This window comes from Quercus robur, chromosome 9 (assembly GCF_932294415.1).
Source record: "Quercus robur chromosome 9, dhQueRobu3.1, whole genome shotgun sequence".
NCBI classification, from domain to species: domain Eukaryota; kingdom Viridiplantae; phylum Streptophyta; class Magnoliopsida; order Fagales; family Fagaceae; genus Quercus; species Quercus robur.
In genome coordinates, this window is record NC_065542.1 from 34,918,182 (window position 1) to 35,062,360 (window position 144,179).

The 144,179-nt window shown below is 36.1% G+C and overlaps 6 protein-coding genes and 1 pseudogene across 21 annotated transcripts in view; 2 read left to right on the forward strand and 5 right to left on the reverse strand.

Moving 5' to 3' along the window:
• Positions 1 to 9,720: 9,720 nt before the first annotated feature.
• LOC126698218 (sister chromatid cohesion protein PDS5 homolog B) lies at positions 9,721 to 43,702 on the reverse strand. 14 transcript variants are annotated; one of them, XM_050395299.1, is made up of 32 exons: positions 43,432 to 43,700; positions 38,175 to 38,405; positions 37,845 to 38,026; positions 37,070 to 37,214; positions 35,720 to 35,938; positions 35,395 to 35,611; positions 35,119 to 35,264; positions 34,885 to 35,042; positions 34,653 to 34,802; positions 34,533 to 34,581; positions 33,160 to 33,348; positions 28,311 to 28,490; positions 27,429 to 27,568; positions 26,527 to 26,653; positions 22,865 to 23,005; positions 22,648 to 22,716; positions 21,803 to 21,939; positions 18,127 to 18,244; positions 17,339 to 17,473; positions 17,058 to 17,254; positions 16,396 to 16,543; positions 16,088 to 16,201; positions 15,917 to 16,003; positions 15,330 to 15,779; positions 15,149 to 15,216; positions 15,018 to 15,069; positions 12,737 to 12,823; positions 12,058 to 12,104; positions 11,391 to 11,503; positions 10,982 to 11,036; positions 10,683 to 10,756; positions 9,721 to 10,035 (listed from the first exon to the last, which is right to left on the reverse strand). In XM_050395299.1, the coding sequence occupies exons 1-31, from the start codon at positions 43,525 to 43,527 to the stop codon at positions 10,726 to 10,728; spliced, it is 4,278 nt and encodes a 1,425-aa protein (XP_050251256.1). In that variant the 5' UTR covers positions 43,528 to 43,700; the 3' UTR covers positions 9,721 to 10,035; positions 10,683 to 10,725. The 14 variants fall into 14 exon arrangements, 8 of the variants coding, with proteins under 8 accessions (XP_050251256.1, XP_050251257.1, XP_050251258.1 ...); XM_050395300.1 differs by lacking the exon at positions 10,982 to 11,036 and having other exon boundaries at positions 15,950 to 16,003; XM_050395301.1 differs by lacking the exon at positions 10,982 to 11,036 and having other exon boundaries at positions 15,149 to 15,180.
• Positions 43,703 to 63,093: 19,391 nt separating this feature from the next.
• On the forward strand, positions 63,094 to 66,599 carry LOC126698220 (uncharacterized). The gene is made up of 2 exons (XM_050395307.1): positions 63,094 to 63,553; positions 66,241 to 66,599. The coding sequence occupies exons 1-2, from the start codon at positions 63,256 to 63,258 to the stop codon at positions 66,291 to 66,293; spliced, it is 351 nt and encodes a 116-aa protein (XP_050251264.1). The 5' UTR covers positions 63,094 to 63,255; the 3' UTR covers positions 66,294 to 66,599.
• Positions 66,600 to 88,724: 22,125 nt separating this feature from the next.
• Positions 88,725 to 90,351, reverse strand: LOC126698222 (anthocyanidin 3-O-glucosyltransferase 5-like). Its single transcript, XM_050395310.1, has one exon. It carries the CDS (start codon positions 90,204 to 90,206, stop codon positions 88,761 to 88,763), a length of 1,446 nt encoding a protein of 481 aa, XP_050251267.1. The 5' UTR covers positions 90,207 to 90,351; the 3' UTR covers positions 88,725 to 88,760.
• Positions 90,352 to 103,923: 13,572 nt separating this feature from the next.
• Positions 103,924 to 104,454, reverse strand: LOC126701006 (uncharacterized). The gene has a single exon (XM_050399156.1). It carries the CDS (start codon positions 104,452 to 104,454, stop codon positions 103,924 to 103,926), a length of 531 nt encoding a protein of 176 aa, XP_050255113.1.
• A 9,194-nt stretch (positions 104,455 to 113,648) lies between these two features.
• LOC126701007 (anthocyanidin 3-O-glucosyltransferase 5-like) lies at positions 113,649 to 119,485 on the reverse strand. The gene is made up of 2 exons (XM_050399157.1): positions 119,345 to 119,485; positions 113,649 to 115,124 (listed from the first exon to the last, which is right to left on the reverse strand). Exons 1-2 carry the CDS (start codon positions 119,483 to 119,485, stop codon positions 113,661 to 113,663), a joined length of 1,605 nt encoding a protein of 534 aa, XP_050255114.1. The 3' UTR covers positions 113,649 to 113,660.
• A 14,173-nt stretch (positions 119,486 to 133,658) lies between these two features.
• Positions 133,659 to 134,949, forward strand: LOC126701008 (aspartic proteinase nepenthesin-1-like; annotated as a pseudogene).
• Positions 134,950 to 140,296: 5,347 nt separating this feature from the next.
• Positions 140,297 to 144,179, reverse strand: part of LOC126698224 (rab escort protein 1-like) — a 5,630-nt gene continuing 1,747 nt past the window's right edge. Inside the window, exons 3-9 of one of the 3 annotated variants that reach the window (XM_050395311.1) lie at positions 144,049 to 144,148; positions 143,057 to 143,095; positions 142,708 to 142,954; positions 142,529 to 142,604; positions 141,660 to 141,855; positions 141,090 to 141,170; positions 140,297 to 140,852 (exon numbers count right to left, since the gene is read on the reverse strand). In XM_050395311.1, the coding sequence (XP_050251268.1) occupies positions 140,664 to 140,852; positions 141,090 to 141,170; positions 141,660 to 141,855; positions 142,529 to 142,604; positions 142,708 to 142,954; positions 143,057 to 143,095; positions 144,049 to 144,148 (928 nt within the window). In that variant the 3' untranslated portion in view covers positions 140,297 to 140,663. The remainder of the gene's footprint in view (positions 140,853 to 141,089; positions 141,171 to 141,659; positions 141,856 to 142,528; positions 142,605 to 142,707; positions 142,955 to 143,056; positions 143,096 to 144,048; positions 144,149 to 144,179) is intronic. The other 2 variants (XM_050395312.1, XM_050395313.1) reach the window with 2 other exon arrangements.

Genomic DNA, 144,179 nt, shown 5'->3' on the forward strand with positions numbered 1-144,179 from the left:
TCGTCCAGAGGTTCATATTACAGTTTAATAAAGGGTCGTAGTTCGTCTGACCGGCTTTGGAAAAAAGAATTTTTTATTATTTCTGGAAATTGGGCTGGGGACCCAGCTGATGTGGGTAATCCCCTCTTCCCACCTTTTACCAGCCCTCTAGGTCGTCTTCGTCTGAGGGTATGTTTTTCTTTCCATTTTATCCCGTTTGTCCTTTAAATTTTTTTTTTTTTTTTATCTGTCAATCGTCTAACCCTTTCTCTTGGTGATGCAACTGTCGTTCGTCCACACTTGGATAAGTTTTTCTTGGACCGTATAGAAGTGGTTCGCACCTTTTCAGGAAGGACTTTCCATGACTTAGTTACTCTTAGTCGTCTAGCAACTTAGGGACTTGGTCCAGTTCCTACTGCTGAAAACTTAAGTCACGAAGAGCTCACTCGTCGAAGTAAGTGTCGTCCATTATACTTTATTATTTCAGCTCTCCTTTCTTTTTTATTTTTTAATTTTTCTGATTAATTTTCCTCGTCATAGGGATAAGCACGATGAGGGAAAACAAAGAGAAAACAGTGGCTAGCGGGGACGAGGATGTTGCTGCCCCTACTGCCAAAGTGGCTTCTGTCCAGGCTGGGAAGAGGAAGTCTAAGCCAATCTCAAATACTGTGGACCTGGACGACCTCCCCAGTCGTCGTGGCCACAAGAAGCAAAAGTCAAGTAAGACTTCCCTTCCAAAGGTTCCTAAGTTCGTCCCACCAACAGTGAACTTGGACAAACCTGTGGTGGACGTGGAGCCCGTCCAAATAATTCATCCTATCCAGTCTGATCCTCCCCCTCCTCCCAAAGCTTCTCATAAGCCTAGCCCTTCTGAGTCCTCTGATCGTCCACCTAATTTGGTTCTGGACGAGGGTTACGCATGGAGGACGTTCAAAGGAATCGTCACTGAGCGTGAAGTTAACGAATGTTACAACATGTCAGTGAAGGAGTTTGAACGCTCTGGCATCCATGACCTTTTCAAGGTAAGTTTCTTCCTCGTCCTTGTGTATAAACATTTTATCTTGAATGAAATGTCTAACTCTTTTTCGTCCAAATGCAGGCTATATCAAAGTTTTATACAGCAACCTGTCAAGCCAAGGAGCTTGCTTCAGATGCTAAGACGGCCAAGGATAAGGCTAACGAGCTAAGCCATGAGATTTTATCCAAGAAGGGGGAAGTCATTAGGTTGACCGAGGATTTTAATCGTCTGCTGGGAAGCGAGACGAAGCTGAAGAACGAAGTGGAAGAGCTCAAAGCTGACAACTTAAAGAAGGATACCTGCATCGTCCATCTCGAAGGACAAGTTTCAGAGCTTACCTCGTCCTTGGAGAAGGCACGTGAAGAAGCAATTGCTGCCTTTAAGAAGTCTGACGAGTATAAGAATCGTCTAGACAGTCATTATGCAGCTGGCTATGAAGACTTTCGTGCTGATGCCAAAGAGGCATATCTTGATTTGGACTTCAACTCCTTCAAGCTTCCTCTTGCTACAGAGAGTTCCGTGTTGCAGACGAGTTCCGAGGACGTCAACATCATGGACGACGCTAACACTGAAGTCACACAGGACGACCCCAAGGCTAGTTTGCCTAAATGATTTGCAATTTAAAATTTGTTTTACTTTTATCTGGAAGTGCCCGTTGTTTTGGGCTTTGCTTTTTTTTTCTTTTCTTTTTTTTTTATTCCAGTTCATATAAGTACAATTGTCTCGTCCTAGATTGTGGACGAGTTTTATATACAGTTTCATTTTCACAATTTAAAGGGGTTTTTGGACGTTGGTCGTCCACCCTTCTTTGAATTTCATGAAAGAAATGAATACTTCTATTTTCATCTTTCATTGTGTTTAAATATATACATTTCCAGCTTTATGTATGAAATTTTTATTTTCATAAGTCATATCATTTGACTGTGTGGTTCGTCCACCCAGGAATTCAGTTCACCTCGTCTTGAGCATAGGGGTGAATTTTTATTGCATCACCAAGATAGAGTAAATTGATTCCTTTTAGCTAGATTTTTCATTATTCCAAAATTATGGACGATCATTTTGTCGTCCTTGATGATTAGACTTTTCAGCGATTTCTCGTCCAATGTAATGGATTGTTAAGCTAGTTTTGAAGTCTTTGCTCGTCCGTGTCTCGGACGAACACTTCTGGGAATTCATCTCGTCTTGAGTTCTAGACGAGAATGCCCTTAACTTAGTTTTCATCTCATCCTATGTTCTGGACGGATGAACCTTGGCTTTATTTTTAGCTTAGGTTTCATCTCGTCCTATGTTCTGGACAGATGGACCTTAGCTTCATTTTCAGTTTAGGTTTCATCTCGTCTCTTGCTTTGGACGGATGTACCTTTTCATTTTTCCTTTGGAGGAAGGCTTATGGACGATATATCCTTGTGTCCAAGGATTTCATTCGTCCATGCTTACTTTCTTTTTTGTGGATCAATCTGAATGAACATACAAGGATTCCAATAATATACTTGAAAACACAATATATATATATTTGAAAATCCAAACTTATGTAAACATTCGTCCACAGGCATGGCACATGCTCATGAGCTAGTGCCTTATTGAATTAAAAATACAAACCAACTCGTCCATGAATAGCACAAAAGTGAAAGCATTAATGTACTTTCTAGGGGATTATTAAAATACTTAAAAACACTCGATAGTAGTAAACACTTCTGCTCGTCCAGGTATCTCGTCCAAGGACACTGGTGAAGAGTCAGCACTCATTGATGGTATTTCCTGAGGTGCTCAACATTCCAAGGGTGTTCCAGCCTCCGCCCATCCAAAGCTTCCAAATAGTAGGATCCTTGCCTTTTGCAGTTGATAACCCTATAAGGTCCTTCCCAATTTGGGCCAAGTTTCCCATAGGCCGGGTTTCTTGTTGCCAAGGTAACCCTCTTCAGGACGAGATCCCCGATGTTGAAACGCCTAGGCTTCACCATGGCGTCATATTGCCTTGCCATGAGATTTTTGTACCTCGCTGTCCTCTGTTCTGCATCCATCCTGACCTCGTCCATAAGGTCAAGGTTAAGATGGAGTTGTTCCTCGTTTTCTTCAGTTTGATACTTCCTCACCCTGTGGCTCGTCATATGTACTTCTGTCAGTATAACTGCCTCACTTCCATAGGCTAGTTTAAAAGGAGTTTCTCTTGTTGGAGTTCTCGCTGTCGTTCTATAAGCCCATAAAACACCTGGTAATTCATCCGGCCATATTCCCTTTGCCCCTTCGAGCCGAGTCTTGATGATCTTTAGCAAGGATCGGTTCGCTACTTCTGCCTGGCCATTAGCCTGTGGGTGGGAGGGTGAGAAGTAATGGTTCTTCATTCCAAGCTGTTCACAAAATTCCCTGAAAGGTGTGTTGTCAAACTGTCGTCCATTGTCAGACACTAGTACTCTAGGTACCCCGAATCTGCATACAATGTTCTTCTAGACGAAGTTCTTGACATTCTGCTGCGTAATTTTAGCTAAGGGTTCGGCTTCCACCCATTTTGTGAAGTAATCTATTCCCACCACCAAAAACTTCATTTGCCGAGTTCCAGTCGGAAAGAGCCCCAAAATGTCTAGTCCCCATTGCGCGAAAGGCCAAGGGGCCATCATTGGCGTGAGATATTCTGCTGGCTGTCTGGGAATGTTGCTGAAACGTTGACATTGATCACATACTTTGACATATGCTTTAGCATCAGCTTGGATGGTTGGCCAATAGAATCCGCTACGGCTGACTTTATGGACGAGTGATCTAGCTCCCGAATGGTTTCTGCATGCTCCTTCGTGAACCTCCCTCAACATGTAATTTGCCTCGTCCAGAGCCAAACATCTTAAGAGAGGCTGGAAAAAACCTCTTTTGTATAACACCTCGTCCATAAGTACATACCTGGCTGACTTGACCCTGAGCTTCCTAGTTTCGTCCTTCTCTTCTGGAAGCCTTCCGTCCTTTAAGTATGATACTATTGGGGTCATCCAATTTCTGTCACCCTCTATCTGCATCAGTTCTGGAAGGTCTATTCTCGGCATGTAGTGTACATCATCCATTTCGTCCAACGCCTCATTCGTAGACGCTTCCTTCGCCAGAGTATCTGCTTCCACATTCTCTTCCCTTAGGATTTGAACAAAATCTGCTTTTTTGAATTTCTTTACAAGGCGTACTACCTTCCTTAGATATTTCTTCATTCTGTCTTTCTTGGCTTCACATGTCCCATTTACTTGGCCTATGACCAATTGAGAGTCTCCCTAGACAAGTATTGAGTCTGCTTCTACGGACCTGGCCAGCTCCAACCCCTTTAAAAAAGGCTTCATACTCCACTTCATTGTTAGTAGTCTGGTATTGCAAACGGGCCTTGTATTTCAATTTGTCTCCCTCTGGCGACTGCAAAACAACTCCTATTCCTCCAGCATACAATGTAAACGATCCATCAACATGGACGACCCATTTGTTATTGTGCTCTCCTTCCCCCAGATCTTCGTAACTCGGAGTGAACTCTGCGATGAAATCTGCTAGGGCTTGAGGCTTTATTGCATTTCTCGGTTGGTACCGAATGTCGAATTCACTAAGTTCCACTGCCCACTGAATTAGTCGTCCTGCGGCTTCCAGCTTGTTCATTGCCTTCTTAAGCGGATGGTCCGTCATGACATTGATGACATGAACTTGGAAGTAATGTCTTAACTTCTTAGAAGTCGTTATCAGTGCAAAAGCCAATTTCTCCATAAGCGGATACCTTCCCTCTGCTCCTCTGAGTGCCCGGCTAGTGTAGTACACCGGTTTTTGTACTTTCCCCTCTTCTCTGATTAAAGCTGAACTTACGGCGTGTGGAGACACCGCTAAGTATAGGTACCGTTCTTCTCCTTGCACAGATGGACTTAATAATGGGGCAGTTGTGAGATAGTTCTTCAAGTCTTGGAAAGCCCTTTGACATTCGTCCGTCCATTCAAATGCCTTCCTAAGGACTTTAAAGAAAGGTAAACACTTATCTGTGGCTTTCGAAACAAACCTGTTCAAAGCGGTAACTCGTCCTGTGAGGGATTGGACTTCCTTGATACTCTTCGGTGACTCCAGGTCCAATATAGCCTGGATCTTGTCTAGATTCGCCTCAATTCCTCTTTGCGAGACCATGAACCCCAGAAACTTTCTCGACAATACTCCGAATGCACACTTGCTTGGGTTCAACTTCATCTTATATCGCCGAAGTGTTTCAAAGGTTTCTTGTAGGTCGTCTAGATGGCTTCTCTCGTCTATGCTCTCTTCACGAGCATGTCGTCGACATAAACCTCCACATTCTGTCCTATCTGTGGACGAAACATGTGATTCACTAACCTTTGATAAGTTGCCCCTGCGTTCTTCAAACCGAAGGGCATCACTTTGTAGCAAAACAAACCTTGGCTGGTAATGAAGGAAGTTTTTTCCTAATCAGCTTCATCCATCTTGATCTGATTATATCCTGAGAAGGCGTCCATGAAGCTCAACAACTGATGTCCAATAGTAGAGTCCACCAATTGATCAATGCGTGGCAGAGGATAACTATCCTTGGGACATGCTTTGTTCAAGTCAGTGAAGTCTACGCAAATTCTCCACTTTCCATTAGCTTTCTTCACCATCACCACATTGGCTAACCAATCCGGGTAATAGACTTCCTTAATGAACTGTGTCGTGGTCAGTTTCTGAACCTCTTCCTTGGTCGCCTTATCCCGCTCGGGAGCGAATACCCTCTTTTTCTGACGAGTAGGCTTAAAAAAGGGGTACACATTCAATCGATGAGTGATTACACTCGGGTCGATTCCTGGCATGTCGTCATGACTCCATGCAAAAACGTCGATACTCTTTCTCAGGAACTGGATGAGGTATTTTCTTGCCTTCTCCTTCATACCTTTCCAATTCTGGTGAATTTCTCGGGATCATCTTCTTGCAAAAGAACATCTTCCAAAACTTCTGTGGGCTCTGCAACAACTCTTCTTTCCTCGATGCTCATTGTCTGCACCTGTTCGTCCAAAGCCATCATGACTAAGTAGCATTCTCTAGCTGCCAACTGATCTCCTTGTGTTTGCCCTATCCCGTACTCCGTAGGGAATTTGATTGATAGATGGTAGGTAGAGGTTATCGCCTTCCAACTATTAAGAGTTGGTCTTCCAATAATGGCATTGTATGAAGAGGTACAGTCTACCACGAGGAAATTGACTTCCTTGGTTATCTGTTGCGGGTATGACCCTACCACCACTGGTAATGTAATGGTACCCACGGGCTGCACCTTCATTCCTCTGAATCCTATCAATGGTGAGCAGACTGGACGAAGTTGATCCCGTCCAAGCCTCATCTGTTGGAAGGCAGGATAGTACAATATGTCTGCTGAGCTTCCATTGTCAACTAACACTCTCCTGGTTGTATAATCTGCAATAAGCAATGTAATGACGATCGCATCGTCATGCGGGTGATGGATCCTCTCAGCATCTTCGTCGGTGAAGGAAATGGTTGGCTCGTCCATTGATCTCGTCCTTGGTGATCGTCCAGAGAGCTGGACATTTTGTACCGCTTTGAGATACGTCTTCTTCGACTTGGAAGATTGCCCCATCGAGTTCCCTCTGATGATAATCCTTATCTCTCCTAGTGGGGGTCGGGATGATTCCTCTATTTTGCCTTTCAACTTCTCATCTTTATGATCCCTTCCAACGAAGTGCCTCAACTTTCCTTGTCTGATAAGGTTCTCAATTTGCTGTTTCAGGTCATAACACTCATCTGTGTCATGCTCATGATCCCTGTGAAAGCGACAATATTTGTTCTTATTGCGCTTATTGGGATCCCCTTTCATCTTCTCTGGTCATTTTAAAGAAGGATCGTCTTTGATTTGCATGAGCACCTAATCAAGTGGAGTGTTCAGAGGCGTATAATTCTAGCTTCTTCCCAAGGGACCTGTCTTCTTGTTATCTCGTTCCTTCTTATCTTCCGTCCGTCCCTTCTTTGGACGAGGGGCTTGTTCTAAGTGTCGAGCTGGGTGCACTTCCATCCTTTCAGCTCTTTTCCTCTTCTTGGCTATGATCGCATCTTCTGCATTCATGAAGTTCTGAGCCGAATGGACGAGCTCGACCATAGTTTGTGGCTCCTTCTCATATAGCTTGTGGATAAATAAATCCGAATTAATCCCGTTATGGAAGGCTGCCAGTAGAAGCTTGTCGTCCATCTCGTCCACACTAAGGGCTTCTCTGTTGAAGCGAGTGATGAATGACCGCAGGCTTTCGTTCTCCCCTTGTTCTATGGTCAGTAAGCTGGACGAAGAGCGCTTGTGCCTCTGTCCCCCAATGAAATTGTTAACAAACAATTTACTCAACTCTTCGAAAGAACTTACGGAACTTGGGGGTATTTTACTGAACCAAACTCGTGCAGGACCCTTAAGGGTAGTAGGGAAGGCTCGACACATGATTTCATCAAGGACCCCTTGAAGGTGCATTGTCGTCTTGAATGTTGCAATGTGATCAAAGGGGTCACACGTCCCATCATACGAGTCCAGGGAAGGCAGTTTGAACTTTGATGGTAGAGGGTGGCCATTGATGGAAGCCGTAAATGGAGAGTCAGTTCTGTGGACCAAATCTTCTATAGGATTCGTCCTCCTCATATTCTCCTTCATCTCCTCCATGACTTTCTTCATTTGGTCCATCTCCTCTTTCAAGTGTGGTACCGCCCGTGAAGTGGTGCCTCTAAACTGACTTCCAATCTCAGTATTCTCTCTGTCAGCATGGCCTTGTGTCTGTCCTGCGTGTTCCTCACATGTCTGTCTTCTCTGATTGATCTCCATTCTTAACTCCTGGTTTTGGCAAGTCAATTCCGCCATTGCAGCCGCCATGGATTGCATATGCTGAACGGACGACGTCTGCATGACTGGTGCAGATTGGTGATCACGCTGGGGATCACTTGAAGCGCCTCTGCTTCCCTGACGGCCAGGGCTGGTAGCCCTTGACCTGGTCCTGACCATCTTAACCCTTTGTCGCGGAAAAGAAAGTCGCAAAACAACCTTCGCTTCCCACAGACGGCACCAACTGATATCGCTCCGAATCTGTAAGGTGGATGGCCTGGCTTCGGTGGGCTATCGAAACGGTTGAAGGCCTGCAAGGAACAAAACACAATCAAAGAGGAGACCGGAGAAGACCGGTCGAACCCCCTCCGATGGAGAAGTTAGTCTCATAGAGAAGAAAGTTCCAAGTATTTTGGAAAATTGTCTCAGAGAAATTCTTACCGCTGTCGGGTCCAGATTGGTCCCTTATATAGGGAGCCTGGGACGGTTATTTGTCCAATAACCTCCCCAGGATTTGCGGAAGCCAACAAGTTCGGAGTTAACTACCTCAACGGATATAAAACTGTAACCGCTAACAGAAGTTAACTTATTCGAAGGATTTGTTGAGATAGTTGCGAAAGTTCTAAGTGTTGCGCTTTCGTCCGTCTAGTGTAGCCAAGAATACCTGATGATTGCTCATGGACGACCCTAATGGACGATCATGTCGTCCATGGGAGACTTAACTTATAGAGTGGTGCTATTATCCATGGACGTTTCTCCTTCTTCTGGGTTAACTCTTGGATCAACCTACACTGTAGGCTCTGGACGATCTATTTGGACGAGATGGAGATGAATTATTTTCTGCTTCTCTATCAGTACCTATCATTGTTATGTATGTTTTATGTTTTAAAGTGTCTATTACTAAAACAAAAGTAGCACATTTTGTATTTCTGCTCATAGGTTCATGGTAAATACTACTAAAAAGCAATTAAAATGGGCAACACAAAATAGTGCTCCACCAACTTCTTCACCATAACCCACATAATTTTTAACAATACTAGCCTCTAAGCACGCGCGTGCTCAGAGGCTCTTCTATTTTTTGAGTAAAGGTTACTTTAGAGCATTTATTATACTTTGGGATTATTACATTTTCCAATCACAAAAAAAGACCTACAGATGTGATGAAAAATTATTTCACCACACATAATACTCATCACACCCCTAGGTTTTTTTTTTGAAAAATATAGTAATCCCAAAGTATAATAAATGCTCTAAATTAACCCTTACTCAAAAAATAGAAGAGCCTCTAAGCACGCGCATGAGCGCATGCTCTCACGCACATGCTCAGAGGGTAATTGTAATTAATGATGATAGGTGTACTTTTTTTTTTTTCCTCTTCATTATGTATTGTGATAGCAATTCTGATTGCCCAGCTCATGGGTAAAATATTCTGCTTGAATAAGTAACTTTTATTTCTTGAAGCAATTGAAAAAGAAATAAGAACAAGTTTCTATTTTCTTATGGAATTAGCACTCGTAGTTTTCACTAATTTCTTCCTTGAATATATATGATTCCATATACCTTCCACTTTATGTTAACTATTTGTTAGCAAATTGTTTGTTGGTAACTCTGAGAATAAATACTCCCCCCACCCCTTAATAATTAGGGGTATGTTTGGTACATTAAATGTATATTACATTAGGAATAATAATCTTTATTACTTGAAATAGAAGATATTGTAATAGAATAATTATTACTATTCATAAGTTTGGTTGCCACATATGGAAAGCTTGTAAAAGATGATATATAAGGAAACTTTATATTTTTGGAAATATATTAATTTTAAAACCTATTATATGCACTATAAGGAATAACTATTACATTCATTTTAAAGAGGAATAGTTATTCTTCAATTTAAAGAATAGTTATTCTATGTAATAACTAATCCATGTAATAAAGATGCAACCAAATGACCGAATTGCTATTACACATGAATAATTATTTCATTACAGGAGTTATTACAGCATAACAAACATACCCTAGGAGAATATACAACACGTACATTTAGTGAGAATTTACAGAGAGCAAGAAAAGATGCTTGACTTGTTAGACCTATCTTATCAGACTTAAGGCAACTTAGTCTTCAGAATAATTTGACTACTTTGTCGTAATCTGAAGTTACAGAATTCACTGCCTTTCAAGGCCAGTAGAAATTATCAGTGCTTAGTACGAAAGGTTATATCTTTTTCCTCCGAGTTCTTTTGGCAACCTGAAATAAGCAAAACAAGTATCAAAACAAAACCATGCAGTAGATTCATATGCAGTGAGATAACAAAACAAATACAAATAAAAAGATCTGAATCATCTGAAAGCCACATGAGCCACACAGAAAACATATAGAGGTAGATTTGAGGTACTTCTGCCCTTTTCTAAGGTCAAAAATTACTCTGAACCACAAATATCCATTAAGAAATCCAGCTCCACAGAATAAGCTAATAGTAAAACACAAATGAAAAAAAAAAAAAAAAAACTTAGAATGTTCTTCAAAATAGAAGTACTAAATATAAAGGAAAAATATACACTTGGTTCCTCAAATTTGGGTCAGGTTTTATTTTCGTCATTGAAATTTAAGTTCATTGTGTCACTGTGCCTAGGTGGTTTTTTTTTTTTGGTGGCATTGACCCATGACAACTCGGCAACACAAGTGATGCCCCAAAATGCCCTACCAAGATCGCATGTTAAATTACAAATTATTATCATTTGTGACAAAAGCTTTTATTAGTGACAAGCTTTCAAAACCTTACGTTTCTCAAAAAACAAAAAAAAAAACTTTCAAAACCTTACTCGGCTTTGATTTCCTTAATCTAAGAGCACAATTATATATTAATAAAATGGGGAATAAGTAGCAGGGCTTACGGCATCCTCATACAGATTGATAACTTCTGATGCCGATGTATCTTTAGAAGCTTTCCTTCCCCTCTTTACCTTTGCTGCACCCAGATTATACAAATGTATCCATAAAATAATTGTAAAAGTCGTGTGAAGGATCTAGAGTGCATTGGATGCTCAAAAGGACAAAAAAAAAAAAAGGTATAATTTATTGCCAGATAATAATTTCTATACAACAAAAAGGACAACAAAGCCTTTGTCCTATAACTATGGGATTGGCTACAGATCCTCAACAGAAAAATTTCTATACAATTTCATATACTTACTCTAAATTCTTGTTTTGTGTTAGTCTATGCACCCTTGAATGATATGACAGGGCATCTAAACAGAAAAGTCGTGGCATATGTTTGAAAGATTGGAGATGTCACCAAACCATATGTAAAATAAAATCACCTAATCAGTTTGATGATCAAAGCATATTTTAAACTAGAGCTGAAGAAAATACAAGACTATAAATATATATATATATATATATATAATAAATAAAAGCACTACTACCAAATAGCAAATACCAATTCAAATGCCAACAAAATCTCCACTTGCCACAAATTGAATTTGTAAACTACGCGAGGTTCAATAAAAATCCTAAGAAAAATTAAAAATCTACATTAAGGCAGAAGAGAAAAAGAAATCAAGAACTTGCAACTCTAATTAGACAAATGTACAGAACATTACCAGGCAAAAGATCAGTTCTGTTAGACAACTTCCCACATTCCTCACTTGGTAAGACTTTTTGCTGTTGGGTGTCGGCAACACCTCCACTACTACCAATAGTTCCCTTTAGACCACTGAAAAATATGTTCCCCATGATGCACCATGCAATGTCAGCTCACACCAACAACATTCCTTCAGGTATAAAACTAAACCAAGCATTGCAAAAAGATCCACAGTTCTGTTAAGGGAAAAAGTACTCAAGAACACAGAAACTTGAATAGAGAGAGGCACCAGTTACCAAGCCTGGCGCTAACACATATATGATAATATGATATAAACTATGATGGGCAGCAATCTATAAGTTGACTGGGTTTGTCATTGCATAGATGCGCATATGTTGCAGTCTAGACCTAACAGTAATTTGTGGACCTACTTCAGGTTGAAAATATAAATTAACTTAGTTCTTTCACACGTAGACATTTCTATTGTCCATAAAATAAAAGTAAAGACATCACATTCAACTTCATGGATCCTAGCAAAATAAAGGTTTATGCATGTCTACCCATATCTAGATCAACTTGAAACCTAGAACCCCCCACCCCAAAACAAAAGACACACACACACTCACACAAAAAAAAACCCTAACAAATAATTGTACATCATTCAAATAGACTTATCAGCAACTCACCGGTGTTGCAATTGAAAGGAGTTTGACTCCTCTGCCAAGACAACCTCCTAGAAGGGAAAAGTCAACATAGGAAATACGTAAGGGATCTTACAAACAAGTGGAAATAATATTAAGGTTAAACTGTAATATTAGACACAATATGAAAGCAAAAGGTAGCGTTGTCAAACCATATAATGCAAACATTATTTATAATCCATGGACTTTAAAGAATATTAAAGAAATAAATTGGGTTCGTTCGAAAAAACAACACCAAATGAATGAAGAAATTTTATCAATATAAAATAGGGTATTACAAAGTCAAAGAAAATTTAATTTTCAGTGAAGATTATGTCCATATATAATGATCTGAGAATTAAAGTTTGCTCAATTTGTTTGAAACTGCAAAGGTGTGCAAGTAATTTGGGTTAAGACAATCCAATAAATTTCAATTTTGGTATTATTAGTTTCCCTATTAACTCTGAATCTTTATATAGAGGCAAGTATATTGAAACCAAACTCATTACTCACAACTGAGACACAATCCACCAAAATTATATCTAAAACTGAATTTCATGAAGTTGGAGACACACATGCTCATCTATGAGCTTTCAGAAAACTGGAACTTCACAACAACTCTAAGTCCCATGCCCAAGTCCCTGTTTGCAAGCCCATCAAAGAATCATGGTACTTTTACTCTTACCCTTTCCACCAGCAGACCATTGCTTATTGTCTCCCAGCTCTCACTTTCCAAGCTTAATACTTCAACCTCACCACTATCGTATGTGATCTGACAAGTTAATAGATGCATTAGGTTACAAAAACTTAAGTGGAAAATGGGATAAAATAATAAACTAAATCTGAGATATACAAAGAAATGAGTCAGCTGCTAATGCGTTCATGATAAAGAGAGGAAAAAAGAAGGAAGATAACGCATGTATTAAGTACCATAGCAAATTAAAAACAATGACAACAAACATTTGTCACTCAAACAGAAAACAAACTTTAGTTATTGAGAAAATAGATAAAGGATAAACCACAGAAAAAATAAATTTTAAAATACAACAAAGCTATGGTATTTACCCAACTGCACCATACACAATATCATCAGAACAAAGAATCCTAAAAAGCACAAATACTAGAAGGTCTACTTACTATAACCTACTAATCTCCAGGATAATATGGTACTGACTAACTTAGCTGTCATTCTCTCAACAAAAATATCCTGTCCCTTAAACATTCACCTATTCCTTTCCTTACAAATAATCAGCATAAGGCATAATGGAACCACATTCAAAACTATATTCTGAAACAAGCTTGGTTTCCTCCTCCAACATTGAAAACAACCCATACAATTTTTTCTTTTATAAGTTTGAAACAACCCACCCACTGATTTTGGCATTTACCTATCTCACACCAAATACTGTGAACACAAAAGTTAATAGTTCCAAAGAAACTTGATAGTGAAGTAATAAATGATCCACTGTTTCGCTACTATGTTTACACATATAACACAACATCCAAACACCATCACCATTCTCTGTTTACTTAGGTTATCCACTATTAAAATCTTTCCCCACAGGCCACACCACAGTCCAAGCAAAAAGAGATACCTGTGGAGTCATATCCATACGAATTGCCAAGGGACACCAGGTTTCCACTCTCCTCTAAAAGCTGCATAGTACAAGTGGACTGTGAAAGAGCTCTATCTATTTAACTTCCAGAATAACTTATCTACCAACAAGATTTTAAGTTCAATCACCGTTTTTTTCTCCACTCAAACCAGTCTGTCAGCTCCAGATCTTGTACTTAAAACTGATTTAAGATTGGCGTATCTACCTAAAAATACTATTGCTATGTTTATTGTTTAATGGAAAAACAAATTTAGGTAAAATATGCACTACCTCATACATGTGTATATAATAAAATGTAGCTGTGACTTGAATCCTAGAGAACAGTGATACTGATACAAGACACGCACATGATACAATACAGAATCAATACGCCAATTCTTGGAAACTAGAATAAAATACGACACGGATATCTACATAATTCTTTAAGCACATACTATTGTAATTCTTAGTCAAAAAGATAAATGACAAAAATTTGAAGTCTAAGACAGTCACAAATTAAACCTTACATTTTTGCTATTTCAAACTGAACCGTGAACTTTTGAAATCATATCAATTCAAACCCTGGTATTTTTGGGTTTGATTGGGGCTTTATAATTTAAAAGTTCATAATTCGATTTAAAACTAAAGTAACAATGCAGTTTAATTTGTAACAGCCTTAAACTTTAGGGTTTAATTGAAAATTTTGGAAGTATAGGGTTTAATTTGAAACCACCCCTAAAATATAGGGTTTAAAAAGCAATTTTCCCTATCTTAAACCATAATCCATTAAATTTAACAATGTCCCACCAACCAAAGAACTAACATATCATCAGAAGTATCAGCCCTATTTCCCAATATATATTTGTTGGGTACTGAACATAGTTTTCTTGCCCTTCTTTCTGCAAAAAAGATCAAATTGGGGGATGATATCAAGGAAGACAATATGACAATAGCAGGCAACCAAGGGTAAAAATGAAAAGCAACAAGCCAAGAAATATTAAAAAATATTTTGGATGGGAAGCAACTTAATAATAGGTGTCCTTGAATTCAAATTTCTGGTCATCTTTATTGTTTTCCCAATTACCAGCAGATCTGGTTCTGTTTGTCAATGGAAAACACTGTAGTTACATTAAGCATTCAAATTAGGGGATGATATCAAGGAACGCAATATGACAATAGCAGGGCACCAGGGGGAAAAACAAAAGGCAACAAGCCAAGAAATATCAAAAACTATTCTGTACAGGAAGCAATCTTAATAATACGTGCCCAGGATATTAAATTTTTTTTTTCCTTTTTGTTTTTCCCAACAACCAGCAGAGGTTCTATTTGTAAAAGGAAAACATTGTAGTTGCACATTTAGCATTCATTCACCTTGTGAGTATTGTTTTGAGAATTATAACCATCCACCATGGCTGAATAGAAACTGAAAAAATAGTAAACAATATCATTTTAGCAAGAACTAAAGATGATATTCCCAGAATTCATCTGACTGAAATCCTCACCATCTATCGATTGGAGATAACACCTTGATCCGCTGTCCAATTAAAGTCTCACTCTTATTATTAGATTCCTAGATAATTCATAAAAAATGAGCATTGAGGAGGCTTAAAATATGGTTAGATGCTTAGATGCAGATGAGTTAAACAATTTCAAGATGAATACATAGATTTGGATCATACATACATTTAAGCTGCAAGTGTCTTTGGCCTCGGCTTTGGAATATTTGGGAGGATCAGAAACAACATTGCTACTTGCCCTGACATTTTCTTTCAAAGAAAGGGCATCTCTTTCTAGAGTTTGAACTGCAATATGTGATTCAGCCAGAGAAAGTCGAGTTACAGAATCACAAGATGAGAGCGGCTCTTTCTCTAGAACTCGTTTGGACTTTTTAGATGCACTATGTTGGTGATTTATAGAACACTCACGCAATCGAACTGATTCAGAACTGACTGCCTGTTTTTGCCTATGTCCCACAGTAATATCCTGCCTCATATTTTTTCTGGTTTCAACTTCAGTTGTGGACAAATCAACTTTCTCACTAGGTGCCAAGCACAATGTGTTGCTCTTAATAATCGCTAACTTTGTGTTATCCTCTTGGCACTTCCGACCATGTTTGGGAAGAGCAGTAATAGGCTGAAATATGATGATAAAAAAAATCCAACAAAAAGAAAATATACTGATCAAAAAATTGGAAGAATTCTCTCTTTATTATAATCATAAAAAAGCATATGATTAAAATCAGTAAAAGACACCTATCATTTGATACACACCAGAGAGAGATGAGATTTAAACATCTGAACAACCTTCTTAATAAAACAGTCATTGAAAGGGGACTGATTGAGACATCCTGAATATGCCTGCACACAATAAATATATTACAACATGTATAATGATTCACAAGCAGTTAAGACCTCCAGAAAGCTTTTTCCCACAATACTTACTCGAAAGAATGATGATGGCAGCAAGATCAGTGCTGGGGCATGGGCTGAGGAGGCATCATTATGATTTAATGATTTTAGAAAGGAGAACCCAAAATCTGCTATGATGTGCAACCTCTGCATTTTAAAGAACAATATTCATTGATATTAATTATAACATAATGCAAATATCCTCTATGATACAGAATTCCTTATTTAAATGATAATAATAATAATAATAATAATCAACAATTTTATCTAAAAAAATGTGAAAGGGAGTTTCCCAAGTACAAAGATGCATAAGGAGAGACTCTGAGATACATAATTCTTACTGGAGTATTCCGAGCATCAACAACATCCTCGGCTTTCTTAATGGCCCGAAAAATACTGAGCAGAAGTAAGAGAGCATCATTAACAAGATCCATGTCCCCATCAACAACAGTAACATTGACTAATGCCTCCAATAAATTAAAAAGTGGACTGCAAATAGAAGATATAAGGAGAAGCATCAACATAAATGATAATCAATTCCAATCTTGTACTTGGTAAACTGTACTACAAGAAACATTAGATACAATGCTAAATTACCGATTGTCCCAAAAACTTAAACTATTGAGATATGATAAATTTAATCATTTATCCACTACTACAAGAAACATTAGATACAATGTTAAATTACCGATTGTCCCAAAAACTTAAACTATTGAGATATGATAAATTTAATCATTTATCCACATACTTCTAACACTCCCCCTCACATGTGGGCCAAAACTATCTTTTAATAGATGAGACCCAACACGTGAGAATTTAAATAGGAGGTAGAGTGGAGGAGACATAGATCAAACTCAGGACCTCCCGCTCTAATACCATGTTAAATTGCCAATTGTCCTAAAAACTTAAGTTATTGGGATATGATAAATTTAATCATCTAACCATATATTTCTAACATGCAGGAATCACTTTTTTCTGGGTAAGAGGATGCAGAATATCTTGCCTGCAAAACTGGGCATATATTTCTTCCTCTGGACAGTTTTCAGATGGAAAGCCTGTATCATGAGCAAGAAAATATATCAAGAATACCACTATGTACGCTGGATAATCGGTGATTGTTCCTCCTTGCGCAGAAGAAGTTTGACGGATTCGAGCTTCTCTACTGTATTCCTTGATAAATTCTGCCATATATTTAAATGACTAACAATGAACAGAGTCAGCAAATATCACTTACACAGCAAATCAGTACCTTAACAACTACAGGGATGCAAGAAAATAACATACATCATCCTGAAGATCTTTGAGACAGTCTGAGGTGCCCAATGCAAAAGCACAAGCATATCTACTAGGAATAACATGCTCCTTCAATAGTTTGTGCATTTTATCAAGAAAAAATCTCCGAACAAACAAAGATGAGTCCTGGAATGTGACAGAAGAAAACTAAAGTCACCTGAAGATTAATAATTAAATTAGATAAAAGTAAGCTCGAACTACTATATATATATTTTTTTTAAAGTTAACAAAATTCATTTGAGGCACGAAGGGGCGCAACCCATGTACACAGGAAGCATACAAGTTATACACTAAAATCAAGTGAAGGTAAAATGATCAAGAAATTGAAACAAGTTAGAAGAAGAAAAAAAAAACAGTGACTAGCAGCCATCCAATCAAATAAGGTCCTCAACAGTAATACTCAACTCCAAAACTTTTTTTATATAGGTAATATTCAACTCCAAAACTATTTTCTCACAATCTTTGAAACTATGCACATTTTGTTCTCTCCAAATACACCACATAATGCAAAAACGAATGAATTCATATGCTTTCAAAACCAGAGAATGTTGCAAGGTACCAGACTGGGTTTCAGATTGGCATGTAGCTTGGAAAACTTAAAATAAAATTTATATTTATATTTAATTTTTAAAAATATAAAAAGCAAAAAAGAAGAAGAAGAGTTACTCATATTCAACTGTGAATCCACTCAATTTGAATCCAAATCCAGTTAAAACTGTGTTTAAAATTTATATATATATATGTATAGACACACACATATATGTATGAGGCCAGCGTACCTTTGCTACTAAAATTGTAAAGCGAAAAATCTCTGGTGAAATATGCAAATCCCATCTTCTGGAAAGCTGAAGAACAGACTTGGCAGCAGCTAATCTCATGTGAGCCTTATCACTTTCACTGCATTACACGATAACTACGTAAACATAGAAGGTGTAGCCTCTTTTCATTGTATCATGTATTTGTAGCGTTTCCAACTGATAATCTATTATAGCATGCACCAGTCACAGTGGCTGATCAAACAGATAAGTCCCCACCCTTTATTGATATCCTGCCTAGGATGACTCACGTCCCGCAGTATACAATAGAACACGCTTTAATTGTGCTCATTACATTCTCCTATTTTTGCTTATAACAAACCTCACAACACAAACAAATGTTTTTGATGTCTACTACCAGTCGCTACCACATTGTTGTGAAGGATGAAAGGAAGCCTAGAATAATCTTAAAGAAAATCAAGGAAATAAAAATATTCCCGAAAGAAACATTAAACAGTGTAGGAAAAAATATATATCCTTAAATCTTAATTGGAATCTGACGATTTTTTTCAAAAAAATCTAAAGTACCTCACTTTCCCAATTTAGGAAATCAAGACAATACTATTTCACAGCCACAACACCCACCCAACTCTTTCCTCCAAACCAGAAATGCATGAGACAAGCACAATAATGAACCTCACCAAGGAACGCCAAAAGATATAGCCAAATAAAAGAAAAAGACCACCAAATAAAGTCAACACCAAAATAAAAGAATAGAACGTCAACACCTGCTTCAATACACTAATTCCAAACATAAGGGGAAACGGCCACATCATTCACAAACCAAAACAAAGCTCAACCCCCAAGGGGAAGAAGACTGCAAGAACAACTTTACTGGAAGAATCAGGAGCTGAATTTGGGCTACTGATTGCTTTAATCAAGGACTTAAAAGCAGGGGTGGATCCATGTTAGTTTGTGAGATTGACATGCAAATTATAGATAGAAAATTAAAAGTTAGTTTTATGTTAGAAAGTTCTGATTGCCCCAATTTTAAAATAATCTTGGATCACTGCTGATGCAGAAAGGAGGTCATAATTGTGGTGTCTCTTTTGTACTTTTGAGTTGTGCCCTTGCACATTTACAATGAATTATTGACTTAACAGAAAATGGAGGTCAAAAATGAAATTTACCAAAATATAATGCTTGAAATTCCAAAAATAAACTAAATAATGAGCAAAAATCAGCTATATGAGCAACTAAGCATCAGGACAAAGGAGACAGAAGAGAGGGATAACACTCCCTGAACAGTGTTTCCTCACCACAGTATAGGCCAACATCAACTTTAGAGTTGTCACCACATGAAAGAAAGGAAAAATAAAACACTTAGTTTGGTCTACATAAAAGAAAACACAAATTGAGATGAAAATTGTTATCCCCCAGAAATTGAGAAAAACTGAATTTAAACATCTACAAGAATTTGTGGACAAATGACATACTCTTCGGCACGAAAAGTTATAACTCTTCAAAAACTTTTTTAAATGGGAGAATAATTTACTAACAATATTCCAAAGGAGGAACAATACAAGAAGAAATGATCCCCTAAATGGATAATAAGAAGCAAGATCTGGGACTTACAGGAAAAGAATCAAGAGATTTAGAAAAGTAGAAATGGGTACAATAAGTCAAAGGAAACCTTAAGGCACCAAGTTCCTTATCACCTGAGGTGTGAGGCACCAAATTCTAAATATAGTAATTACACAAATAATGAACTCAAATCATATGTATCTAATGCTTATAATGCACAGTTTGAATTTTTAAATTGGTAGGAGGCTCTATTAATTAATCTAAGAATAGACTTTACAACATTCATATAAAAATATTCACAAAAAACCAAAAGAGAACTATCAAAGCAAGAGAAAGATACACCCAGTAACTTAAATTAAATAAAGAACTATCTTTTTTTTTTTTTGCCAAACTACATAACTGCCATTTTTTTTGTTTCAATTGCTTTTCTTTGAGGCTCGTCTCAAGTGCCTTACAGTTTGTATAAGGCGCTTGCCTTCGCTCTAGAGGGAACTCCCAAGGTGCCTCATCTCAAGGCATAAAAGGCCTTAGTGGCCTCGCCTCGTCCAAGCACCTAGATAAGCGTCCAGCTCACCTTTGACCAAATTGTGTAAAACTACTCCTACAAGGTATGCATATATGCCTATAAAAATCACAAGATCACTATGATGTTAATTTTCATTCATTCCCTTCAAAAGCTGTAACACATGCAATGAAGAAAATTAAACAATAAAATAAAATTTAGGAAAGATGTAGAAGGCGGAAACATCATCACAAGCAAACCATTAACACTTGTAAATGGACATACCAAAAAACAGTAGCATCGTTATGATGAAATTTATTTGTATCTTTGCACCAAAGTGACTTGCAAGGAGTCACTTTGGTGTAAAGATACAAAAAATAAATGAAACTTATAAGGTGCCAATGGTCTTTGACAAAAAGAACTCCTTTTGGGTGATTGATTTGTGTTTTCATATCAAAAAAAAAAAGAAAAAAAGAAAAAGGAAACCTACAATGGAGAAAAGCAAGAGGATGAAAAAACATTTTTTTTTCATTGTTAAGTTACAAACTCCCAATGGGTTTTGAACCCACTACATCACCCTTCACCTTACTCCTACAAGTAGATGAGGTGTTTTAGAATTAAAGCTCATTGGCAGGACTAGAAAACAATTTTTTAAAGAGGGTAAAAAACAAAAAAATCACACCCAACATGCGGTGGAGTCCTTGGGTGTCTTCTTTAAAACACTATCGGATTGAATGTCTATCATAGGAAGTCATTATATTTTTCTGGTTTATGATTTGATGGATGCTTGTAATTTGTGTATTTGGTTGTTTTGGTCCCCTGCTGTATACTTGGGTGACTCTTTTTTATGACTTTGAATAAAAAAAAATTTACTGGTCAAAAAAAAAAAAAAAAAAAAAACCAATAATACAGTTGAGTCCTTCTGTTAACTAGAAAATCTCCTTAGCCAAAAACTTGCCTCCATATTACCTGGCTGGAGAATCCAAACATGAAACCAAATTTATCAAGACTGTGACATTCTGCACTTCATAAAAAATTCCACTATCTAGACGTGAAATAAAACACAGCATTAAATATGGTCAAATATCATAGTGGATCCTCATATTACAATAACATATTCTTTCTTTCCTCCTTTTCCTTTAATTAAATAATGTCTTTAATCCCACTTTGCTACATCCAAAATACAAAGTGAAAGCAACAAAGATGCATGACCACGTGCATTTCAAGTAAGCTTATATCATAACCATCCTTTCTTATGTCAATCATGCACCATAAAAGAATTATCCAAAACCTAATTTTCAAGTCTAACATATACACATCTAGCGAAAGCTAAAAATCCAATAGAACTTCAATGCAAGCTAGGGCATGCACATGGCAATGATTAAACCAACAATTTAACAACTTTTTTTTTTTCCTTTTCTCTTTAGCAAGTTAATTTTGCCCCAAGAGAATCCTGACTTGTGTTCAGTAGAAGTTAAATTATAAATCAAGCTCCAGGAGTTGAGTTATTAATAATAAAGTTATATAACTCTTAAGTTTATAATTTATGAAAAATAGGAAATTGTAAATTGCAGTTATGCCATCTAAAATTACCAACAATTTTAAATCTCATACCATGTGATGATACCATCAAAAGCATCTCCCTTTTGCAACATGTTTGACAAAATGTCCAACAATTCATTAATTTGCCGTCTGGCATGAGTTCCTTGATGTGGTAAAAACCTTTTGACAAGTGTTTTCAGCCCATAAATCTGCAAAGGACAGCAAAATAAAACATAAGTAATTCCCAGGTAGAGTACAATTTGCACGCAGTTGATATATGAAATTTCAAATTACCAATAGAAGCTCAGAACCCTTGTTGGGTCAAATCTATCTCTGGTGCAGCTACCACCATCTTTCAAATGGGCCAGACAATAGAATTTCAACTTATCCAGAACAGAACATTTTCTGAATTTGAAAACTAAATTGAGATCTTAGTTTTTTTTTTTTTTTTTTTTTCCTACTGTGGTTGTTAATCCAAATATTTAAACTACCTATCAATCAACATTCCTACAAACAACAAAATGTCTTGAAGCACACCTTGGACCAAAGAGTTAATCCAAATACCTGAATGAGGTCACAAAAACTAACAAAAAAAACCTCTCAATATCCAACAGGATATAAGTTTTACCCAGCTACTAAAGCCTCTCAAACACAGCAAACTTCAACATTATAACAACTTCTGCACAAAGCTGACAGTCTTTTCAGTCTTTTTTTTTTTCTTGTAATTTATAAGGCTCATGCAATCCAAATGTTCACTCATCATTAAAAACTTCATGCCCTCTATTGTGAACAATTTGAAAGTAAAAAGTCCAAATATTCATAGTAAAAAACCAATCTCTAAATTCAAAGAAAATTTAATATTAACAGTTGAAACTAAGTCAATTGATTCAAGAGAAACTTCCCTTTTCAAAACCTACCTTCAATTTGCAGGAACTAGTACAACCAAAAGCATCATTATATGAATTTATATTATCTGATGAATCCACCTACACACAAAAAGGTTCACGCACTACTCAGCTTACAGTTTCTTATGTGCACATGAAGTAGATGAGAGATTTAGCAAGAATTTCCCATCCACCGCATTCTAGCTTAAAGAATACCAAATAAACAACATATTACAACTCATTATATTACTCGAAAAATTTTCTCATAGATATATGATGTGATCTCTCCATCTTGAGCCTCAAATGCTGAAACAGAGTATTGCGCAACACAGCCCAAAGACTGCAATACTGTTGGAATATTCTGCCCAGCATGCAGAGAAACAACTAGATCCTGGATATATATAGACAGAACAAAGTTTGATTGTCAGTACCAAAAAGCACTTACTATTATCAGGAAAAATCAAAACCAAGGATGGCTGTAAATTTAGTAATAGCAAACTGACACAACATTACTTGTCTTTCTATTTTAAGTAATGAATAAGAATAGAGTCAGAACAGCACACTTAGGATAGATTATTCATAAACTATAAATATCTTCATCCACATAAAAAACTCATGACGCAAGTAATAGAAGAAAAGATCGAGGAAATTATGACATTCACCTATGAACCCTATTAAAGATTAAGAAAAAACAACTTTACATGTCAATTTGATAAATTCCATCAATGGAAGCACAAAGTATAACTCATGAGGCTAATCAATCAAGTAGTGAAACCAATGTCCTGTAAATATGATCTCATCTACAATCTCAAACAGAATCTAGTTAACTTAATTTTTAATTCATGGCCAGTCTGACCAGTGTTCTAGAGCTTGGATCACCAGAGGTTTTTGCCTTCCATATATTCAACAAAGGATGTGAGCAATTAAAAAAGGTCATACCCAATGCACAAAACTCCCATGTTTCCGGGTCTAAGAGAGGTGATTGGTAGGCAGCCTTACCCCATTTTTTTACAAGATATGAGCAATTGAATACCCAAAAATAAATAAATAAATAAATAAAGAGTTTACGGTACATTCAAAAACAATGTAGAAGAACGTGGGGCAGCGAGAGAGAGAAGATAATAACACAACGAGCAGGCCAACATCAAATAAGTCATCAGACATCTTTTTTTTAATGGTCCCAATTACCCCAGAAAATGCACAACTATAACTTGGAGAGGACAAGGTCACGAACGAACATGGCTTTCTATGAAATTTGACGGACAAACATTCCTCGCCACCATTTATTTTGCCCGAAGTGCATTCTCAAGAAATGAACCCATCACTTCTAGAGGCTGTTTGTTTGGTTGGTTGATTTAAAGACAAATTTCATGTTTCAAAAACAAAGAATGCCAGGTACCCAAAAAAAAAAAAAAACCTTTTTTGGCTGGATGTTTTCAAAAACCCAACTTAAAAGTTTGTTCACAGAATCATTGTGGAAACGCACAAACAGAAAACATTCCAAAATGATGTTTTCAGCTGTTTTCAACAAAAAGGTGGCGGCAATTGTGTAAATAAGGACACCACCCAACCTTTTTTCCATTTCTTTCTCTCCCCCACCCCCCCCCCCCCCCCCCCCCCCACTTTTTCTATCTAAACCCATCAGCCCCATTTTGCCAAGCTTGATGGCAAACTCAATGTAGTAGAAGGTGGAGGGCAACATGGAGAGGCCGGCAATGACATAAGACTGTAAGAAAGGACAATGGAGGGCCCAACTTGGTCGTGGGCTTCAAGGTCAATGGCAGCTCCAACAATGGGTAGTGAGGCAAACCCAACTCAACGCCAACAATGCCCATTCATGTATTTGTCAACTGTACTCGAAATTTGTTGCCCATTGGTGGCAACATCAGTGGTGGATTTGTTGACTGTATTTGAAATTTCAGTGGATTGGTTGCCTGTTGGGTGTTTGTGGAAACGTGATTGTGAAATAAAGAAAAAAAAATAAATTTTGGTTTCCAAAATTGTGGGAATATGGATTTGAAATATTGCCAAAGAAGTTTTTTTTTTTGGGGGGGGGGGGGGGGGGGGGGGGGACACTAAAAACTAAGTTTGGGAGTAAATTCTTAAAACACAGTTATATATATATATATGGTAGGTAAGTTAAAAATGCACTCTGTGCATCTTCGAACCCATAACCTCACCCACCAACCTAGCCCTTACTTACAAAGGGAGGAGGTGCCAGTTGAGTTAGAGCTCATTGGCAATTCTTAAAACATAGTTTTTGATGTTTTTGAAAACCCAAAATCAAATCAAATCAAATCAAAATAGCAACCAAACAAGCCCCTAGTTCATAAACAACATCAAAGCTCATTCCACCAACAGCCGAATGTCATAGATTGCCAAAAGAGAGGAGACATCAAGGGGCAAAAAATAAAACTAAACTCTAACAGAAAAGAGCTGCAGAGGTGGCAAAGGCAAACAGAAGTGTTAGAATCCTCAACATACCACATAAGTAAGAGGTTGAACACAATGCCAACAGCACTGTTTGTCCCTCTTTCTGACACCAACATCACTAGATATAAACTATATCATCCAGAAACTCTGGCTAGCTACACATGTAAATATTTAGCCACAAATGTTTTAAAAATCAAATCGCTAAAAAAACCAGAGAATAGAGAGAAGGATATGATAATATCATAATCGATTTAATAATTAATTAAAACACTAATCAATAGATCATATTTGTAAAAATATAAAATTTTGATTAAAAAAATCTAAAAACATTTAAACAGCTTTCAATATACTCTTTTTTATTTTTTTATAATGTAGAGAACCTTTCTAAAGCAGAGTCTTTTGAACACATCTCTAGCCAATAAAATCTACAGGCAACTGACCCCACTTACCAAAACTAGTTGCAGTAATCAAAGGGCATTCACCCTAGACAGGCTAAGCAGTTTATGCTCATGTCCAAGAGCAACTTCCAATATACTTTCAAAACTTTTATGACAAATAGAAACAATAATATAGTGTAACACCTAATTATTAAAAAATTAAAAATAAACAAGTATAAATAAAACCATTCAGAGATCATATTCTTATATTAGTCTCACCACCATTCAAACTTGGGAGCAGTTCCCAGGAGCGGCAGCTCCAACCGCAGTTCAAATGATTCTGGCCTATGTTTTGATTTTGTGGGCATTTTTGTTTAAAAAACCAGACTGGTGGCTGATTCTGGTTAACCCAGTTCAGCAGTCCAATCTGGTTTTCAAAACCATCGTCAAAACTCAGAAGTAGCAACTTAAACTACTAAAAATTTCTTTGTACCAAAACAGCTAACCTATTGGCCCACCCCCCAAAAAAAACATTTTTTATTCACTTTTTAACTTAGAAAGATGGCAATTTACATATATACACATACTGAGGCCTGAGAGTCATAGCAAATTATGTCAGCTTTATATAAATACTCACAGTATATGGAAAATCATCATTTTCGACAAAAGCTTTCCTTCTTTTTTTTTTAATATTTAAAAGGCAACAAATCCATCAGTCATGGAAGATTTCAAGCCCAATAAACATGCATGAAATGGTCAATGCAAAAAAACACCATTACAGAAAACTGATTTGATATCAATAGGGGCAATCCTTCAGACCCATTCCAGCAGAAATACTCATTAGCAAGGAGTTCAGAAAACTTATAAAGATTAACACTCTCAACAAACACTATAGCATACGTGCCCTTTTGGTAGAACATGAAATTATGGAGAAATTCTCATTAGCTAGGCATTAGTCAACAAACATATTAGCAGGAAATAAACCATGCCAAACTAAGTTTCATTGAAAAAAAATATAGTAGTACAAAATAAAATAGTAAATCCACTTCATATAAATTTAAAAGAGAATAAAAGAATTGCAGCAACAGCAAGGTAAATATACCTTGCATAATTTTGAAAAAACAAATTGCTCCGAAACACCACCAAATGCTGCAATTGCAGCAACAGAAAATTTGGCCTCAATGCGACTTCCCTCACGACAAACTCTCTCCAAGATTGGGTATATATCACTATACAAGGCAAAAACATTGTAGCTACTCCAGTAAGAACCCAATTAAAATGGAAACAAAAATAGATTAAAAATTTTTTTTACAAATTTTAATTTTTCTTTTTCTCAAAGAAAGTGAAAGAGAAGTCCTTCAATAACCATAATTATAAAATAAAAATATATAAAATTAACATGTACTGGCTATAAGAAACATGCTATAGAAATACATTCATAGCAATAGTAACCTTCAATCTAGCTGTAACAGTATACAAATTCTGCATTATAATTAATCTTCATTGAAAGTCAAAAATGATTTCTATACAAGAATTGTGTGCCTAAAATGCATGATATCCATGGAAAAGGTGGAGAGGGAAGTTAGTATTTCAGACTAGAGTAGGTGGAGAGCAAAGTAAAAAATTTCAGACCTTTACCATGTCATGGCTGTCAAAGGAAAAAAAAAAAATGATATTTAAGAGGTGTAAACAAAGTACAAAAGTACTAAGCCTCACATCTAAACTATCCATATTAAAGTTACCCTGCTTAGCATAAATCCATTAAAATGTTCCCTTGTTACAAACATGGAAAGCAGTGAATTTCTTTCAAAAGGAGTCACGAAAATGATTCAGTGAAGGGGAAGGATCTGATACAATTAATTTGAACTTAGATGACCATACTTAATCAGAAATAAAATAATATTCCTGTATCAAGTCTCCTTTTAATCATTAAATTCACTGCAGGCCAGTATGCTCAAAAACTTAATAGTATCATCACAACCATATAGCAGACTATAACATTACCTGAGTTTTACAGATATATGAGGTGCCGCTTTTGCTAACACTTCAATCAGCTTATCATTAATTTTCCTGTTCTCCTCTATTAACATTCGAAGTTGCGCTTCTGAACCCCTCAGGAGTGAGGGGAAAATGCTGATGATAGCCTGAGTCAGGTGAGATAGCAGTAATTTTAATCGAATGGAATATCAAAAAAATTCAAGATTTACAGTTATGCAGGGAAACAGCAATCAATTAGATACCAATATTACCCTTTACAAAACATGGAAAGCCAACAATGAATGAAAGATTTGGTCATACAACTGCTTCTCCATCCAAACACTTTTTTTCTCTCTCCATCATCTCTTGTATATTTGAAGCATTGAAAGAGGGTTGATTAAAAATAATTTTTTCAGGACTAATATTCCAAATGTAGTGAGAAATGCCTCAACCTTTTCTTAAAGGTTCTTTCATCAGCAATACAAGCAATCGGTTTAGGCTGATTGAGTTAGTGCCACAAATAGGCAAATAAGCAATGCCTACAACTATATAATGTGAAGCACAAGGATGATTGCTCAAGTCATATAGCCTCAAGTGGCCAAGCCCATACCCCAAGATGTCAAACAATTAGAAATATAACATTTGACACTTGTGATCTATGTGCAGCCAGCTATCACTTTTCAAGTAGTCAGAATAAGTTTGATACAAGTTTTCACTTTCCGTAGTTTTCTTGCTTCTGAATCAGTGTGTGGATTGTAAATGGGATGTCTGCCTTACCAGGCTGGAAGTACATCAGTTCTTAGCTCAGTCTAATTGCAAATCCCTTATTAGTTAGATATTTCAATATGCCATTATGTGCCGGAAATGAAGGAATAATTTCATATATGTCTAGTGGCAATGTTTTCTTACCAGAAGAAGTTTGGCAGAAGAAGCCTCCAGGAGCTTAGTTCCATATCTGTTACCAGAAAGATGCTCCAAAATACATTGGATGTGCTCAGAACCAAATATATTATGCGAGCATTTTGAGGATAGTGAACTCAAAAACTCAAAATGTGGATGTCTATCACCTACTGTTTTCAAAAATTTATCCTGGAAAAGGTAAAGGGCAACATATTATATAAGTACAGATTATATTAATAAAGAGGAAAATCGATGCAGGATAACATATCACCTCTTCCAAAGAGAAGATATTAAAACAAGTTCATATACCATGTTCATGAAACATGCAGATGAAAATTATTTTCTTCCCTACCTTCTTTTTTTTATTTTATAAGTAATAAGTTTTATTGATATCTAAAAAGGAACACCCTAGTACACAGGGAGTGTACAAGGGGTCAACAAATCAAGTACAAAAATTACAAGAATCAAGAAATCAATAAAAGAAGGGAATGATTGGTTTTGCATAGCAACCAACCAATCCAATAAAGTTCTAAAGAAAAATAATTTGAGGTCTGGTATGGATCTCTCAATATCCTCAAAACACCTACTATTTCTCTCCCTCCAAAGACACCACATTAAGCATTAGGGAACAATTAGCCAAATATAACCATTTTGATGACGACCAAACCTGCCTTGCCAACATGCTAACAGCCCCAAAACGGATTACAGCATAACCCAGCTTACTCCAAATAAACCCAAAACTATAGCCCACAGATCCATAGCAACCGGATAATGAAGAAAGAGATGGTCAACTAATTCACCATTACACTTGCACATGTAACACCAATCCAATATCCAAACCTTCCTTTCTTGTAAATTGTCAATCGTCAAGCATTTCCTTTTTTTTTTCTTTTTTGGGAGGGGGCTGTGGAGGGGAGGGGGGAAGAGTGGCAAAAACAGGGGGGGAAATCACCACAGAAGAGGCCATCCATCAAGTTAAACCAGCTCATCAGTAATCAAACCAAAATTAAATACCCCTCATCAAAACAACTCCAAATATGGATTTATTAATAAAGAATAAACATATAAAGAAACTGAGAATTTTTTTGACATCAAAAGGCAGTATCAATTACCATGGCTCCAATGCAATGGGAGCAAAGGGAAATAGGTAGAATAGTAATACAACAATTAAATAGCACCTAAACTTAAATAGATCATATAGATTTCTACTAGTATCAAATTTTTGTGTAAATATAAACTGTGTCAGCTTAAAACTCAACATATCTCCTAAGCTAATAGAGTTCCAAAGCTTTAGTATTAAAAACTATGGGTTCATTCCTTTAAGCTCAAAACTCAGGATATCTTCATGTTATCTTTTGACCTAAATTAGGCAATAGATAAGTGTATTGGGATTTCTTCAATTGCAATGGAAAACTCGTCTTTTACACAACACCAAACAGCACAACAATGAAGTTGGGTATAAAATTCTAGAAACAACATAACAACAAAACTTCAGATGTTGAGTCTTCTCAAAATTTCCAAGATGGTCCCCTTAGTTGTAACCACTACATAATTCGGTTCGCAGAATTTCAAACTTAACCCACTTTGGGACAAGATATGTTATCCTATCCAGAGCATTCTGATCCATATAAACCCACAATTTTGTACATCATAAGCTGTATTTTTTTTTTCTCTCCATACCAAAACATAGGTTCTTTTTCAGCCCTCTCAACATCATAAATGCATTTAATTAGAAAAGCAAAAAATTAAAAAATAATAACTAATAATATATTAAAAATAATAATAATAACAACAAAAGAGCTCCTTGTGAGGTGTAGTCACTAGTCCTCAATGCACATGAATATACTAACTCCACTAACAACAATGCACATATGAATATATGATCCACAAAGCATTATCACTCTAAAATTTATGCCACCAAGGATAATAACAACACATGAATAAACCCAACTCCATCAACTTCAAAGCATAAAAAATTAGAGGTATTATAATAATCATAGAAGTTCCACTAGCCTTGGGTTTTTTTAATGTCAAAATTTATCATTCATCCCAATTCGAGATTTATGCATTTGACCAGTTAGGTTTATGCATTTGCCCATCACGGAAATAGCCAAGAGTTGGATGAGATCTTGCACAAAAACTGAACATATCGACGCACGCAAAAAAAAAAAAGATTCAATGTTATTTCAGAGTTCATTTTTTCTGTGCAATGTCTCATCCAACTCCTATCTATTTCAGTGAATGGCAAAGACATAAATCTCATTGATAAATGCATAAACCATGAATTAGGGTGAATGGAAAGTTGTCTTCAAAAATAATAATAATTGAACCCTCATCTCACCCGCTATGCATGTGCGATAAGGCTTGTAAATGGTAATAGTTTCATAGGTGTTTTTTTAAATGATGGTAACTGATGGGAAGTGGGAAACATGTTTTGAAATTTGAAATTTTGATGAACAGTTATATTACATTTTATATCATAAAAAAAAAGTTATAAATTTAAAAAATATGCCCTTCTTATTTATTTGAATGGAATGATGTTAAGTAAATATGTTTTAGAGAATTCAAAAAACATGTGACTAACCTTCTCTATCTCTTAATAATAATAATTACCAAGATTAATGACATGAAATATACAGCTAACAAATCTTCCCAGGGCAGAATGTTAGGCATTAAACAAGTTGCTAGATTTAAACAATCTATACATGAATCTATATTTGAAAGAACACAATTTGCTTCCCATGAATTTGGGCATGAGAATGGAAATGACACATATAGGCTGTCAACAGACTTTCATGAGCATTGGACTATAAATCAATGCACAGGCTGAGGTGTTTTTGCCTCATTACGAATAAGCTGTGGTTTCTCCTAGTAGCCACTACTTTGTTCATTTCCCAAATTCGAGGGGATAAAAGGAAAAGGGAGCATATGTTGCCGTGTATCTTCTTTAATTTTTCCACGCCAGATCATTTTATGTAAGTTGGAAATTTTGTTTTGCTTCCCAAACCCCGTTGATAAAGTAACAAATCACACTGTTAATCCAGACGTGTCCTACTTTTATAATTGAAATTCAGATAAATAAGTATTTGCTGCATCAAATTAGAATTATTTTCCCCCTAAAAATATAAGGCAAGCACAAAAACAAGTTCAATGAAAAGACCACACAGCAACAACAACCACACCTTAGTCACAAAAATATTTCAACACATTAGGTAGGGTCAACTGCATATATTCTTTTTCACAATTCTATTCTATATTCTTTTTCACAATTCTATGCTATCCGAATCCATAATCCTATTACTTCGTTAATTAACACCTTTTTTTCCAAGTTCTACTAATGTTAATTTTTTTCTTCCTCTACCCTTCTTAATTCTCTCAACTTGAATCGACTTACTTTTTTTCACTAGTGCATTAATTGCTATCATCCAAACATGACCAAACCATCTCAAAAAAATCTTTCTCATCTTTTGGTTAACAGGGGCTACCGCTATCTTTAAGCAAATTTCCTCAGTTCGAATCCTATCTTTCCATGTATTACTACTTATCCGTTAGAACATTCTCATTTCAACTAAACTCATTTTATGAATTTGTTGCTTCTTAACAGCTCAATTTTCAATACCATAGGGCATAGCTAGTCAAATAACAATCTAATAAAAGGTTCTCTTTCACTCAATAGGTATTCTATGATAACACAAGACTTTCCCAATGCACTTCTCCATTTCGTCCACACTGCTCATATACCATGATTCAATCTTGTTCAATCATTCCATCTTTGTGAATTATTGATCCAAGATATTAAAATATCTCGCTCTTGACAATCAACTCTTACAACCCCTTCATATATGTTTTTACTCTTACAGTTTAATAACCTTTTTTTTTAAATAGCGTAAGAACTTTTTATTAAAGAATAGCAAACCCGAGTATACTAAAAAAGTGTACTACAGTGGCAGAAAAATTTTACTAATTTATAATTTATATTCCATGAACTCTGTTTTAGACTTTTAGTCCTACTTAATCAAAAGCCTTTAGATTCTAAAGCGTCTCACCAAATTTCTAACTTGACATTAATTACACATCTAGTTTCATCCACCAAAAATATATCATTTGCAAAAAACCTACACCAAGGAACTTTCTCTTGTACCAATTTAGTGAGCTCAACCATCACTAGTGCAAAGAGATATGGACTTGATGTTGATTCTTGATTGAAAATTATAATGATAGAAAACTCACTTGTAATGTTTCCACTATTCTTACACTAATTACAGCTCTATCATACATGTCCTTAGTCAACTTAATATTCTTTAGAGAAACTCCTTTCTTTTCCAAAACCCACCACATAACCTCTTTAGAAGCCCTTGTTGGGGTAATAAATACATTGGGGAGACTCCTTGAGTAGTTAATACAATATATAAAGAAACACTTAACCCAAAAGGCCTAAGCCCAATGGATATATACTCAATTATATTATATTAACTACTCAATCTTCTCATCATTATTCAATGTGGGACTTCACTCATACATGTATATCCAACAGCCCTATCATATGTTTTCATTGCTCAATTAAAACCATATGAAGATCTTTACAGGTCTCCCTATAGTTTTCCACTAGGCATTTAAGTAAGAAAATAGTTTCCATGGTAGAGTCTCACAAAGAGACTAGCTCAATATCTTGCTTGAACAATGATATAACCAAAAATGCTACAGATGAAAGAAGCCCAAAATAATACTAACCAGCAAACAGATATCAGTACCCTAACAAATCAAACAGGAGCATTTAAAGACAATGGCACTCTAAGACAAAAACAGACTCCATATGGTATGTTCAATTAAAAGCATGAAAGGCAAAAAGTAAACTCACTCTTATGGTCTGAGCATTAACAATTTTCAGCTCATCCAATAATAGTGCCAGAGAATTGAAGACATTATTATCTTTCATTTGGTTCAGTTTATGAAAGGAGTCTTCTGCTTTCGAAGGATCAGGAAACAATGCAGCCATTTTCATAAATGAAGTTTTGATTCTCTTCTGCATCTCTTCTGAACTAGTCTCCTGCACACATATTTCCAAAAGTTCATTTCTTTTTTATTTACATTTTTTAATAAGTAATAAATTCCTTAAAAAGGTGCAAAAATGGGTGCAACCATAGTATATGGGAAGTATACAAAGGAAGATCCAAAAAGAAAATAAAAACACAAAGTATTATCTAAAATTCATTTTATCCATAAACTCTAAAGTTTGAATTAGAGAATTGAGATAGATGCAGAAGTCTGATAAAAATGCCTTCAAAAATAAAAAACTTCAGCATCATCAAAGGTAACTCCTCCCATCAAAGCAATGATTATTCCCTATCTCCATGTACATCCCATCAAAGATAACGGAATGGCCTTCCATATTTTGCTATTTGTTCCTTGCCAAAGTGTCCTTTCCAACAGTATAATAGATCCAACACTGAGCTAGGCATAACCCAACACCCAAAAAAAAAAAAAAAACCACATTTCCCTGCCAATATCACAATGAAGGAAAAGATGTGACAGCAACTCTCCGTGACTTTTTCACCAATAAAATCAATCCATAATAAATATTCCCCCTCTTCCTAAAATCATTTGTTATCAAAGTCTCCCCCTTCCTCCCCCCCCCCCCCCCCCCCCCCACACAACCCACAAAAAAAAAAAAATTGCAGCACAACACAATCCCAATGGATCAACAATTCAAAGCTATAAAATTATAGCCAAGAAGAAGAAACCTGTTACTTAAACAAGCTGACACCTTGCAGATTCCTTGCAATAAACACCAATTTGTAAGAAAATTGAAAATATATAAATAAAAAAAAGGGGGGGGGGGGGGGGGGGGGAACTTGACAATAAGCTCAAAAAATTAGAACCATGAAATAAAATGACTTGCATGCTGTATCAAACACGTGCAACGAAATACACTAAATGACGCTGTAATTTAATCCAGTAATGTGACTGTACAGGTAATTATAACTAATCTATGGTTCAATTGGGAAAAATAGAAACTTCAGAATTAGGTATCATCACATGCTTTTAATTCTATAAAATCAAAAATTCTCAAGTCAAAACATCATATAAAATATTGCAGTAAATAAATTTAGTGCATGTGTGCCTTCAGTTGGTTACTAGAGCAAGATTTATGGACAGTGATGAACCATGCAAACGGTTTTCCATTTAATAATATGAACTGTTGACAGCAACTTGGAAACTCATGATCTGTACCTTCTCTTTCTCTCGTAGAGCCAAATAACTTTGCATCTCCTTTTGCAACCTGAAAACATATAGACCTTGTAAATAATTTCATTCTTCACCCAGATCATAGCAGCGAGTTACTACTGATACCTTCTTTTCTGGGATAAGATAGAGTTCAATGCCTTTACATGAAGAGGGGTGAAAAGAGAAAATAAATGGATCCAGTGCCTTGTCCTCTCCGCAACTGAAAGAAGAACGGGAAATAAATCCTCTGCAAGAACAAGCTCCATGTTTTGGGACCTGAAAAATATTAAATAATTGTTGCACCTGCCATCATAATTACAACTTGGTTCAACACACCACAAAGTCTAAAAAAGCAGACCTGAACTCCTTGCAATCTTTATCAAAGCACAGCATCAAAATTTTACATGGAATCTGTTCAAAGTGGTCACTTATTGTCATATGGCCTTCAGAACATTTATTACAATAATCTCGATATACTTCTATCAATTTATGGAAGGCCTTCTTTCTAACAATTATCTGCATAAAGAGAAAGCATGATGTGAGTGTCAACAACTGTACTGAGGCACAGGAGAACTTTCTAGAGCAGAATTACCTTCTTATCCCGAAGTCTTTCAGAAGTTTGAGATATTAATTTGGGGGGAACAAATTTCAGGTTCGACTGGGCAAGATCACAGGCAACAATCACTGCTTGTGTTCTCACTTTATCATCAAAATCTAGCAATCGATCTTCAAGGGCAGCTGCTTAATTAGTAAGCATTAAACAAATGAGTTGTGTTAAGTAGATTCAAAAGACAACAGAATCAAGAGATTTTCCATCATAACAGTACAAGTTTGATTGCTCATAACTTTTTGATTGCTCATAACTTACTGATAACTTCATGAGATTCTGTTCCAGAAGGACTGGCCATGTAGAAAGCTTTAACACATTGTAGAGCGCTCACTCTAACTTCCACAGATTTATCAGAGAATCTTTTCAAAAACTCTAAGAAAAGATCACGGTAATGTTGTGCAACATGCCGTTTGGGCAGTGCAAAAAGTTTCCCAACTAAATTAACAGCTTTTATTCGGACATCAACTTGATCAGTCTACAAGCAGAAGCACATAGTTAATAAGTATAGAAGCATTGATAAATTCACCAACTGAACAAAACAGAGAAGAGACCCAGCAAGCACACACACACACAGAATTCATACCAGTAATTCATGAGTCAAGTTTGGAATGACAGCAAGAAGAATCTGAGGTGCACACTGGAAAACTTGAAAAATAATTTCATGGTAAAATTCTTTGAGCTCATTCTCTACAGCATCTCTATCCCGAATACATTTTGTTAAAAACCCACAGATAAATGGCTCAAGCTTTTCTGCACAATTTTGGATGATAGAAACAGCAAGCTGATAAGCACACGGTGCACCCTGTAAAACATACAAGGGATATAAACATATACAGTTGGAAGTTAAGTGAGACTTTGAATTGCAACAATGGCTCATGAAAAAACATAAATGTATACATTAAACAAAAGCATTGCATAATAACTTAGAATACGAAGTTCAACACTTTCCTGGTGTTAGAGTCTAAGTTAGACTTCTATTAGGTATTACCTTATCAAGTTGTTTGTTTACTAGTCCAATTAGTATTTTGTTTACTAGTCAACATAGGTGACTTAGTTGTATTAGAAGAAGTTAAAATCTAGAGTCTATAAGTGTGTTCTTGAACCCAAATAAAAGGAAGTCGATTTATATTCAATATTAAGTGTTTTGAGTATTGAGGCATATTAGCCTTCATGTATTCTTTTCCAAATTTCTCCTCTCTTTCTTCTTCTGTTTTTTGTAGTACTATTCATGCCACAGGCACTGTTCATAGTTCAAACAGCTTCTAAACGCCATAAATTTCTCTTTTTCCTTCCTTTCAACTTAAGTCAAGTGCCTCCTCTTACCTATCAAACCCTAAAACTCCATGGGGTTTCTCTACCAAATAGGCATCAAAAACTCATCAAACTTCCTTTAGTTCCTAAACATTGACCTTAAATTCTAGAATGCTTATTTCCTAAACCCTAGATCCACAAATTCTCTAGATCCTAAAGCCATCGCAGGAAATCTGAAATTTTTTCTTTAGTGCTTCAAGGGGAATTCTGATACACTAATCAAAAAAAGAATTCTGATACATTTCTAAAGCATTACCTTTCTCAAACAAGGAAAAGAACATCATATATTTGACCACAAAAACTACACAAAAGACACCCTCATAAACACCAAAAGACCAAACAATGAGAATACATGCAAAAAACCTTTTCCACCACAACTGAACCTACTAAAAAATCGCATCAATGGAAATAGAAAAATGTGCATTGCACAAAGCTCTATTTGTCTCAATCCAATAACGCATTGCAATTTACAACTTTTTGACATATACCTTGCTAAGGACAATATTTTTGATTTGAGTCATCTAAAGTCCAATTATATTAAAGAAGATAAAGTACAATATGCAAAAAAACAGAATATAGCCAAGACCAACAGGAATCCAAAACAAAGTCACTTATGACATACCTTTCCATCATTTACAAGTTTCCGCAAAATCACATCCAAAACCAAACGTGTTTGAGAAGCTTCTTCTTCTTCTTCTTCATCATCATTAATAATATGTGTCATTATAGAAATAATATGATTAATCAAACTCCGCTGGTGATTTTCTCTACATTAAAAAAAATGCAAAAGCATCATTTTTGATATCATCAAAATGAAGCCAATAAAATATGCTCAAAGCCAAATAATTAACTAGCATATCATTATTTTTGGATACTTGATCTAGCACTTCACCATAAGATATAAATAACTAGCATTTAATATAATAAGAATCATTCTACAATATATCAAGGTGTATAATTTGTTCACAACTAACTAAATCATAAAATTACAAATACTGAAATTAGGCAGGTTCTTTGTGTTTGAGTTGTGCCACGTGGGTACCAAAAGGAATTTATTATAAGGAGGATCATACACACACACACAGACAATAAACTCATGTTTTGACTTTTGAGTATACTTATAAATAAAAGAACTCATGTTTTGAGTATGATTTTAAAGAACAAAATCTTGAAATTTAACCATTTTATAGATCGGATAGTTATTGATCTTTATCATCTTAATATCTTACAAGCGTAGAATGTATAAGAAATTTATTGAGTAGTATAACATGATAAAAGTTACACCTATATACATATATATATATATATATGCGTATGTATGTTATGTAAATACCAAAAGAGCAATTTAAAGGGGAAATTTTCAATACAATAAGTGAAGAGAGAGGAAGGATATTCACCTCACAACTGAGAAAAATGTATTAAACGTCTCCAAAACCAGATCATTGCAATGAATATCCAGCATTATAACACAACATTTATATCGTGCAATAGTCTCTAATATTTTAACTCTTCTTGAAAAATGTGGGCTTGCGGTATCAGCTAGCTCAGCAAAGATACTGACAATGAGCTTAAAAATGTCCTGAAATGAAAGAATCGGGGTAAATTTCCTATGTCGGCATACAGGAAGTGAAATCAGACACATGTAGTAACACATACAAACAAACATCCATAGGGTGTCTAAAGAAGATATAAAAGCAACATATATTTATCAATTAAGTACTTGTTACCCTAAGATATTTGTCTTCAAAAGGTGGTTCAGGCGCCATGACCCGAAATATTTCACTAATACAGATGGCCACTAGAAGTCTAACTTCCTTATCTTTATGCTGAAGAAGGCCATGTACAATTGCTTTCCTCAGTGGTTTTGTGGAAACTTCTAGATTGTTAATAGCTTCTAACTTCCTTGCAGCTTCGGACGTTGAAGGCTGTTCAATTTCTGACAAAGCATTTGCAGCTTGCTGCAAAAAACAAATACCAAACAAATAAAGCAAATGATAAAAATATTCTTTTGGCAGAAAACCTTCAGCAATAAAAAATAGTAACCAGTGCACAAAGCTACCATACATACCCACAATTTGGCCATTATGTTGAGAGGAACACATATCAAATTGAAACTACTCACATGTTTAATACACATAAATGACAAACCAAAATATAATTCTGCATCAGCCAGTAGTTATGTTTTTTTTTTTGGATAAGTACATCAGCCAGTAGTTATGTTGCATAAGGTATGTACACTAGACATAGGTTTAGTACACATGGGAATACCAACATGATTAATACAGACCAAAGACAAAGCAAGCCTAAATGGATATCATAATATTCTACTCAATCTCTTGTTTATGTATAATGATTTCCATTTTATGTGTACACTAGCTATGTCTACAATTTAGGGATACAAGCATAGAACCGCGGTCACATTTTCTCGCCACATCGAAGGAGTTTCACATCTGACAGAGACGCAATCAGACTTGGCCAACAAGAATCAACACCAAGAACTACATTTCACAACATATTTATCCTAATCCCAAACCAACCAGAAATTCATCAAGTAAAACTTTCTATTTCTTCACAAAATTAGAGGGCAAAACAAAACCATAAACACTTCACACAACTCCAACATGTAGAATACTGTTTGATTAACACCAGCACGAATTTGCTTTCAAAAGCAAGAAAAAAGTACTTTCAAACAAGGGACCTCAGCATCAGTGGATTGGATAGATCATTTTGGGAATGTTCTCAAAGGGTACTTCCCCGAGTGGTTTCTGATCTTTGCCCATTATTGGTGGTTGCTGGTTGTGCTAATAAAGGTCGAAGTGCTTTTAAGTTTGAGAATATGTGGTTGAAAGAAGTGGGTTTTGTGGAGAGAGTTCGGCAATGGTAGAATGGGTATTGTTTTCTGGGTTCTCCGAGCTTTATTCTGGCTCGAAAATTAAAAGCGCTTAAAGATGACTTTAAAAAGTGGAATAAGGAGGAATTTGGGGACTTGGCCTTTAGGAAGAAAAGCCTTTTATCTAAGTTGTTGGGTTTGGATGCTAAGGAGGACTTGATGGGTCTTTCACAGGAGGAACAAACTCGTTGTATTCAAATTAAAGGTGACATTGCTCATTTGGCCTCATTGGAAGAGATTTCTTGGAGACAAAAGTCTCAGATTTTGTTTGTGAAGGAGGGCGACGATAATACTCGCTTTTTTCACCAGGTAGCAAACTCTCATAGAAGAACTAATCATATTCGAGGGATTGAGGTGGATGGGGTCTTTTATGAGGATGAAGATGTGGTGCGGTTTAAGGTGATTCATTTTTATCAGGACTTGTACACGGAGTTAGAATCTAGGCGTCCTTCTATGGACGGTTTGGAGTTTGCTTGTGTTGACGAGGAGGAGCAGATTGCTCTTGAGAGGGAGTTTTCTAAAGAGGAGGTGGTACAGGTCCTCCAAGAGATGGAGGGTGATAAGGCCTCAGGTCCTGACGGCTTCACTATGGCATTTTTTCAAAAATGCTGGAGTGTAGTGGAAAAGGATGTTATGGCTTTCTTTGATGATTTCCATAGAAGTTCTCAATTTGAACAGTCTTTGAACGCTTCTTTTTTATCTTTGATTCCCAAGAAAAATAATGCTTTGAATATCAGAGACTTTTGGCCTATCAGTTTAGTGGGCAGTGTGTATAAGCTGCTATCTAAGATGTTGGCTAACAGATTGAGGACGGTGTTGGATAATCTCATTTCGGAGTCACAAAATTCTTTTGTTGGTGGTAGACAGATTTTAGATTCAGTGCTTATTGCTAATGAATGCCTAGATAGTAGACTGAAGTGTCAGACTCCGGGGATGGTGTGTAAGTTAGACATTGAGAAAGCTTATGATCATGTAAGTTGGGATACTTTGTTTTATTTGCTGGAGAGGATAGGCTTTGGAGGTAGATAGAGAAGTTGGGTAATGGCTTGTGTCACTACTATTCGTTTCTCGGTGTTGGTTAATGGTTCTCCTGCTAGCTTCTTTGGTAGCTCTAGAGGCCTTAGACAAGATGATCCATTGTCTCCCCTTCTCTTTCTTTTGATCATGGAGGTTTTAAGTCGAATCCTGAAGAAAACTGAGGATGGTGGCCTTATTCAAGGTTTTCATGTGGGACATATTAATTCTACTGGTATTCGAATTTCTCATCTTTTATTTGCTGATGACACCATTCTTTTTTGTGATGCTTCTAGGGAGCAGTTGCTATCCGTTAGGCTGGCTTTGTCTTGCTTTCAAGCTTTTACTAGTTTGAAGGTAAATGTGGGGAAAAGTGAAATTGTCCCTATTGGGGAGATGACCAACATTCACAATCTAGCTAACATTCTCCAATGCAGGGTGGGTAGTTTGCCTATGATTTATTTGGGAATGCCATTGGGTACCTCGTATAAGACAGCCTTTGTTTGGAATTCAATTCTAGAGCGAATGGAGAAGAAGCTGTCAAGTTGGAAGCGGCTTTATTTGTCAAAGGGTGGTAGACTCACTTTGTTGAAAAGTACATTGTCAAGCCTTCCGACTTATTATCTTTCCCTTTTTACTGTTCCTAAAGTGGTGGCAATGAGATTGGAACGTATTCAATGAAATTTTTTGTGGGGTTCTTCAGCTGTGTGCTTCAAATACCCTTTGGTGGCTTGAGAAAAGGTTTGCTTACCTCGTGAGTTGGGAGGGTTGGGAATTCGTAATTTGGTGTCGTTCAATCAGGCTCTTTTAGGGAAATGGTTGTGGAGGTATGGTCATGAAACTTCTCATCTATGGAGGAGGGTCATAGCCATGAAATATGGGGAGGGGAAAGGGGGGTGGAGCACTAGAGTTTGTAGGACTCATGGTTGTGGGTTATGGCGAAGTATTAGTGAAAGGTGGGAAAGTTTCTCTAGGCATATGTCTTTTGTGGTGGGGGATGGTTCTCGTATTCTTTTTTGGCATGATAAGTGGACTGGGGATAATTCTCTCAAATCTCTCTATCCTTTGCTTTTTATGTGTTCAGCCAATAAGGAAGCTTGTATCTCTGAAGTGTTAAGTCCTCCAGTTGGGGATAATGATAGAGTATGGAGCTTAAGATTTTATAGGGAATTTAATGATTGGGAGTTGGCTGCTTCCTATTCCCTTCTTCACTTCATTCAAACTCGTATTCCTAGGGGTGAAGGTAGTGACAGACTTTTTTGGTGTCTTAATGGAAGTGGGAAGTTTGATGTTCAGTCTTTTTATAATAAGATTCGAAATGTAACTCTTCCTACTTTCCCTTGGAAGGGCATTTGGAAAGTAAAAGTTCCTAGAAGGGTGATATTCTTTATGTGGACAGCAGCTCATGGTCAGATCCTTACTTTGGATAATCTCATGCTCCGTGGCCGCATCTTGGCAAATCGTTGTTGTTTGTGTTGTTGTAATGAGGAATCTGTGGATCACTTGCTGATTTCTTGATTTCTTGTCCGGTTGCTCATTCTCTGTGGATGTATATGCTTCAGCTGTATGGGATTGATTGGGTCATGCCAGGCAAGGTAGTCAAAGGCGAAAGGCGACCTTAAGGCGCCAAGGCCTTGTATTGCCCGAGGCGTGAGGCGACAAAAAGGCGCTAGCCCGAGTAAAGCGAGGCGCCAAATTCTTAATATATTTATTATACATATAGAACTTAAATCATATGTACCTAGTGCATTATAATATTATAATGAAGTGTTTTTCAATGTGTAGCATGAAGAAATTAGGTCTATCAAATTATTTCAATATAGGATTAACATGGTTTAGGCTCTATTAGTTAGTTCTAACAATACGTTTTACAATAAGCTTCTATATAACAATAAGTCTTACAAAACAAATTTGTAAATTAATTTAACTAACAATAGGTTTTATAACATGCCTTTTGAAATTAATAGTCTAAAAATAGGTTTCACAACAAACATCTATAAAAAAAAATTTAAAAAAAAAAAAAAAAAAAAAACTTGAGGCTCTCGCCTTAGCGCCTTTTTCATGGCTTAAGGCGCTCGCCTTGCTTGCCTAGGCTCTAAAGGCGAGCGCCTCACTAAAGGCACCTCGCCTTAGAGCCTTTGAGGCGCCTTAGTGGCGCCTCGCCTTGCCCGGGCGCCTAGGCGAGCGCCCGGCTCGCCTTTGACTACACTGATGCCAGGTTCCATTGCAGACTTATTTTTCTGTTGGTATCATTGGCTTGGGAAACATAATTCTAATATTTGGAATCTGGTTCCGGGTTGTTTAATGTGGAATATTTGGTCTGAACAGAATCGGCGTTCTTTTGAGGATACGGGGAAGTCATTGGATCAGTTGTTGGAGTTATGTAGACAGACCCTTTTTGATTGGTCTCGGTGTTGGGGCCTCTCAGATTGTTCTACTATCACGGATTTTCTTTTGTCTCTTAGTATAGCCTAGTGTTTGTTTGCTTATTTTTTTACCTTTTTTTCTTATTGTTCACTATCGTGAACCTTGTGTTTTCTCATGCTTATCTTTTTTCAATAAAACTTTTTTTACCTATCAAAAAAATAATAATACACACAAACCAACCAAAAAGTAAAAGCAAATATCGTCAATTACAGATAGAAACACGATTAATTAAAGGCAAACAAAGTATAGAATACTATTTGATTAAAACCAGCACGAAGTTGCTTTCAAAAGCAAGGAAAAAGTACTTTCAAAAAACAAGAAAATGCCTAAAGAAAAAGATACGCACAAACACAAACAAACCAAAAGGTAAAGCAAATATCGTCACATTACAGATTGAAACACGGTTAATCAAAAGCAAACAAAATATAGAATACCGTTTGATTAAAACCAGCACGAAGTTGCTTTCAAAAGCAAGAAAAAAGTACTTCCAAAAAACAAGAAAATGCCTCAAGAAAAGGATGCGCACAAATGAATCAAAAGGTAAAGCAAATATCGTCAAATTATAGATAGAAACAGGGTTAATCAAGAGCAACCAAAGTACGCATGGTTAAGAACCAAAAAAAATAAAAAATAAATAAAAAATAATGGCTTACTTTGAGCGATTTGAGTAGGGAATCCTTGCCGGAGCGAGTTTGGCGGCCGAGTTGGGTACCGATTTCGGAAACGAGTTGAAACGCGGACTCGGCCATTGAAGCGGTGAAGGTGAAACCCTAGTTCGGTTAGGGAGGAGAAGAGTGAGAGTGAGAGTGAGAGAGAGGGTTTTCGGTTTTGGTGGTTCGCGCTGTTCTCATTCGCATTTGCTCGAATCCGAAAATTGCGCTTTTGTAAGAGAGTAGTGTGGGAGTGTGAGGATTTTTCAATTTTATTCAATTTTGAGCGTGGATGACATGGCAAAACGGGTCAGAAAATTCTGACCCGACCCGATCCGAAAAATATCCGACCCGAACCAATTTTTTGACCCGAAGCAAAAACGGGTTGATCCGTGACCCGACCCGTGTTTTGTGCGGATCGATCCAACCCGACCCGAACCCGAACTATTTTTTTAAAACTTTTTTTTTTGGGTAAAAAAAATAGTGAAATTAAGACAATATTGGTTTAATTGTTTATTGTGAGTTTTAAGGAAACAATTGATACATTTACATAACTGCATTCAAATTAATTGAAAAATAAATGGTTGAGCATTCTGTAATGAGTAAAGATTTTTAGATATCAAATAGCAAAGTACATGTTAAGATAATCTGGTTACAGTAAAGTTAAAAACAAATTTAAAATTGTAGATATGTGTGAGACACATTCACAAGTGTGAAAATAGTAAAGCCAAAGTATCAAATTAGCATAAATTATGAATGCTTAGATCTATTTTTTAACAATTTATGTTCAAAATAAACGGCTTTTCAAAATGAATTATAATATTTTCTAGAGTGTGTGCTGCTTAACAATGATATGATCTTCATAAAAGAGATTAGGTATAAATAAGTAAGCAATCAAACTTTAATGTATATCTCAAATTGAAATAGAGTGTCAATCACAATTGATAATAGATTATAAAATTAATTTTTAAAATTATAACTTTTTTATATGTTTTTATTCTTTATCAAATGAGTTATCCAATAAGTCATTTGTAATTTTTTTTTTTTGGAATGTTGATATTGTGTAAAAATAAAACTTGTATATTTGTTTTACTTATCTTTGTGTTGTTTTGTTTTAGATAGCAATGTTAGGATTTGTATAATTTTAAAATTATTGAATAAATATTAATAAGTTTAACTGAGTTTATTCTTGATATAAGTAGTGAATTCAAAATAATGCATTTTACATCAAGTAATATGTTGCATAACTATCCAAATGACAAATACATATTGTTTTATTTATAAAAAAAATAAAAAATAAAAAATTTCATGTGAAAAATACGGGTCAACCCGACCCAACTCGACCCGACCCGCAACCCGATTGACCCGAACCCGATTTCAACCTGCTTAAAATGACTCGTTTTTGACCCGTGACCCGTTTGACCCGTGACCCGATTGACTCGACCCGAACCCGACCCGACTCGACCGTTTTGCCATGTATATGGATGATCCCGCCTGGCCGAGCGTGAAAACGACACGCCTGATGCAGTAGATCCAACAGCAAAAAATTAAGAACGTAATGCAAATGCAATACTCCCATCGTGCTGGTGATATCGATGGCTCCAGTTTTGCCAAGTACCGATACCATGAGACTTTTTGACAGGAAGGGGTCGCTTAGTAACGTTCTTCTGTTTGTCGGTACGTGTGAGGACTAGCTATTGAAATTTATTTTTTTGTCAAAAATATCCCTAAATTAACCAATAACTTAAAAATGAATTTAAAATAGAAAATTGAAAAAAGAAAGTTAATTATTGCTTTTTTTACCGTCAAAAATACCCTTACCTAAAACTTAAAAATGGGGTTAAAATAATAAATTCTTACTTCTAGGTTGAAATACCTTACTACTTCTAATAAACCTTTACTCTTATATTAATTTAAATTCTTATTTTTACTCTCTAACTACCTACAAAATATGATCACTCTTTTGTTAGTTTTAAAACTCCTTCAATCTACAAAACTCATCTCACGTTTTTTTTTTTTTTTTTTTTTTTTTTTTTTTTTTTTTTTTTGTGATTGGAAAAAGTAAAAATTTCAAATTATAATAAATGCAAATTATTATTATTATTTTTTTACTTCATCACGATGTAAAGTAATCTTTGTCCAAAAAATAGAAGTGCCTCTGGGCTAGTATTTTTTAAAAATACATGTGAGTAAAAAAGTGTATGTAAATACATATAATGTTGTTTAAATACTAAAAACTGTTACTCAAAATACCTTACCAAACAGTCTCTAAATTTTAAAAATTCAAAATCGTTTCCAACTTTTGAAATTTTAAAACAAAACAAAATAGTGAAATCCAGGCCTCCATGCATCAACTTTTCTTTTTCTTTTTTATTCTATATTCACTTCTTGAATTTGAATATAGAGAAAAATATAAATAATTTTCACATTAATTTTTCTCACTCACACACATCACATCACTCAAACAAAAGTAACTTATTGTTTTCGCAATATTTATAAATATGCCACTGTATTAATATTCACAGAAAAAGAAAAACTGAAAAAGTTGTATTCATTTTCTATATTCAAATCCACTTTTTTTGAAAACTAAAAATAAGTATTGAGTACAAAAACACAACCAACCCAATTTTTTGGTGGTGAGTCCCACAAAAAACTGAAAATGAATTAATTAGAGAACTAAATGAATGAAAAAAAAAAAAAAAAAAAATCCTCAAATTTTCTTGAATTTTATTAGCAACCAAACACAAAACCTAGCCAAGTGATTTTAAAAAGTTAAAAATTGAATAGCTTTTGCTAGATAGGTTTCTCGTGATTTCACAAATGGCGAAGAGATATTTGGATTTAAGGATAGCTCTCAAGTTTGAATGGACTCTCTTGAGCGAGAGAATGGGTCTATGCAAAACTATGAGAGAGTGAGAGAGAGAGAGAGAGAGAGAGAGAGAGAGGTCTATGTCTTGTTAAAATATAATTCCACTTAACCTAATTTGAAAATCCTTCAAATTTTCTTGAAATACTTTGATAGAGAGAGTGGGTCTGTGTTTCAAATTTTTAAGTTCTTAAGTGTGGGTATGTGTTTCAACTCCACTGCCTTATTCCTACTTCATATAGAGTGGGCTTGTGTTTCAAATTTAAACTTTAAAGTTTAAAGCTCAAGCACATTGTTTAGGAGATGCTTTTGTGAAAGCTAATCTACGATTTTTTTTAAAACATGTTTGATAATGTTTGAGAATTTTCTTTGTGGCATTTCATTGCATAATTTGGATCTGTATTTGGTAGCGTTTGGATAGTTGGTGTTGGTGGAGAGTGGCAGTGGTTCTGGCAGTAGTGGTTGTGGTTATGGTGGTTGTCAGGTTTTGTATTTTTCTAAATTGTAGTGTTTGGTTGCTAAGAACATTCAAGAAAAGTTTTTTTTTTTTTAATTTAAAAAAAAATTAATTCATCATTTCAAACTTTTCATTTTATGAGGTGCATTTTTTTTTTAATTTAAAATTTGTTGATGTGGCTTTTTTTGTAGCAATCAAATATTTTATTATTATTATTATATTAGCCTGTTGACACCTCATTTTGCAACCCGCATTTAACCTCACATGGAGGGTAACAGGGTAATTTCATGTTGGAAATAGGCATCTTAATTGTGACCATTAGATCCTTAATTTCATTTAATCAAAATAATCTTAATATTGTAATGATCAAATCGACTGGTCATAAACCCTAATCAAACCATCAGATCAGATAGCCAAACAATAATTATTCAATAAGTAATTTGTACAATTATCTTCTAATTAGGGTAAATTTGGAACTAATTAAGTCTGAAATGAGAGTGATTGGAGCCTATTAATGTTAATTGGAAACTAATTTGGATCTTATTAATGTTCATTGTACTGAAATTATTTTATAACAAATAACTTCTGCTCACCGTTTCATTGATATCTATCAGAATATTTGAATCTGTGAATAAGGTTAATTTTTCTTGAAACTAGACATCCAAGGCTTCAATTTGAGTACAAGAACGAGACCATTCCAATCAAAATTAAGTAAGATATGATTTTTTGAAGTTTGCTCTACAGGCTATTACAGTAGATATGGGAAAACCAAATTTTACTTGCTTCTCACTCCCACCAATCTTTACATTTAATGCACTAGATTTCCCCAAATGCTAAAATAAGGTTTAGGTTCATGATTCATTGTTAAACCTCATTAAATGACCTTCCGTTTATATTTTCTCCACCACTACTATATAAACTCTCATTCTCCTTCATTCCAAGACACACAAAAAAGACGCATCTCTTCTCCTCTCTTGAGTTCTAGTGAAGTTGAGTAGTCTTGTCATATGTTAATCTTCCTATAACTCAAGGTATTGAGTGAGACTCACTCTCTCTCTTCTAACTCTTCTTTTCTTCCACCCTTAGGAACTCCACCAAAAGTCTCCTCCTCCACCATATGGATCTTGCACGAAGGTATAATCCATTTCCCTAGCTAGTTTTTTTATGTTACCATGATGAGAATTTAAGATTAAAGCATGATAGTAATTATTTAAGTTCCCTTGAATATGTTTGAATGTTCTTAAATGTTCTTATATGTTATTCACATATTCTTGGTTGTTTATCACATGTTCATGCATAACACTAGTTTTGATCTTAAATCCACATCAAAATATGAAAAAGATGTTTGTTTTATAATTCTTTCAAATTTTTGAATCTAGGATATCACCATCCACATACATTTACTATAATTTATTTTTCAATCAAAGTGCAATACTTAATAAATTGAATTAGGATTTATCACATGAATACACATTAAATTCAATATACAAATTGATTGACATATTGGATAATATGATATGAATGTTGGCCACCATAGTTTAGAAAACCGATTTCACTAGGTAAGATGGGTGTCTAACACCTTCCCACCTAATAACATAACCTCCGAGCTTAAATTAAAGGTTAGTAGATCAAATGTTTATCTTTATAATTTTCAATTTCTAGATTGTAACTAAGAAATAAAGTTATGTATTTTACCTTAGATTGTATCTAAGACCAAAGTCATATAATTTCCTATGATCAATGTAAATTCAATTTCAAATTAATAAAATGAATAATTTTTTAATTTTAGTTTTTTTATGTTTTTCCAATAATTAAATAAATGGCGACTCCATTGTAAAACCCTTAATCTAAAGGGAAAAATATAATCAGTCAAACCTCCATTTTGAGAGACAATAACATGACTCCACCCATTCATGTGGGTTTGGCCCAACATTCAAAAATGGGACAAGGGCGTGGTCCCTCACATAGCAATGCACATACCAACAATGCAAATCGTTTGCCATATAAGCATTTTCCATTAGTGGGTTAATGGTAGGGGCTAAATTCACTGCAAGTTGAAAATAACAACAATCAAATTGACCACTACTAAAATGTAGGAACCAAATTGACTATGATCACAAAATGTAAGGACCAAAATGGTATTTTTGCATTTTTTTAAGACTTGACCTCCGCCTTTCTTTTATTTAGTTCATTTCTTTTATTTATTCAGTGGGTGATGCGTCAATTTTTCATTAAAACAACAAAAAGAAATTTCAATTAAAAAATTACTGATGTAATCAATTTCTTTACATTCCGATTGGAAAGGCTAGAAAATATTGTACATGTAAACAAATCGGAATGGTAACCCCTCTTATTCCAACTCGGAAAAAATTTTGGGTCATTCTCGCTCATTTTGGGTTATTTCAGTAAATACTGGCCTGGAATTAAAGATTTAGCCGGAATGGAATTTGGACTGGAAAACTAAAGTCTTAACCAAATAAAAATAGAGGAAGAAAGAAATGAAGTGAACAAACATACCTTACAACAAAAGCAAAAGCAAAACAAAAAAACCAAGGTAACAAACTTGAGTGAGAAGTGGAGAAGTCAAATAAGATGAGGCACTGGTAGTCTACTGTCATTGAGTTAAATAATAGTAGTTTGGATTAATATTTATTATTTAGTTATTATAATACGCATACAAATGGAAAAACAAAGAGGAAGACAACATAAAATGATAAAGATGAGAAGAAAAAATATTAAGAAGAGTGAAAATTGAGGAGCGTGACTAGACGTACATGGATGAGAAAATACAAGAGAAAAAAAAATGAAAAGAGAGTGAAATAGTTGGTGAGGAAAAAGGAGTAATAAAAAAAAATATTGAAAATATTAACTAGTTGGGTAGTGTGCAAGCCGACTTTCTAAGTTCCGTACTTTCATTTTGCTTTTTTTTTTTTTCATTAAAAGAATTAATTAGTATACTTTTAATAAAATAATAGTAGTTTATGTGAATAATCATATTAGTTCTAAGATAACAAGTTTTATAACTGTTGGATTTTTTTTGGGGTAAATAATAGGATATGAAATTATATATATATATATGATGAGGATGAGCACTAAGTAAGTAAGTATTATTCATCCTTGTGTTGTCATCCACAACACAAAAGAAACTACACCATCTCATCCAGGAATAAGAACTCATCCATAGACAACCAAGTCATATGATAAAGGGAACCTTCCATAGATTAATATATCTATAGATGAGTTGTGCATGGACGAGTAAATCATACTTGGTGAGTTTTGAAGAAAATCCCCCATTAGATTCATATGAGCAAAATACAACACGTTGCATAATACGTGGAAGAAATTCCATATATGACGCCCCATGTAGCCCATTTTTCTGTCAACTACCAACATTACCCATGATGATAATGGATCCAAACAAGTAGACTCACGTCTAACTCTCTATAAACGAAGCAAATTCCACTCACCCAAGGTAAGTTCTAACCATTCACTATTTTCTTTCCTTGTGTCACACCAGTCACCTTTGACAATCCTTTCTTTCTTTTCAGGATTCACGGCCATTGCCGTAGCCCGAAATATTTTAGTCTACTAATTTTCGTGCTTCATCAGTTGGCACCATCTATGAGAACAATAGGAAGTTTCTATCAACTTTTCTATTTTCCAAGATAAAAAGGCTGCATGGTTCAGACGAGGTCAATGGCTAGTGTCTAGGACACCAGGAGAGTGGAAACGTTTCTAGCCATCCAAATCACGCACCACCACCCCCCATGATTATCAAGCAATAGTTACAATTCATGGAAGCAGCGATGGCAGAACTAACGTAATAGAACCAAGAGTTAACTAGAGAAGTTAACAGGCAACGTCAACAGCATGGACCTAAAACTCAAGATGTGATGGTGTTGAGAACAATGCTGAAATGGACTAGTCTAGGGGTACCGTCACTCATAGGGTACCACATTTGGAGAGAAAGATGGACCAGATAAAGAGAGCTATGGAAGAAATGAAGGATTCCATGAGAAGAATGAACCACGTGGATGACCTCGTCCATAGAAGCATTCCTCGTCCAACCTGTTGAATATAAAGTAAGGAGAAAATGAAAGTTTACGCACTTTCATTAGTCGTTTTAACAGAGAAGCCTTGTTGGTGGACGAGATGGATGACAAGATCCTTTTAGCAGCCTTCTACAATGGAGTCAATTCAGACTTGTTCATTCATAAGTTGTACGACCAAGAGCCACAGATGATGGTTGAGTAGATACATTCAACCCAAAGTTTCATGAACGCTGAAGATGCCATCATTGCCAAGAAGAAAAAGAAAGGGGAAAAAAAATTAGAAAATAGGTATATGCACCATTCAGAACAGGGTCCTCGTCTAAAGAAAGCCAAAGTTGGAGAAAAAAGAGATCGCAATGGCAAGAAGGCAAGACTGTCTTCAGGACAATACTCTAACTGCACTCCTCTAAACACATCACTTGATCAAGTGTTGATGCAAATAAAAGATGATCCATATTTGAAGTGGCCAGAAAGAATGAAGGGAGATCCTAACAAGCGAAATAAAAACAAGTATTGTTACTTTCATCGCGACCACGAGCATGATACAGTGTTATGACTTGAAGCAGCAAATTGAAGTTCTTATCAGAAAAGGAAAATTGAAAAATTTCCTTAGACGAGAGACAACCAATGAAGGGCAAGGCAAAGGAACCAGTACGTCCATCGTTTGGAGAAATAAAGATTATTGTAAGGGGCATGTCAACATGAAGCTCGTCCAGAGCCAGGAAAACTTATCTACGGGAAATTCAGAATGTTCAAATATCTGGAACTGTCAAGGATGATTAGAGAAGATGAGCCAGCCATTGTTCTTACAAACGAGGATGCCAAATGGTTGCATCATCCTCATGACAATGTGATTGTCATCACTTCGGTGATTGCAAATTATACGACCAGAAGTGTGTTAATAGATAATGGGAGTTCAGCAAACATCCTTTATTATCCAGCCTTTCAACAAATGAGGATTAACAATGAGCTACTTTGTCCAGTGAATGTACCATTGATTAGGTTTTGAGGAATAAAGGTTCTGCCAATAGGTACAATCTCCCTACTGATGGTAGTTAGCTCTTAGCCATGACAAATCAATAAAGAAGTAAATTTCCTTGTAGTGGATTGTTCATCTTCATATAATGCCATCATTGGACGACCAACTCTGAATAGTTAAAGGGCCGCAACATCCACTTACCACTTGTCTGTTAAGTTTCCAACAGAGTATGGCATCAGAAAAGTGTAAGGAGATCAATTAGCCACTAGAGAATGTTATTTAGCAATGCTTGCTATGGATGAGCAAATGCAGACGATGAACATTGAAGAAATGAGAGTGTTAGCTGAACTGGTTGAAGTGTTAGAAGATGTACCGCTAAACAAGTCCAACTCGGAAAAGTTTACCAGGATTGGAACAAGTATGGAGGAAAAGACGAAGCAAGATTTTGTTAAATTCCTTAGACGAAGCATAGATGTTTTCACTTGGAGCCATGAAAACATGCTTGGGATTGATTCGAGTGTGATCACCCATCATCTAAATGTATCCATGTCTGACAAGCCTTTTCGTCAAAAAAAGATAGTGTTTGCTCCAGAACGAGACAATGCCATCAAAGAAGAAGTTCACAAGTTAATCACCGCGAAATTCATTCATAAAGTCTACTACCCTAACTGGCTAGCTAATGTAGTGATGGTTAAGAAGGCTAATGGCAAATGGAGGATGTGTGTAGATTTCACAGATTTAAACAATGCATGTCCCAAAGATAGTTATCTTCTTCCACGTATTGATCAATTAGTGGATTCAACAGCTAGACACCAACTGTTGAGTTTTATGGATGCATTTTCAGGATACAACCAGATCAAGATGGATGAGGCAGATTAGGAGAAAACATCCTTCATAACAAGCCAATGTTTGTTTTGTTATAAAGTTATGACGTTCAGGTTGAAAAATGCAGGAACCACTTACCAGAGGTTAGTCAACCACATGTTTCATTCACAAATTGGGCGAAACGTTGAAGTATATGTGGACGACATGTTAATGAAGAGTGCAAAAGAAATGCAGCATTTGAACAACCTTCAAGAAAACTTTAATACACTTAGGCGGTATAAGATGAAGCCGAACCCGAGTAAATGTGCTTTTGGAGTTGCATTAGGGAAATTCCTTGGTTTTATGGTTTCATAAAGAGGGATTAGGCAAACCCTGATAAGATCCAAGAAATCCTGAACATGGAGCCTCCAAAGAATATTAAAGACGTCCAGAGTCTCACTGGACGAGTGGTAGCCTTTAACAGGTTTGTTTTAAAAGACACTGACAAGTGTTTGTCATTTTTTAGAGTATTAAGGAAGGCACTTGAGTGGACGAACAAGTGTTAACAAGCATTTGAAGACTTGAAGACTTATCTCACTTTAACATTGCTGTTAAGCTTGTCCAAACTAGGAGAAGAGTTGTATCTCTACTTAGTAGTGTCTCCACATATAGTAAGCTCAGCCTTAATTAGGGAAAAGGGAAAGATACAGAAGCCCGTCTACTACACTAGCAAAGCAGTGAGAGGAGTTGAAGGATGATATCCACCAATGGAGAAGTTAGCATTTTCTTTGGTGATAGGAGCAAGAAAGCTTAGACCATATTTTCAAGCTCATGTAATCAACGTTCTGACAAATCACCTGTTGAAGAAAGTTATGAATAAGTTGGAAGCCGTCGGACGATTAATCCAGTGGGTAGTGGAACTTAGTGAGTTTGACGTGCGGTAAAAGCCAAGAGAAGTAATAAAAGCACAAGTCCTTGCAGACTTCATTGCTGAGTTTACTCATGCTAATAACCAGCAAAATGGAGACTAGGGGGCAAAATAATGGATCGTCCATGTTGATGGGTCGTCCACACAGCATGCAGGAGGAATTGGGATCATTTTACAAACAACAGAAGGAGACCATTTGGAGTAAGTCGTCCATCTACAGTTCCAAACAACCAATAATGAAGTTGAGTACGAAGCCTTACTTCAAGGCTTGGAATTGGCCAAATCACTCAGGGCGGAATCCATCCTCGTCCAAGGAGATTTACAGTTAGTGATGGGTCAAGTGAATGGGATGTGTGAAGCCAGAGAAAAACGAATGAAGAGGTACTTAGAAAAAGTTAAGCAATGTATCAAAGGCTTTACAACAGCCCAATTTCAACAAGTACCAAGGGAGGAGAACATAGAAGCTGATGTCTTAGCCAAGACGACATCCTCGGACGAGACGATCGATGAACAAGTTAAAGTCCAGTATGTTCCAAGCATAGACATTATGGAAGTGAATCAGATAGATGGAGCTATCAACTGGACCACCCCAATTGTGTCTTATCTCAAAGACGGAGTACTCCCTGATGACACAGAAGAAGTAAGGAAGCTGAGGATAAAAGCTATGAAGTTTGTCCTCATGGATGAGATGTTGTATAAAAGGGGTTTTCCTCAGCCATAGTTAAGGTGTTTGACTCCAGACGAGTCCTTTTATGTCTTGAGGGACGTCTATGAAGGAACCTGTGAAAACCATTTGGGAGCCAGATTACTAGTCCAGAAGATAGTCCGTGCAGGGTATTACTGACCGACCATGCAAGTAGATGTCAAAGCTTATGTTAAAGTGTGTGATAAATGTCAACACTACAGCAACATCCCTAGACGACCATCAGAATATCTTACCCCAATAGTGGCCCCTTGGCCTTTTGCCCAGTGGGGACTTGACATCCTTGGTCCTTTTCCCATGGGGACAAGACAAATGAAATTCTTAATAGTAGGGAGTGATTATTTCACCAAATGGGTGGAAGCGGAGCCCTTGGCGAAAATCATTCAGCAAAATGTTATAAGTTTCGTCTGAAAGAATATCATTTGCCGCTTTGGAATCTCGAGGGTACTCGTCTTAAACAATGGACGACAATTTGACAACACACCTTTCAGGGAATTCTATGAGCAGTTAGGAATCGGGAATTACTACTCTTTACCCGCTACCCGCAGGCCAACGAACAAGTTGAAGTTGCAAACCGATCCTTGCTGAAAATCATCAAGACTCAGCTTAACGGGGTAAAGGGGATATGACCAAATGAATTACCCAGTGTCCTTTGGACATATAGGATGACAGTAAAGACTTCTATTGGAGAGACTCCCTTTATGCTAGCATATGAAAGTGACGCGGTGATACTGGCGGAGGTTGGACTAACTAGCCATAGAGTAGCCCATTACAAGGAGGAGGAAAATGAAAAATAGCTCCGTCTAAACCTTGATCTCATTGACAAGATAAGGATGGACGCAAAACAAAGCATGCTAAAAGAATCTACTGACTAAGTATCACAATGTGTTGGTGAAGCTAAGATACTTCAACATTGGAGATCTCGACCTAAAAAAAATATCCTTAGCCATTAAGGACCCTACTCATGGAAAACTGGGACCTAACTGGGAAAGACCGTATAGAGTTATCAATTCCAAAAGGCGAGGATCATACTACTTGGAAGTCTTGGATGGACGGAAGTTGGAACACCCATGGAATATGGAGCATCTGAGGAAGTACTACTAGTAAAAGCAACTTGTCAGGAAGGTCAGCATGGACGAGATTAAGAAGTTTGTTTATATTATGTTTCAATATTTATGTTTTAGAATAGTGTGTTATGTTTTTAAGTATTTGAATTCCCTAAAAAGCACTAGCTACTAGCATGTGCTATGGACAATGTCATAAACTGTCCCTTTGTACATAAAGTAATTTAAATTCCCTAAAAAAGGACTAAGTATTAGTATGGACGAGATATTTGGACTATGCTATATACTATGTCCTTAGTATCCATGGACGATGCTATGTACAGATGTTGTACATCCATGGACGATGTTGTGTACAGATATTGTATATAAAACAGCTTAAATTTCTAATTTGAGTGTTTATAATTCTGAAAAATCAACATCTGAGTAAAATGATGGATGACTAAAATCTCTGGACGTAGAGAATGTCTTGTCATGAGCTATCCTTAAAAACAAGAGGAAGCAAATTTTCATAAAAGGCAATGAAAAGGGGAAGAACAAATTCCCCAACGAAACTCGTCCAAAAAGGATCAGAGACAAAAGAAAAACATGCATGCGACATTCCATGGACGACATGTCCAACCAATTATATGATCCTAACTATGGACGAGAACAACTAAGTAGAATTCCAAAGTTTGAGGACGAGGAAATATATAAATATTCTCCAAAACAAGGTCCTAAACATAGATGGAAAATACTTGGAATTAAAATCAACAATGTCAATATGAATAAAAATATTCATAAATAAAAAAGGGTGGACAATCATCATCCAAAAACCCTTATACAAAGTTAAGCCTAAAAAGGCAATTGTATCAAAGCCTGTCTTAAAACACAGACGAGACGAATGTACTTGAACAAATTCAAAAGATCCAAAACAATGGATCATATAAAACACACACACACACACACACACACACACACACTATTATAAGATAAAAAACTTCAACATCCATTTACTGAGGAGGATTTTCTCCGGAGGTAGGGTCATCTTTAGCAAGCTGAGTTATGGCATCGTCTTCAACATTAACGTCCTCAGAACTCGTTTGGAGGAGAAAGCTTGCAGCACTAATATTAAGCTTGATAGGGCTGAAGTCAACATTAGGGAAGTGTTCCATGGCGTCCATACAGAAGTCCTCAAAACCAGCAGCATAGTTCTTGTCCAAAAGGTCAGTGAACTCACTGGACGCTCTAAAATCCTTAACAGCATCTCCCTAGGCCTTTTCAAGAAGGATGCGAAGCTCATTGTACCTCTTTTGAAGATGGTCAAGATGGGTGTCCTTCTCGACGACATCCGCCTTAAGCTCCTCGACGAGGTTCTTCAACTCCTTGACCTCGTCCATGGCCTTAACTACTATCTTAGCTCTACCCCTACAATTTTCCTGCACCTCACAAACTCTTGCCTCCAGCCTAACCCTTTCATGGTCCATGTCAGTAGCCTGCTTGGACGCTGCCATGAACTTTGACATGACCTGTATATACAATTGGTTGAAAATGATGATTAGACAAGGTATGTAAAATGTGACAAGACGAAACAAAAGTAAAATAATAAAAACATACCTTGAAGAGATTATGAACAGCGAAGTGTTCAAATTCCTTCAAGGACATGTCATAACACACAACAATGTCCTCGTCAGTCACAGCCTGTTGAAACCTTTTCTAGGCAAAATCTTCATTCTCAAGAAGGTTCATAGGAACTCTCCTTGAGGGTTGAAATGAGGTGGTTAATGCAGGTTTGGACGGAGTGACTTTAGCTGGGACAGACGAATCCAAGTCATGTATTTGGATGGACGGCTGTCGGGAAGCAGGAGGGATAGCAGGACCTGGCTTGACGACCTCAAACTTGGACGACCCATGCTTCACCTTCTTATGACCTTGACAACTAGGAAGGTCTCCCAAGTCAATCGTCTTGGACAAGGTCTTTCTCTTGTCTCTAACAGCAGGACGAGGCTGAGATTGGGCCTCTGGCACGATCTTCTCATCCACTAAACCCTTTCCTTTATTTTCTTTCACGGTTGCTATCCTTGTAAAGAAAAATGTTAGGGCTTGGTTAAAATAAATAATAAAAGGAAATTTTCTAAGTAAAAACTTACGCCTACGAGTGGTAAGCTCGTGGGCTAAAGTTGGTTTAGGCCCAAGTCCCTAAGTGGCAAGACGTTGGAGAGTGACTAGGGAATGGAAGCTTCTGTCAGTGAACAAACGAGCCTGTTGGACACGCTCAAGATAAAAACCTGTTCAAAGAGGGTCGTCTAACAACTAAAAAAAAAGAGAAAAAGAAGTTAGACGAGTACAAAAAAGATAGAAAATATTAAGTAGAAAAGAAGCATACTTTCTGGATGAAGGTTCCCTATTTCTCCAGTATAGGGGGCGAATGGATCCCTACCTACCTCAATAGGGTTTCCAACCCAAAAACTAGAGATGAAGAAGAACTCCGTCTTCCAGTTTCTATTAGACGTAAGAAGAGACTTTATCAATCTACAATCTGTACCCCTGGTCGAGAACTAATAAAAGCCTAGGGACTGACTAATTTTTGAGGGTTTGTAACAATAAAAGAACTCGTCCACAATGAGAGGAGGATTCTTTTAAAACGCCTCCCTCTACAAAATTTGCATAGAGACAATCAGCCTCCATGCATTGGGGTCAAGTTTACATACTCTTAAACCTATCCTAGTAAGTAACTCTCTAGAAAAAGCATTAAGAGGCAACCTAAGTCCCCCTAAGAGATATGCCTTATAAATACCTATTCCAAAATGAGGGTCACACAAGGGAGTCAATATCGTACCGGAGGCCGTTTTAGTTTAGCTAAAGAAATGAAATATTTCGGTACCGGTTAATACCGGTGCACCGTTTCGGGATTATTGCTAAATACATATATTCTCTTAAAAATATAAAATGATTTAAAGTCTGACCAATAATAATAATTCCTTTAAATATTAATAATTATGGTTGTAGTATAAATTTTTATTTTAAGAAGAGTTGTAGTTTAATAATAGTACTTAGTACATGTGCTTACTAAATGCAGTAATGAAAAAACAAAAGAAGTAAAAATCAATGTGCAAAAGTTAAAACTAGGACTCGTGGGTGCTTGGAGATAAGTTTGAAAAATTTGAAAACTTTTGACTCATTTAATTACTTCAGTATATTCATGTGGGAGTGGGACTCTAGCATACAAAACAAGATATACCAATAGGCGTTCAAAACTTGAAAAACCAAAGAACAGAGAAGTTGAAAAGTTGAAGAAAAACAGAGAATGGAGAAGTGAAGAGGCGAGGAAGAAGAAGCTGAAGTAGGTGGGGAGACTATGATTGACAAAATGGAAGTGGCTGGAGACATAGGAGTGACCGGCGACGAGGTGGTGAATGGCTGTGACAACAAAAACTAATGATTTTTGGGTTTTTTTTTTTTTTTTTTTTTTTTGGTATCGGCTCGGTTTAGATTTATCGGCTGAAACATATAATTTTCGCCAGTAAGGCCGAAACAGTTCAGTATGGGCCGGTACTCGGAGCGGTAGGAATCAAGGGGGGTTTTGGTATTGGTCAGTTCACCGGTATGAAAAAAACTGACCGTATCGATTGGTATGGTACGGTATTAACTTCCTTGGGATCACAACACCACTCGCCATAGACAGCTAACCTAGGGTTAAGATTGTCTGGAATTTGGTACCAACTTTTAAGGGAGGTAAGTCTTTTTTCATCTGTCTTAGAAGGGACACCAACAACATAATTATAGACAGTTTCAACCTCGTCTAGAGTGGTGGACGAAGGAACGCTGGTGGAGGTACCAGCATGCAATCCTGAAGCAGCCGTTGTCCTAAGCTCTTCCTGAAGAACCTCCAATGGAACCCCAGGAACTCCAGACGTGTATTGCTTGTCTGTAGTGTTCCCTCCACTGCTACTACTATCACTACTTCTACTGCCGCTATTACTATTGGAACCATTGTCACTAGTACTATCATGGTACTCATCTATCTCCCTATTGTCACTGTTGCTAGACGAGGATACTATGATTTTAGACATTTTGAAAAACTAAAAGAAAACCTAAAGATGAGATGGAGAAGATACCTGGCTCTAAATGAAGAAGGCCTAAGGATGCGAGAAGACTTCTAGACGAGGCACTGGACGACAAATGTTAGAGAAGAAAATATTAGAAATGTGAAGGGATAGGAGAGGAATTCTACTATTTATAGGCAATGAAGCTTGGAATAGGAAACGGCGCGACCAACCAGGAGAAGCCATGTGGCACTTTTCTTAAAATACGAAACGACATGATTGATATACGTCAGATTGTGCCACGCGTCGACAATTGAGTACAAAATTCAAAAAAGAAAAAATTGACTGACAGACAACACAAAGACAAGGGGGCAACTAATGAGGATGAGCACTAAGTATTATTCGTCCTTGCGTTGTCGTCCCCAACACATAAGAAACTACACCACCTTGTCCAGGAATAAGAACTCGTCCATAAACAACCAAGTCATATGATGAAGGGAACCCTCTATAGATTAATATATCTATAGACGAGTTGTGCATGGATGAGTAAATCATACTTGGTGAGTTTTGAAGAAAATCCCCCATTAGATTCACATGAGCAAAATACGACACGTTGCATGATACGCGGAAGAAATTCCATGTATGATGCCCCATGTAACCCATTTTCTTTGTCAACCACCAACATTACCCATGATGATAATGGATCCAAACAAGTAGACCCACATCTAACTCTCTATAAAAGGAGCAAATTCCATTCACCCAAGGTAAGTTCTGACCATTCACTATTTTCTTTCCTTATGTCCTAAAGAGAAAACTGACTTAATTGTCAGAGGGTCCTTGGCCGGGTCACACCTGTCACCTTTGACAGTCCTTTCTTTCTTTTCAGAATTCACAGCTATTACCATAGACTGAAGTATTTCAGCCTACTGATTTTCGTGCTTCATCAAAATATATTTCCGATAATTCTGAAATAGTACACTGAAATAAATCGGTATCGAAACATTCCATTCTAATAGACAAACTGAAACGATATTCATAACATTTTTTTAAATAGATTTAAATTGATCCAATAAATTTTTATCAAGTGTTGTAATAAAAATGAACAATAGGAAATGTAAATTGATTCTATCCTATTAGATATAACTTTTTGATTATATAATTATTTTATGGGATTTGTTTATATAATGTTTAAAAAAAATGATTTAGGGAGAGATGGAAATGGCTTATATAGTTCGACTTTATTACTTAGAGCCACGATGAGAAGTTCTTAGGTGGCTACGCTTAACTGTTCTAAATTGTGTCTTACAAGCCAAGAGTCATGTATATATTTCCATAATAAAGAAAAAAAAAGGCTACATATATAAAACGGTATCTATTTGGTGTTTTTAACGGAAATGTCTATTATTCGTATCCCCTCTCACATTATAATTATCGAATTATCAATAACAACAACAAAATTTGTGTCTTACAATAACCTAATATACATAATAAATCATAGAGGGTATACATTAAGTCATATAAAACGTCTGCATATACTAAAACCCCTATCAAACTCAAGATGGATAATTCATTCCATGAATGACTATATTGGGGCATAATGTGGAATGATACATGCAAAATGATAACAATGGTGTCAAACAAACACAGTTGGGTATTGGAGAAAGATTGCACCAATGTCCAAATAGTGGCTACAAAGGCAGAAGGATGGCTACTTGGCTACATTGGTGGCATGTTGAATATCAACGGATGACAATGTCATGATAAAGCACATGAATTAATAGATTTCACATAGATTAAACTCAAAAAGAATGAGTGATGCACCAATTAGTGTGACTCGGGAGCCACAAGTGGAAAAACAAATCCCTAAATTTATGGATCTTGTATTCAATAACCCAATATAAGATATATATATATATATATATATATACATTTAATGGTTGAACTATAGGCTATTGAATGTATATAGATCAACGATAATTGATACGTCTTAATTCAAGGTTTAAAAAGGGATCATGACTAAGATACCTAAACTCTGAACTATGTAGAGTACACACATTAACTCATATAAAAGACGTGCATATTTTTACGGATCATGTTAACGGGTGTTCTTACGGCACTAGTTAAAAATTTATTTTAAGAAAATTTTGACACTACTTTTATGGGAAAATTGAAAAAACTATCAAAACATTTATTGCTTATTTTTTTTATTTTCCCATAAAAACTTTCTTTAAATGGATTATTAACCATTATCCTAAGGATATCCGTTAGCATTCTCCTATTATTAATGCATACACCATTGCCATTGTTCAAAACACTAGTATTTGGTTAAAACCCCTCATTGATGCATCCCCCTCCCCCCACTTTCTCATCTCTCTTACCCTCATAAGTGATGACATCATCCCAATATGGGTGGTAAAATGCTTGTGTCTTGTATGGACCCTACCTACCCCATGTTGGTTTTAAAGAATGGCAAAGTAGTGACACTACTAAGATTCTTATGATCCAATATTATCCTACCATGTGGCCATTTATACTTTTGAATAACGATTATCTTAAAAAAGATTGATGAAATACATTTTGAAGTTCATAATTTAATGGTAGGTTTTTTTTTTTAATTTTTTTATTTATTTTTATTTTTTATTTTTTATTTTTTATGAGAGATAGTTTTAGATTAAACGTGATGAAGTGTGAATTCGTCAGTCGAAATGGGCAGATGGAACTCCCCGTCAGCACCAATGTATCCTTTAAGAGGGTCATCGGTGTGGTGCCTGCCACAACGCCTTCGATGCCAAAGTTTGAACAGAAAAGCAATTCGCTAAATGGAAATGAATGAACTAGAATAGTAATGGGTATTTTCTTAGAGTGTCAGTATCTGTACCTTCTGCTGCCAATGTAAGGGCTTTATATATGTGATTTTGGTTGCTAGCCGTTGGAGTGTTAATGCCTTTCTTAGTAACGCCTCCAGCCCAATAATGGGGCTTTTAATAGGCTCCCAACGGTCTGTTTTGCTGGTTTTGTAACTGCTCAGGTTACTAGCTGGCTTCATTGAATGATTTTCCTTCCTTCGTCAGTGATGACTGATTTCCTCGTCACTAGGGATGACCTCGTCATTAGTGTTGACTTCGTCAAGGTAATGCATTCTCGTCACTCCCATCAAAACGTAATGTTTTCAAATGTTTAAAATTAAGTCATAAATTTTTAAAATATTTCAATTGAAATTTTATATATATATAAAATTTAATATTTGGGGAAGGGGGAGATTTCATTGAGGAATTGCAATCGAATTTCAAGGTTTTTGGCAAAGCATATGCTCATTATGCATGATACTTTTAAACTGTATGACATTGTGTGGTTTGGAGTAAAATAATATTCATATGTAATAAACACGCGTTGAAATAAATGTCTAAGTTTTGTTCAAAGAGTTTTACATTAAAGGCATCATTGTAATAGATTTATGGTTATTATGAATTAAAATATATTTTTTTTAAAGAGAGTTTCAATCTATAGCGTCTGTTTTTTATGATAGTTCTTTATCATCAGAATCAGATATCAATCAGTTCTTGGTGTAAACAGGAATTGAACTCCAAATTTTTTATTCAACCATCCGAGACTTTACCAGTTGAGCTAATGGGAAGATACTGAATTAAAATGTTTTTGAAAACGTGAAGTTTTTTCATATAACTTTTGTAAAGTAAGAAGCTTATTATTAATCAGAAATGTAGTTAAGGCTAAAAAGGAAAACAGCCAAGTCCAACCAAATTCAAATAAAGCTGGATAATCGTGATTTGGGCTCTAAGCCCATGACCCCTTCGACGACCTATCACTATTAGACTCAAATTTCGACTCCAATTCCACCGAAACTTCTGAGGGTCCGAAATCAGTGAGCAAAGCACAGTGGCTCTTCTTCTTCGAACCCAGCAAGAGACCCTGTTTCTCTTCTTTACAAAACAAAATGGAAATGGCGAACAAAGTGGCGAGCACAGTTTTGAAAGCGACGAACAACAACACAGTGATCAACACATTTTTAGTGGGGTCGTTCGTAGCGCTTAGCGTGAGATCGGTAAATCAGCAGAGGGAGATCGAAGCAATGGAGGCGGAGAAGGATTCGCTCACCAAATCCAACAAGGCCATGAAGAAGTCCATGTGGGATTGGAAGCAAAAGCTTTACGCCGAAGCCTCCACTGACTCTGCTCTCGTTCCGCTCGCTAGACTCAAAGCCATCTATGGCGAAGTCCCAGCTCCCAAAATCAGTACTCTCTCTATTCTCTATTTCTTTTTGCATATGTGTATTTGATTGTATATATCTGTGTACGCTTGTTTTCTTGCTTTGAGCTTAAACCCTTTTATTAAGGGTTTATGGAATTTGGGCTCCAAGGGGCCCTTAACTGTGTATATGCAACGTTGAGCTGAATTTGAGAATGTCTTTGAAGGTGATTTTAGTAGAGCTATCAGAGAGGGACAGGGGCTAAATACTTTTAGTTTTCATTTCTTCGTGAGGAGTAGAGGTTTTCGTTTTTGAAACCATTAAATTATATAGCCTTCACCGTTAATGGATGCTGCCGAGTGTGAACAAAGTGAAGGAATTATGGGATAGATTGGGCTCAATGCTGTTCTGTGTGAGGGATTCCCATGGAGTGGGCTTATGGAAAAGTATTTTGAGTAAGTGGGGAGAGTTCTGAAAAGACTTTAGCAGTGATGTTAGGGATGGTCCACGAGTTCGGGTCTAGCATGACTTTGATGGGGAAGATATACCTTTCAGAATTTTGTTGCTAGAGCTTCAAAGATGTCATGAATAAAGACGCCATTGTGGCTTATTATCTGGGCTGATGGTCTATTGGGAATTTATAGTAGTATGTGAGGCTTAGCAAGGTAGTGAAGACTGTGAATTGGATTCTTTGTGTTTTTTGTTTTTATTTTTAAATTGCTATAATTTATGGCAATATAAGTAGAACTATATGTCCTCCCAAAGTCCTGATCAGCAGTGTTGGCATGCTTAAAACTGTAGATTATCTCAGAAAGTGAGTGAAAATTATTATAGACCAGTATTGTATGTACAATGTACATGGTTAATGGTGAGAGAGTAGATTGTGTTCTTCACTGAATGACTAACTCAGCTCTACGGTCTCATTTTCTCTTTATTGGGGATTCATATAGAAAAAAGAAAAAAAATCTCTTTTTTGGGGTTATGTGATATGCGGTTCAGTTGTTGAGAGTTTTCCTATTTGAGAGGATGGGTTTAGAAAGCTTTCTAGTAGTGTGAAGTGCTGTTTTATTATGTGTTGTTTACTGCAATTTGAAGACATCTAGTGGTACTAAGCTCTCTCGGTAAAGGGCTGAAGTGTTTCCTTTGAGGTTTGCAATGTATGGCAGCAGCCAACCATTTGGCTTTCTCATGTGTTTTGAGTTTTTTGATCTTTAGAGCTTCTAGAATTGGCTATGTCTGTTTAGTATTTTGCAGTAAATATTTTAGGGTAATATATCATTTTCGTCTCTAAAAATATCATTTTAGTTTTTTTTTTTTTTTCGTCCTAAACTTTGCAAAATGTTTTACTTTTCATCCTTCTGTTTTTGTTCTACATGGCTTAACGAAGTGCTGACATGGTATTTGACTTGGACCAAACTAATTTATTTTTAATCCTAAACACATGGTGCAAAATGATTGGCACAAGTGGATTAACATTTTTCAGTGAGACATATTTGCCCCCCACACCTGCACATCACATTCCAAAACTCAATCTAGTCTCAAAAATCCCCAAATTAAAAAGGCTAAAACGGTGAAACCCCAACGCCAGTACTGCGGCTTCAATTGGCGATCCCAACTAGAAATCCAGAACCAGCAAGCCAAACCTAGTGACGGAGTACTGGCGACAGAGTGTTCAATGGTAGCGTTCCTCCGCTGTTGAAGCTAAACAGATTCTGAAGCAACACAGAAGAAAAGACAATTTCCTTTACTTCTTCAAAAGTCTCTGAGGAAGGAAACTCTTTTGCTTTATTGAAATTTCTCTAGGGATTTTAGAGATTGACTTGCTTGGTTTGGTTTGGAGTAAAAGAGAAAATTTTGAAGGATTCTTTGGCATCTTTGGGATGGCTGAAAGTTGCCCTTGGAGGTTTATTAGAAAACTTTGTTTTGGCCCTCTTTGTTTTTGATCCCAGGGTTGAGGTTTTTCTTTTTTCTTTACTTGAAATTTACCTTGATTCTTGTCTTGTTTTGAAGATTAGTCCATGATACGCCAAAATTTTGATATGAGTGTATGGTTTGATACTGAAATGGTGTTGTTTTGTATTGAAAGAGGACACAATGTTGTATTATTTGAAATCTGTTGGATAGCTAAGCTCTGTACCCGTGTACCCATGTCTTGGTTGAAACTTTAATATGGACTTCTCTATAATTGGTGGTGGGAGTTGCCATACTTCATCAGCAGTACTTCGTCTCCAGGTTGGGGTCGCCGTTTGGGTTGCTGATTTGGGCCGTGGGACAAGGCAATGGTGTTGGGGGTTTCAGGCTATTTTTTCAGCCTTTCAAATTTTGGAATTTTTTGGGATTGGATTGAGGATTAGATTGGGTTATGGGTGTGGGGCAAATTTGTGTCACCGAAAATTTTTAATCCATGTGTGCCAATCATTGTGCGGCATGTGTTTATAATTTTAAAAATAAATTAATTTGATCCAAGTTGTAAACTGTGTCAGCACTCCATTAAGCTATGTAGGACATAAATTAACGGACATAAACAGAAGGATGAAAAGAAGAACGTTTGCAAAATTTAGGGATGAAAAAAGAACTTTTGAAAGGTTTGGGACGAAAAATGAACTTTTATGAAACTTTAGGGATGAAAATGATATTTTACCCAATATATTATATTGCAGTGAGTCATATAACCACTTTCTAGACCATTTGCCCTATAAATTATAATCGCTTTTACTTTTATGGATGTGCCAGGCGATTCACCGAAGGAAGATGCAAAATCATCTGCCTCCAAATTTGTAGTGTGAAGTCATATTTGCCGGTACGTGAAGATACAAGCATTTCAGGCACATTGGAATGCTGATGGAAACTGTACTTGGGTTATGAAAAGCCAGTCGGATTTGTATTGTTCCTCGTTTAATTGGTGTGCATACCAGAAAATATTATAGAAACCATGACTAGCTCCAAATTTACCCAAAATCTTGTTCTTTAAAATCCATTACTTGGGAGAACAGCAAAATAAACAAGCAGCTGTGTTTTGTGTTTTTGTAAACCTTATTTTAATATTTCATTTCTTGAAAGACAACCATTTTAAAAGATGAAGGATTATTGAACTTCTGTTTGTTGATACAACTTCAACCTTATATATATGCTTTTCTAGTTTTAGTTGTACGTGCCAGCCATGTCTATCTCATCAAAATTTTATTTGATAAACACTCCTGAAATGAAATTGTTGTTTAAGCATAAAGTAAAAAATGTACAAAAATGCAATAGATAATTCTAATGTTATGATAATTAATTTAAATTAAAAAGACTAATTATCTCTTGGGATAATTTGATCACAAAATGACCTAAAAGTAGTTTAAAACTCGTAATTATACCAAAGCAAGTAAAAAGAAAAAAGAAAAAAAAAAGAGCTAGAATCGGAATAAAATGAAAAGTGGCAACATAAGTCAAAAGTGTCATTCTACACTTGGACCAAAAATTGAGATACCATTTGAGAAACAGAATCCCCAAATCCATAATTAATTGCTAGATATTACTCACCTAAATCATCAACGATTCCTCCAAACCCATATCTTCAAAGACATTTCAAGATCATACAACCAACAAAATTTGAAGGCATTAGATATCTGCCACTAAGTCCCTTATGTGAGGTAGACAGGTAGTGCATACAAGTATAAAATTCTCTATATTTTTAATTTTTTGCACATAACATGTTCTCATTTGATTTGATGATATGGGTTGAATTATGATTAGCATGCCTTTAGATTATGAATGTGACATGATGAGCACAACATAATAAGATGAAATATGATGAACATGCATGTATGATCATGAGTAGATTGTAATATATATATATAAGATTCTATAATCATGATATGAAAAAGCAAACTTGATAATATGATTGATGAGGAAAATTTTGGACCTACCCTAGAAAGGGACGACTGAAACTCGGAAGAGAAAATCGTCTCTCAAAAGGGATGGTTAACCCTTACGAGGGACGACCAGTCCCAGAGGGACGGTCAGCTCCAACAAGGGACGACCGTCTGGAGGGTCGTTGGGCCAGACGATCACTTGTCCGAACGAACCCTCCCCTAGGGTTTCCCCACAGTTGTGTGGGGCCCATCTACACATCCTTACATAGAAATTACTTGCACACCACGACCAAAGGCTCTATCGCGCAATTAGATTTCTTATAAATGGAAAGATGATCCCGAGTATCTTGGGGGCCTTCTCCCCACAAGGAAACTCCCTCGTATTAAGGGATTTGAGGTCAGCTCTCTACCACTATATAAGCCACAAACCTTACCCTTTTTGAGGTATGTGAATTCTCCCTAACTCTAGCACTCTCGAGTTCTTGGAGGTTCTTCTATCACTGACTTAACCTTCAGAGGGTTTTTGGCCAGTACTCCACCGGTAGCCTTTGATTGGTTCTTCTCTTTTGTTCTTTAGGTACACCCATTGGCACATGTATGGATGATCAACTCACTGACGATTTTTGTGCATCATCAGCTGGCATTGTTTGTAGGGAACGAGTGATAAGTCGCATCGCCGTTCTAGAGACAAAGAGTTGCATGGTCCAGACACGATCAATGGCCACCACCAACCAAGATCGGGAACCCGCCCAATGCATTGGAGAGGCAGGTGCAAACCTTGGCTGCAGCAGTGAACGGCTTACTTAACGGAACCACAAGCTGGAACGATAGTTGGAGCAACAGAATGATCAGGAGTCGAACGACTAGAATGACAAGTAGAATAGGGATGAACGCAACAATGATCGTCCCCCGACGAATGACCATCAAGAGAGGGACGACCAAGAGGAAAGCAATGCCATTAGTAGACGAGACTAGTAAGATACTAGTTGTCCCTCCGAGCTAGAAGTTGGCACATTGCGCAAGAGATGCAGATGATGAAAGAGAAGATGGATATGATGACGAATGGCCTGAAGGCTCGAGTGTCCACTAGCTTGGATGAACTAGTCCATCGTACCGACTCTCCTTTCACTGCATCAGTCACATCTTTCCCCCTTCCAGCCAAGTTTAGAATGTCTCAAGTGGAAGCCTACGATGGATTGAGGGACCCCCTTGACCACTTGGAATCATTGAAAACCCTCATGCATCTGCAAGGAGTTCCAGACAAGATCATGTGCAGAGATTTCCCCACCACTCTTAAATGGCCAGCCTGAGTATGGTTCAGCAAGATAACTCCCAATATCGTCTCAGCCTTCAAGGAATTGAGTGGGATTTTTGTCATACATTTCTTTGGAGGTCAACGATACAAGAGGTCCTTGGCAAGCCTCCTAAATATCAAGCAGTGGGACAACGAGAGCTTGAGGTCGTATGTCACTCGGTACAACAAGGAGGCACTACTGATTGACGAAGTCGATGATAAGGTTCTGGTTATAGCCTTCACCAACGGACTCTAATCCGGAAAGTTCTTATTCTCAGTTTACAAGAACGACCTGAAGACCATGGCTGACATGCTATACCGGGCCACGAAGTATATGAACGCTGAGGACGCTATGATCACCAGAGGGGGTGGATCGAAAAAGCGAGAGAAGCATGACAATCCCTGTCCGGAGAAGGGAAGAAAGGTAGCCAAGACAGGCGATAGAAGGGATGAACGAAGGTTAAGACCCCCACCAGGGTGAATGACCAACTTCACTCCGCACAACGCCTCACTTGATCTAGTCCTGATGTAGATTAGGGACGACCTCGCTTTGGCATGGCCTAGTAAGCTAAAGGGCAACCCAAATCGAAGGCCAAGGAATAAATACTACTGCTTCCACCACAACAATGGGCACGACACTTCCGATTGCTAAGACCTAAAGCAACAGATAGAAGCCTTCATTAGGCAAGGAAAATTGCGACAGTTCATAAGGCGAGAGAGGGCAGGAGAAAACTTGCTAAGGGACCAAGAACCAAACCGACAAGTTAAAGAGTGACCTAGGGCCTCACTTGGAGAAATAAGAGTGATTGTCAAGGGAGGCACAACGATCGGATCTTTGAAGAAAGCAAGGAAGACATACCTATAAATGGTGTAAAATGTCTAGCTCACCGGTTGCCCACCCAAGCTTTCTCAGATGGACGACTCAGTGATCAGCTTCATTGAGGAGGATGCCCAACAGGTTCATCACCCACATGATGATGCCTTAGTGATCAATTTGACCATTGCAGACTTCAATACCCAATGGGTCTTAGTGGACAACGGAAGCTCAGCTGACATCCTCTACCATCTAGCCTTCCAATAGATGAGGATCAACAGGAAACAACTCACACCAGCAGATGCCCCGCTAGTTGGCTTCGGTGGAATGAAGGTCATACCTGTCAGATCTATCACATTACTGGTCACCGTCGGCACTTATCCTCAGCAAATTACAAGGGATGTCACTTTCTTGGTAGTGGATTGCTCGTCAGCTAACAATGCCATCATAGGGCGACCAACACTCAACGCATAGAGGGTAGCCACATCCACATATCACCTATTATTGAAGTTCCTAACGAAGTATGGGATAGGAGAGGCTCGAAGAGATCAGGTGGCAGCTTGCGAATGCTATGTGGCCATGTTGGATATGGACGAATAAGTAACCACCATGAACATTGAAGAGCGACGAGTGAATGTAGAGCCGACAAAGGCATTGGAGACCATCTCCCTGGACGAAGGACACGCAGATCGGGTCACTCACATCAGCACGCAAGCTGACCCTTCGATCTAGGATGAGCTAATCCCTTTCCTATGAAACAACTTGGACATCTTCGCTTGGAGCCATGATGATATGCATGGGATCGACCCAAGCATCATGGTCCACCAACTTAATGTTTCCCCATCCTTTCCACCCATCTGCCAAAGAAAACGGGTCTTTGCCCAAGAAAGAGACAATGCCATAGCCAAAGAGGTCCATAAACTATTAGATGCAGGCTTCATTAGAAAGGTTTACTACCTTGAATGGTTGGCCAATATGGTCATGGTCAAGAAAGCAAATGGGAAGAGAAGAATGTGTGTAGAATTCATTGACCTAAATGAAACCTGCCCAAAGGATAGCTACCCCCTCCCACGGATTGATCTCCTCTTGGATTTGACGGTTGGACATCAATTGTTGAGCTTCACAGATGCTTTCTTCGAATACAACCAGACCAGGCTTGAGGAATCAGACCAAGAGAAGACGTCATTCGTCACTAGCCAGAGCTTTTTTTGCTACAAGGTCATGCCCTTTGGATTAAAGAATGTAGAAATAACATACCAAAGGCTTGTGAACAAGATGTCTACCCTGCAGATCGGACAGAACGTTGAGGTATACATAGACGACATGTTGGTGAAAAACAAAGAAGAGGATCACCACCTGAGTGATCTTGGGGAAACGTTTGGGAATCTTTGCCTCTACGGAATTAAGCTCAACCCCAGCATCGGAAAAGTTTCTTGGCTTCATGGTATCCCAATGGGGTATCGAAGCCAATCTCGATAAGATCCAAGCAATCTTAGAGATAAGCCCCTAGAAGAACGTCAAGGAGGTACAAAGCCTAAATGGAAAAGTCGCGACACTCAATAGATTCATCTCAAGGGCAACAGAAAAATGTCTACCATTCTTCAAGACCCTGAGGAAAGCTTTTGGATGGACCCATGAATGTCAGAAAGCATTCAAGGAATTGAAGGCATACTTGGCCTCCCTACCACTCTTAAGTCCATCGAAACCCAATGAAGATCTCTTCCTATATTTGGCTGTGTCTCCCACGGCTGTCAGTTCGGCCTTGATCCGAGAAGAAGATCATGTAGAGTTGTCAGTGTACTACATAAGTCGAGCACTCAGGGGGGCAGAGGCAAGATACCCACCTATGGAGAAGTTATCTTTCGCTTTGATCATAGCAGCCTGCAAGCTTAGGTCATACTTCCAAGCACATACCATAGTGGTTCAAACGGATAATCCTCTTCAGAAGATGATGGATAAACTAGAGGCCGCCGGACAATTGGTCCTATGGGTAATAGAACTAAGCGAATTTGACATACGGTACCACCCGAGGACTGCGATTAAAGCCCAAGCCTTAACTAACTTCATCACAGAATTCACAACGAATGAAATTGACGACTGGGGGGCAACCCCTTGGAAGGTTTAAATGGAAGGATCGTCCAACAAGCGGGTTGGAGGGATCGGAGTGGTCCTTCAATCCCCTGAAGGGGATATCATCGAATGCGCTGTTCGACTCCAATTTCCGACGACTAATAATGAGGCCGAATACGAAGCCATTCTCTTGAGGCTTGATTTGGCCAAAGTAGTTGGGGCCTCATCAGTCATTCTTTATAGCGACTCCCACGTTGTCATTGGACATATCAATGAGGATTACGAAGCCAGGGGCGAATGAATGAAAAATTATCTTGACCTTATTTGAAGACGGATGAATTGAACCTTTACGGTAAAATTCTTACAAGTCCTGAGAGAAGAAAGTGAACGCGTCGATCGGTTGGCCAAAGCTGCATCCACCAAACATATTACGGTTGATCGACAGATCCTATATTTCATTCAGCAGTTCCTTGTCATTAAAGAATTGGAGATACAGATGATTCCAAAGGGCACTGACTGGACAACTCCGATTGTCTTGTACCTTAAGAACGAGACACTTCCTGAAGACTGTGATGAATCCTAATGATTGAAAGTTCGGGCAGCACACTTTGTGCTGATAGTGGATGTATTGTATAAGAGAGGTTTCTCCTGACCATACCTAAGGTGTTTGACCTCTGACGAAGCGAACTACGTTATGAGGGAAGTCCATGAAGGGGAGTGCGGTAACCACTCAGGGGGTCATTGGTCCATAGACTCATATGAGCAAGGTATTATTGGCCTACAATGCAGAAGGATGCCCAATCCTACATGAAGGCATGTGACAAGTGCCAACGCTTCAACAGTCTCATAAGGTAACCATTCGAACCACTCACCCCGATGAACACCCTATGACCTTTCGCTCAATGGGGACTGGACATTATGGGACCCTTTCCAATGGCAATGCAACAACTTAAGTTCCTAGTTGTGGGAATTGACTACTTCACCAAATGGGTAGAAGCAAAACCACTGGCAACCATCACGGAGAAGAATGTTCGCAGCTTCGTCTGGAAAAGCATCCTTTGCTAATTTGGGATCCCTAGGGTCCTCGTCTCTGACAATGGCAAACAGTTCAACAACAATGCGTTTAGAGACTTTTGCAATCAATTGAGAATTAGAAATCACTACTCTTCACCTGTCCACCCACAAGCCAACGGGCAAGTTGAGGTTACCAACCGTTCCTTGCTCAAACTGATCAAGACTTGGCTGGAGGGGGCAAAGGGGATATGGCCAGGCAAACTACCAAGCGTCTTATGGGCATACAGAACAATTGCTTGAACACGTACAGGAAAAACACTGTTTCGACTAGCATTCAAGAGTGAAGCTGTCATCCCCGTAGAAATGGGAAAAACAAGCTACAAGATAGCCTATCATGACGAAGGGAAGAACGAAGAAGGGTTCCGTTTGCACATGGATCTGTTGGACGAGGTAAGGGTGGCCATTGAGCAACGAATGACATGATACCAAGACCTCATGGCCAAACAATATAACGCCAAGGTAAAGCCTCGACACTTCAGCATCGGGGACCTTGTCTTAAGGAAAGTGACCATGGCCACCAAAGATCCCACGTAAGAGAAGTTAGGACCTAACTGGGAAGGTCCATATAGAATCGTTGATTGCAATAAGAAGGGTACCTACTACTTGGAGACACTCGACGGATAAAGGCTACACCATCCTTGGAATACTGACCACCTTAGGAGATACTATCAGTAGTACACTGGCAACAAATCCTATGTAATCGCTTATGTTATCGCTTTCGTTTCTGTTTAAGTAGTTGACAGACCAGCTTTTTGGCTGATCGGATGGCAAGTTATCAACATTTTTGTTCAGTTATTTTTTATGGAATTATTATTGTCTACGAAAAAGGAAAGGCTTATAAAAATCCTAAGTCCTACCCAACGGGTGGACAAATGATCAAGGATGCCCTTGTGTACTTGATTAAATCCTAAATCCTACCTAAGGGGTGGACAGACGATCAAGGATGCCCTTGTGCACTTGATCAAATTCTAAGTCCTACCTAAGGGGTGGACAGGCGATCAAGGAGGCCCTCGTGCACTTGATCAAATCCTACCTAAGGGGTGGACAGATAATTAAGGATGCCCTTGTGCCCTTGAACAAATCCTAAGTCCTACCTAAAGGGTGTACAAATGATCAAGGATGTACTCGTGCACCTGATCAAATCCTAAGTCCTACCTAGGGATTGGACATTAGCATACTTAATCTTTGCCAAAACTCGAAAAGGGGCAACCCGATGACTAGTGGGGCAGAAGGGTTGAGATAAGATAACCGATGAATCATCACCCTTAGCATCCAATAATGAGATTGAAATTGTCGAGCCAACGATTAAACAAAAAGCTATAGAAAACCGACGATCCAACAACAAACTATAACAAACTGACGATTCAAAAATCAAAGTAAACTGACGAACATCAACACTTGTGCAAAATATATTATAAAGTTTTGAAGTGTGAAATATTAGCCCAAAACAAGGGGCAAAGATAAAGTTAATGCCCAAAACAAGGGGCCATCATTGTTTTTAACTTACAAACAAAAAGCTGACGAAAGAAAGAAAAGGATTTTTTTTAAGGACTAGTAGGAGTATTGTCAGTCTGCACTAGAGGGTTCACGAGATTGTTTGCCACCCCACCTGGCCCATCGGTCACCACCACCTCTTCGTCAGTTTCTACGTCCTTGAGAGTTGGCTCAGCAGTAGGAGTCGTCAGGGCAGTAAGCCTAATCTGGATTTGAGAGAAGTCCAAGTCTGGGAACATGAGGACAACTTGTTTTTGAAAGTCCTCAAAACTATCCCCATAGTAACCCACCATTTCATTGAAATAAGGTTGGATCCTTGATACTGCTCAATGGCCTTCTCATTCACCTTTCCCATGTGCTCATAGAGTGCAGCCACTTCAGAATTGAAAAGAGCATTTTCCTTTGCCAGATCGTCGGTCTGATGGGTCATCCTGCTTAGCTTGGCCTTTAGATCAGTCACCTCCTGGCCAAGGGTCCGAGAAGATTCCTTGAATTTCTTCAAGGCACCTGCTTCGGACCATATACACTCCTTTAAGCGTTTGATCAGCGCCTCCCTAGACGCACAACGAACCTGTAAAGCCTGTATCCTCACCATGCCTTGGGTAAGAAGGGATGATCAAGTGTCAGAAAGGGACGATCAAAGCAAAGAGACGATCAAAGTAGAAGGACAACTCAATAGCAAAGGGACGAATGAAATAGACTTACCCTTATCATGTCATGGAAACGGGAGTCACCCAAAGGATCGGTCTCATGCTCTGAGCACTTGTCCAAATCAGCGTCCTGGACGATTGAGCAGGCAGTGTCCACGACATACTCCTTGTCCTTCACTAGTACGGGAAGAAGAGGAGGAACAACGTGGCCTTGGGAGGTTATGAGACCTTTCCCAACTCCATGATGAGGAGCGTCAACAGCTACCTCGCACACCTTCTGACGAATGGACAGACCACTGGCACCTTTGCCCAATGACTGAACATTAGGGGTGTGTTTCCTCTTCTTGGAGGCATGAGGGGTTTGGGCTAACGATCCCCCACCTTGGGCTCTTAAGCCAACGACCTTCTTAATCTCCTCTTACTTGTTTTTTGCTGCTTGCTTGTTTTTTGACGACTTTATCTTTGAAACCGATGGGTAAGTTAGAAAGTGTGTGAGCCCAATCTAAAACAAAGTAAGCATGATTGATGAAAGAAAAGCACTTACGAATTCTTGAGAAACAGTTGTCAAACTTCCTCAGTAAGGACGGGTCCACCACAATAGGCGTGAAGCGTGTCCAAATTAACAAGCTTCTTCCATGACCTCTCCTAAAAGGGAATCTTAAAAACCCTCTCCAAAAATGCCTCTTGCTCAGGGGAGGATCGTAGGGCAAGCTTTGGCTAAAACAAACCAAAAAGTGAGTTAGTCCAATAATAAGTGTTTACCGACGATCTACATAGACCGACGACCCAAGAGGAGACCGACGACTTACCAGACTTAAGTAATTGCACCCAAGAGTGGTCATAAAAAGACCCTATACTATCCCATTCGCTGGGACGATAAACCCAATTAACCCCTTGCACGAAGAAGAACCTAGCCTTCCATTGATGGTTAGAATCGGGCATGTCAGATATCAACCTTAGGGCAGCCTAATGACACACAAAGTTGTAAAAAACCTTGGATCAGGGAATCTCTTGGGGTTTGTAGCAATAGAAAAACTCCTCCAAAGTGAGGGAATGGTTTCCCCCACTGAGTTGGCCCCATAGCACCTCAGTTTCGATGAAGATCCTCTAAGCATTCGGGGCTATCTGACTAACAGGCACACCTAATTAAGAGCCTAATCGACGATGCAGGGTGGAGAGAGGCAGACGAAGCCCCGTTATGAAGGCAGTCTCATACAAACCTACGTTAGACAACCTCCCGTCATAACACTTCTCTCCTATATCTCCCTTCCTAAAAGGCACGTTGACAGGTATCTGAAAATGGGGTCTCAACCTACCAAAAACCTCATCACTCATGTCTATGGTGAAGTCATGGATGGACCAATCGTCGAGCAAAATGACCTCCCATAGTCGTCGCCCCGACGGGCTAGCCTTCCCCAACGGGGATTCTGAGGACGAACTCCTGTCAGATATCGATGAGTCGTTGGACAAATATTTGAGCCTAGGACTAGACAAGTCGTTGTCCGAACCTATGCGGATCGATGGGGTACGCTCACTTGTTGCTTCACTATCTCCAAACATCCCTCACCTACAAGTGACGAATGAAAGCTAAGATTCTACTTCTCTTCCTACGTGTACAAACCAACAAAAAAGAAAAGGAAGGGAGAAAGTAAAGAATATATAATAATAATAATAATAATATACTGATGAAGCATACCTAGGAAATGGACAAACAGTAAAAACCACCGAAGCAAGGGTGCTGAAGAAGCTAGAAAACTGACGAAGCTCAAAACTGACGATTGAGCTTTGGGATTAAAATGGAAGAACTTTCAGTAAATGAGAACAATAACACATGGCACAGAAAACGAAGCATCGTGATGCTTGATTCCACGAGTCAAAAGATGACATGTGTTACAAGCCCCGTTAAAAAGACATAATTACCCCTATTTATGGCGCACACTAGTAAGATCAGGCATTTATGACAACTTTGTGACCCGTTAACCATCTCGATGACTCATGGAGTGAGGGGCAGTTGATGAGGAAAATTTTGAACCTACCCTAGAAAGGGACAACTGAAACTCGGAAGAGAAAATCGAGGGCGGTTAACCCTTACGAAGGATGACCAGTCCTAGGGGGACGACCAGTCCCAGAGGGATAGTCAGCTCTAACGAGGGATGACCCTTTGGAGGGTCATTGGGCCAGATGATCCCTAGTCCGAACAAACCCTCCCTTAGGGTTTCCCCACAGTTGTGTGGGGCCCATCCATACATCCTTACATAGAAATTAATTGTACACCACGACCAAAGGCCTTATTGCGCAATTAGATCTCTTATAAATGGAAAGATGATCTTGAGTATCTTGGGGGCCTTTTCCCCACAAGGAAACTCCCTTGTATCAAGGGATTTGGGTAAGTTCTCTACCACTATATAAGCCACAAACTTTACCCCTCTTGAGGTATGTGAATTCTCCCTACCTCTTGCACTCTTGAGTTCTTGGAGGTTCTTCTATCACTGACTTAATTTTCGGAGGGTCTTTGGCCGGTACCCCACCGGTACCCTTTGATTGGTTCTTCTCTTTTGTTCTTCAGGTACACCCATTGGCACGTGTCTAGACGATCAACTCACTGACGATTTTTGTGTATCATTAATGATGAACATGATTGTCTATTTATGAATGTTAAAATTCTCTTTGATAATATGTTAATTGTGCATTCACATTATGATGACATGATATGTTTGGAATATATGAATATGCATAACATAATGTCGCTATTAAATCCTTGAAAACTTTCAAGGTAGGTGAATTGTCCACTTAGTAGCGCCATTTAAGTATTAGTGTTCAAAATAATGTGAAAACTATGGATTAAAAAGTGTTGTAAAAACTTGTGTTTAAAGTATTCATAATGTAAAAAATATATTTGATATCATATTTCAAATAACGTATTTTAAAATGTAAAAAAATATAATTTTGTGTTTGGAACATATATATGTTTTATTATTTATTTTTTATTTTTTTCATTAAAGTGATGATTTAGAGGCGGGCTCGTAGGAGAAAAAGAAAGAAACAAAAAAAAAAAAAAAAAAAGAAGGTAGTGAGATTTTAGTCTTGTCAATGGGGTTTACAATTTTCAACTTATTTATTTACAAAACCATTCAACATTGTTACTTGAAAATTAAAAACTAGTATAGATGAGTTTTTAAAATACTTGTTTTAAACACTTGAATTTGAAAATTATAACTAAAACACTGAAAATAAAACATCGCTATCAAACACATTTTTTTTGGGCCCATAATTTTCTATATTTAAACATTAAAAACTGTTGTTTGAACATCACTGCCAATTAATTATCTATTTAATATTTTCTTTCTTTGATTGTAACTAGAAAAAAAAAGTTACATGGTTTCTCTATAGAATGTAATTAGGAAATATAAGCTATATGATTTTCAATTTTTACTTATTTCATAAAATACAATGTTATTTCAAATTTTAATTGAAAAAAATATTTATTTTTGATATTTGCCACTGTGGAAATTTAGTGAGAATAATAATTTAATACTCAAAATGAAAGTATCAAATACTTTATAAAAAATACACCACAAATAGAATTCACAAGGAAGTTAGAATGCCCTTCTATATTCGGTAGATGGCTTTATAAGCACTAGCATTTGAGGATGTAGAAAAAACATCTATATATTTTATATCCTCGAAACTTACTTTATTTATTTTACCATTACATTTTACAACTCACTCAACATCCCGATTTTTATTTTTACATACAACTTATTAAAATAATATAAACTACACAATCAAATAATATAAAAAACTAATTATCAAAAGAAAGAGAGAGAGTGTGTGAGAGGAAGCGAGAGAGTGTGAGAGATTAAAATATATATTTTTTTCTTTACAACCCCATGAACAATATGTTGTATAAAGCACTAGCATTGGGGGTGTTAAACATCCCTCAGTTGTTATTTTACAACCTAAGACACCCAAATAGAACTTCATCCGGGTTTGTAAACTTAAAAATTTTTTGCAACCTATGAACTGTAAGAGCATTAGCATCCAGGGATGCAAAAAAAAAAAAAAAAAAAAAAACTTATTTTGCATCCTTAAATACTACTTTATCTATTTTACCAACTCATTTTACAACTCACCCTACATCTCAGTTTTTATTTTTATATACAACCCAATAAAATAATATAAACTACCTAATAAAATAATAAAAAGTATTATTCTCTCTTTTTCCTCACTCACTTTTTCTCTTCCCACACAACCACATTTTAAAATAATATATATATATATATATATATTTATTTTTTTTTTTTTTACAACCTATGAACAGTAAGGTTGCATATATGTGTGGGCGCAAGGGAAAAAGAATGGAGTCACCACCTAGTTATATGGTCTAGGAACCATGAATATAGTGTTCTTTCGAGGAAAGACCTTTGCTCTTACTACCAGAGTTTGCGTTCGGGGTTTAGGTATATTCTTGGGAAGGTGTTAGGCACCTAAGATCGCCCAACCCTAAGGTTGGCTTCCCATCATTGTGTCCTATGTCTTAACCCTATTAAAAACCATTTAACACTTGTGTTCTAAACTCACACACACACACACACTAACATGCATCTAACAAACAAACATGGTACCTTTAACCCTAAACAAGCATACTTATCTATCCGCAAACAAAAGAAAGCCAAACACACAAAAGGAAACCCTAACATTCATCTAAAACCAAATAGCAACTTAAACATGGTAGCAAGTATATCATCAAACAAAACATATCATAAACAAATGCTAACATGCTAGAAACTCTAATCATGCATTTAAAAACCCTAAAACAAATGCATGGCCAAAGCTAATGCATAACTTACCCTTTACTTACCTTTCAGCAACACAACATCTATGACATCAATGCATGAGCATATGAATGAATGACATGACATTAAAACTAAGAAAACCCTAACCTAAACCCTAATCTAAATATGTGATAACAAACAAACATGTTTAAAAGGTAAACAGACAGTTATGGGGCTTGAGAACATGTGAAAAGGAGTCTATGCATATAAACACGTGAAGACAGAATCAAAATAAACAAAATTAGGGTTTCTGGGTAATGGCATCACGCACGCTAGAATAGGTTTGCGTACGCATGAGTTCAACCTGCGTGTGCAAGCTAGATCATGCATACGTAGATCCTTACCTAGAAACCCTAATTAACATAGAAACAGGGAAAAAGCAAAACGAAACATAAAACAAAAAATCTTATCAACCTAACATCCTTAAAGATATAAAGAAAACCTAAAACTAACCTAAACAAACATATGAAAGCATAAACTAAACAACAAAAAGGATTAAACAAGGATTAAAGTAGAAAATAAAGAGAAAAGTTTAAAAAGAATACCTTAAAAGCAAAAGCTCTTAGGCCTAATTTTTTACCGTTCTCCCCAGTCAAATCTATCACAATTCAATAAAATAGTGATTAGTAATCTTAAACTCGAAGGATTGGGGCCAAAAAAGGGCCCAATCAAATAAAAATGACTTGAGGGTGTTTTTTGAAAAACTTCCTTTTGATTCACTATATTCTAGTGAATCTTAGGTCTTTCTCATGGGATTTTGTGTGTTTTGAAAATGTACCATATAAGGCTTTTTATAGTTGAAAAAATGGGGTTTGGAGCGGCTTCTAGACGATGTAGGATTCGTTTTAAACCTTAGTCATTATTGCAAAAAATTTGCATTTCTTATCCTTCTGAAACCCTAACTTGTTCGTAGAATTGTGCTTGTGTAAGCATGCACTGGCTTGTGTACGCAGGTTGCGACCCACATACATAGGCCGAGGGCCATTTAAAAGAGTTATATTTTCTATCTTAACACTTCAAAAGTCAATTTAATATCTGACTAGGCTCTAAACTGGCCTTGGACCTTAGAGTTTGAGCATCATTAGAGAACGGGGACCCGAGTCGTAAGAGGTACAAAATTGGGTATCTACAATATGCAACCTTATTATTCATAGGTTGCAATTTTTTAAAAGTTTACATACCCAGATAGAGTGAGTTTTGGGTGGCTTAGGTTGTAAAATAGCAATTAGGGGGTGTTTATACCCCCCAATACTAGTGCTCTAAGGTTGCATATATGCAACCTTCCTGTTCATAGGTTGTAAAGGAAAAAAAATATTTTAATCTTGTGGTTGTGTGTGAAGAGAAAAGGAGAGTGGAAAAAGAAAGAAAGAGAGAGTACTTTTTATTATTTTATTAGGTAGTTTTTGTTATGTTATTGGGTTGTATGTAAAAATAATGTAATACTCGGAAAAAAAAGGGACTTAACAAGAGGGGTATTTAAGTAAATCTTTTTGTGGGGTCAATTTTATAATTAATATTACTAAGGGGTTTTTAGAAAATAAGATTGAAACCCTAGCTATATATAAGCTAATTAAGTCAGCGTATAATGATAGATATTTTAAGAGAGGAGACTACCCAAAATACTCAAGTAGAGAATGATTGACTGCACACTTGAGGTAAGAGCCTAAGAATCTTATTCTTTGTCAAAGCTAATCTTTATTTGGAACTAGAGTATTTTTTATGTAGGTATTTTTGGCCAGTAGTGAAATTATTTAAATATTCAATGAGTTTTATGATGTAAACAGAAAAGGGTTTAGATTTATATTTTCAGTAATTTGGACGCTAGGTACCTGCAAATTTTTTGCCTAGATATTGTGATTTTTTTCCTATGCCCACTGTTGTGTCATGCGTGTAAGTGTAGATGGAAGTTGCACAAGGTGAGGCATGGTGAGTCCGGTTCTGCACAAGTTTCTGCCTTAAGAAGTTGTACCGAATTGTGGATTTGGTGAATAGGAAAAGTCATGGTGTGGGCTTGAAGTCTCTGAAAAAAAAAAAAAAAAAAAGCACATGTATAGAAGATGGGTCTAGGTGGTGTCCTTTACAGATTGACGTTTGACCTTATATGGCTATGTATAGTGTATTTAGAGCATCCACAGCAGTGGAGCTATTTTTTAAGCTATTTGGTACCACAAAAAGCTACTTTATTTATTTTACCTACTCATTTTACAAAACATCAAACAGCAGTGGATCTATTTTAGCTTTCAACACAATAAAATAATATAAACATCACAATAAAATAATATATCTACTACAATAAAATAATACATCTCACTACCAAAAAGAACCACAAACCGATCAATGGCATAGTCCACAACCACTGCCAACCAAGAACAACCACTCATAACCACCCAACAACAACTAGCAAGTCAAGAACAATCACCCACAACCACTGCCAAAAATCCAAATTAGCCAAAAACCACCACACAAATCACCACAAAAAAAAAAAAAAAAATCAAATTCAAGCTAACTTGGACAAATTGAACTGGTTTTTACTCTCCTTGTGGTGCTTGAGTGATGAAGTTGCTAATAACCAAAAAAAATGACTTCTTTCATTTCGGAAAATTTTCTCGGCAACCAAACGCCTTAACAAAATTACATTTCTTATTAGAAAAACAACAAAACAAAACTAAAAATCAACAAAAAGAATCGGTGAAGCTAAAGCCTTTGTGGAGGATGAGAGTTTGAGCACCGTTTGTGAGAGCTGAGAGCTTGAGAAGAGAAGAAAGAAAAGAAATGGAAACCCAGAGCTCGGATTGAAGATGAAACCCACGAAATCCAGAGAAACCCACAAAATCTAGAGAAAGCCAGACTTGTCGGCGTTGGGTGAGCGGTGAGATGGAGGACTGGGCGAAGGCGTGGGTCGGAGGTGTGGATCGACGGCTTGGAGCTTGGGATGGCTTGGGACTTTGATGGAGTGGGTCAATGGTGGACCGGTGACGTTGAGGTCGGCGGCAGTGAGTTGAGAGTTCAGAGGGAGTTGAGAGTGAGAGCGAGAGTGAGTCACGGTTGGATAAAAAGAATAGAAAAAAAAAAATCAACAAACAAATAGTATTTTAATTGGGTGGAGAATAAAAAAGTATTTTTTTTAGCTTTCAGCTACAGTGCACAACCATATATAGCTGTGCACTGTAGCAAGATAGATTAAAAAAATATACCTATACCTTCATTGTTGCAACACTCTTTCTAATATATAATGGTGCTAAAAATAGTTTTTTAGCTTTTTAGCACCACTATTGCTAGTGCTCTTATATAGGGTTTATTCCTAGGGAACTATTAGCGGTAGGAAGTAAATGAAATATATATTATGAATAATGTGGATTTTTGGTGTGAGATAATAATGGAAAATTATTGGATATTTTTAGCAGTTTTCTTCTGACCGAGTACTATTATAAATTTTTCTTAAATTATTTGACTATTGAGTAAATGGTACCTCTAAAATTGTTTTAGGTGATATCTAAGGATTTTAGAGGAAGAGTTAGGGAGAGTTTCCTTTTGGCATGGCTTTTGGAGGTAAGTAACCTTATTCTAATTAATTTTATTTTGCTTATACTACTGTATTTTAACTACTAATTTTTTTTTAATTGTTACAATTTTATTTAATTGTTTTAACTACATTGATTTAAAGTAAAAAATAAAGAATTATCACAAATGTATTTTATTACTGAATAAATAATTTTATATATGTATTTGAATGAGATATATATTTTTTGGAACTATGATTTGATATATATGATTTTGGACAATCTGACTATGTATTTGACTTTGATACCCAGATAATGGGAGTTATTCATTGGTACTCTGATACCCAGCCAATGGACATTGGTATTGAAATTAGTTCTATCTGGGGCATCATGAGCCTATTGTGTTTTTGGACCCAGCTAATGGGGGATATATATTAGCACGGAACTAGTTTCATCTGAATCTGATACTTAGTCACGAGGATATAGCGTGACCATAGTCATAAAGATTGTTAAGAATATGAATTATGTTTGAATATTTGAATTGTTTTAAGTCTTCGAAATTGTTTATGTGTTTTTGGAACTTATTGTAAATTATAACTTTGATATATGGAAAACTAATTATTTTCTAATCCATCTATGATATATTTGTAAGATTAAAATATTTGATCTACGTACAACTTATTATTTTACAGATCTATTTGCTTGATAGAACTTATTAGGACTTTGGTTATTTATTAAAGTTGTCAAGTCACTCCCCCTTTTCCCCTCCAATTTCAGACTGTGAAGAGTAGCAAGTTTTAGGAGTTTTGCTATTGTGTTGTGAGCATGAAAGAAGTTTAGTGATTTTGGGATTAGATGGTCTTGTAATAGTCTTATATCTTTTGGCCAATTGGCATTATATACACGAGGTTTGGATTTTGTTCCATTTGAATTATTGGAGAACTATTCATAAAGAAATTGTTGAGGTATTTTGGATTTATTTAATATAATTTTTGAGGATAAATTTTAGTTGTTAAAAAGGTCTTGCACACTTATAGAGTGTTTACTTTATAAGCGTGCGGTTGTTGTCACGTGCCTATCTTTATAATTGGATTTGGAGTGTGACAACTAAAAACTTGGATGATGGGTGAGTTGTGAAATGGGATGGTAAAATAGATAAAATGCTATATGAGAATGCAAAATAGTTTTTTTTTTTTTTTTTGGCATTCCTAGATGCTACTGCTCTACAAACTTACTGTTCATGGTTGCTAAAAAATTTTAGCAACCCACACTCAGATAAAGCTCAATTTGAGCAGGTGAATTACTAAAATAGCAACCGAGAGTTTTACTTTTTACACCCTCAATATGTAAGCATTAGCATTTGGGGGGTGTAAACGCCCCTAGTTGCTATTTTAGCAACACACTCGCTTAAATTGAGTTTCACTTGGGATTGGGTTGCTACAAATTTTTTAGCAACCATGAATTGTAGGAGCATTCACATCAAGAATGTTAAAATGCTAAAAATGCTATTAATTGGGTTGTGGCTACCACGGTGGTGTTGGTGGTGGTGAATAGGATTGATGGCCAGCTGCTATGAATTTTTGTAGGAATGTTTTATTTTATTTTAATAAGTTGTTTATATTATTTTAATGAGATGAATGTAAAAATAAAACTTTTGATGTTGGGTGTATTGTAAAGTAAGATGTTAAAATAGATAAAATGACTTTTTGATATGCTAAATGCTAATTTTTTTGAGAGCATTGATGTGAATGCTCTAAATGGTTGTATATATACAACCCACTATTCACGGTAAAAAGTACAAAAAAGATGGAAGAGAGAGATGGGAGAGAAGAGAGAGAATGAGTTGATAGGGTAGTTTATACTCCCTCTATTTTAGTTAGTTTGTCCTCTATTCCATTTTGGGATGTCCTAAAATATTGTCTTGTTTCTAAAAATAAAAGTCATTAATTTACTAATGTTCTTATTATACTCCTGCCTTATTTTCAAAACTATTTGAAAAGAAAACTAACAAATATTTAAAAAATCAATTTAATTGAGGCACCCTTTTAGTTGTCTCATTAAGAATAATTCTTTTTAAAAAAATCTGATAAATTTATTTAAGGGTAGTTTTGTAAATTTATATATTTATATAAGGCAGACAAGACAATAAATGATGTTATTTTAAAAAGTTTGACTTTTTAAACATGACAAACAAATTGGGACAGAGGGAGTATTATTTTATTGAATTATATGTAAAAATAAAAACTGAAATGTTGTGGGAGTTGTAAAATGAGTTAATAAAATAGACAAAGTGATGTCTGAAGATGTAAAATATGTGTGCATGTTTTTTTTTTTTTTTTTTTTTTTGCATCACCGAATGCTAGTGCTCATGCTCTAAAGAGATTCAGGCAAAGACTATCCTACACTATTTTTTTTTTTTTTTGAAAGGAAGCTTTCATTAATTCAACAAGGAGAAAAGAAATGCAATAGAGAAGAGCATAAGGAAACTCATGAACTATTACAAAACTTATGGAGGGTCTGGATAGAGTAGGGAGTGAGGCAGTGGAGGCATGGTTCCTTTCCAGACCAGGGTGTTTTCTGCAGGCTTTGCAAGCTGAGCAAGTTCATTGGCTGCTCTGTTGTGTTCCCTTTTCAAATGATGAAGGTTCCGGTTGCTGAAGGACAAAATAAGTGAGCTAAGGATTCCATTGAAGATGTGGCCAAGTGTTCCATCAGTAGACCTTGCATTGACAGATTGTACAATGGATAGGGAATTTGATTCAAATATGGCATGAGAGAGAATCATCTCTTGAGCAAGGATGATACCATTTTCTAGTGCTAAAGCTTCAGCCGTGTCAGGTGGATAGTGAGTTGGGAGAATTTTGCTCATTGCAGCAGTAATGTGTCCATTGAAGTCACGGATAATCACTCCAATGCAGGATGGCCTACCATCAAGATTTGTTGCTCCGTCAACATTTATTTTATGGAATCACATTTATTTTATGGAATCCAGGTGGGGGTGCTATCTAGTGAGTGGTCTGGCTGCTTTGTTGCTGTATTGTGGATAAAAGAGCACCTTTGTAGTCCTTAGCCAATCTCATAGTAGAGTACCATATTTGACCCGGGAGGAGGGAGGTGGATTCATACACCACTTGATTCTGATTGTATCAGATGGACCAAGCAGTGACAAAGAGAGTCTCAAGGTCATGGGAAGAGCCATGGCCGATGATTTGTAAAGACAAGTCTGATATGTCAATTTGGCCAGCTTCTAGATTGACATGGCAATCTAACCAATTACTCCAAACTAATTTGGGATATTACAGGCAAAGAGGGCATGCGTAGTGTTTTCGGAGCATTGGTCACACATGGGGCAACAACCATCTGTATTGATGCCTCGAGTCCTTAGATTTTGCATTGTGGGGAGGCCATTCATGCATGCACGCCAAGCAAAAATTCTGATCTTTGCTAGAAGGTTGAGAAGCCACATTTTCTTCCATAATGGAGTTTGAGGGTCACCAAAGGAACTTTCACCTTCATGGTTGGTTTTAACAATTGGAAGAGCAACAAGGCACTCTTGATAGGAAATTCCCCCCTGTTATTTCTAGTCCAAATTAGCTTGTCCTCAAGGAGAGAGTAGCTAAGTGGGATGTTTAGGATGGTGTCTGCCTTGAATGGGAGAAAGGTTCTTTAACTAGGCTAGTTTTCTAGCGTTTAGTGTCTTGATCAATGAGAGCAGATACCATAGGGAAGTCATCAAAGATGCATGCAGGATTGATAACCTTGTATGTTATGGGGATTGGGAGCCATTTGTCTTCCTAGAATGCTATCTTTTGCCATCTTTTGCCTTTGCGGATCACCTTAAGGCTGCTATGAATGCTACGTCAAGCGTAGGATGGGTTGCTACTAATTTTGGCACTAAGAATGTTTGAAGATAGAAAATATTTGGCTTTGTAAATTCTTGCAATCAGAGAGTTTGGACTTGTGAGAATCCTTCATGCTTGCTTGGCTAACATGGCCAAGTTGAAAGCCTGGAGGTTTTGGAACCCTATTCTCCCATGGAGTTTGGACTTGCACATCTTTTTCCAAGCAATCTAGGCAATTTTTTTCTCTTGTTGATGCTGCCCCCATGTACCAAAAATTAGGCATCATGCCTTCAAGCTCATCACATAGTCTCTTTGGTAATAGGAAACAACCCATGGTGTAAGTGAGGACGGGTTTCTATGGGAGGTAAAGAAGTTCTCATTGAAGCCGTTCCTACACTATTTTGACAGTAAGGGATGCAAGGCATTTATAGCCTATAACCTAGGGAACAAAATAAAGCTATGCTAAAAGTTGCAATTGTTGAATTCAAAGGAAGAAGAAGACTCAACAAAAGCAACTCTTATTCCTTTGGCATTCCATCTCCACGTAATTATATTATACTACTATTCTTCACATTTTCTTCACACCTCGCCTGTGGTCGTACATATAAAATGATTAAAGAAATTATCACCTGCCTAATGCTAGAGCCGGTGATGCTAGAGTCGGTGATGACTCTTACAGTATTTTCATCATTTTTGGTTTTCTTGATTTTTATTTTAAGAATCAAAGTGTTGAGTATTGACTATATATGTGAAACCCTATTGAGGGGGGTAAAACATCTTCAATTGAGTAACAATTTGAAGGTTGCATTTTACTACGTGAGATTTAAAGTATATTTGTTTTACAACGAATCAATATATATTCAGATTCTAACAAATTATGGAAGCCTAAAAAAAAAAGATTCTAACAAATTATTATTTTGTTATGTGTTTACTTTTCATGGAATTTGTTAGTTTGATATAAAATCTCACTTCAAGGTTATGTCTTGCCCTTGCCTTGAAAAGATCTTGAAGGTGCCATCTGACTCTGTGCTTAAGGAATATGGATTATGGATTCTATAGTAATGAATTAACAAAGAGAACTTTCGTCAAGGTGCAATAAGTAACATCCCGTTAGCTGGTTCAGGGATCATGACAAAGTAAGAAATGTGAAATAAAGATATTCAGGCTAAGTTATTCTAACTGTGTTACTTATGTGCAGAATATCAAGTAAGGATATTTGAGATTAAAATATTCAGTCTACTCTACTTTGAGGCAAATGACAAACGAGAAGGAAATAAATTCAATGCTACCATAGTCTAATTGCACAAAAAATATGGATTATGCTAACGGATGCCTTTAAGGTAATGATTAACAATTTATTTTAAGAAAGTTTTGATATTACTTTTTATATAGGAGAAATAAAAAAAAACTGTTAAAATATTGATTATTTGTTTTTCATTTTTCCATAAAAATTTTATTTAAATGGATTTTTTTTCTCAATAAAATATTTTTGTACGATATTCAACTGATTTTTATATTAAAGAAATCAAACTTAAAGTGAATAAAATACAATTTTTTTACATCACACATGCTTTCACAACTTTTTAAGTGGTGCAAATCGATAAATGGAATTCAATTCAAATGACACCCATTGGCAAATCAGCAAATGAATCTTCCTAGGGGCAACAATCCAATACTTTGAGATCACTCAAAGGATTGTTTCTGATATGGTGTATGGAATGGGGAGATTGTACAGTACACGTTGGGAGAATCTGAATTATAATGGTACATAAAAACAAACACCGACATGTTGGAAATCAAAGGTGAAGCCTAAATTATCCCAATTAGATTTTATCACACTTCCATTCTTTGACCACACGAGAAAGTGATTCCTTAGATGATCCACCAAAGTTCAAACCTTTAACTGCACTGTGTTTTAGCTCTCTGGCTTTACACCTCATTGCCTTCCCTTCCTCACCCTCCATGATCATCCTCACCACTCTCTCTATTTCCACCCTTTCGACCACATCTTTTACCTTTCCCACCATTGGCTTAACAGCAACACCAACTTCTTCCATGAGCATTGTTGCATTCATTCTCTGCTCTGCATAAAGTGGCCAAGCTATCATCGGCACACCATGTGTGACGCTCTCTAGTGTAGAGTTCCACCCACAGTGAGACAAAAATGCACCGGTTGATTGGTGGCGGAGAACCGCCACTTGTGGTGCCCAAGACTGAACCACCAGCCCCACCCCTTTGGTTCTCTCTAAAAACCCTTCAGGCAAATATGCCTTTGGATCATTAACATCACCACCCACGTTGAAAAATGTACCTGAGGTATTCCCATCGGTTGGCTTACGTGCCACTAAGATAAATCGTTGTTGACTGAGTTCCAAACCCCATGCCAACTCTGTAAGCTGCGCAGTTGTTAAAGTCCCTCCACTACCAAGTGCAACGAAAAGAACCGAATCCATTGGTTGTTTATCTAGCCATGCCACACACTCTGCACCCGACTCAGTCAATGGCTCGTCCTCTTTGATAAGCGGCCCAACTGGGTGAACCGGTGGTGTGTTTATTTGCTTATACAGAGGGTGCTCTCTTATTGCTCTAAGCGAAGCTGGTTCAAAATCCTCCCACGAGTTCAAGAAAATCCCTGTCACCATTGTCAAACGGCTGAAATGGTACAGGACCCAGTTGTAGTCATCAATCTTCCTATTCCGGACCTGGTCTAGCAAGTCCTCGGTTCGTATCGGAGTGCAACCCGGGACCTGAACCGGTTCAGGAAGGTCAACGAACTCGCACTCCACTTCACAGTCCAGTGTAGGAAGATACAAAGAGAAAGCAAGGAAAGCAGTTGAGGCAGTGAAGAAAGTGTAGGTAGGAATAGAAAGCTCATTGCAGATGTCAAAAGCTTGGGTACTGAACAAATCAACGATAAGAGCTTGTGGCTTGCCGAGATCTATGAGGATTGACTTTAAGGGCTTGAGGCTCTCTTGTACATTGATACAAAGTCTAGTTACGACCAGAGTGTCCTCAGTGACTAGAGCTGAAATATCAGCAAGTGGGAGGTCAATAACTTTGAGGTTTGGAGGGAGAGTTGGTGAGTGGAGTAGTTGGTTTTGTGCTGCAGAAGCTTCGGTGGTGATGTTGAGGAAGCTTACATGGACACCATGGTGGACGACAAGGCGTTTAGCTAGCTCGAATAGCGGTATAATGTGGCCCATGCCTGGACTTGCGAGAACTGCAACGTGGGACTGGGATTTCATGGTTTCAGATTCAGCTATCACCATGGTACTTAGAATTTGTGAATTGTGAGATGTGGTTGGCTATATGTATAATATTGTAGTAGCTAAGTGAGAGTTGGGTCAGGGTCAGGGTCAGGGTCAGGGACGCGATTTACGACGACATGTTTAGGGTTTCTCTATGTATGCACAATATGGATTTGTCGTGTTATACAATATCTCTACATTTATAGAGCAAAATAATGTCCTTTCATTCAGGAAAAATAAAAAAATAAAAAAATAATGTCCTTTCTTTCATAGGGTTATCGATATAAGAATAGAGTGCTTAGTGAGCAACGCGGATCCACGTTCACGTCTTCAGCTTCTCTCTCTTCTTTTTTATTTTTTAGCATGTGACCAGTAAAATCAAATGAATTTATTGTGTAGGAAACAAAATATACTATTTATGCACTGTTCATATATTGTTCATATACTATTCATGGGTCTTATAATTTATATATTTAAAAATTATTTTGTTACAGTATTTTCAGTTTCAATAAAAATAAGTTGTATCCAAACGTATCATTAGTGTTGTCCCACTACCATTAGTGGTTGTAAATTTTGTTTTTGTTTTTGTATTTCCATCTCGCAATCTTGCTCTGCCTCGTGCAACGATTCGTTAATAAAACTATCCACCACATGGTCCGCAAGCTGTATTGTTATCTATTAATATGATATTGATTTGACTTTGCTTATTAGGCGGCAGAAAGAGTTCTTGTACAATCTTTTTTTTTTTTTTTGGTGATAAAACAGAGGATTTTATTTATTATCGAAGGAGCATTGACATTGTTATAAGTATTGTCTATTGGCCACTTGTGAGAAGTGTCTAGTTGCAAAATATCTACACATATTTTACATAAATAAAAAATTTGGACATTTAATATATTCTTTGAATTTGTATTGGTGCTCCCATCCTCTCTTTACTAGTTAATTTGCTATGCTATTTACTTCACAAAAGACGTGACATTGAAGGACACATTCCTGGCCAAAAAGATGGCTTTGAAGTGACATTCTATTTTAGAAACCCATTTTTCATCCACTGTGTTCTGATCTGTCTTTATACTAAAATTTGTTTGTGCCGTTCCTTACACTTATCATCTATATATATATATATATATATATAACCCAAGCCTTTGAAGTTACCACAATTTTCCACATCATCATTTTAATTATATATATATATATATATATATAATCGAAACCTTTGAAACTCCCACAATTTTCTACATCATCATTTTAATTTTTTAAACTAAATAATGAGAAAATCCTAATAGGAGTCTTTCTCTTTTTTTTTTCCCTTAATCCTAAAGTTAAAAAAAAAAAAATTTAAATCTGACACATCATCATTTTAATTTATAAAAAATTTTAATTTTTTAAACTAAATAGTGAGAGAGTCCTAACAGGAGTCTTTTTTTTTCCCCCTTCATCCTAAAGTTTTAAAAAAAGAAATTTAAATCTAATTTAAAAAATATAAAGTTTCATCCAATTGAAACTGTACGACTGCAAAACCTAGCTACTCCTCTCACGCTTTTATACGCTTTTATTGAGAATTATAGTCAGAAACATAAAACCCAACAAAAACTTGGTACTCTCTCTTCTCTTTTGCAATCTCTACTACTTTTTATTTTTATTTTTTATTGTTAACTTTTGCATTGCTACAAGTGTTGTAGAGGATCCAAAAGAAGTATATGTGAAGCCCTAGAAAGCCTTGACATCTAATTATGTATCATGCAGTTATGATTACGATGCGATTCAAATCTTAGTGCTAAAGACTAGCAATAGAGCCTATTGATTGTCTGTGCATGGTTTGTATCAGTTTTATATAATTATTATTTGCAGTTGTGATATAGGAATTTGAGTTAGAGAACATGCAACCCTTTAATTTGAAGTTAGGAATTTGCTTTTGATAATCAAGTGTGCTATTCATAAATCACCGTTGAATTTCCAATAAATCTCTACAAATTCTGAAGCACAATTATTTCTTATGATAATCCCCCTTTGGTTCTTAAATCTTTTGGTATGTGGCTATAAATTTTCCACAAATTAAATTCATATACAAACTAAGGCACATTTATTTCTTATGATAATCCCCTTTTGGTTCTTAAAATTTTTGGTATGTGGTTGTATATCTTGACAAGTTCTAAAATTATCTTGAGCTTCTTCAATTTATGAATCTTTGTTTTCATGGTTGATTGATTTTTTTCCCCCTTCACAGGAAGGATTTTGCCTTGAATGTTGTTGGTGTAATGCCAGATGAACTACTTTGAATTTCTTCTTCAATAGGTATGATTTTATGTTTTACAGTTACAATGACAATAGACATGGGATGAGTAACAGTAGTAAAGATGAGATAACTATAGATTTATCTCAAGATAACAATTGAGTTAAAGCAAAATTTTATATAGAAGTTAAAAGTAGTAACTAATATGCAAAAAGAGAATGAAGATCAAAACTGACATGATATCTTTCTGGTAGATTACATATAGGATCTTAGTAATAACCAAATTCCACCTTGATGAGTTGTTTGGACATGAAATTTTTCTTTATATCATTTTGATGGGAATTTTATTTTCAAATAATATTTTGCGATGAATATTGTATATTTTATGTTTATCTTGATAAGTTATGATGTTTTTTTCATTTTAAATTTGATTTTAAGCAAAGTGAAATATATTCCGTGCATCGCACGGGTTAGCGACTAGTATATAAATATTTAAGTGTAATTTTATACTAATATTTGTTTATAAAAGTTACTTACATACATACATATATACATATATATATATATAAATTTAAAATAGTAATATTTATAATCCTATATAATCTCATAAATTTTCACAATTTCATACTTTTTGGGTGCATCAATATAAGACCTCCTTAGAACATTCACATTAGTGGAGCTATAATTTTAGCTATTTGGCTCCACCAAAAACAACTTTATCTATTTTACATTCTCACTTTACAAAACATCCAACATAAGTGGTTTTATTTTAACTTGCAATAAAATAACATAAATATCACAATAAAATATTAAATTTACTATAATAAAAATTCATATATTTATTATTTTTTTCTCTGTTCTTCACTGTCTTCAAGCACTCACGGCAACACCACCACCACCACCACCATCACCAACACAAACCCGGCAACACCAAACCTAGCAACCCCAGTTCAGCCAAAAACCACAAACCCCATGGCATGACCCACCCACCACACCCACGAACCCGATCACCCACCCCCATGGCATGACCCACAATGCCGATGACCCACCACACCCACGGTATGACCACGAAGCTAATGACCCACCACACCCACAACGATACCCACATTGCAAAAAAAGAGACCCTCACACAGTAGAGAAAAATTTGAGAAGAAAGAGAGAAAAAAATTGAGAAGAAAAAAAAATTGAGAAGAAGAGAGAAGAGGAAAAATGAGACAATAGAGGAAGATTGAGAGACAGAGGGGCACAGAATGAAGAAAAAAGAAAAGAAAATATTAAAATATTTTGACTAGTGTGAATGCAACATGAGATAATAAATATATATATATATATATATATTTACCTTTAAGCTACAGTGCACAACCATCTTTGGCTATGCATTGTAGCTGAGAAGCCAAATTTTTTGACTTTGACTTTACCAATGCAACCTTAATTTTGTAGTTGGTGATGATAAAATAGCAATATGGCTTTTTAGATCTACCAATAATAATGCTCTTATAGCATTCACAATGATGTTTATCAAGTTATTTTTAGAACCACAAACAACAAAATGCAAGCTCCATTGATGGTGCTAAAGCCAAAAACTTTTAGCATCAAAACTATAATAAACTGCCAAAAATAACAGCTTACCATAGCTCCAAAGTTATAAAAAAAATACTCAAAAAAAAAAATTTCATTCTCTCTCTTCTTTTCTTAAAAAATAATATTATTTCTTTCTCTCTCTCTCTCTCTCTCTTTTCTTTTCCTCCTCTCTTCTTCTTCCCTGACTTAAACTATCTAAAAAAAAAGAGAGCATAGAGAGAGAGAGCAACAATTGACAGCATGCTTGTGAGGTGGTGGTTGAGAATCGAGCGTGCAGTGGTGGTGTAGTGGTGGTTTGGGTTGTTGGGTTTTAAGGGTTTCCAACCAGTGGGTTTATGGGTTTTAATCTTTTGGGGGCTATGGTGGTTTGGGTTGCTGGGTTTTGTTGATTTCCGATTTGTTGGTGGCTATGGTGGTGGTGTTGTGGTGGTTTAGGTGCCTGGGTTTTGTGGATTTTTGATCAGTGGGTTTATGGGTTCCAATCTGTTTGACCCAATAGTATTTATACAAAGCCTAAAACTATGTTTTGAACCTACGACTATAAGAAAATCTGAAGCTGCATTTAATAAATGTGGCCACTTCCTAAACTAAAGCCGTTTTATACACGCGGCTACAGACCAAATTTAAAGCTGCGTCTATAAAACGTGGCTTTAGGCAAGCTAGAGCCACGTTTTTTAAATGCAGCCATAGTTAAGATTAAAAAAAGAAAAAGAAATACGCAGGTCCTATAGTTGCGTGTTTTAAACGCGGCCATAGCTCCACCCCCAAAAATGTGGCTTTAGCTTAAGAAAACGCGACTTTAGACGCGTTATATGGCTACATGTTTAAAACGCGGCCTTTGTTGTTTCTTTAAGATGTGTTTTTTAAAAATGCGGCTTTAGCTCGTCTATAGCCACGTTTTTGCAAACGTGGCTTAAAAAAACGCGGCCTAAGACTAAAAATTTTAAATCTCCCTTCTCCCTTCAATGGAGTTTGAATTGCTTTCTAGTGGGCTTGTTTTAGAGTGATGATTGAAGTTTATACTTGTTGAGTTGTCTAGGAAGAGAAATGCATTGGGAATGATATGAAATTTATATGGCTTTTGAGTGTATGATGTTTTTCACGGGTTTGTTTCTGAGTGAAGAGTGACGTATATGCTTGCTAAATTGTTTGGGGAGATACATGAATTGGGTATTCTATGGAATTTGTATTGCTTTTGATGAGTTTGTTTTTGAGTGAAGTTACAGAATCTTCCTAGTTGACTAGAATTATAAAAAAAGAAAAGACAAGTATGCTTAGTTATTTAGGAAGAAACATGAATTGGGTATTCTATGGAATTTACATTGCTTTTGAGTTTGTGGTGCTTTTGATGAGTTTGTTTCCTAGTGAAGTTTGAGTGTTCTTAGGTGATTAGAATGATAAAAGAGAATATAAAATAGTTTGTTAGGGTGATATATGATACAAGTACCACAAGCAACTTGATCTGAGGCCAAGGTGAATTTTGTACTGATAAACAAAACATTGGTTTGGAAGGAAGCCTACAAGATCTGACTAGCTTTAGTCACCATGCAAAACCAAATTTCTTTGGCAAACTGGTCTATCACTAGCTGCGATTCAAACTTTCTTTGGCAAACTTGTTGACAATCTAAAACAAACTAAGAAAGAAGGATACACTACCTCCATTAATGCTGTTTTGGTTACTTAGTTTGGGTAAGCCGTAATTGTTCCTGTTGCTATGTTGGCCTGTGGAAACTTTTTTGTGTAAAGTTTGGTTTTGTAAATGAAGTTTACTAATTCATTATAAAAATAAAAAATAAAAATTTCAGTGATATATATATACACACACACACACACACACACACACATATATATATATGGAATTTGTATTGCTTTTGATGAGTTTGTTTCCAAGTGAAGTTAGAATTATTAAAAAAGAAAAGATGAGTATGCTTAGTTGTTTAGGAAGAAACACGAATTGGGTATTCTATGGAATTTGCATTGCTTTTGAATTTGTAGTGCCTTTGATGAGTTTGTTTCCTAGTGTTCTTAAGATCGCATTTGGTAGTGCTGAAAAGTTGTCTAACTTCACTAATCTTGTTTTTAAGAGCGTCTCTAGTTGCTGTATATTCTGATCATAGCATTCAATTTTGGAAAAGTCAAGGTTTTCTCTGCTTGGTTCGAAATAGCTAATTGCTGCCTTTATATTTTTGCAGTGCCATTATGGACATAAACTATGTTCTACCTGTAAAACAAGGGTACAAAACCGATGCCCCACTTGTAGACAAGAGCTTGGAGATGGGAAGGCATCCCTAGAAGCATTCGGGATAGCCACAGGAAGTTAGAGACAGTCATGTGTGTAATGTTTGTAGTTGAGGTATAACCATAATCATGTGTTGATGCTTGGTGCATCTTTTTTGTGTCAAATGGACCCAAAACTTTCCTCCATTTTGTTGCTGTATTGAACTGCATATTCTTTAAAGATTGATAATTTCCTGTATTCCTTAAAGATTGATTGAAATTGTGATAGGTTTGAGAAAATTCTAGCTTGGTATTCCTTTGAAATTCTGGCTTGTTATTTTGTTGCATGCAACAAGCTGGAATTTTGCAGGAATAACAAGCTCAAATTGTGTGTGTGACAAGTTTTTTATAGTAGCGTTTGTAAATGCATTTGTCATCTGGCTGAGAAAAAAAAAAAAAAAAAACTATAGCTGCGTTTTTAAAACGTGGCTATAGACAAATTCAAAAAATATTAGCCGTGTTTAAAAACACGGCTATAGGTGACAGATATAGCCACATTTAAAAAACGCAGCTAAAATATGTCTTCGAAGCTATCAACAAGTGAACTATAGCCACGTTTTAAATGCGGCTATAGATGGCACCTATAGCCACATTTAAAAAATGCGGTTAAAATATGTCTTTGAAGCATGTAACAAGTGACCTATAGCCACTTTTTTAAACACGGCTATAGATGGCCCCTATAGCCACGTTTTAAATGCGACTATAGCTTTTACCTATAACCGCGTTTGACAAATGCGGCTAGAGCATGTCCTATAGCTACGTTTATAAAAACGTGGCCATTGGTCTGATCCTATTGCTGTGTTTATAAAAATGCGGCCATAGGTCTTGGACTATAGCTACATTTGAAAAAGTGTGGCCATAGACCCCCTTAAGGAATACCACTCCTATGGAGCTAACTGTTTAGCAACCCCCTTACAGTAAGGTAAGCCTTACCCTCCCCCTCGTTTTTCTGAGCTACGCGACTATAGAACGTTTTTTTTTTTTTTTTTTGTTTTTGTTTTTTTGTAGTGACTCTTGACCATACTCTTTCACATCATAATAATAGATTTTTTTTTTTTTTTTTTTTTTTTTTTTTTTTTTTTATATATAAAAAAATTCATATTTGCTAGAATATATAATGATTTTATACATTAGATTAGTAGAACTCTATTTAGGGTATATCCTATTATATTCTGATACACTTAATCAATTACACAAACATTCAATCAATGACAAAAAAAAATTAGGGTGGAGTGTTACACCATAAACCTCATGGGGAGGGGTATCATTTTACCCATAGTTTGGGTTTTTTCAATATGTATATCATTGTTTGGAAGTCACAATATGAGCTAGTTTGCATATATCTTTCACATCATTTTACCCTAAATTAATTTATTAAAAGAAAGAAAAGGGCAAATCATAATCTTAAATGCTTTCTTAGGAAATGTTGCCACGACTATCTTCCCACCCTATGGTTTATCTGTAAACATGCCAATCCCAATGAGAAGAGTTGCCTTTAGGTGCCACCAACAAGAGATTGCATTAATATTTCATTAGTTTGTAGGGCTTTGTAAGGTGTTTATGCCAATAAGTTATTACTTTCCTTATATTCTACGACTTTTTTTTTTGAGAAGATTATATTCTATGACTTTGATTAATCTTGTTTATACAAGCTTCATTTAGTTTGATTCTTAATGCATTGTCCTCAATTTATTTGGTGTTTAAAATATTTACTTAGGCTTCAATCCAGTTTACAGTACAAAGTAATTAACCCATCTATCTATTTACTATTTAGATTACTTAAGAATCGATATTTATTGTTTGCAATGGAACTTAAAATAATCATGTATTACTTGGTCCTGTTAGTCTCTATTGTTTTATCAAAAAATATAATATGCTATTATTTTATTTGGGTGTATAACAGAGTGATTTTACATATGATGTTTATTGAATTTAAACTCTTTTGCTTTTTCCATTGCTTGTGACTTCATACTTCCCCATCTAGAATTTTTTCAAGTCACATTTTTGATTTCTAGTGACATTAAGAACGAAGACAAACTAAGGATTTCATTAGGGCCGGTTCTAGACATTTTGGGGCCTACGGCAATAATTAAAATGAGATGTTTTTAATATTTATGTATTAATTATTACTAATTTAATATTTTTATATTATAATATATTTCATTTAAAATCTATTTTTCTTGTCTTTTGAGATGCAAATTGATTAATTAAATTCATGTATTCAAGTTCTTCTAATATCTCTTTTTCAATAATATAACTAATCTACTTAATCTTTCTTGGGACATTGTTGATCTTAGATATGATAATATAGCTATTTTGAAGTTCATAATCAAGATTTTTTGTATTGCAAAATTGAACATCATTATGGATATTTTCATTGTTATCTTACAATCGTATCATATCATTATCTTCTTACTCTTTTTGGTGGGTTTCTTGCTCATTTGTGATATTTTCATCTAAATTTGTGTTGTATTTTGTTTATTACTAATAACAAATTTATCCATTGATCTTTTTGAGACTCAGTTAATTTTTCTTCTTTTTTATTTTTAAAATTGTCATATCTAGATGCATTTTTGCTAGTAGACATTTCTAATCAAAAAATATTTACAAATAAAAGAAACACTATCAATAATATATTTATATAACTTTTTTTTTTTTTTTTGGAGAAACCACATCGCAAAACTTTTATTAACTGTGACTATGAAAATCAACCTGAAGTACATCTGCAATCTCTGGTGGTACATCTTCCATCTAAACTTGTAATGAAGAAAAAGAATTGCTCGCCTTGCAAGCAAGTGAGCTACAATATTACGATGCCTCCTTACATGAGAATAATAAATAATGGAGAACTGAGAGGCCAAGTACTGTATATCATTGACAATGTGACCAAAATGTGAAAGGCTGTGAGAATTTGATTTTAGAGCATTCATGAGAATCATTGAGTCACCCTTCAACACTCCCTTGTTGAGGCCAGTTTCCAAAGCCAACTCCATTGCACGCCTTGCTGCCAATGCCTCAACTTTGATGGTTGTATTGGGCAGGGGGATTCGCTGCGCCAAGGACACCATCAGCCGCCCTTTGCTATCTCTGATTACCACCCCTATTCTGGCCTGGTTCTCAGCCTCGAAAAATGCCCCATCAAAGTTAATTTTGTACTATTGGTGCGTTGGGGGCTGCCATTGGGTTGGAGGTCTTCCATCGGGTTTCACATTTGCAGAATTATGCAGCAAAAAATCATGAAACTTGCTGCGAGCTTGCTGCACAAGGTTTGGGGGAGTTACACCACTTTTTCCTACCCTCATGTCGTTTCTTCTCTTCCATATAGCGCACACTACCATGGCAAACAGGTCTGGGTTCCTATTCTCTACCAGAACACATCCCATGAGATCAACAAAACTCATCGTTTGCCGTAGATTGCGTTGATTCCATGCTTGTACTGAAGTCCAAATTTCCTCCAGTTTTGGGTAGAGATAGAGAGCATGGAGGGTGTCTTCATGTTATGTTTGATAGTGATCACAATAGTCCTCGCTTAGAACCTTTCTTTTGACTAAAACATTGAGACTCCATATCCCTTTCCATAATGGCTTGAGCATCAGAGGTTTGGACTGACCCGGTTGTTGGTTCTAGAACTCTGTCTGCAAAAACCGGTAACCTGTCTTGACCATGTAGGCACCATTAGCACTGTGAGGCCAAATTAATTCATCGAATTGCTTAGTAAGGCAGAGGGGAATGCTTTTCACCATCTCTGCCTCAAAGTCCAGCAATGTTTCATTAATTAAATTTGTCCTCCAGCATCTTCCATCTTCATCTATCAACCTGTTGACTTTTGCTTCAACCAGCTCGTGTACCTATGGAGATAAAACTAGTGGTGAATGCTTTTGGGGTAGCCACCTATCCCCCCAAATATGAACTGACTTCCCGTCTCCAATTCTCCAAATTGCTCCACGCTTAATCACATCTCTCCCCTTTATAATGCTCTTTCATGCATAGGATGTCGAGCTTGGACAAGTGGCTTCCATGATCGAACAATGCAGGAAAAATCTTGCTTTAAAAATCTGGTAAAACAGTGTGGATTTATTATGTAGGAGTCGCCAAGTATGTTTAGCGAGCAATGCATCATTGAAACATGACAAATCCTTGAAACCCATCCCTCCTTGCTCCTTTGGCTTACATAGCTCGTCCCACCTTACCCAATGCACCTTTCTACTATCTCCCTACTGCTCCCAAAAGAATTTTCGAATGAGAGCTTCAAAGTCATGGAAAAGAGTAACTGGTAGCTTGAAACATGACATAGTATATGTAGGTAGTGCTTGAGCCACTGCTTTAATTAAAATTTCTTTTCTGGCTTGTGGTAGGAGTTTGCCTTCCCATCCTTGAAGCTTTTTCCACAATCTTTGCTTAATATTATCAAAACTCTCCTTCTTTTTTTACCCTATGAAACTTGGTAATCCCAAATACTTATTGTATTGTTAGACCACGGGTACTCCAAGGGCCTCTTGAATTGAAGCTTGCATCTGTTGGGAAGTGGACTTACTAAAAAATAGATTTATTTTATCTTTATTTATTTATTGCCTGGATGCTTGTTCATAAGTGGCTAAGACCTCCAAAAGCTTCTCACACTCATTCAGTTTTGCCCTGCAAAAAATAAGGTTGTCATCTGCAAAAAGGAGATGTGTTAGTTTTGGTGCACTTCGACAAATAGAAACACCCCTTATATCTCCATTCTCCTCCGCTTTTCTCAATAAACCATGGAACCCTTCCATGCATAATAAGAATAAATATGGAGACAAAGGATCTCCTTGGTGCAGCCCCCTCGTGGGTGTGATGTGACCATGTGGCTCCCCATTAATCAAGACAGAATAAGTAGCTTTTGAAATATATTGCATCATCAAATTTACCCAAGTGTCTCTAAAACTCATCTTCTTCATCAGTTTCTCCATATACAACCACTCCACCCTATCATAAGCCTTGCTCATGTTTAATTTAAGTGCCATATACCCCATCTCCCCCAAACAATGGTTTCTCATATGATGGAGGGTTTCGAAAGCCACCATAATATTATCAGAGATCAACTTGTCCTTCACAAAAGCACTTTCTTGTTCCAACACTACGTGGGGTAGAACTTTCTTCAACTTGTTAGCCAACACTTTTGAAAAGATTCTATACAATACATTGCTGAGACTAATAAGGTGATATTGTGAAATATATTTGGGATTATTAACTTTAGGGATCAAAGTTATAAATGAATGACACAAAGATGGAGGGAGATTACCCGAATTTAGGAAAAATAGAATATCATCCACCACATCGCTGCCCACCAAGGACCAATAATGTTGGTAAAAAATGGGTGGCATTCCATCCGGTCCAGGTGATTTTAAAGGTGCCATCCACTTAAGGGCGGTCTCTACTTCATCTGCTTTAAATTCAGCCAACAAATCACTGTTCATCTTAGTTGTTACAACTCGAGGTATTTGTTCCAAAATCTCATCAAAGTTCTCCAGGCTTTGGGAAGTGAAAAGAGCTTGATAAAACTCTAGAACTATGTCCTCCACTTGGCTAGGATTAGTGCACCATTGGCCATTATTATTATACAGCCCCTTATTGTAATTTTTCCTCCTTCTCTATGAAGCTTTGCTATGAAAAAACCTTGTGTTCTTATCCCCATCTTTCAGCCATTGCACCTTTGCCCGTTACCCCCACATCTATGCTTCTTTATTGAGAAGTTTATTTATTTCTTTCTCCAACTTTTTCATCAATGTCACCGACCACCCACTGCATGCTAGCCTCTCGACCTAGGCAAGTTTTTTTCTCTTTTGTTCTAGCTCTCTTCTCACATTTCGGTCCCCATCTTTCAGCCATTGTACCTTCGCCTGTTACCCCCACATCTGTGCTTCTTTATCAAGAAGTTTATTTATTTATTTCTCCAACTTTTTCATCAATGTCACTGACCCCCCACTGCATGCTAGCCTCTTGACCTAGGCAAGTTTTTTTCTCTTTTGTTCTAGCTCTCTTCTCACATTTCGAAAGCATGTCTTACTCCATTTGATCAAAATTTTCCCACACTTGTCAATTTTTTTTTATCACTTTCTCACCTCTCAGATTAGCCCCTGCCTGCTGCCATACCGCTTCAATTGTTGCCCCACACCCCAGTTCACTCATCCACATCTGCTCAAACCGAAAAGGCCTCTGTTACTTGCATTCCATCCCATCTGGATTAATTAACAAAGGCTTATAGTCCAAAGTAGTAACATCAATACGATGAACTCGTGTATCCAAAAACAAAGAATACCACACATTGGTTGCCACTGCCCTATCCAATCTTTCCCATACTGTGAAGCTATCAAAATGCTTATGCCAATTGAACTTTGATCCCACAAAACCAAGATCCATAAATCCACATTCATTCAAGATATCTCTAAATGCTTGCATTTGATTATGAGGTTGGGTTCTTCCACCTAATTTCTCCGATTGCTTTGTAATTTCATTAAAATCTCCCGTACATAACCAAGGTGCTTGACTTCGTGTTCTCAAATTTCTCAACCATGCCCAAGCTTCATGTCTGAGTTGTGTATCCAGTTCTCTGTAAAAACTTGTGAATCTCCACTCCCCTTCCTTGTTTTTGCAAATTGTGGCATCAATATGGTTCTTCGAAAAAGTCTTTATTGTTAAATCAAACTCCTCTTTCAGTACATCACCAAACCCCCTGATATGTTTCTCCTAGGTGCAATAAATCTATGCTTAAACTTCAAATGATCTTGAATTAAAATTAGCTTAGCTTCATTCGTCCATGTCTCGGCTAAAAACACAACGAAGGGATCTTTTGCCCACACTAATTTTGCAAGCTGATTTTCTGAATGTTTGCCAACCTGAGAAACAATCTTCTTCTTTTTCTGTAACTTTGGCTGATCTCCAGTAGGATGAGCACACCTTTTTGAACCCACTGCATCTACCATAATGACATTCGTGCCTGTGATGGACCTAGCCTGACGTTTCCAAGTAGCTTGAATCCCTATGTTAATGTTTAAAGTATCGGATAGAACAGATAGTGGTACACAGGGATAGCCATGTGATGTTGCATGTGATTGAGTGGACTTCAGAAAAATCTCATTAATTGTCATTAATTCCAAATTATTTTCCTTACTCATGGGAGAGTTTGATTCTGAATGAAATTCTGTTGCTGCATCAAATCTCCTCAAATCCCGATTTATTTCCTTTAATTTCTCTTTAAACAACTCAGCAGATAAACTTCCCCTGTTCTGATCTGTATTAATAGCATTGACTTCATCCAAAACGTTTTGATCTGTATGGAAAGGACTTGATTCCATCGGATTTGCCTCCTAGAAATCAGGGAATTTAATTCCTTCCTAATTTGGTGTCTCACTACCCTGACCTGATTTGATAATCTTCGGCGCCGGACCTTCTCTTTGGATCACCACTTGTGGTTTTGCAGGTGGCTTTGGGGTGGACGTTGTAGTTGGACTAGTGGATTTAGTTTTATAAAAACTAGGAACAAAAATTGAGTTTCTTTTTGATCGCACGAAAGGTGCTGCTCTGATCCATGCACTACATTGTTGAGCCTCAAATGGTAGCGTGCCACCACTCTCAATCTACAACTCGCAGTCAGTCATCATGTATGAGGCTGCCGCACTAATAACACAAGTTTAGTAGCCGCTCATATTTGAAAGAGGCACAAAGTTCCTTACTATTCTCCAAAGAAAGCACTCGGCCTCTACACAAAGGTTTTGAAATGTCCACCTTAACCCATACATGAATAAAACCATTGCCCATAATTTCCCCCTCCTCCGTGTTCTTGTCCACCAAACCAGTAGTACCATAAATTTTTTCAGCCACAGCCCTTGGTAAATCATGTACTTGAATCCAAAAATTAGCCATATTAAAATCAATATCCAAAACGTCAACCTCTTTATCATACCAATGTAAAACCATAAGGTGCTTATCAAAGCTCCATGGTTCTGTATTAAGGACTCGCTCCATGTCATTTTGGTTATAAAAAGTAAAGAGCACCACATGATCACTCTCTTTAGTCACCCTAAATCCGTTTTTCATTCTCCATATGGGTGTGAAATTTTTGGCAATAGCCTCCACGTTCAAATTTGCAACAAGGACGAAATCTGAAACTGCTTCTTCCTCTGTAATGCTAACATGAAAACCTTCCATGTTCGAGAGGGTAAGACAACTCCAAGATTTTGCTAACTCCTCCATTAATCTGAAACTAGAAAAAACTGGAAAGAAAAACTAAAGAACAAAAAATGTGTTTCCCCACCCCCGAAAGAAAGGAAAAAACCACAAAACCTTGAAGGTAAACTTGTTACCTCAAGGTACAAACACACCTTCGCGAGAAGGGACGACTATTCTACAACCTAGGAGAAGATGGAGAGGAGCCACCTTTCGCTAGCAAAGAGAAACTTAATATATTTATATAACTTGAATAAAAATTAATTTCCAAGCATAGAGCAATAGAACCTGATATATAAAGTACTATTGCAGCTTCACCAATAATAAGTATCTAGCAATTATGACCTACCTAAATAAAGACATTCATTATATTATCGACTGAATTAACACTAATAAAAATAATATATATTTATTCTAAATATCCATTTTGGAAATATTGATTGAGTGACATGGTTAGTAGAAAGATCAAGTATAGCAAGAGATTTAGAAAAATTGCTATGGGGGAAAGATGAGAGATTAGTAACGAGAGGAAGATCACACCTTGCCAATCTCAACCCTAATAGTTTCGGGAGATGACTCACAACTTCCAGCCAATCATTGGCTACATTGAGATTTGTGGAACTTAGGTCTAACTCTTCCACTGAAGACTGACAAGAGAACCATTCAAGATTTTCATTGGTTTTCAAATCATTATTATTCAAATAGAGATATTGCAAGAGTGAAATGTTTCCAAGTTGTTGTGGAATTCGTCCATTGAGATTGGTCCAAGAGAGATCAAGGTATTTTAAATTACTGAGAGAACCGATATAGAGTGGGGGATATGGCTTTGATTAAAATCACTGTGACTGAGATCCAAAAAAGTCAAATAAGGCAACTGAAATAATGAAGAACTAATCATACCTCACAAGCCATGATAATCAAGCTTTAGCTAGATGATGCCAAAATTGCCAGTTAGTTACATGGTCCTCACGTGCTCTAGACGATGCCTGCACAACATAAAGCAAGAAGACCTTAAGAGAGTACCTATGTGGTACCGGCCAAAGACCTTCTGAAGGTTAAGTTAAAAATTTTTTCGCAACTCTAGAATGTCAGAGCTGGGGTGAATTATGCGTAGCTTGTTTTCTAAGGGCCTTGGGTTTTTATAGTATTTGACCTCTGTTTCTTGCATAGGAAGTTGTTTCTTTATGGAGAAGATCATCATAAATGTGCGTATATTATAGGATCTTTTTCCTGTTAGGATTCTACTATTTAGGGTTAACCATGGGATGCAAGTTATTTCCATTTAGGATTCCTTGGAGCCCATTCAAAATCATGTTGGTATCACGTGGCTTTGGCATTCGTCCACCTTGTATTTATGTGACTTGAATTCGTCCATATCAGGGGACTATCCATCTATTATGGGGAGGAGTCCATCCGTCATGTGTCCCCTCCATCCGATCCCCCTCTGTTGCCTTATCCCCGCCAACCCACTAGTCTAGTACCGTCGAGTTTACTTGAACAGATCCGTCATGCCAAATTTTGTACTCTTCAAGCTCAATTACATGGCCTGTTTGGTTGTTGCAGGAAACTCCCTTCCAATGGCAACAATTCTTTTCATCTTCACTCCCCCCACCAATAGAGCAAGCCCTGGTAGTCTTCAACAATGCCTTTTTTGAAATCAAGGAGGGCTTGTCTCTCCTTCTTTATGCACTTAAAGCTTTCATCTCCAACACTTGGATTGAATCCATAGGCAAGTTTCAAATGCAGCAAAAACGTTAATAACACATAGAGAAGTTTTAGGGACCTTTATCGTCGCCTATGAAAAGCAATTAAAATTAGGATCAAGAAACGAGGAAGTACAATTGAAAACATTCAGTGCAACAAGTTAGATTTTTTTTTTTTTCCAAATAAATGTTCAGTGCAAATAAATGTTCTTCTTGCGAGCTCTTAAGGCCAACTAGACTTTCATAGTTTTGGGTGAGACTCATCGTGGCAAACCACTCAATTTTGGGTATTTCTTTTTTTGAAAAATGCTAGAGTTACAAATTTTTTTACAAATTTTATTTCAAATTGTTAATGTAGTAATTGAAATTTAGAAAATAAAAAAAGTGATGTGAGTAATGACCCAAATTATAAAAATGTTTTGTGTATAGCATTATTCTTTTTGTCCCCCAAAAGAGTACATTTTGGTCCCAACTCTGTATATTTCACTTTCACCATTAAAGAACTCCTTGTCCCCGATCTTAGGTGAATAGCTCCATTTATTAAAATAAATAAAAAAAGCCCAGTGATATCATTTGGACAATTAGGGCATGAGAGATGAAAGCAGCCTATATAAAAGGAAAAAAAGGAAGAAAAAGAGGAAAAAGTTCAACCGAAAGTTGAAAGTAGTGTATTCATAGCAAGTTCAGTGAAGTTTTTCTTGACTTGTTATACACTTTTACTGTTAAAAAAACTCTCCACCGAAGCGACATCACTTAGACAATTTAATTTGGACTAGTGTTATTAAACCCGGCCCGGCGACCTAGTGACCCAGCCCATAGATTGGGTTGGGTGATCAATTGGATCGAAACAATAAATGACTCGGTCAAAACTGGTGTAATCCAATGGGTTTTAAGCAACTCGTGTGATGTAGTTGAGTTTTATTAACCTGGGTGGGTTTGTGAATTGTGTAAAATTATATTAATAGGTCCATTTTATTGACTCTTTTGTTATATAAATGTGTGATAATATAGTAATTTAAACAAGAGTTTGAGATTTTTCATTTTATTTATTTAATATACATAATTTTAAGACATGTAACAATATTTTATTTAGCAAAAACTTTGTTGCAATCTTACGACATTCATTTATTTTCCTTGTGAATTTTATAGAATTTCTAATACTATTACTTATAAAACATTGATTTTAAATTATAATAGTGAGTTCAATTTAGGCATATGTCTGTTTTTTTTTTTTTTTCCTTTTTAAATTTACATATTCAGGTTATGATTTCTTAAATCTAATTATATATATATATATATATATATGGAGGGCTAGGTCTAGTCCATGTGTTAGAGTTTTTAGCTATCTCATCAAGATAATCCATTGCATCTTTGGGTTCTTTTTGTAAAAAGTCCTCTCCGTATGAGAGTTCAACAAACTGTCAGTCCCTAGGTGTAAGTCCTTCATAAAAATAGCTAACCAACCTTCAATCTTCATACCCATGAGTGGGACAGAAATTGAAAAGATCTTTGTACCTTTCCCAAGCTTGGTATAAGGTCTCATTTTATCCTTAAACAAAACTATTGTTTTTACTTGTTGGACTTTGTGGGTGTGGACACAAGGGGGAGTCATTTAAAAAGGAGTTGCCACCTAGTTTTGGCAATGCTCTAGGAACCATATATGTAGCGTCCTTTTGAGGAAGGACCTTTTAATCTTACTACCAGAGATATGGGTTCGGAGGTACGGTCTTGAGAAGGTGTTAGGCACCCAAAACCACCAAATCCTAAGGTTGGCTTCCCATCATTGTGACTTATGTCTTAATTCTATTAAAGGCATACTCAACATTGTCATCTAACTCACACACACACTAATCATGCATCTAACAACTAACATGGCATCAAACATCCCTAATCATACATCTATCATGCTCACAAACAAAGCCTATCATACATCTAATCATGCATATCACTTCATCAAAGACCCTAACATTCATCTAGCATGGTATCTCCTAACATTCATCTAGCATACATCTCAACCAACCTAGCATTCATTTAATCATGACATCAAAGCATATCAAACAAGGCAACAACATAAGAATCATTAAAAGTACTGCACGTACACTTTGGAAATACTCAACCAAACAAGCATACTCATCTCTATTATCAAGATAAGATCATATCACAAATGCATGAACATTTCCAATGCATGACTTACCTTTTACTTACCTTGCAGCAACTCAACACCTATGGCATCATGCATTAGCATGTGAATGCATGTACATGGCATTGAAACAAGGACAACATTAAATAAACCCTAATCCCAACATGTGATAGCAAACCAAGCAATTAAACGTGTGAAACATAGGCATTGAAAGCATAAAAGCTTGGAAAAAGAGGCTAAACAAACAAACATGTGAAAGCAGAAGCAAAACAAAAGAAATAAAAATTTTAGGTTTTCTGGGCAGTGGCTTACGCATGCAGGAACAAGCCTACGTGTGCATAATCAAGTCTTAGTGCGCAAGCAAGATTATGCGTACATAGGTTCTTGCCTAGAAACCCTAAAAACACAAAAACAGGGCAGAACCTCAAAATGAGAATTCTAACAACCTAACATGCATTTAAAACACACAAACTTATAAACCTAAGCTAGATAAACATGTTAAAGCATATTATAACAAGAAAATAAAACAACAGAAGAATTAAAAGGAAGAAAAGGAAAAAAGAAAAGTTTAGACTAATACCTCAAGTAAAAAGCTCTTCAAGCTTGATTTTTGACCATTCCCCTTAGTCAAATCTATTCACAAACCAATAAGAAAGTGATTAGTAATATTAAACTCAAAGATCAAGACCAGAAAATGCCTTAATCAAAAGAAAATCAACTTGAGGGTATTTTGTGAAAAACTCTTTTTTGATTCACTATTTCTAGTGAATTTTTTGTGTTTTCCCTGTGGGATTTTTGTGTTTTTGAAAATATACCATGTAAGGCTTTTTATAGTGTGAAAAAAGGGGTTTGGAATGATCCCCAGACAATGTGGGATTCGTTCCAAACCTCAACATAAATATAGAAACTTGCTATGTATAACTTTCTGGAAGTCGCTATGCGTGCGCAAGATCAAGCTTGTGTGCACATGTAAAAAGCTACATATGCAGGCTAATTCATGCGTACGCATAGTGAGGGTTTCCTTTGGCTTTATTTTTCAAAAATTGATTTATTTGCTCATTAAAAGTTATATTTTTCATTTTAACACTTCTCAAATCAATTTAACTTCTGATTGGGCTCTAAACCAACAATGAGTATTAAAATTCAGCATTATTAGGGAACAGGGATCCGAGTCGTAAGGGGTATAAAATGCGGTGTCTAAAGTGGGGAGGAAAATGTTTCTTAAAAAACTCTTGGGCCATCTCCTCCCCAATTACCTATAGACCTAGGTTTCAAGGTGTAAAGCCATCTTCTTGACTTATCCTTAAGAGAACAAGGAAAGAAATGTAACTTAGCAGTCTCAATAACATTTGTGCATAGAAACTACTTATTACCTCTTCAAAAGCTCTAACATGGATATAAGGATTTTCATTTTCTTGTCCCCTAAAGTTAGGAAGTATTGCTAATAAACCTTGTTTCAGTTCTAATTGTGGTGCATTAGGTGGAAACATGATGCATGAAGGAACATAATTTTGTGTGGGATGCAACAATTCATACATAGTTCTTTTGTTCTCATCCTTATTATTATGTGTTTCGTCAACCATGATTGATGAAGAAGGTGAAGGCAAAGGTGTGTCAAAAAGATTATCAAAGTAAGTTTCAAAATTTTCTAATCTGCCTCTCTCATTTCTAACCTAAATACTCATGCAATAATGAATGCACAAGAATATAAAATAAAAACAAATAGAAAAATAAAAAAAAAATAAGGGAAAAAAATGGAATGAATTTACCAATAGAAGAATTTCCACCGGTTGTGCTTTGCTCCCAAAAATTGCCTCTAAACACACAGCAGCTCCCCGACAATGATGCCAAAATTGCTTGCTCACTCCCAAGTGCAATAGATCATAGTAATATAATTCTCGGAGTATCGAGGTCGAACCAAAAGGATTGGAATAAATTCAAAGACAATGTAATTAAAAAAAAAAAACATTTGGTGAAGACGAAGAATAATTTTTGCCTGGTAGTTGTAAACAAGAATAACAATGATAATTGATTTAAGCCAATAATGAAATACTAGGGTATCAGAGTTTTTCCCTATATCGACATGAAATTCTTTGTGGTCTAAGAAAATATATATTTCATAATTGATTGTTCTTATACACTTAAATACTTTTGATTTAGTTGAACTAAGATAATTCAAGAATGCATGATAAATTAGATTAATAACGCGATTAGAATAGTTTTCAGAAAAACTCATTCACTTTAAAACCTGATTTCTATTTGATATTATTAGAAATTCATCTAAACAATAAGAAAAACATGACTGAACTTATTGAAAGTAAGGAAGAAATAATACATCAAAAGAAATCTAATTGAACAATCAAATATGTTGTTGTCTAAAATTTAGAAAGAATCACATTGAATATTCATACCGTATAGAAGAAACATGACCCCTAGTCCTAACAAAGACTTTAGGCTACCATTAGAGAAAGGAAAATACAATATTTTCTCTCCCAAATTCATTCTACACAGCCTAATGTAGACGCCGCATTTTGTACCCTTTACGACTCGGGTCTCCGTTCTTTAATAATGCTCAAACTCTAAGGCCCAAGGCCAGTTTAAAACACAATCAGATATCAAATTGACTTGAAAAGTGTTAAAAAGGAAAATATAACCTTTTAAATGAGTAAAAATCTATTGTTGGAAATAAAACGACCAAAGTGGCCCTTCGCCTACATACGTGGGCAGTAGCCTATGTATGTGAGCCAAAGTATGCGTATGTAGTCACACTCCTGCGTATGCAATTGGGGTTTCAGAAATATAAAAAAGATAAGTTTTCTGCAATAATGGCTTAAGTTTGGAATGAATCCCAAATTGCTTGAGAATCGTTCCAAACCCCATTTTTTTCATTATATAAAGTTTTACATGGTACATTTTCAAAACACACAGAAATTTTATGGGAAAAATACAAGATTCACTAGAAAATAGTGAATCAAAAGGAAGTTTTTCACAAAACACTACTCAAGTCAATTTTATTTAATTGTGACCTTTTTTGGCCCCAATCCTTTGAGTTTAAAGTTTCTAATCACTGTTTTATTGAATTGTGATAAATTTGACTGAGGGGAACGGTAAAAAATCAAGTTTGAAGAGCTTTTTGTTTAAGGTATCCCTTAAACCCTTTCTTTTTCTCTTTTGTTGTTAATCTTTGTTTTAGCCTATTTTATTGCCTAGCTTATGTTTATGTATGTCTATTTAGGTTAGTCTTACAATTCTTTTTATGTTTTATGTATGTTAGGTTGTTAGAATTCCCGTTTTGAGGTTTTGCTCTGTTTTTGTGTTTTCAAGTTTTTTAGGCAGGAGGTTGCGTATGCATAATCTTGCCTGTGCAAGTAGGCTTGATTATGCGCACGCAGGCTTGTTCTTACGTGTGCAAGCCGTTGCCTAGAAATCCTAATTTTTATTTGTTCGTTTTGCTTTTGCTTTCACATGTTTATTTTGTTTAGCTTCTTTTCTATGTTTTTATGCTTCCAAAGTCTTTGTTTCACATGTTTGTTTGTTTATTTGCTATCATATGCTAGATTAGGGTTTTATTTCATTTTGATTCCATAAATATGCATTCACATGTCCATACATGATACCATAGGTGTTGAGTAGCTGCAAGGTAAGTAAAGGTAGGTCATGCATTGATATGAACATGCACCTTTTGTGGTGACAATGTTTGTATGATGTTTGATTTTGAGTATGGATGTTTATACGATCTTAAGATTTGCCATGATGCCTTGCTGCCATGATTGAATTATTGCTTTGTTTTAGATGTATGATATGATAGGGTTTCACATGCTGGGGTTTTCTTTTATGTGCATATGAGTTTGGCTCTCTTTTGTTTAAGGGCAGGTACGTACGTGTTTAGGGATAATGATGCCATGTTGTATGCTTAGATGTATATTAGTGCGTGTGTGAGTATAGATACAAGTGTTGAACATATTTTTTAATGAGGTTAAGACGTAAGACACAATGATACAAGGCCAACGTTAGGGTTGGCAGTCTTGGGTGCTTAACATCTTCCCAAGTATGTACCTAGACTCCGAACTCATATCTCTAGTAGTAAGATCAAAAGGTCATTTCCCGAGAGGACGCTATATATATGGTTCCTAGACCATTGCAAAAACTAGGTGGTGACTCCATCCCTTGTGTCCACAACGAGCACTAAAACACTGATAGTAAGGAACAACGAATCTGGCTTAGCATGTAATGTCGTTTTGTTCTTAGGGCCCTCTAAATGAAATCTAAGCATGTCACAAATTCTTGGTGGTGGGATATTAATACCAGTTTATAAGATAGAGCTTGGAACTACTGAAAAGATTAATTAATCTGTCTTCAGTCCATATGTCAATAAAAAAATTCCAAATCATCAAGGGACAACCTTGGGGGAAGAAGAGCTCGACAATGTTGACCTTTATATAAAAGGTTTGATATAAATCGAAGGCTGTTGAGATTGATGAAAACTCGAAACTTTAACAATGGAGGTTGGGAATGGAGAGAGAGAAAACTATATTGTGGAATGTTGTATGTATATTGAATAATGGTAAAGTACTATGTTTGTGTGTTTATATAGTAATTAGTAAGAGTAGAGCTCGGGAAGACAAACTAACTAACTAACCGATTAACAAATAATAAGCAACCAATACAAAAGAGACATATATTAACTAATCTACTATGACAAAAACTGATTGGTGTCTTAGTTTGATGATAAAAAGCTATCATTAGGAGTAGACGCCATAGTTTAAAACTCTATAAAAAAATACTCTAACATTTAAGTGAACGACTTGTAGTTTATAATTACAATACAATGACTGTAACTTTACTGGAACTTTACTAGACTTGTTCTTCTGCTTTAATCTTCACTCATTCTAACAAAGGCCATCTCTCCACTGCTTGCTCACTGTCATTCAAGAAGCAAGGTCCATACTCTCCAATAAAGGAAAAAGAACCTTTAAACTTCTTCATAAATCCTTTTTCCACACACAAAAGAAATAGAAGAAGAATAAAAATATTCCTCTGCAACCCTTCACATCATCGAAGGGCCTAATTCTAAAACTTGTTAAAAAGAGTAGGAAAATTGGAAAAGCCTCACGAGGCACTTCTTCACACCAAGGATCATGCCAAAAAAAGTGGACACACTAACCATCACCAAACTCAAATTTAATAAAAGAAAGAGAAATGTGACTAACCATTACAAATATGTATCCAAAGGCTAATATTATGCCGCATGTAATTTTTCACAATGAAGACAAAAACATGCATGACTAGAATTTAACTCAAATAGCGCATAGGTGATCGGAGTGTGTAATCGTCCCAAACTTTAATTAGATTTGATCTGAAGTTGTCCATTCTTTGACCACACAAAAAAGTGACTCATATGATGATCCACCAAAGTTCAACCCTTGAGATGCACTGTGTTCTAGCTCTTTAGCCCTACCCCTTATTGCCTTCCCTTCTTCACCTTCCATCACCATCCTTACCATCCTCTCTATTTCCTCCCTTTCCACCACACCTTTTCCCTCTCCCACCATCGGCTTAACAGCCACACCGACCTCTTCCACCAGCATCGCCGCATTCATTTTCTGCTCTGCATAAAGCGGCCACGCTATCATTGGCACACCATAAATGATGCTCTCAAGAGTAGAGTTCCACCCATAGTGAGACAAAAACACACCCGTTGATGGGTGGCGGAGCACCGCTACTTGTGGAGCCCAAGATGGCACCACCAGCCCCACCCCTTTGGTCCTCTCTATAAACCCTTCAGGCAAATATGCCTTTGGATCATTAACATCACCATCCACGTTGAAAAATGAACCTGAGGCACTACCATCGGTTGGCTTACGTGCCACCAATATGAACCTTTGTTGGCTCAGTTCCAAACCCCATGCCAACTCAGTGAGCTGCGCGGTTAGAGTCCCTCCACTACCCAATGAAACGAGGAGAATCGAATCCAATGGTTGTTTGTCTAGCCAAGCCACACACTTGGCACCTAATTCAGTCAATGGCTCGTCCTCTTTGATAAGCGGCCCAACTGGATGAACTGGTGGTGTGGCTATTTGCTTATAGAAAGGGAGCTCTCTTATTGCTTTAAGCAAAGCTGTTTCACAATCCTCCCATGAGTTCAAGAAAATCCCTGTTGCCAATGGGGTTCGATTAAAGTGGAACAAGACCCACTTGTATTCATCAATCTTCCGGTTCCTGACCTGGTCTAGCAAGTCCTCGATTCGTATCGGTGTGCAACCTGGGGCCTGAACCGGTTCAGGAAGGTCAACGTACTCGCACTCCACCTCACGGTCCAGTGTAGGAAGGTACAAAGTGAAAGCAAGGAAAGCAGTTGAGCATGTGAACAACATGTAGGTAGGAATAGAAAGCTCATTGCAGATTTCAAAAGCTTGTGTCCAAAACAACTCAATGATTAGAGCTTGTGGCTTGCCCAACTCAATGAGGACCGACTTCAGTGGCTTGAGGCTCTCCTGTACGTTGATACAAAGCCGAGTGACAATCCCAGCGTCTTCTGTGACCAGTGCTGAAATATCAACAAGTGGGAGGTCGATAACTTTGAGGTTTGGAGGGAGAGTTGGTGAGTGGAGTAGTTGGTTTTGAGCTGCAGAAGCCTCGGTGGTGATGTTGAGGAGGCTGACATGGATGCCATGGCGGACGACAAGTTGTTTAGCTAGCTCGAGTAAAGGGATGATGGGGCCCATGCCTGGACTTGGAAGGACTGCAACATGGGCTTTCATGGTTTCAGATTGTGAGATGTAGTTGGAGACTGGTGTGGATAAGTGGGTCTATATATGTATATATGTATAGTATAGGACAGTTGGCTCAGGTTTGCAATTTGCAACAACTAAGAACAATTTTGGTGTCTCTGTGTAGGTAGCAGAACATGGGTTTGTGGTGCTATTGGACGAATCTATATACCTCTGCTGAAAATAAAAAATCTCTCAATTTGCAGAGCAAAATGGTAACCTTTTTCTAATATAAGTTTACATTGTACTGTCATTATAAATCTAAACTTAAAATTTTCCTTAATTAATAATATAGAATTGTGTAGCGCATGTATTTTTTCTAAGAGTTTTGATTCTCTTACATTCAATATTTTTCATTTATTTTTTTTCTACTTTTATGTATTAAAATGTGAATATTTTTAAAATATAGTATTTTCACATCAATTATGAATGTGTAAAAAAATGGATGTGATTGAGTGTGAAAGAATATTTTTCCTTTTTCTTTCTTTGGCACTTTTGTTTAGCTTAGCTAAGGGAAATTTTATTTATTTATTTTTTTGATCAATAGCGAAAGATTTTATTGAAGAAGAAAAACATTAGGAACTGCCTACACCAGAAACAAGTCAAGTTCCTACAAAAGAGTAACAAAAATCTTGGACCCAAGAACAGAATCAAAAGACGACCATGCAAGCTGCGTTTATAATAGGACAGTACTAGCTAGCCGCATAAATATATGAAAATGCAGCTATCATATAATTGCACCAAATGCTTCGAAAGCTGTGTTTTTAATATAGGAAAATGTGTTAGGGTCTGTTTGGATACTGCTTATTTTGCTGAAACTGAAAACTTATTGCTGAAATTACTGTAGATAAAGGTAAAAGTTAATTGAAATAGTACAACGAGACTCATGAATAGTAGCAAAAAGTGTAGTAGGACCTATCAATAATAGTAAAAATAAGCTGAATAGTAAAATAATTTTAATAAGCTGAATAGTGCATATATAGACATGCACCTCCTTTATTTATATTAAAGAAAAGGTTATATTTCCTTATTAGCTCGCTGTGTGATCATATGAGCATTGTCTGATGTGAATACACAAAACTTTAACGTTTTTAATATGATATTGATTCGATTTTGCTTAGCTCTTAGGAAGACTTTTCGTAAAATCTTTTCTAAAAGGTCAAGGTGGGACTGTCAAAAGACTCAAAACTGATATTATTTTTTAAAAACACAAAACTTAGGGCTGTTTAGTAGTAGTGTTTAAGTATTGTTGTTCAGTTTTCAGTATTGTGAAAATACGTATTTAAGTGTTATAAAATTACGTGTCAAAAGTATTATTGTTATTTAAATACTTAAAACTATTGTTTAAACAACAGTGTCAAACAACCCCTTAATTTTTCATCCAGTGTTCAGTATTTTACATTTCGTTGTGTTTTTTCAAAGTGGAAATTTCATTTTTAGGCTTATACCTCCTAATAAATATCAAATTGTATTTTCATACTTACTAGTAGTATGAATATTGTTCGGAGGCCTTTTTTCAGTTTCTCGGCCACGTGTTTTCTGCTGGAGGGGTGACCTTGCTAGGCTCAAGTTGTATTTGGGGAGTTGAATCCGGAACTCAACATTGAGCCACGTGGTCCAATGGCTACCGGCATACTTTTAAGCCTACAAAACCATTAAAGCCAAAGTCTAAGAATCACGATAATGGTTGAATAAATATGTAATATGTGTTTGATATAATAACTTTGATTAATAGTTGTAATAGTAGTTGAAATAAAGTAATATATATTTAAAGGTGAAGTAATCATGTACTCAATGATATAAATTTAAAGATATGGAAGCAGAGTCACTTATCTTTAATGGTTTATAGCTCCAGCTGTATAGCATTAGTGAGTTGACAGTATTCCCGCAAAATAACTCTAGCGATAGAGAGGCAGTTTGCCATGATAACTTCAATATTGAAGGGGAAAAATTGGTGCAATTGGAGGGAGAGAAAGTATGTCCAGCTGTGTGTAGAGGCTGGTTAAGCTTGCCCCTCTTATCATGCATTTAAATGAGTTTAAACTTTGATTAATAGTTGTAATAGTAGTTGGAATAAAGTAATATGTATTTAAATGTGAAGTAATCATGTACTCAATGATGTAAATTTAAAGATATGGAAGCAAAGTTACTTATCTTTATATGGTTTGTAACTCCAGTTGTGTAGTATTTGCGAGTTGATAGGATTCTAGCAAAATGACTCCAGCGTTGGAGAGACAGTTTGTCATGATAACTTTAAGATTGAAGATGAAAAATGGGTGCAACTAGAGGGAGAGAGACCATATTCAACTATGTGTAGAGCTGGTTAAGCTTGTCCCTTTTATCATACACTTAAATGAGTTTCCCCTTGATAATGCTCTTTTAGGTGTTGTGAACTTATGAATAGTATTGGCTTCCATAAGAAGAGCTTTTGTATGAAGTATTTATGCCTTCCTAGAGAAGGGATTTATGTAAGATAAATTTGTACCTTCCATAAGAAGAGCTTTGATATGAAATCTTGGTGCCTTCTAGAACAAGGGCTTTAATATTAGAAGTTTATGCCTTCCATGAGAAGGACTTTTATAAGAGAGGTGGAGAAGAGTATTGAGATGTGTTTATGGGCAACAAAATAGTAGAACTTCAAAGTGAGAGAGTATGAGAGTGGAGCTTAGAAGAGTTGCGGTGTGTCATATGTAATGGTGTAGTAAGTGTGTATAGAATTGTGTGAGAGAAATGGAGAAAGAGATGTTTAAAGATATGGGCAGCAAGATAGATGTATTTTCTGAATATAGAGAGTGAGAGAATGATTATAAGAGAGTAATGGTGTTATAGTGTGTTTAGCAAAGCTGTTAGGATTTTTTGCTGGAGAATGTATGGGGGCTTATAAAGGGCATTTATAAGCTAAGGGCTGATGAGTTTAGTTCCTAATTTGGAAACTAAAAACCCAGAAGCTCAGAACTTCATTAAGAGCTTAAGAAGATAATTAGAGGGAGAAAGAATAAAAAAGTTTATGAAAGAGTTGTTCTTCTCTATTGATGTGTCTTTGAGGTGTTGATGAAGGATTCTATTTATAGCTAAGTTTAAGGGGGAGTTTTAGCAAATAATCTTAGCCAAAATCTGTCCCAATCAACAATGAATCTTCAAAAAATCCATCTTAAGATTTGGCTCAAAAAGGTATGTTTACCTTTAAGGTATTCTTGCTATTTTGGGTAACAGCTGCTGGAGGAAAGAGTAGCAGAAAAGGAAAGTATTTTAGCAAGAAAAATATAGTTTCTTTAGTTGGTTTTGGTTTTCAGCCAAATGTGGAAAAATAGTAAAGTTAAGGCTGCTAGATTAGCTATTACATTTGTTCTGAAAAAGCTGTCCTAGCTGTTAGGAAAAGCTGTGACAGCTATCATGAGACAGCTGTCAGAAGACAGTTGTTGCTTGGGGTAGAAGCAGATGAGGTCAGATGTCAGGCTGATAGGATTTGAGCATTAAAAGGCTGATGATGTCACTTCCAGCTAGTTGTCAAGTGCTAAACACATTGCTGGAGTTCTATTGGAAATGTTTCCTCTTTTGGGTGTTTGTATTTTTGGTCCAAGATTCTATTACAACATATTTTTAGTAAATAATAGAATGATTGGTTGATAGTTAATGAAGATTTAAAGACCTAGTTAAGGTCTCATTGTGTTGTGACCTAATCTAGGTGAGCAAGAAGAGCATTTAATGCTCTACTCTAATAGCTGGTAGAGAAAATTTTGGTTTGATTATGGCAGACAGCAGCTAATATTAAAGATATCATGAATGTTTTATATATATGGAGATTAAAGATAGCCAATCAGATTAGGCCATGTGTTTGAGTTGGATTTTAGTTGAAAGTAGTAATAAGATTTATGTACAATAATATAATGAAGTTTCTAAATTTGTATAGGAATAGCTGGAGGTTGAATGAATAGTTATTTGTTCAACATTTAGATGGCTGGAGATATTGAGTGTTTGTCATATGATGAATATTAAGTTTTAAGAAAAGATCAATAGGGAGTTTTATCATCTTAAGTGCTATGTGATAAGAGATGCTTAATATATGTTACCCATTACACACGAACTCGTCAGAGTTTAGAGAGTTGGAGAAGACACGCCAAGCAACATGTTTCTTTTATCAACTTTAAACTGCTGGAGCTTTACTGAATATACCTCTTGGCCCTCCAAACCACGATTCCTAAAGTTTCCCCAAAAAGACTCATGAGCTTGGATCATAAGCCGAAGATGAGATGACGTACCTTGGGTTTTGTTGTCATTTTGCGTAAATATGGGCTTTTGTTGAAGAAGCCGCTTGCCATGAGTATAAGAGAGGTAATATAGGCCATGAGCTTTGATTCATTGCTTGAGTCCGACCCATATGTTGATGTTGATGATGTCATGGGGCTATGATCCCAATTGATGAAGAGGAAATGTGGACCATGAATCCACCTTTTGAAGTAAGAATCTTGTGGGCCATGTGAGCCCAATCCATGAGATATAAGCTTATTTTGGGTTTAAAAGATATTTACCCAAAAAATCAATAATATGTTGATGTGGTGTGGGTTGCCAATGAAGTAGTGCCATGTGGGGCGAAAAAAGAGTCCTCAACAAATATTAATTAAAAATAGATAAAAAAATATTTATTATTATAATTGAAACTAGCATGAATGGAGCCTACAGGACTTGAAGTTAGGAGGGTGGTTCTACTGCTAGTTTTGTGTGACAACTCTAACCTCCGACTTTGTTGTTTAGTTGAGGGTTTTTTATTTTATTATTTTTTTATTTCTTTGATGAGTGTGTTTGTTGGCATTGTTGCTAGGTAATGATAAAAATTTTTTGTTTAAAATTTTTTAAATGGCCAATTTGTTTGTTTTGGGTAAACTTGGTTGGTTGGGCTTTTGTTTTTTTGCTATTGATAATTTTTGTTGTTGGGATAATTTTTTTGAGTTTGTCTATTTTGTTTTAAATTTTAGATCTATAAATTTTTTATGACTTTTAAAAGGAGGAATGTTAGAGATACAAATATTTTCATAAATTGCTGATGTGGTGAGTGATCATTGGTAAGTAAAAAAGTAATGTAAGTGGTGTGCCTAGATGCGAACCAATAAAAATTTGCTATCTTAACCGTTTGTAAAAATATTATAAAAAAGTTTGTGACTATAGTATTACTCTTAAAAAAATCAATGATATTGTTAAGGGTGTCAAAGTGTAATTTTATAAAATAAAATTGCTAAAATTAATACCTATATATATATTTTTTATATACTAATATTTAAAAATTTGGGGGTAGCCCCCCCCCCCCCCCCCCGGGGCGGCGATGCTCCCCAAAGTCAAAGCTTAGAACTCAAATTAGAATGCCAAATTAGAATTTTCAATTTTATGCCATGATGTGTCTAGATTTATGTGGGAAACCACATTATAATTAATTATCCATTTAAGTTTGTGTCATATGTCTATTAAAGTTTTTAATATTTGTGATAAGTAAGTTAATGAGTGCAAAATACTAAGAAGCTAATATTAGTGAACTATAATTTTTTTTTTTTTAAAAAAAAGTTAATCACATATACTCAATTAAAATCACTACTCATTCTATCTTATTAAAAATTAGAAAAAAAAAAATCATAAGTAGTATCAAATTATAATATGTGATTAATTATTTACTTAAAAAATATATATATAATTTGACTAATTATTTATATTTTTATGATAAAATTTGTGTTTAATTTAAATGTATCCATACATATGCATATGTTATGTACTATTTTAAAAAAATAATTTGACTAATTATTTATATTTTATAATAAAAATTGTGTCTAAATTTATGCAAGAACTACACTATAATTATTCACTTAAATTTGTGTCATGTGTCCACCTAAGTTTTTAAATCTTTGTATCATGTGATTTAATGAGGGTAAAATATTAAAAATTTAATATTAATGAGCTATGAAATAAAAAATAAATAAAAAAGAAAAAAAATCACATATACTCAATAAAAATCACCACACAACTAAAATTACCACACGTTCTATTTTAATAGGCCAAGAATGTATTGACCCCTTTGGTAACTTAATCAATTAACTTAACCAAGTAAAATTAATGAGATTCAAATTACATGCAATAAGCGTGATAGCATAAACAAATCACCAACTAAGTTAAATGTAACGGAAAATAAATTTGACACAAGTGATTTGTTTACGAATGGGGAAAACTACCAAGGTAAAACCCCACTAGGTAAATTTAAGATCACCAATCTCGAGAATCCACTATTATAAAAAAAAAAACGGTTAGAAGTAAAAGGAATCTCAGTACCTAATACCAACCTACAGTTGAACATTATCACAATACCTAATTGGACTTGTAATGTAGTGACAATCTCTCCTTTCAATGCATGGCTCCAAGTACATGACTATTTAATCGATACACGGATCCAAGTACGTGACTAACACACCAACTTGAGGAAGATGTTGGTTGCAAAGTTCTTCAGTTTATCCAAATGATGAAAATCAAGAAACTCCTTCGTTACAAAACCCTTGGTGCAAAAATGCAGCAACTTCTACAAAGAATATGATGAATTAAGGTAATTGTCTCTGGTCACAATTTGCATGCACAATCAATTTGCATTGAGTTGCATAATCTTGCATCACCTTTGACGGTCCTTAAAATAATCCTTATATATGTCTAGGGTTGTGAGAAAAGAAGCCCTACACAAATACACATTGATATGCATGAAAACATATCTAGAAATCTGAATTTTGTAATTCTCGAAAGATACTGTTTCTGTCAAGCAGCTGTCAAGCACAAGCATTAAACCTCAATAGATATTATCTGTCGAGATATCTATTGAAATTTAATGAACAACACTTTTTCACTTATTTCTTGGACAGACTTGCATGGTATCAATACTAGACTTGAACTCTTGTTCCTTGAAGTACTAAACCCGTCCTAGATCTTCCCAATTACAAGTAAAGTACGTTTTGTTAAAAGATTAACCAATTTTACATACCATTTGTTCTAACAAGTTCCACATATGTCCTAACATATCTTATTAAAAATTAGAAAAAAAAAATGATCATAAGTATTATTAAATTTAGGTAAGAATTTTAATATGTGACTAATTATGTATGTTTGCTTTTAAAAAAAAATAATTTGACTAATTATTTATATTTTTATAAGAGAAAAAAACAAAAAATACACATTGGTATGTTAAATAATCACATATATTATACATTCGTTGATATAATTACCATACATCACTACATCCATTTGTAAGAATCATTTAAAGAGGCCAAAAACCTCAAAACGTGACACTTTATTGGGATTTTTTTTTTTTTTTTTTTTTAATTTGGGTCCAACTGACACTCTCTCTATATTAGAGTGAAAAAACTTGGTCTATTGGGATTTCATTTTTCATTTAGGTCCAACTAAGTCTTCTACCAAGTTAAAGAAGGTCACAAGAAACCAAGGTCATTTGGAATCGTCAGAATCATACAATCCTACCGATCCTGAACGATCGCAAAGACCCTCGAAATATCCGGATCGTTTTGGGCAGGTGGGATCGTAAAATCGTAAGATCATAGGATCTAGATCGGGATTTTGATAACCATGCTTGTAATTTAATTGCCATCTTCCTATATACTAACTTTGCCGCACCTTTATAGATTGACATCTTCCTGTATACTAACTTTTCCTATGGTAATAATCTATCCTTATGATGAAAAACTCTTCTTCCCACTTGCTTGTCATAAAAGGACTTTGCAAGTCATGCCAGTTAAGAGGTTGAGGAAGCTGCGACCATAAGACATGGAATGTGTCGTTTAATTATAGATCACCATGATTCACATGCTCCACTAACAAAAATAATCCTCATACAAAGTTATACATTTAGCAATAAATCATGGAATATGTTGATCTCCATGTTGGATATATTTCAACAATTTACTTTTGTAACTAAACAAAAAGGAACAACATACAGATCTAAATATAAGCAATAACTCAGATAGATTGTGATAGGTAAAAGCAATAAAAAGATACAATATATATAAGAAAAAATATGCAAATAATTAAAAACTCATAGACCAAATGCGTGAAGGATGAATGATTCAGATCAAATCTTGTGTTTGACACAATCTCCTTAAAGTAGATTTCACCCCTCACACAATCTATGGTGCTTTGAGATTCACGAACGTCTACTTCCTAAGATAAAATGATCTACAGCATGGAGAAAAAGCACAAGGTCCGTGCTTTGCGAACTACTCTATGTCTCTTTCTCTCTATTTTACTCAAATGAATGCACAAAAAATTCTCTCTAAAAATTTTTTTTTCATGAATGAGGGACTATGAAAACATACATTACTGAACAGACACACTATTTCAGAAACTGTTGTATATAGACTTATTGACTTATAAAATAAAAAAATAAAAAATTATTATTAATTGGATAAGTGGGCCCAGTCTACACATGCCTAAAACCCAACCCAATATCCAACCCAAAACTCATATTCTTTATTATTTCTTATGTGGGACTCAAGAATTCTCACTACTTTAATATCATGTTTGAGTGGACACATGAGGAGTCAATTTCTTATTTACTCCATAATATTTATCTAACAATCCCCCACATGAATGGAAATTGATAAAACACAATGCAAATGAGAATGCAGACACACAGAGAGTAGAAGAAAAGTTACTGTATCGGGAGAGGTGGCTTTTAGCTTTGAACCTTCCTTTATGAAAGACCATCGGATATACTAGCTAATTAGTGAACAAGATGTTTTTGAATTGTTAGCCTTTTATGTATACCAAGACAATAGAATTCACACAACTCCTTTTCAAACATATTTCGTTCTTATAGTTTTGTTCATTTCGACCCTGAACATATCCTGGTAAATTTATGAAGTGCTTTAGAGAGTTCAACCTTAAAATTCTCATGGAAGCGGCCCACTTCACACTCATATAGGTGACTCTTATTAAGAATATCCTACTATACCCTACTTGGTTTTCCAAGATATAAAAATCATAAAAAGCAAAACTTACCCTGAACATCACTTACAGGCATCACTATTTCATCATAAGAATGGGTGGGAGATTTTATCTCCATAGTAATAAAAACTAGTCTTCACGATTTGATTGTCCCTTTGAACCTAGATCTTAGGATCTTCAGTAAGCTAGGTTGGGTTGTCATCCCGACACTTTTATTTCATATGCTTTAACCACATTCACCTCAATGAGCAGTTTACTTGCTCTCTACTCAAAAAAATTGATTACGGATCTATTTTATAATCTGGAACTACTTCCATTTTAGAGCAATTACGTCATGGTTTTATGTCTCTGATGAATATGTCAAGACCCTCCATAACTCTATGTCCTACCAATATATACAAATAGGAGGCACAAGTATCCAACATTGCATGTTTGTTTAGATTTATTGACTTCCCAATAAATACATATGCTCTTTGCATGAGGTGTTCTCACTAGAATGTCGTCACATTTCTCATGTGATTGAGACAAGACAAGTCCATTAGATGTATTAGAAATTTTCATTTCTTGTACCACATCTACAACACTTACATGAGCATATCCCATAACGAAATAGCCTCTTGTGATATATTTCACATCACACTAGTTGCATTAAATCTAAACTCATTTGACATCATCTAATTGTCAAATTTCCCATGTCATTGGATTGAAACTTCCTTCAGTCTATACAAAGATTTAACAAGTTTAAATACTTTGTTTCCTTGTACAAGAACCACAAACCCCTTTGGTTTATTGTGTATCAAGAAAACTCACATCTTCTTTTCACATCTTCTTTTTATTTGTAGCCTTCTAAAACAAGTCTTGCATTGTAATAGTAAATAATTCCATCAACTCTCAAATTCCCAAGTGGTAGATCTACCAACTACTATGCATAGATTTCTAAGATGGATTTATTGCACTATTGACAATTTCTTTCCAAGAAGGCACCTCAAGATATTACTTCTTTGAAAATTTAAGTTCATCTTCTAACATATGAATTAGAAAATCTGGACAAAACTAATATGGCATTTGTCCTTTTACTACGCTTAGGCTCAACCTCTCTTCCATCAACTCTTGATTATGAGAGATACTAAACGTAGACTCAAACTTTCTTTCAAGAAAATTTAACACTTGAAAAATGTTCTAATTAATTTTCATGCATATAAGAATAATAGATTCATAAATTAGAAAGCACATAGCACTATTATGACCATAACCAATGAAAACATAACCAATGGTTTTTTATCCTCTAGGCATAGGAACCACCACCTTCATCAAACACCCCCACATTTAAATAATTTATAGAAAGGTGATCACTCTTTCCATATTTCACAAGGTGTCTTAGTGGTTTTCTTTTAAAGCGTCTCAATGAAAAAATAAATAGTGGAAATAATAGCTTCCCCCCACAAGTACTATCGTAGTCAAGAACTTATTGCATTCATTGAGTTATTTATCAACTTCATTCTTATAATGAATGAACATATCTAATGCATCATCCTTGCTTACTTAATAAGCACTCATATCAAACTCTTGTACATTCCAAAACATTAGACAATTTAAGCATGTCAACTAAGGCGTGTAACATATATTTCATCCAAAGAAATATTACAAAACATATATTGGGATTAAATAGATTAATATCCAATCAAGTTCACACACACACACACACACACACACGTTGGAAATTAAATAAGGCTATATGTGCTCAAATACAACAATCACATATCCTCAATATCAATACAAACAATTGTTTCTTAAACTTTATAAACAAATAACACATCTGACCTAGGGGTGAACTAAACACTCTCTAATTGAGATTGAAACCCCATAATAACAGCCCCATTAATGTGCAATTTGTCTCATTCTTTTTTCAAAATTTAACGCAATCAAATATTGGGCTTATATCCCCACTTTTGAAATTATTAATAATAGCTCTCGTAATGCTATTTAATTATCAATTAGAGGATCACTTGATGAATTAAAGAAGGCTAACCAAAAACTAAAAGATGGCAACCATGCTCAAAATTGAGTGCGTTTAAAAGGATTCAAAAATTTTGTCTCCAAAGAAATTTTCAATTTCCTTTATTCATCAAGCCCATGCACTATTGCACATAAAAGGCCAAGGACATGTTATTAGCATTAAAGACTTGTTTAACAGTCATTTACAATCTTGCACAGCAATCAATGGTCAAACGATAACTTGGTTACCATGACTATCAAAGTTGACACACCAGCACACAAGAAGATTACACAGAACAGAATCACAAAAGTATATAAGTGAACAAACACTTGACATAGAGAGACTAATAGAGGCATAGAGAGAGTGAGAAACTTACCAAACGTCCACAATGAAGATAGATCGAGGCAGCACCACCGCGGCAGAGGCGAAAGTAGCTTGACTGCTTATGGCTAGGGAAGTTTAGATCTTTACTTTACTGGGTTGGGAAGTTTGGGTTGTGTTTGTGAAGGTTTTTTTTTTTTTTTTTTTTTTAACTATGTTTATGGAGTTTAATGTTGTGTTTTGTATCTATTTATTTGGATTATAGTCCTGATTTAATTAGAATTTGGATTCTTAACCTAATTAGGAATAGGAATTTGACTAACAAGTGATTTGGTTTTTTTTTTTTTTTTTTAAGCAAAATTGTTTATGGGCCAAAAGAATGGGCTGGGTTTTAAGATTGAATTGCTATGTATTTTTTTTTATCAAAAATCTGGAAGGGGCCGATTCTTGCTTCTTTTTTTAGTACTATAATTCTAGCAATTCTTCAAAACGTAGGGGGGGCCATGGCCCCCTCTATGAGTAGCTACGAGAATATGCTTTACTCTCACTCTTCTTCACATACTTCACTTGAACGGCCTGAACAACAAAGTGAACAAATACTTGACATAGAGAGAATAATAGAGGCATAGAGAGAGTGAGAAACTAACCAAACTTCCACAGTGAAGATAGATCGATGCAGCACCGCAACAGAGGCGAAGGTAGCTTAACTGCTTGTGGCTGGAGAAGTTTAGATCTTTAGGTTACTTGGTTGGGAAGTTTAGGTTTTGTTTGTGATTTTTTTTTTTTAAACTATGTTTGTGAAGTTTAATGTTGTGATTTGTATCTATTTATTTGGATTTTATAATCCCGATTTAATTAGAATTTGGATTCCTAATTTAATTTGGAATAGTAATTTGACTAATAAGTGATTTTTTTTTTTTTTTTTTTAACCAAAAATGATTATGGGCCAAAGAATAGGTTGGGTTTTAAGATTCAATTGTTATGTATTTTTTGTCAAAAATCTGGGGGAGGGGGAGGGGGCGCGGTTCTTGCTTTTTTTTTTTTTTTAGTACTATAATTCTAGGAATTCTTCAAAACTTAAGGGGGCCATGGCCCCCCTGGCTTCGCCTGTGATGGTAACTAGGACTTATTCACAGTTGGTCACACCAGATTTCATGAATATGGTTTGATTAGTTATTCCAAATCTTAAACTAAATATGAAACATCCACTTATATATACCCCATCAAGATTCCAATATAGGCAGAATGGCAAGTATTTATAAAATAATAAGTAATGTAATGTTGTATTACAAGAAGATTGAATTCGTGTTGTATTATGGAAAACATTTTGCACACCAATGGACCATATGTTTGGTGCATGGAATATTTTTGTCCTCATTTGAATTGATTTAGGAGTAGTCATTGATTATTAAAATATCGCCTAGGCAATTGTGAATATTTGAATCATTTTTGGGTCCCATATGTACTGATTACCATTAGATTTTGTTTCCTTATATATATATACAAGATTTTCATTAGATGGTTTTCACTGTTATTTTCTTTAATTGGTCCCATAATGCTTTTTTATTTGATATGACATAAAATCTTTTTGCATCATGATGATAGATCCTAGACCCATTGATGGTAGCGTTTTGACGGAACAAGCAAATCATCAATCTGAGTTACTTTAGAACCCTAGAGGCCAGGTAAAAATTTTCGCATCATGCTTCTTGTTAATAAGTAATGGCAAAGATGTGACATTTTGAGGACTAATATGTACACAAGCAATATTTTTATAACTTTAAAGCATTAATCAAAACTTATAGATTATACTACTTCTTTTGGATGTTGAGTTGTTCTTTAATGGCATATTATGTACTTGACCGCAGTATAAGATATTTATCTATTGTTAAAACATTTGCAAGATCCTCCTAGCACACTGAATTGTTGAAGTTTCCATGAAAAGTTGATATGTCGAGATCCAATGGTAGATGATCGTGTCATTGCCATTATGAGGTTACTTGGTCTAGAAGGTCTGCACATGGTCTCATCCATAAAGCTTGATAATGCATTAATCATTGCATTTGTAGAACGATGGCACCCAGAGACCCATACATTTCACCTACCGCATGATAAGATGATGATCACATTGCAAGATGTGGAAGTTATCATGGAGATGCCCATCGAGGGTGAGGCAATGGTTGGATCCACTAAAAGAACTTGGACAACTGTGTGTGTTGAAATGCTTGGAATTCAAATTCCAAATGATCCTCAAACCGTGCTAGATAGTTAGAGGATTCAAATAAAAGTGCTCATCGACCATATTGGACAACCGCTGCCTCTAGATGCCAATGAGTTGCAAGTTCATCAGTATGCTCACTGTTATGTACTAGCCCTACTAGGGGATATGATCAATTCCGGAGATAGGGTCCATCTCATGTGGTTGGAATTCATGCAAAACCTTTGTAATCTACCCAAGAAGGCAAAGCAAATTGGTGGACCATTGATTTTGATTCAATTGTGGATATATGCTAGGTTCCCACATATGTCCCCATAGAAGGTGCCCCCATCAAAGGGTGTTTGTGGTCCACCACCACCACCAATTCCTCTTGCCATGAAGTAATTATATATTGCGTAATTAGTGTGCTATCATTAGATGTATTATGCCACAATCATTTTATCATTCGAGTTTTACATAATGGCCATGCTATGTTACATGCTTGTAGGTAGGCAGGTGCTAAACCCAATTGGTTCATAAAGTTTCAAAGCGCATTTGGTTCTTAAAGTTTCAAGTGGGCATTATTGGAAAAAAAAATCTCTCTCTCTCTCTCTCTCTCTTAAGTTGAAAACTCTAGCCACCCCTAGGCTCAATAGGTGTTTCTAACTCATATTAATGCCAAAGAGAAGACTACCTAAGGATTTCAATGAGAACATGCTTGAAAATTCTAAAGATTTATTTCAATATGCATTGAAAGATGCGTCACTAGCCTTTCTCATTACTTATGTGGGCAAGTAGTGGATATGACTCCTAAACTTTATATGAATCATCAAGAAAGCTCTATAAATTCACATGACATGATAATTTCAACTTATGTGCATGGCAAGAGAGCAAAAAGAACCCCAACACATTGACATGAAAAATTCAGCTTTCTTTTTTTTCTTTTTCATTTTTTGGTAAAAGAGGGTTGCATTAAGAAAACTAAGGAACAAACGTAGTCTTAGGACACTTCCCATTTAAATACAGACCATTAAACTCAACTAAGAAAACATCAACAACATCCACAGGTAGACAACTAAAAAGATTAAACTGATTTTCTTGGGCAACTTCTATCCTGGCCAGCTTGTCAGCAGTCCTGTTCGCTTCTCAAAAGCAATGTGTTAAACTGAATCTAGTGAATTTGGGTAGCTAGTAACCTGCAATCATCCACCATAGGAGAAGCCAAACTATTAGAGCAATTTGAAGTAGACAAAACATCAATAATCGATTTAGCATCTAACTCAACTTCAATAGCATTAAAATTTCTATTTATGCAGAGTAAAAGCCCATTACGTAGAGCCCATAATTCAACTATATACCTAGAAGTAATGCCTATATTCCTCACAAACCCCATGATCCAAGCACCTTCGATATCAGGAATAACTCCTCCTCCTCCCGCTGGCCCTGGGTGATTATCCGTTTGTATTCAACTTAACCCATCCACGGGCCAGTTTTTCCCATCGAATTTGCTTCACAGCTAGGTGGGTAGGGGTTTTTGGGGAGTAAGCATAGAAGAAAAATTTCATTACTCTCTGCACTGCCTCTTTAGCTAGCATGGGGTTGGTTCTTTTACACTTTAATACCATATAAGAGTTTTAATGAGTGAATAAAATGCATTAATTTCATTGTACGAAACTAATCCATATATATACAAGGAAAATAGCTACTAACTAAGCCTAACTAACTTCCCAATCTATCCAGATCTTCCCTCCAAAATTGGTTATGCAAATACACCAATCACCAAACAACACATGTCTATAATTAATAAAAACTAACTACACCACATCCTAAACTACAAGTAGCATAACAAACAGAAAGACTAAACTACAGTCATTTATGCAGAAGCTAACAGCTTGTCCTTCCAATACTTTGCTTCCATCGACCTGAACCTACTGATATACCACCCGATTCCTATTGTTCCAGATGGTCCAAAGTCCAAACAGTAAACGAAAACATTATGTTCCAAGGAATAGTGCACCGAGACCTTGCCTTAATAGTAACACAATTGGTTGACAACTATTCGTTAAAGTCTTGAGTGACGAAGGAACAACTAACTGTGGAGATTCCCAGCTGGATCCATATGTGTTTTTTGATTAGGCAATCTCAAAGGGCATGAGAAATTGATTAAACATTAGCTTGGCAAAGAGGACAGGTAACATCAATATACATGCCTTTTGATGCTAGACATTCTCTAACCCCAATGATGTTATGACATCACTTCCAAAGGAAAGTTTGAACTCTTGGAAGGATTTTTAGGTCCCAACCCCATTTTCCGTGGAAAAGATCAAGAGAATCCAGCCCTGTTGCAATCCTATTCACACTTGTTAGATCAAAGTCCCCATGTTTTGCCCCCATCCAAGTCAACCTGTCTTGGTTCCTTGAAGCTATAGCAAACAGGGTTGCTATAGTTAATTGCTATAGCAATTGGTTGAAAATTTTAGCTTTCACAAAACCAAATTTGTTGCCAAAGTTAATTTCAACTCTTTGTCCTAAATTTTTAATGGAACAGTTCCAAATTTACATCAATTGCATTTAGTATCTTAAAATAAACAAACAAATAAATAAGTAACAAAAAATTGAAAGATGTTATATTCAAAATCTGTGATAATAATGAAAAAGTGTAATTAAATAAGTTGATGAAAGTGATGAGTCAAATTAAGTGTTCAACCAATTCGTTGCAATGCTTACTTGGTAGCATGATGTCAAGATTTCCAATATATAAGTTTGATAATTTTAATTTTTGATTAAATGTTGAAATCACAGTATAAAGTATAGAGTAATATTGAATGTGGCCCTCCAATTCTTTAATCATTATAAAAGACAATGTGTAACAACAGATTACAATATAATATTGCCAAGAGTCTTGTAACTCAACTGGAATCTCTTGCCATTTCTAACAGAAAGATTTAGAGTTCAAATCCCCTTTCCTCCATTGTGTATTGAATTATCCACAAAAAAAGAAAAAAAGAAAAAGAAAGAAAAGGCAATGCAATATAAAAAAACAAAGTGATTTTCCTATATAAAAAAAACAAAGTGATCTTATCTAATGTGAACTTTTAGGATAGATAATAGGGATAATTACAGTAAACCCACCTGTGATATGACCCGTTTTCACTTTGCCTACCCGTGGTTTAAAACTTTACACTTTGCCCACCTGAACTTCAATCCGTTACCCATCCGTTACCCACCTCTGTTAAAATCAAGGGTAAAAATGTATTTTATCTTCAATTTTATGTCTCTCTCCACTAAAAACAAAAAATAACAAAAAAAACTCAAACAAACAAGATCAAAAATGGGGGTTTTGTAGCTTGGGTTCAAGAACACACTTCGTCTTGGTATGAATAGACTTGAGCCAATCAATCCAAATAAAATTTTCATATTCACACAAATCCTAAAAAAACATTTACAAAAATCCTACACTTGAAAGTGCTCTACTCTAATTTCACAAAAATCATTTCAGACACTTTCAGTCATTCACAAAAATCATACACGGCTTCACCTTAGTTCTCTCTCAAATCTCAAACCAAAACCAAAGCAAATCCCTCTTCAAAACCCAGACCCACCACACCTAGCAACATAAACACAGACCCACAAGAACTGACACTCAAAACCAAAACCAAAACCAAAACCAACGATGTCCTAATCTGAATCCCAACTCCAACTCTAACCCCTACCCCAATAGCAAGAGCAAGAAGAAGAAAGGTGGACTCATTTCCATAGATCACATGCTTCTGGCATTGCAAGAGACCAAGGATGAGAGGGATCTCAGAATCCGAGCTCTGTTCGATTTCTTCAATGCTGCCAACCTAGGATACTTGGACAGATTGAGACATATTGCTCGCTACTACTAATAAATTTGTTTTTTATTCTCTCCTCCTTTTCCTCTCCCCGCTGAATCACTCTCTATTCTCACTTGACTCTGTCTCTCTCTCTCTCTCTCTCTCCCATATGCACTAATCAACATCAATAGGTGGTGGTGGTACTAAGTTTTGGTTGCGATCTGGTGGTAGTGGATGTTTGAATTGGTAGTGGCAAATCTGGGTGTCTGAAGGTTGATTTTTGTGGGTTTGTGTTGATATTTGTTTGCTTTGTTGGTGGGTGATGGGTTTAGTTTGATTTGTGAGATGGTTACTAGGTTTGTGATTATTTTTGGGTTGATTTTTGCAGTGGATGTGGTGGTTGCTGGTGCACGATGGGTGGAAGTGCTTTGACATGTTCGCAAATCGGAATTTATGGGTTGATTCTTTGTTCGATTTTTGTGGTCATTCTTGCATATCCAAATTTGTGGGTTGATTACTTGGTTTGGGTTAATTCTTTGGTTGATTTTTATGGGTTGATTTGTTTGGTTTGGATTGATTTTTGTGTAGTTGGGGTTGGGGAATGTTTAAGGGAATTTCAATTAATCTGGGTTTAAATTTATTTTTTTTCTTTGGGACTGAATCTGGGTTTGTTGTTTGTTCCTCCAATTTGTTCTCATTAAAGTTCATGAGCAATGAAAAACCCTAACTTTTTTATTCTTGTTATATTTGTTTTTGCCTAAAAATGTGTTTTTCTAACAGTAAACGGAGAGGTGGGTTACGGAAGGCTAATAGAAGTAACCTCAGGTGGGCAAATTGTAAAGTTTTAAACCAAGGGTATGCCAAGTAAAAACGGGCCAAACCCCAAGTGGGTTTGCTGTAATTATCCCTAGATAATATGACCATCTTCGACAACAATGTTTCAAATTTTTTTAAGGAATCAAAACATCCAATGTTTCAAAAAAAAAAAATTTCTTTGTAATCATTTGTATAATATTTTCTTATAGAATTTTATAAATCATGTGAAGAAACCAAAGTTTTCTCTTCCACCCATTGTTCACACTGGTTGATCCGGTTCTCCAACACATGTACAAAAGGATTGAGCAATACTAATAATAATAACCGTTACATTCAGTTCCAGATTATGATAACGGCAATTCTCTTCTTCCTCTTCCCTAATAAGGCCACTAAACTATCTATTTCATTTCACAAACTTACCATTCACTCCCTAAAACATGCACACTATGGCACATTATGCAACTTCTCTCCAACCCTTACTACTACTACTACCATTTCTAATACTAATTCTCCCATTGCTAACTTTCTCATCAAGGCTAGCTTTTGATGATAACTCATTAAAAACCGGCTTCCGGGTTAGCCTAACACACATTGATGCTGGCCTAAAAAACCTCACAAAACTACAACTCATCCAACGAGCCATAATCAACCGGGTGAAACCCCGGCTTGAGAAGCTTAGTGCAATCACAAAAAATGGTTGAATTGATGATATTAGAGCGCCAGTTTATGCTGGGGACGGAGAGTTCCTCATGAACTTATCGATTGGGACTCCCATGGTACCTTTGGTTGCGATCATGGACACAGGTAGTGACTTGATATGGACACAATGCAAGCCATGTACATACTGTTTCGAACAAGCAACGCCAATTTTCAACCCGAAACTATCTTCTTCTTTTTCGGATGTTACATGCTTTAGTAAGTTGTGTAAGGCTTTGAGAAATTCAAGGTGTGGTAATGGGTGTTGCGAATATTTGAATGTTTATGGGGACGGGTCGTCATCACAAGGGTTTTTATTAAGGGAAACTCTCACTTTTGAAGAACAGGTTTCTCTGCCAAGGATAGGTTTTGGGTGTGGCGTGAACAACGAAGTCATAGGAATGAACAATGTTGCGGGGATAGTGGGACTTGGGCGTGGAACTTTGTCCTTAGTTTCACAACTTGGTTCAAGGAAATTCTCGTACTGTTTCACTTCAATTGGTGACAACAAAAGTAATAGCCTTTTGTTTGGTTCTCTAGCGGATTTGAATGCCTTAAATGGGGCAGTCAAAAGCACCCCATTGATAAGAAATCCAATTCTACCATCTTTTTATTACTTATCTCTTGAAGGTATCACAGTTGGGCAAACTCTCTTGCCTATACCAAAATCGTTGTTCCAAATTGGCAGCGATGGAGGTGGGGCTTGATGATAGATTCTGAAACCACAGTCACTAGTTTACAAGAGGATGCTTTCGACATGCTAAAGCAGGCGTTCGTGGCACAAACAAAGCTTCAGGTGTCATATTCATACACAGCAGAGCTCAATCTTTGCTTTGACTTGCCCTTCAAAAATGTAAGGAAATTAAGTTCCCCAGATTGGTTTTTCATTTCAAGGGATTAGATTTGGAGTTGCCAGCAGAGAACTATATGATACTAGATACCAAGTTAGGACTGGTGTGCTTGGCAATGAGGCCAACGGGTAGGTTGTCAGTTTTCGGGAACTTTCAGCAGTGGAACATGTTGGTGGTAAAATGTAAGTAGACATACATTTAAGTTTATGTATGGTGGTAAAATGTAAGGTCACATGTTTCAATTCAAGAAACTTAATGCACTTCCTACCATTCTTCTAAGTAGACATACCCTGAACCCAAGACTTCACCCTGAACCCAAGACTTCACCCTAAACCTAGCACTTGCAAAAAGGGTGCCAGTTGAGATAGAGTTCATTGGCAACAATTCAAATTATGAAATGTTCATTCAAAACTACAAAGCTAGATATTTTCATTGGCAACACTTTTCAAAAATATATAACATTATGAAATTTTCACCTTGATTGGCTATTCATATTAGTACTCCTGGTGGCATGAGAGTGGGAACTGCGAGATAGATATTTTGCCATCTCTTCTTTTGTCCTAAATTCTGCCTTGGTGACTCCAGCAAGTGTTCTTACTCCATCCATTTCTCTAATTTGTAAGGAATCCCTTGGATGCAAATTTGGAACTAGCAAATCATACACTTCATCCTTGAGTACCTGTCATCACATCATACCACATCAAGCAAATAAACTCAAGTAGTGAGGTGAAGGAAAACAAAACAAAACAAGCTAACTAGAAGTATTTCTTTTACCTCAATAAATGAGACTTTAATAAAAAATTCTCTTGAATCTTTCCTCACTTCAACTCTCTGGAATATGTCTTCCATTACTTTAGGTATGACTCCTACATTACTTCCCTCCCCTGAACAGTTAATCCCCATGGTGTACGTCTTCCCCAACCCCGCCTTAAAAATTACAAACAGAGTAAACTCAGCAATGTATCAAAACATATTTTCGAGTGTTCTAACTCTATAAGATAAAATAAAAAGTTATACCTGGCTATATGCAAGAACAGTGGCATTATAACCACGGAATAGTGCATCCACAAGAGGAGAAACACAATCATCGTATAATGCTGAAGCAGGCGAGCCAGTACTACCACCATAAACATAATCGAAGGTGAAGGACTCCAAACCAATTTGCACCTAATTTTGAACACCAAATTTCTAGCCTGATACTCACCGCGACTCGGACGCGTTGTGAACTCCTCGCTTCTGAATTCTTCATCTCCAAAACCAGAGAGATTGCGAGAGATCGACGGGCTTTTGGTTTTTTTTTTTTCCAAAACGAAACACACAGAGAGAGAAATACAAACGATGTCAATGTTACTGTTGCTATTAGTTTGAGAGTGAGTTTGAGAGAGTTCGAGAGTTTGAGAGAGTCTGAGTTTGAGAGACTTGAGAGCTAATCTGAGGAGATAGCAAGAGAAGGAGAAGGAGGGCAACGGGCAGAAAGAGAAGAAAAAGAATACAAAAATAGAAAGAAGTATTATTTTAATTTTAAACTTTTAGCGAAGCTGAAGCCAAAAGGAGCTTCGTACGAAAGCGCTAAATTTTTTTGGCTTTACATAGATTAATGTTGAGATTTTGTGTGTTCTGGTGAAGGTAAAGTACATCGTGTATGTCTGGATACCGTTTATTTTGTTAAAAATTAAAAATTTATTACTGAAAATATTATAGTAAAATATTTTTTATTACTATAAATTACTGTTCACCCATTTTTAGCACTTGAATAAATTTTTTTTTTTTGAGAAATAAAAACAAATAAATAATAATAAGTATTACATTATGTCATTTTTTATTTTTTATAATACTTAATCATATTCTTATATAATTATCATTACAGTATATCAAACGTGTCTTTATAGGTGAAAAATTGTAATTATAAGACAAATATTATTAATCTATCACTTTTTTTTTGAGAATTTATTAATCTATTACCTTGGTAAAATGAGATAAAGGAAAAAAGAAAAAAAAAATCGTACCAAACACCGCTCATATAAATTTTCTTTTTTTCTTTTACCTTAATATAAATTTCGAGAAGTATTATGTCTACAACATTTTTACAATACTTTCACAACAAATTATAAGTGATAAGTTGTTATTGGTTCTAATTTGAATTCACAACTTTAAATTATTTTTTTACTCACCTGTAACAACAAACAATAACCTGTCATTTAAAATTTGTTATGAAAATGTTGTAAAATGTACATTTCTCATAAATTTCAATCACCTAAGGTTATGCTGAAATTAAATGGGTAACAAAAGTTAATATAATGATGATTATCACCATTTCAATTAATATAAATTCTCCTTTAATGAGTCTTTCCTTAAGATTAATAAACCTCCACTATGCATAAATAAACCATAACCGCGGAAATACAACCAATTAGAATCAACAAAGAGAAACATTGTAGTGTCCCCCACACAATGATGGATGAATTACAAAAAAAATTTTAAAAAAATTGAGAAATTTTCCCATATTCTTTGGAGAGGAGCCATCAAAAATGTTGAAAATTAAAGTCAAATCTCAACCTTCCTCAATCTTCCACTACCAACCCCTTTCCTTTTCCCACTCGGGATGTTTCCGACAACTTAGGAGGTGTTTGGTAAGGTATTTTAAACAACGGTTTTTAGTATTTAAACAATATTACACGTATTTCTACTGACTTTTTCACGCACACATATTTTTAAAAAATACAAACAACGTTACTAGAGCAACATCACCAAACACCCCCTTATTTTCACTTATTAAGGCTTTATTGGAAGATGATGGAGAGTAACCTAAGATAATTCGATAAGAATCACAATTGCCTCACGTTTGAGGTAACAAAATTAATATTAATATAAATAATTAAAAAAAATGACATGTCAATTAAATAAATAACAGTATAATATCTAGACCTTTAAAAAAAATTCTTGTATAAAAGAGTGGTTTGCCACGACACAGCCTAACTAGGTATAATACTTATTTTTATACAACTTTTATAACAATTTATGTCCTTGAAATTACACCCATCATAATCATAATCATAAAAAAGTATTTCATTGCCACTATTGTACTACTTGTTATGCAAATTATGGGAAAATTGTTTAACATGGTTGCTTTTATTAGTGGCTATTGTAGGTTAAGTGGGAGCCATATGTGTATGAATTGAGCTTCCTTCCTCCTAGTTTTCACATCAATGGAAGTAATATGTGGAGGTCGAAAATTTCACTTATATGTTTTTGGCTTGTAGAATTCCACCTACCTGTTCGTGTCCTCCAAAAATTTGGGCTAAAGTAGGAACAACCCGAACATGTTAATACCAATCGCAAATTGCATAAAATAGATGCGAGGGGCAAGTTAGAAAAAAAAATTGGAGGGTGGAACATGCAGTCCATATTCAAAAATGGAATGATCGTTCCTAGTACGTCTGTCACGCAAACAAGATAGAGAAGTTAATGTCACATCATCATCCATATATGATGTGGTATCATGGAAGTCATCTCTCCCAATCATCTCTTCATACTCATCTTTACCATGATCAACATCGGCTTTGTCTTCCCCCCCTCAGAGATTGAATACAATCCTGTTGATAATTAGATCTGCAAACCTCCATTGGAGTAGGTGTCTCATGACATGATAGTGTATAATCCCCAATTATGGTGCATGGATTAAGAGTTGGATGACCATCAGCATGTAATGATTGTAATTCTTCCCATCCACCACCCTCCAAAGTTGTTTGTTGTACATCTTCACCTCCGACTTCTGTACAAGGCTTCACACGTATATACAACTCAGCAACTTTTAATTGGGGCATAGAGTTTATCCTGTCAAACATAATCTTAACATGCTTCTCACCTTTTAAGCATGAAGACAATACAATCACTAAAAATTGCATGCGGAGTGTGATATATAATTGTTATGTCATGGAACCGACGGTCCAAATCCAGCTCTTTCATAATTTTCTTTTTCAACTTCTTCAAATTGATCTCTTGCCATTTTTTTAGCTAAATAATCTCTAACCTTTTACCAAACCCTTCATACATCACTCCATGAATCACATCACTATGGGGCTCCCCACCATAATATAGATATAAATCAATTGAACTCATTACAAGCCTATTCAAAGTCAAATGAGTTTACTAAAAAAGTTAGTGACAAGTATAACACTTTTATCCTATATGAACTATAAAATATTGTCTCCAAGCAAATATAAACATTAAAGATAACATTGTATGGTCCACCAAGCACTTATAAACAATTTAATTTTTATTATCTCCAAGAAAATATAAAATATAACATTTATTATCTCCAAGCAAAAAATTTTATTAACCAAGCAAATATAAAATATTGTCTCCAAGCAAATATAAACATTTGAATTTTTATATGGTCACTAACTTTTAAAAATTAAAATTGGTTACACCTTACAAATAACAACCCACTATAAATAACAACACACTACAAAAAATAACTACATATTACCCATACACATTACAAATAACAAACCATCACAAAGAAAAACCCATTATACATTGCAAAGAACAAATAACAACCCATTATAAATACAAAAACCAAAACATTACAAATAACAAATAACACATTACCCATAAACACTACAAAAGTGGAATCTGTATATATATCTACCAAATGAAAGCATATATTAATGAGGTTTAACCAAAAAAAAAAATTTAAGGTTTAGATATTTAACTACAAATTGAAGAAGGAAGCTTTTAATTTTGTAAAATGATCAATGCAGGTTGCGGGATGTGAAGACAGAGAGTTTGGGCGATGTCTGTGAGTTATATAGTTGAGAGTGTTGGTGGGGCAGGTGTTGTAATTAATTGGAACTCAAGTTCCATTTAAAAAGAATTTACCCAATTGGAACTCGAGTTTCGTTTGGGTAAATTTTTTAACAGCCTAGAACTCAAGTTTAGCAAACTCGAGTTCTATGTGTTTTTTTTTTTTTTTTTTTAATCCATGTCAAACGACTAAACCAATTGGAACTCGAGTTTAGCAAACTCAAGTTTCAGAAACAGTTTACTTAACTAATTAACTTCAGTCACATGCTATTCATCTAAAAATTCTCTAAAAATGTACTATTCAGCAAATTTTTGCCTCAAATAGGCCCTTAACTTGCTAAATTATGGATGTCAACTGTCAACCCTCTCTACTTTGCATGTCAACATCAGCTCTATTTTCGCAATAAAATGGCAAAGCTTTTGGGTATTCTATCAGAGCTTAAGAAAATGGCTAACCCTCTCCACTTTCAAGTTAACTTGCCAACCCTCCAGCATCACCATAACATTGGAGTCCTATTCAGTTTGGTTTGCATAAGCTCTACTATTAAAATATAAAAGTGACTTGCATATATGAAATCCAATCAAATCACACTAGCAGATCCATCATGGGTCCTCAGTATTTATAAAATAAAATAAAAATCACAACTTAATGAGATTGCAAGATTTCCGCGCCGGGGGGGGGGGGGGGGGGTGGTTGTGGCCCTTGTGGGGGGAAGAGAGAGATTGCAAGATAGATGAAATATTTTTACCAAACGTGTAAGAACCATGACATCCTACTAGAATTTGTATGTGCAACAGTGCCATTGACATCCTACTAGAATTTGTATGTACAACAGTGCCATGGCGGCCACTGTTGCACGGTTAAGGTAGAGTTGAATAATGGTACAACTTCTGAAAATGAAAGGGCAGTATCTGCCTTTTTTAATATAATGCTACAAAAATTTGTGAAAACATACGAGGCAGTAGATTGCTTAAACGTGAAGTTCTCTTTCTCAAGGCAATACACAGCACTTCAAGCCATCCACAATTCATAACTTTCCGAGCAGAGCACTGCTAAGATGGATAACACCATCTAGTTCAGTAAACCACGTTAACTCTCTAAACTAAACTCATTATCATCCTCAGGATTCTCAGGTGAGACTGTTTCTGGAAAGAATTCTTCATCAGGATACATCTTCTGAAATAGCTACCGAAGTACCAGAACCACCACCAAATTCTAGTCAGTAAGTCAACACGTGAAAATAAGCATAACCAATGCCTCAATAGATTAGACCTATGACTTGACAACTGACAGAGAAAAATAGAGATCAATCATTAAAAAATAATCTATGAAAGAAATAGTGATCTGGTTATTCAATCATTCTGTTTCATATTTCCTCCCGAACAATTGTTGCATGGGAGATGACCCAAAACAGAGTAGTTTATGCCATGAAGTAAGATGTAGTGATGTGGAGAAGTACCACAATTCATACACAGTGAAACAAAACATTGAACTTTATGAAGGTCCAACAAAAGATGAAATACCTTCAAAGCTGCATCCAAAATATTATTGTAATTGAACTTTCCATCTGGCATCGCAGTGGAGTTGATAGATTCAAATTGATCCTGGAATCAACATAAAATTCTTATCAGATACCAACGCATGTCACCATAATGCTACACAAACAAATCACATCCACTTGCTGGGTATCACGAAGAATCTCCACATATAAGAACTCTGAAGGGTACTCAGACCAACAAGGGTTATGTCTTATCCAATAGGTTACCTATCCACATGTTTAATTTTATGTTATATTGGGAAAATTACACAAGCACTGATTCTTACACCCTCAATCTCACACTCCATCTCATACTTGTGAGGGGAATAAGTGCCATACAAGCTAGGGCTCATTGGCTATCCTATTCCTATCCACATGTTTATGCCATGTCCTCCCAAAGGGTAATCAAAAAGAGAGTTTCAAACTAATTTAGGGTTTGGGATTTTTTTTGGGTTGTGGAGGGTGGCAAAAGAAGAGCACTTTCAGTGTACAACTATAACATCATAATAGTACAAAATAGAGTCTAAAAATGGAAAAGTTCTGATGAGAAGATCACCATGGTAAGCTCCTGAATATACAATGCTTTCCAGAGTACAGTGGGCATTACTTCTGCTGAATTTTCACTGTGAACAGTTGTACTACTTTCAGAATGTGAGGACTTGGGTAGTGTGAGAAGAGAATCCATGGCAGCATTCAGTGACTTTATCCCTTGGTTGGCATCATGACACAAAGTACAAAAGTATAACACAAACCTGAAAGAGAGAAGGGAATAATGCCAAACGCATTTCAGGAAGGTAATGGGGACTAAGGGAATCCACATAAAATGCTAGTCACATGACATAGTAAAAAAGAGTCAATAACCACCATCAATAATATAGCCACTTTATAGCACACAGGTCTCTACAATTAGCACCAAGTATCTAACATCACACCAAATACCAACCTTTTTAAAATTAAAACAATGTAAAAATTGACATTCTTCCTAACTACATATCAATTTCACACAACCATCAACATCTTGAGAAAGAAGAACATGTTGTTCTTTTCTTTTCTTTTGCCTTTTTTTCTGTGGTGGTGGGGGGGAGGGGCAGGAAGCAGGATGTTGGCTGTGTAGATATTTCTGACTTTATTCAGCCCTTCATAGAATCAATTCATGTGTAGATATTTCTCCCATTGTAATTTTTTAGGCTGCTTCGTGCTTATTTTCATAAAGTAGTCTCATTTCAATATTATTATTTTTACCTATCAAAAAATAAAATAAACCTTCATTCAATGCTCACTTGCAAAATCAGGATCCCATCAAAAATTAATTTAACTAGCAAACTAATTGTCTATCTTACATATATGCAACAGAATCAAATTCTTTTAAGCAACAAATGACAACATTAAGAACTAGTAGTTATCTTCAAAAACTCATAAACTTACATGCCTGATGGACAAACAGCTAAATCGCTACCTATTTGGAGAGCTCGGATTGATGTAACCTGTTCAGGGTACAAAGCTAGAGGGAGGGGGGAAAAAGTCAGTCTCTCTTTCCCTCTTGATTTCTTATCCCCTCATTCATTCAACAAAAAACAGTAATAGCACTAGAAACTTGATCTTACATCTTGGAGGATATACCACCAGAAAATTTGATGTATCTGGCCTTAAGGAACTCCTTGTAATGCATATTCCCCGAGCAACTTTCCTTTTTTCATCTCCCAGACCTAAAATTTGACGATTTTCTCTTGGAGAATCTGTTGGAGATGAAATTAATGGCAACGGAACTACAGAGGATGGATCCAGGATTAACTGGTGGCTGAATAAATCTTGACCCGAAGATAATCTAACTCCTTTATAATGCCCAGTACACTTAAAATTTCCAGGGAAAAGATGAATTTAAAAAAGATAGACATACTAATGTCAAATAATTTTTTTATAATGGACACAAAAAGGAAAAAAAAAATTATGCACCTTGTCCATTAGTAGGGCAATCATTGGCATTCGCAGAACCTGCATATTAGAAGTTCATATGCAGATAAGTATCACAGCATGATAAAGTAAAAACAGAAATGCGCGCACGCATGTGTGTGTGTGTGGGAAACATAAGCAACCCTCTAGATGTTGGACTAAAGTTCAATATTAACAAGAACAAAAAGGTGCAAGTCCAATAATCAGAAAGTAATCCAAAATGCTTGGAGCCAATAGCTTTTGTATTGTGGAAGAAGTAGGTTTTTCAAATTTGATTAAGAGGATAAGTTACAATTTGTATTTTACTCCTCAAAGTATTCCAAAATGCTAGGCACCAGTTTTGGTATAGAGCATATTTTTTGTGCCTGTAATTCCAAATATAGTATTCCAATTTTTTGATAAATTTATTTAAAGGTAATTTTGGAAACTTATACCTTTCTAACCAAAAGACAAGACAATAAATGGTGTTCCCTTGAGAAGTTGGGTTTTTGAAACAAGACCAACAATTTGGGACGGAGGGAGTATTACTTATCCGAAAAATTATATATCAAATAAAAATATTTTTCAAAGTTTAACAAATACAAAACCAAAGTTTGCCTTTCTAACTATCCTCAGGTTTCATCCCTTCCCATGATATCTACTTCCAGGTTTTTCAACTACTTGCCTCACAACTTCAATTCAGAGCAAAGCAAATGGTTGACAACTCGTTTCCAAAGGCAGCAAGCAAATAGATCAAGTTCTTTCTTATAAAACGCATAATACAAACACTTCAAACCAAATAAATAAATAAAAACATTAAAATAAAAAGTACACTTGAAATAAGGTTAGACAAATATGAACATGCATGTGCCTATTTACAAGACAATGTTCTCATGATCAAAGTTCACAAGGCATTAACAAGTGTTCAGCACTCAGCAGGATGTAAAAATGGTAAGGAAGTAACAAATGATGTTGCTCCAAGAACCTAAACCATGTATTTCTTGACTAGAACTTACATGAATGCAACCTTTGACAGCAGCACGGCGGCAAAAAGCTTGCGGTAGTTCCCCATGACCATAAATTGGATAAAGAAAAGCCCCAAATGCATTTGGAAACCTGAGGGACAAGAACTGTAAAAGCACATACT

Excerpts from the sequence above, each read along its gene's own strand:
- LOC126698220 (XM_050395307.1), top strand. The coding sequence starts at position 63,256 with ATGGAAATGGCGAACAAAGTGGCGAGCACAGTTTTGAAAGCGACGAAC. Across the intron at positions 63,554-66,240 it reads AGTCCCAGCTCCCAAAATCA|GCGATTCACCGAAGGAAGAT; the intron begins GTACTCTCTCTA and ends TGGATGTGCCAG.
- LOC126698222 (XM_050395310.1), bottom strand. The coding sequence starts at position 90,206 with ATGGTGATAGCTGAATCTGAAACCATGAAATCCCAGTCCCACGTTGCA.
- LOC126701007 (XM_050399157.1), bottom strand. The coding sequence starts at position 119,485 with ATGACATCATCAACATCAACATATGGGTCGGACTCAAGCAATGAATCA. Across the intron at positions 115,125-119,344 it reads AAATGACAACAAAACCCAAG|ACCCACTTATCCACACCAGT; the intron begins GTACGTCATCTC and ends ATACATATATAG.
- LOC126701006 (XM_050399156.1), bottom strand. The coding sequence starts at position 104,454 with ATGGAAGGTTTTCATGTTAGCATTACAGAGGAAGAAGCAGTTTCAGAT.
- LOC126698218 (XM_050395298.1), bottom strand. The coding sequence starts at position 43,527 with ATGGCCGAGTCCGCGTTTCAACTCGTTTCCGAAATCGGTACCCAACTC. Across the intron at positions 35,043-35,118 it reads AAAGACTTCGGGATAAGAAG|ATAATTGTTAGAAAGAAGGC; the intron begins GTAATTCTGCTC and ends CTCTTTATGCAG. Across the intron at positions 28,491-33,159 it reads TTAATGCTCAGACCATAAGA|GATAAATTTTTGAAAACAGT; the intron begins GTGAGTTTACTT and ends TACCTTTTCCAG.